General features: G+C 40.0%; 2 protein-coding genes across 2 annotated transcripts; one reads left to right on the forward strand and one right to left on the reverse strand.

Moving 5' to 3' along the window:
• Positions 1-45,525: 45,525 nt before the first annotated feature.
• Ndufb4 (NADH:ubiquinone oxidoreductase subunit B4) lies at positions 45,526-52,165 on the forward strand. The gene is made up of 3 exons (XM_026394863.2): positions 45,526-45,759; positions 50,578-50,724; positions 52,046-52,165. Exons 1-3 carry the CDS (start codon positions 45,580-45,582, stop codon positions 52,106-52,108), a joined length of 390 nt encoding a protein of 129 aa, XP_026250648.1. The 5' UTR covers positions 45,526-45,579; the 3' UTR covers positions 52,109-52,165.
• A 15,696-nt stretch (positions 52,166-67,861) lies between these two features.
• Positions 67,862-119,509, reverse strand: Hgd (homogentisate 1,2-dioxygenase). The gene is made up of 14 exons (XM_026394766.2): positions 119,356-119,509; positions 112,271-112,342; positions 111,319-111,407; positions 107,280-107,385; positions 86,065-86,124; positions 84,077-84,168; positions 82,927-82,961; positions 81,928-82,007; positions 81,251-81,350; positions 79,350-79,474; positions 77,431-77,535; positions 75,051-75,177; positions 71,286-71,467; positions 67,862-68,671 (listed from the first exon to the last, which is right to left on the reverse strand). The coding sequence occupies exons 1-14, from the start codon at positions 119,368-119,370 to the stop codon at positions 68,522-68,524; spliced, it is 1,338 nt and encodes a 445-aa protein (XP_026250551.2). The 5' UTR covers positions 119,371-119,509; the 3' UTR covers positions 67,862-68,521.
• Between the last annotated feature and the right edge of the window lie 2,387 nt (positions 119,510-121,896).

Raw genomic sequence — 121,896 nt, forward strand, 5'->3', positions numbered from 1 at the left:
GTTGCTGGTAAAAAATGACTGATCACATTTAGAGGTAAACCAATCTGTATCTCAGCTGATTATTCCACCCTGACCCTAAAAGCTATGATGCCTTAGAATAATATATAACAAGAAAATGGAGCCAACTAAGAATACTATAACCAGCAAAACTAAGCTTCAGACTTGAAGGTGAGGTAAAAACTTTCCACTCTAAACAAAAGTTAAAAGAATTCACAACTAGAAAGCTGGCACTACAAAACACACTCAATAAACTATTTCATAAAGAAGAGAATACAAAGGAAAACCAGTAGAGGGTGAAATTACACTAAAAGAATAGTATATCAACAAATAATCTAATTCAACATGAAAACTAGAAATAAATCAAAATGACAGGAAATAAAAATCATCTCTCAATGACTCTGAATGTTAATGAACTCAGCTCATCAATCAAAAGACCTAGGTTGGTAGATTCAACAATATGCTGTCTCCAAGAGATTCACTTCATAGGCAAAGACATCCACCGATTGAGGGTGAAGGAGGCGGGCAGGGAGAGGGCCTTATTATTTACATGGATCTTGTAAACAAGCAGGCGTTTCTATTCTCATATCTGATAAAGTGGACTTCAAGCCAAAGTTAATCAGAAGAGATAAAGAAGGCCATTGCATGCTACTTAAGGGAGTCATACAACAACAAGAATAACAGTTGTAAATATTTATGCCCCAAACAATGGAACATCCATGTACACCAAACAAACCTCCTCAATATAAAAAAAATAAGATAGACCTCATCACAATAATGCTGGCTAACTTTAACATGCCTCTCTCATCCCTAGAGAGATCATCCAAACAAAAACTAAATAAAAAGCTATAGAACTAAAAACATACAATTAATAATTTAGACTTAAGAGACATATATACAATATTTCACTGTCAATGACTGAATACACTTTATTCTCAGCAGGCACATGGAACATTTTCTAAAATAGACCATATTTTAGGCCACAAAGCTAATCTTAGTAAATATATATTTAAAAAAAATAGAGATAACACCCTGTATTCTATCAGATCAAATTGGAATGAGATTAGAAATCAACAATATGATAAAAAATAGAAATTACTCTAATACTCGGAGACTAAATAATTCACTATTGAATGATAAATGGATAGTAGAAGAAATCAGGGGTGAAAGAAAAAGTACTTAGAGGATAAATGAGACTAGCAATGCATCAAAATCTCTGGGACACTATGAAGGCAGTTCTAAGAGGAAAGTTCATAGCATTGAGCTCATTCATTAAAAAAGTATAAAGATATCAAATAAATTATCTAACATTACATCTCAAGGCCCTAGGAAAAAGAGCAAATCAACACCAAAATCAGCAAAAGACAGGAAATAATCCAAATCAGAACTGAAATCGATGAAATTTTGAGATTAAAAATAATTCAAAAAATTAATGAATCAGAAAATTGGTTCTTAGAAAGAATAAACAAAATTGATAAACCCTTAGCCAAGCTACCTAAAAGAAAGGAAAACTCAAATTGTTAAAATATGTTGATAAAAATGGAAATATCACCACAGATATTACTGAAATATAGAGGATAATTGGAAACTGCTTTGAAAATTTATTGTTTAGTAAGCTAGAAAATATTGAAGACATTGACAAATTCCTAAAGACATATGACCTAGCCAAATTGAACCAGGAGGATGTAGAAAATTTAAACAGATTAATTTCAAATAATGAAATTTAAGAAGCCAATAAAAGCCTACCAACAAAGAAAATCCCAGAATCACATGGATTCTCAGGAGAGTTTTATCAGACCTTTAAAGAAGAACTAACACCAATCCTCTTCAAATTATTCCATGGAATAGAAAAGGAGTAAACTCTTCCAAACACATTCTATGAAGCTAGTATCACCCTGATTGCAAAACCAAAGACACATCAAGGAAAGAAAACTTCAGACTAATATCCTTGATGAACATAGGATTCTCAGTGAAGTACTGGCAAATTGCATACAAAAACACATTAAAAAAAGATAGTGCAAGCCAGGTGCCTTGCCTCATGCCTATAAATCCTAGTGGCTTGGGAGGCTGAGGCAGGAGGATCATGAGTTCAAAGCCAGCCTCAGCAAAAGCAAGGTGCTAAGCAACTCAGTGAGACTCTGTTTCTAAATAAAATACAAAATAGGATTGGGGATGTGGCTCAGTGGCCAAATGCCCCTGAGTTCAACCCCTGGTACCCACCCCCCAAAATAGTGCATCATGAGCTGGGGTATAGCTCAGTTGGTAGAGTGCTTGCCTCATAAGCAAAAGGCCCTGAGTTCAATCCCTAGCACTATATATATATATATATATATATATATATATATATATATATATATATATATATGATCATCAGGTGCAAGTTTGGTTCAATATATGGAAATCAATAAATGTAATTTATCACATAAATAGACATAAAGACAAGAATCACATGATTATTATCTCAATAGATGCAGAAAAAAGCATTTGACAAAATAGCATCCATTCATGATGAAAACACTAGAAAAAGTAGGGATAGAAGGAACAGACCTCAATATATTAAAAGCTATATACGACAGACCCCAGGCCAACATCATTCTAAATGGAGAAAAACTTAAAGCATTCCCTCTAAAAACAGGAATAAAACAAGGTTGCTCACTTTCATCATTTCTATTCAACATAGTCCTTGAATCTCTAGCCAGAGTAGTTAGGAAAAAGAAAGAAATTAATGAGATATGAGTAGGAAAATAAGAGCTAAAACTATATGTTTGCCTACAACATAATTCTATATTAGAACACCCCCCCAAAAAAAAAACTAGAAAACTTCTAGAACTCATAAATGAATTCAGAAAATTAGCAGGATACAAAATTAACCATCATAAATCAGTTGCATTCCAATATTCCAATGATGAAGCAGCTGAAAGAGAAATTAGGAAAACCATCTCATTCACAATAGCCTAAAAAAAAAAAAAAAGCAAAAAACAAACAAAAAACCTTGGAAGTCAATCTAACAGAAGAGGTGGAAGACTTTACAATTAAAACTACAGAAAGAAATTGGGGAATACTTTAGAAGATGGAAAGACCACCCATGTTCTTAGACAGGCAGAATAAAAAATGTCAAAAAAGTCATACTACCAAAAAAAAAAATGCGATTTCCATCAAAATTCCAATGATGTTCTTCATGGAAATAGAGAAGGCAGTCATGAAATTCATTTGGAAAAATAAGAAATCCAGAACACCCAAACAATCCTTAGAGGGAAAAGAAAAGCAGGAGGTTTCACAATATCATACCTTAAATTATACTACAGACTATAGTAATACAAAACCAGCATGGTATTGGCACCAAAATAGGCAAGAACATGAACGGAACAGAGTAGAAGACACAGAGAGAAACCCACAAAACCATGGTTACCTCATATTAGACAAAAGTTCCAAAAACCTATTAGGGAAAAGATAGCTTCTTCAACAAATGCTGCTGGGAAGACTGGAAATCCTTATGTAGTAGAATGAAATTTGACCCCTGTCTCACTTTGCACAAGACTCATTCAAAGTGGATCAAGGACCTAGTATTAGATCAGAAACCTTGCACCAACTAGAAGAAAATATAGGCCCAACACTCCAATATGCCAGGTCAGGAAATGACTTCCTTAACAAGACTCAAAAAGTACAAGAAGTAAAATCAATAATCAATAAATGGAATGGCATCAAACTAAATAGCTTCTTCACAGCAAATGAAACTATCAAGAACATGAAGAGAGAGCCTACAGAATGGGAGAAATCTTTGCCACCTGCACTTCAGATAGGGCATTAATTTCCAGGATATATAAAGAACTCAAAAACCTTAACAACAAAAAAACCAAATAACCCAATCAATAAATAGGCAAAGAAACCAAACAGAGGCTTCACAGAAAAAGAAATAGAATAGTTAACAAATATATGAAAAAGTTTCTCTAGCAATTAGGGAAATGAAAATCAAAACTACACTGAGAATTCATCTTACTCCAAGCAGAAGGACAATTATCAAGACTACAAGTAACAATATTAGTGAGATTGTGGGGCAAAAGGTACACTCATATATTGCTGGTGGGACTGCAAAGTAGTACAACCACTCTGGAAAGCAATATGGAGATTCCTTGAAAAACTAGGAATGGAACCACCCATATGACCCATTTACCCCACTCCTCATATATCCAAAAGATTTAAAATCAGCATACTACAATGATGCAGCCACATCAATATTTATAGCAGCACAATTCACAATAGCTAAGCTATGGAACCAACACAATAGCTAAGCTAAGGACACCAACATAGGTGCCTTTCAACAGGTGAATAGATAAAGAATATGTCACACACACACACACACACACACACACACTGGAGTATTACTAAACCATAAAGAATGACTTTATGTCATTTGCCAGCAAATGAATGGATCTGCTAATTGAATTATCTGCTAATTAATTCAATTGGCATCACACTAATTGAAATAAGCCAATTCAAAAAATCAAAGGTCAAATGTTTTCTTTAATATGCCAAAGCTAACCCACAATAAGGAGGGGGGCAATAATAGATGTTCAGTAGATTAAACAAAGGAGAATGGAGGGAAGGGAGGAGGGTAGGAAAAGAAAAGACAGTGGAATGAATTTGACATGATTTTCCTAAGAACATACATGAAATGAATCCCACCATTATGTACATGGACAGTCATTTTGTATTCTTACATAGTATCAGCAAAGTCAAACGTACACTTAGTATATCACCCAGCAATCTCACTTTTAGGTATTTGTTGAGGTTTGTAGAAAAGGTGTTCCGCAAGATTGGGGTCCTAACTAGAATACGACATATTCCATGTTTGTGTAATTATATCAAAATGAATTCTACTGTCATGTATAACTAAAAAGAACCAATAAATAAATTTTAAAAATTGATAAATGAGACAATCAAAATGTAAAATTTTGCTTTGCATAAACATTAGAGAATGAAGGATAAGTTACAGATTGAGATAAAGTATTTATTTGCACATTGCAAAAATGGACAAAGGACTTTTATCCAAAACATATAAATAACTCTCAAAACTCAACAGTAAGGAAAAACTCAATAAAAAAGTGTAAGATTTGAATAGGTACTTCATCAAAAAATATAATGCATGAATGGCAAAGAAACACATGAAAATGCTCAACACCATTATTTATTAGAGAAACACTAATTGAAATCACAGTGCACAGTGAGATAGCACTACATTTACTGGAGTGTCTAAAACCTCTCTCTCTCTCTCTCTCTAACAATTCCAAGAGCTGCTCTAGATGTTGTGGAGAGATTGGAACTCATAATTGCTGATGATAACACCATGTCATAGTCGTATTGTATTCTTACATAGAATCATAAAGTAAAGTTAAACATACACTTAGCATATCACCCAGCAATCTCACTTTTAAGTATTTGTTGTGGTTTGTAGAAAAGGTATTCTGCAAAAGCTCCTGTCTTTGTTCAGAAGGTGAAATAATTAGATTATGAGAGCTGTAGCCTAATTGATGGATTAATGATTTGAATTGACTGTAGGCAGGTGTGGAGTGGCTGGAGAGAGTAGGTCACTGTGGATATGACTTTTGGGTTTATATTTTGTCCCTAGCACTTAGCTCTTCTATGCTTCTTGACTACCATGACATGAACAGCTTTGCTACACCATGCCCTTTCTCCACCCTTCCACCATGACGCTCTGCCTCACTTTAGGCCCAGAGAAAAGGAGGTGGCCAACTATAGACTGAACCTCTGAAACTGTGAGCTCAGAATAAGCTTCTCCTTTTGTCTTGGTCAGTGATTTTGGTGATAACAATGAAAAACTAAATAAGTGTTTATACAAGAGAAATGAAAACATATGCTCATAGGAAAACCCAGCATTATTCATAATTATCCCAAATTAGGAACTGAAATATCCTTCAACTGGTGAATAGGTAGACTATGGTATGTCTATACAATGGAGTAGTACTCATAACGAAGAAAGAACCAACGTACACCCAAATGAATGACTCTGAAATGCATTTTTTTAAGTGAAACAAGCCAAAGGTACCTACCCTATGATATATCTATTATATGACTTTTAGGAAAAGGCTAAACTGGACAGATAACTGATCAGTAGTCTCCAGGGACTCAGGGAAAGGGAAGTTTTGACCATGAAGGGGAAGAATATATGAGGGAGCTTTTTAGAGCTCCTTTAGGTAATGGAACTGTTCCAAATTTTGATTGTGGTGGTGGTTATGCATTTGCCATTACACAGGACTATATGCCAAACAGTACAAGTTTTACTACATGAATTTTTTGAAAACTTTAATAGCTGAGACATATCTGATTTGAAACCACCCACAGAGGCAAATTAATATTTATTGAGCACCTAGTATCAACAGGGCCTGGACTGGTGGTGTGAGGGAAAACAAAGCCTCACGGTAAGCTCCTGTGCACTGATGCCAGGGTACTGGGATACAGGACGCTACATGAGCAACTACTATGGGGAAATGGAGGATTTCATCCTAAAAAGGAATAAATAATGTATAAAAAAGGAACACTGGATTCTTACCATGAAAATAGTAAGCTTGGGGAACTGTAAGGATGAGCCACAGAAAATATAAATAAGATTGCAAACTAACCAAATTAAGATGGGAGAAAGTAACGAACAAGGAAAAATGTGGTCATCGATCAGGAAGGGTAAGGCAGTATAAGCAAACTCTAAATGTTTTGAGGTTGAACCCAAGGATCGATGCTGTTTTTAAAAAGGCAAGTCAAGTAATTCAGTACAGATTCCTCCCAAGAAAGGGAAATGAAGAGATAAAAGGGCATGTAGTGTGTTGGTTTTGGATTCAATGAGAAATTTCTTTATTCTGTTTCTACCTCCTGTAAAATAGCTTCCTGCACTGAGAACTACTACTGAAAAGAAGTATCTCCCGTAAGTGGAATGTTAAGGTTATTATCCAGCAACCTTTGTCTTTCCTGGGTGTGAGGGAATCAAAGTAGTTAAGACTTTGTGATCAAAGAGGACTAAAATTAAAGTATATGTCTAAATAGTGCTTCTCAAAGCATGGATCCTGGACCAGTTTGCAAGACATCATTTGGCACTTGTTAGAAATGCAAATTATGAGGCTTTGTGCCAGAACCACTGAAGAAAAAACCCTGGAGTTGGCCCAGCAACCTGTGCTTTAGCAAGCGCTGCAGGTGATTCTGGTGATTAAAACTTTGGAGAATTGAGATGTTAAAACTCAATCACAAAGATAATGAAAATCAGTGGAGTTAGAAGTAAGACAATGAGAGGGAGGGAGGAAGGAAAGGATTAGGAAAGAAAATATGGGAAGAATCTAATAGAACCATGTGTGTGTGTGTGTGTGTGTGTGTATCTCCCGAAGGGAATGTCTCCTTTCTATTTGTATAAAGAACAAATCTAAATAAATAAATAAATATGTGAAAGGAAGATCAGTAGAACAGAGGAGAGAGAAAAGGGGGAGGGAGGAGGGAGGAAAGGGCAGGGAAATGGGAACTGAAATCAAATTCCTTGTACTTATAATTATGTCAAAAGGAACCCAGATCCTATGTATAGATATAATGCTCTAATAAAAAAATTAAAGGATTATCTCTCATACAGGAACAAAACAAAAACGCTGAATGCTGTGCTTGACGTAACTTGCTGAAGCTGATTAAGGAATGTGACCTTTTAGTGATGCTCCTTAGCAGACCCTCATTGGGCCTACCTGAAGGTTCTCCTGAAAAATAAGCACTGGGAATTGCTTATTACCAATCATGTAAGACTTAGAGGTTGGATCTGTCTTATGCAGAGTATTAGTTTTCAAAACTTAATTAGCATGGCCACCTTGAGTCTCCTCCACCTTTCTAAAGCATCTGTAAAGTTCTGACATTTCCTCCTCAGCCCGATAGTAGGTGAATTTATTCCCCCTGACAGATGTTTTCTTTTCAGGCAAAGAAATAAACTCTTTACTCTGCTTCCTTTCTTAGTGTTAAAGGTCTGGTGGGCTTTGTTTTATTCATTTACAGACAGCAGGCAGTCAGCAAATGATTCTAGGAGGTCAAGTTTATAAGTTTACATTTTCATCCCTGGACAAGCACTTTAGAATAATTGGAAGACCTCTGTTCTAATCCTTGTGCCAACCCAAATTGTGGGAAGGCCTTGGGCAAGCTACTTAATGTCTCTTAGAGTCAGTTTACTCAATAGTAAACAGCCAGGGGCTAATTATCCCCATCCACCTCACCTGACATAATGGCTGTGGCATTGTTTGGCAAAGTAGAAAGTGGATACACATGTAAGCATTATTATCATTTTGTGAGACTTTTTCAATACTTTGCTTGATACCCTCAACCCCCCACCCCTTGTCATCAGAGCAATCCACCAGGAAAGTCTGCAGCCTGGCCATGGTCCAGAGTCTTCTGGAGACCGAGGCAGCTGTACAACTAACATAATTTTGACATTACTCTGTTTAAAATGGAATAACATAAATTCCAGCCTAGGGGATGATGGATAAAAACACTAGATGACTATTGGAATACATAAAAGACTTTCCATCAGAACTTGGAAATGACATTAAAAATTGGTCTGTGATTTCACAATAAAATGTGCTCCGATCCTTGGAATGAGTAATGAGCTCAGAGCAAATCCTCTGAGCTTCCCCAAAATGATGATCCAGTGAAATCATTTTGCATGCTGAGTATATCATTACATGCAGGAAACAGGGTCCAGCTGATGTCCATGTCTATCCATCTTGGAGATGAACTGCTGCTTCTGGAAAAGAAGTGGCAATTTATGTGGAATTATTTGCTAAGGGTCAAATTGGTTCTTGCAGTGTAAACAGCATTTCTGAAGTTTTTCTGATAAATAATGTCTTGGTGCATTTTTAAATAATGTCTTGGTGCATACAATTATAAGTATATCTGGTATAGAAATGATCCAGAAAGGTTTACAGGGCCTGTAGGAATTAGGGGTTTTCCAAATGTATTGAATTCCCATAGCTCTGGAGAATGGCAAGTCCAAGTTCAAAGCACTTTGTTGGTGTATCTTCACAGGATGGGAGGTGCAGAAGGGTTAAATTTGTTCTCTCAAGCCCTGCTTTTGGTTTGTTTCTTTGTGTGTGTGTGTGTGTGTGTGTGTGTGTGTGAGAGAGAGAGAGAGAGAGAGAGAGAGAGAGAGAGAGAGAGAGGGAGAGAGAGACATACTAGCCATTGAACCCAGAGCCTTGGGCATGTCAGGGAAAGCAAGTGCTCTACCACTGAGATACTTCCAAAGCCTCTTTTTATTTTTGTTTTTTGAGACATGGTCTCACTAAGTTGTTCAGGTAGGCCTTGAATATGTGATTCTCCTGCCCTCGGTATATCCCACGTAGAGAGGATTAGAACCTATTTGGTTTAGATGTGAGGTGTCCCCTGCACAGGGTCCTGTACTAGTGCAGGGATATTCAGAGGTGAAAAGACTGAATTGGGAGAGCTGTAACCTTCAGTCCACTCCAGGGTGAATGGACTGACTTGCTGGTTACTATAGGCAGGTGGAACATGGCTGGTTACTATAGGCATGGGTCACTGTTGAGAGCCACAGCCAAAGGGGCCCCAGCAAACTTCCAGCTGCCAGCAAACTTCCAGCTGCCAGCTGATGATTGGCTCACAGCAGCCCCAGCAACATCTAGCTGATTGGCTCCTCCACGGAGCTGCTCATTGGAGGACTTCTTTGGCTCCGCCTACGAAACCCAGCCAATCAGCCTCAAGAGCAGGAGGATTGTGGGAGGTGGTGAGGTTTGTGTGGGGGAGAGGCTTGTGGAAGCCGGTGGTGGCAGTTGGGTTCTGAGGGTTTTTTCCTGAGGAGCTGTTTTGTTTGGCGTTTGTAGTTCTAAAAATAAAGTTAGCTTCTTTTGACAAGTGGCTCCTGAATTGTGCCCAGACAGACTGCAGCAGGTCACTGGGGTCATATCCTGAAAGGGTTCTTCATCCTGTAACCACTGCCCCACACTCTTTCTCTCTCTGTCTCTGTCTCTGCCTATTGGCTGCCCTGAAGCAAGCATCTTTCCTCTGTTGGGCCCTTCCCCCATGATGGGCTGCCTCACCTTGAACCCAGAACAACAGAGTCAAAAATCTATGAACTGAGACCACTGAAACCTTGACCCTGTGTAAACGTTTTGTCCTCTAAGTTTTTCTTGTTGGTGTCTTGGCCACAGCAATGATAAAGTTAAGTAAAACACAGCCGTAGGCCATGGTTCCTAGCTTGACATATGCTTGTGTATATATGTAGTTTCTCATATCAGAGCCTATTAAATCATATTCAAATCTGTCTTGCATACATATGTAACACCCAGTGGCTAGTCTGGGACCTTGACCATGAACTGTTCTGTAGTTCAGTCTTAAAGTCGATGCCATGCTGTTTATGGTTAGATCTATGCATGTGCCATACAGGACTAGGACATTAAAAAAAACTGAAAATCCCAGCTCTATTTCTCAGAGAGCTAGGTTCTCCTCCCTTCATTTACACTTTGGACTCCTGCAGTCCCTGTTTTGGCTACTATTGCTCACTCTGCCATGCCACCATGGGATTTCTTTGGAGCTGGGTGTGAGAGATGGGGAAAGAGAAAAAAAGTTATTTTCTCCTCATTCTCTCTGATCATTGGATGACCTTTTCCTAGTCTTTGAACCAGAAAAATAGAGGAGGCTTTCTCTAGAACTCTTCCCAGGCAAATGCCCACTTTCAGCTTTCGGGTAGTTTAGAGTTCAGCCTGAGTTATTGATGGAGAAAACTCATCACATGTTTTATGGTACTTAAAATTCTGGTCTTCCCCACTCACCAGGTGCCATTTAATTCGTTTGCTCCATTTTACTCAGAATTGAATACTCTTTTTGAAACACTGAATTATTGTTGGGTTGTTGTTTTGTTGTTGTTGTTGTTAAAGCAGCTAGGCCTTTCCTAACTTATGGAATCCATTCCACCACCCCTTTGTTTTTGCATTGCACATTGTGATCCCTTAATCTTAGATTAATCCTAAAACCCACCTCTCTGCCCACTATACCTTAGTGATGTGGTGGGCTGAAGAAAATTTATTTAGCTGTGTGGCCTGGTGAGTTCCATTTGTGAAATATCTCTTCTCCCATTTTTCAAAAAATTACTCTTAGTATTTGCCTTTTTTTGCAAGACCCTGACTTCCAACCTCTTACTTTCTCAGAAAATGCCTCTACTACCTTCTTCTCAGAGAAAGTGTAGCTAGTAGGCAACTTCTTACTGATCACTTATAGATGTCTCTAGCAATGTATCATTCCTCCTGTTTAATATAAAGATGTAATTTCTCCTTCCCTTCTCCAGTTGAAGAGCTGTTGCTTCCTATGCTCTGGATCCCTATCCTTCTGCCTTCTCATACTAGTCACACATTACTGTCTCGCTTTATTCCATTTCCCACTGATCTTTAACCATCCACTTGACTAGATTAAGGGATGCCTAGATAGCTGACAGAGTATGATTTTGGATGTTGTCTGAGAGAATATTTCTATAGGAGATTGGCATATAAGTGTGGGTTCAGTAGAGAAGAGTCCCCCTTAATGTAGGCAGGTATTCTTCAGTTGGCTGAGGACCTGGATAGAGGAAAACGCAGATGAAAGGTAAATGCACTCTCTATTGGAGCTGGGACGACCTTCTTCTCCTACCCTTGTACATCAAAACTCCAGAATCTCTGGCCTATGGACTCTGAGACTTGTACTGGTGTCCTTTACTCCATCCTCCCCATCCCCACCTGCATTCTCAGGTCTTCCATCTGAAATTGAGGACCACACAATTAGTTTCCCTGTTTCTAGGGCTTTCAGGCTTGTGTTACGAGACCTGCCACCATCTCCCTGGGTCTCCAGCTTGCAGGTAACCTATTGCGGGGACTGCATATTCTCTATAATCACACAAGCATATTCTTCTAATAAATCCCCGCTCCCACTCCTGCTCCCGCTCCCCTCCCACCTCCTCACCCCCGCTGCTCTTTCCTATTAGTTCTCTCTTGCTCTGGAGCTGACTAATTAGCTTGATTAATGAGACCAACTAATACAGGCTCCTGTACTTCAATGTATAACATAAAATGTCTGCATCTCATTTCAAATTTTGCAAAATTTCCTAATGTTCCTCTGGCAATAGGGCAACCTAGCAGCTTTAATAATATTTAGATCTATGAGACTTAATATAATAACATTTCATTTTTTCCTCATGAAAAGTTCAGTGTAGGTATTCTTGATTGGGTTGCTCTTTTGGACACTTCTTCTCTGACTCAGGGATGCAGATTTCTTTCAACCTGACCCACAGACATTTTCTACATGAGGACTTCTGGGTTGCTGTAGAAGGAAAGACATCTTGAAATAGTTTCCTACACACTTGGCCTGAGTGACCTACACCTTTTTACCTAGAGTTATTTAGCCTGAACTGGTCCCATGGCTCCACTTGAAGAGAGCTGAGCAATGTTATCACTCTCTGGGCCAATGCTTCCCAGCCTCATGTCTACCCTATGGAAGAGGAACTCAAGATTTCAGTGTTCAGCAGTCCCTCAGCTGCACCCCTTGCCCCTGGTCCTGCCATACATCCAACCACATGGACTGCACCATGATCTTTCCAAACTTGGGTCTGATGGTGTCTCTTCCCCATTTAGTACCTATCAGTTACTTCACTGCCCACTGAAAGAAGTCCAGCCCATTCATCAAGGCATTTGAGACCATTTAGGATTGAGCCCTTCCAGCCCCACTTCCTACAGGATCTTAGACACTAGTCCCACCAAACTGCTTCTAATTCCCAGAAACTACTATAATGTAACCTGCCACTGTACACTATCACATGGTCTTCCATTTTTCTGAAATGTTGCTCTTTGCTATGTTTTATGGACAAATTTCTACTGTCCTTTATCTGGAACCCCCCCTCCTTAAGTTTTGTTGGTCATTTAGTTCCTTTGTGTCACCACTGAGCTTATGGAAAACCTCCATAGTGGGACCCTTATGCCTTTTCCTGTTTAAACTGAGTTCCTTGAGAACTGGGATCATGATTCACTGTCTTACTATTTCCAATGACTAACACAGTGTTGGCCAAATGATGGATGCTTAATAAATATTTGTTTAATGAATAATTAAATGATTGAACCAGTGAGGTAGAATTTCAAATATTCCTTCTACCTGAATTTTAGTTTAATATTTATTCAATATTTTAAAAATTGGGGGCAAAATTATGAATTGGTGCTATAGTTATTGTATTTTCATTGTTTAAGCAAGAATGACATTAAATTAAGATCTTATAGAAGTGCACTCACATAAATTTTTGATTTGATGAGGGAAGCTTCTTCACACTGCATCATTGAAATTCTTGAAGGTGATACAAGGTGGGCTGATGTGACAGGAAGTTAAAGTGACATGGATTTTTGCAGAAAGAATAGCAAATGTTTCAACTCAAAGTGCACAGAGAACAACCATAGAACTGAGACGACTTGAGTAACTGAGACAAAGAGCTTGAGGAAATACTACTGCAGTCTGTAATATAAAAATGAAGCATGCAGAAGACGACACTTCCCCAAATTCATCTTTTCTAAACCATCAAAAAATAGCTAAACTAGTTTAATATAGTTTTGAAATAATTTTATTTCATTAGTGATTCTTTGAAAATCATTCTCCCTCTCTGTTGCATGTGATAATTCTTAGACTGGTTGATCAGCTCACCACCACTCCACTTCTAGCCAGTCCATGTAAGTGGAAGTCACTGTATATTGAAAAACAACAAACAAACATAAAACCAAATAAGCTGATGCCTAAATCATGTCCTCTGAACCATCGTGAGTTACTGTGACAATGTGGATGGTCTTCAATTTGGTCTGTTCTTGGACTTTGCCTCCCAGGGAGAGTTAGAGTGAGGCAGGAGTCTGATTTACCAAACTCAGATAAGGATCAGGAAAACTGTCCTTGCTGTGGAGGCTGGTGCAGAACAGGAGAGGAGTGGAGATGATCTCAGCCTTCATTTCTGATATCAATTATGGCAAGGGATGGAAGCAACGGTGGGAAGCTTCCCTCTCTATTTGGAGATCAGGAATTTGGAGATCACATTTCGAGTTGCGTAGTAAATTCACACACAATGGATGAGATTAGCCATCTGTTGAAGAAATGCCAGAGACTGTGTGAAATAGGTGGGCCTCACAAAAATGCAATCAAGGTAGGTGATTTGGGTGTAAGCAAACAAAGACAAGTCCAGAATGTGCATGTCACTTAGTAGTAGACATTTAATCAACTGTATTGTATATTGTGGGACAGAAGACTGTGTGAAGGTAGGTGTGGTGATGGTGGTAGTGGTAGACGGACGGAAGTGAAAGGGTCAACTTGAGTTGAAATAAACAAAAGCCCAAGTTCCCATAACTTGGCAGTGCTCACTTAAGCTCTGTGCAGAGGGGAGACCCTTCCTTTTGCGCCCTTGTCATGACTGGGGCGTAATAGACCGTAGTGAAGAGGAAGTTCCTTTCCCAGGCTCTCCTGCCTCCCTGAGTCTCCTTTGCCTGGCAATCTCGTTCACCCATTGTTGCCCACCCAGGGTTCCACTCCACAGTGGACAGAAGCCTTTCAGTTTGGGGGAAGAAATGTGTCCCAGGGTAAATTGGGAAGCAGGGTATGAGTTGAGGCTTATAGATTTGATTGATTTGAGTGACTCTGTATTCTGAAAATTTCTGATCCTGATGAGACTAAATGGTGGCATTTGGAAAGAGGTCAGTTCCTTAAGCAGACACCACCCAAGAGACCTCTTGATAGGCAGCACAGTCTTCTCACAGAACATACCAACATTGTCATGGCCCCTCGCTGCCTGCAACAGACAGTGCCACAGTTTCCACTTGGGTTAATGACTGTCAACCCTATCAGACCCAGTGTCCTATTTTTAAATGAATGTTTTGTTGTAGCATCTTTACTATTCTGAAAATAAATTTACAAATAATATAGCCTTCTACTCAGGGCTTTTTAAAAACTCAATGTAATGTCTTAACTATAAAATAAAGAAAAATACTGGTAAAGAAGAATAAAGAATTTCTAATAAAATATCATGTACTGGAATGTGCTGATGCTTGGGGTTGACTCACCAGAAGGCATAATGAAGTAGTGACAGACAAATGTAGGTGGTGCTAGGTGTTCAGGCAGCTCAAATACAAGATGTTGCTGCCAGTGGCATGGTTTTCTGACACCGTGACTACTGTTGGTAAAGTTCTCAACCAATCAAAGTCATTCTTCTCTTGCTTTAAAAATATTTATGGGGCATTTACTGAAAAAATCTAGTTTATATTAGAACTTCATAAAAGTAATCTGTGTGTCCACATAAAATGGGATTGAGTTTCACATCCAGATAAATAGAAATATGATTTTCTTTTTTTTTCTTGGTACCAGGGATTGAACATTCAACCACTGAGCCACATCCCCAGCCCTTTTTTTGAATTAGGGCCTCACCAAGTTGCTGAGGCTGCCTTTGAACTCACAATCCTCCTGTCTCAGCCTCCCAAGCTGCTGTAATTACAGGTATGTGGAACTACACCTAGCTATAAATAAGGTTTTCATACTCATGTCCGATGTGACTTTTGAAAGTTACACAGGACACACATTTGGGTTTTTTGTTTGTTTGTTTTTGGTACCAGGGATTTAACCTGGGGTGCTTCACCACTGAGCAACATCCCCAGCCCTTCTTATTTTTATTTTTTAGACAGGGTCTCACTAAATTGCTTAGGGCCTTGCTAACTTGTTGAGGTTGGCCTCAGACTTGCGCTTCTCCTGCCTCAGCCTCCTGAGTTGCAGGGATTATAGGCATGGGCTGCCATACCCAACTGGATGCACATTTCTTGATTGTGGTGCCTTGTGCTGTGCATGACTATGAAAGAAGTAGGCTCATTCCCTCACTACCTGATTGCCATCTTCTTACAATGACGAATCTGTACCTCCTGCATCCCCTACCATCTTCACTTCTTCTATGAGTGTGTGTGCATGCCAAAGGCACTCAACCGAGGGAAACTTTCCCACCACAAGGGGACACAGGGAGATGAGGATCACTAAAGGTATATATATATATATATATATATATATATATATATATACATACATACATATATATATATATATATATATTTTTTTTTTAATGACCAGTAGGAGATAGGCCAATCAGTCCTGACTAACAAGTGGTGGCTGTGTCCCTTTCCTCAGCAGCTATTCAGGACAAAGATTTTGCAATCAATCCCCACCAATGGGCAATGGCCAAGTACTCTTGCGTCAAGGACAAAAGTTGAGGAGACTGCCTGCTGGGTGTGCCTGCTTTGGTTTTGATTTCTATGTACCCTTCAGCATGTAGAAGTAAAATTCTTGCCCTACCAACAGAGCTGATTAGTCTCCAAGTGTTTATTCTTGACTCCTAAGGTATCCAGGACCCCAGGATCCCTGTTATTTCCAACAACTGGAACCCTAATATCTTTAGTTGCCCCTCAGTAAATGCCATCAGTGCCACCTAGGGAGCAGTATTACTGCTGTTGAAAAGCACTGAATTAAGTAAACAGAAACCCACACAAGGGTCCAAAAAGACTAAAGTACCAATCCTGTGGCACAACCATCCCATGGCCTGGCATAACAGATGAGTCCAGCTAGCAAGGGAAAAGGGATAAGGCTGGATGGGTTGGGTTGAGTATTTAGTTTAGAATGAGAAAACAATTCCAGGTGGGACAATTAAGCCAGAACTTAGAGTGGAAACCAGGGTAAGAGTTTCAGGGACTCAGGCCAACACACGGAGAGGGTCAACCTAGAAAGAACTGTGGCTGCAGGTTATGTGAATACTCAAGTGGTATATTTTGGATCTTGAATGCCTCCAAAGGCCAGGTGTTAAAGGCCACCAGCCTGTGGTATTATTGGGAGGTGGTGGTACATTTAAGTGGGGGTGAGGCCTAGCAGAAAGAAGTTAGGTCACTGCAGGCAAAATGTTGAAGGGCCTATTGGGACCTCATTCCACGCTTCTCTCTTTGCTTCCCAGCTACAATGAGGTAGCTCCTCTGCAACATGCTCTTGCAATGATGTACTGTGCTGCCACAGGTCCAAAGCAACAGGGTCAAACAACCCTGGATTGAAACCATAAGCCAAAATACACTTTTCCTTCTTATACATTGATTATCTCAAGCATTTGGTCCCAGTGATGGAAAGCTGACTAATAGCAGATTTATTCTCCATGCCAGAGATCCCAGATCTGCCTGAAGGGAAGAATTCTGGGTGATTCCAGGAGCCTAGAAGCATTGGCTTTGTTTCTGAGATTTAAGTCTGGGAAGGTGATTTATTTCCAAACTCCTCCTGTAGGCACAGCCCCCATCATAAGTGCCTCTTCATCAGGCATGAACTCAAGTAGCAGCAGCTGAAAAGAAAGCAGAGGCTGTAGAGGTCAATAACCTCAGTTCACCATTCCCAAGCACGTGCTCTTGAAGAGGGTATGTCTTCCACAGCCACACTGAAGTTCTCGAATTATTTTTTGCCCTAATTTTAACACAAGCTTATCTGCTCATTACTAAAATGAATATATATATATATATATATATATATATATATATATATATATATATATATGTATATATATATTTAAAAGAACAGAACTTAAATGGCATTCACAACTATTCCTTACCCTTCCCATTTACCAGTTATCTGTTGGTTTTCTCAGGGTAGACACAAAACAGCTGCTTGGAACTCATTTGCAGTCCATTTCCAAAAGTGAGGTCATGAAGGTGTGGCCATGAATTCAGGCAATGTTTATACTGAATATCACAATTTACAAGGATAAGTACATAATTCTGCTTGGAGCCCAGCCTGAGATCAGCCCCACAATCCATGCTTTGTGACTCAGAAGCAGAACACTCACACACTTGATATTCCCTGAAGTCCCTCTGAACGGATGATGCTTCGTTTCCTGTGATTTTGTTCCCAAAGACCCATCCAAGGCAACTATCTATCTAATCTCTGCTCAGTGTTCAAATTATTTGATTTTTTTTTAACTCCAGTGGGTTGAGCGGGTTCTTTTGTGTACACAGTTCCTGGAAAAGTTTAAAAAAAGAAAGAAAAAAGCTCTTGTTTCAATTACAACCCTTTCAGAGGTCCTATTACTTCATCTGTCCCACATTAACCATAGTGGAGGGTCATGTTAGTGGAGGGTCATGAGAAGAACAGGTCCAGCTTTATAGTCCTTTATGGAATGTATTTACCAAAATTGAGTCTTTTTTAATTTAATTTTTTTATTAGCCATACATAACATTACAATGATCTTGGCAATTCATACATTTGTATCATTGGGGTATAATTTCTCATTTAAAGAGAAAGGAAAGTTTTCTGTGCCTGAAAAAAGATTTTCCATTTTACTGTGTAAAAAGAGGGAAGGAACTGCAGAAAAAAATATCTGCAATTACAGAACAATTAAGGAGATAGCTGACTTTTTTTTCCTTCCAGAAGCTCCTCAGTCATGCTTGATATAACTGCTAAAGCACACACCTGAGGTCCCAGGTCCGTCAGCTGACTTCTCACCTGCTCTGGACACCTCTGTCCCTCCACTCTCCCATCTCTTTATCCATAGCAGTTTACAATCCTGGCTCAGCCCCTACATTTTGAAAACATGTCTGGGCAGACTTGAGGGCCCCTTACCTTTTGGTTTTACCCTCAGTGCCACAGACCAACAATTTGGTTCCTTGGCACTTGATGACCTGAGAGGCCACCATAAGCAGATCTAGAATGATACTTGGTGAAAAGGAATCTTCATACCTGTGCTAATAAATTCCTCAGTGCATTTTTCTATGTGTCCTTTAGATTTTCTTCTTTTTTGTGTCTCAATTTAATCCAGATCCATTCCCCTCTCAGAAAATCCTTGATGGTTTTCTTGATGGTTCCCTATGGCCCCGGAATCCAGCCTACACTTGTTAACACAGTAGTATCCAAGATCCTCTAAGATTTGCCCCAAGGAGCCTTTCTAACAACTTCTTCCATTGAAAAAGCAAAGCGGCTGAACATGTAGCCCCAGGACTCAAAATCTGATTTAGTGCCTGTGAGCTGTGCGCTCAGCTAAATAACTTAATCCTCTCTATGACTCAGTTTCCTCAACTGAGGAAATGGCATAATAATAATAACTATTATTTGGGTTGTGTGAGAATCAAGAGAATTAATAAATGTTAGGTGTTAAGAATAGCATGCTGGGGCTGAGGCTGTAGCTCAGTGGTAAAGTGCTTGCCTTGCATGTGTGAGGCACTGGGTTCAATCCTCAGCACATAAAAATAAAAAAAGATACTGTGTGTTCATCTACAACTAAAAAAAAATAGCATGCTGACACACTATAAGCACTGTCTATTGCTATAGTTGTTATTACTCACTACCCTCAATTAACTTGAATTTTTCTATCTTTATGCCTTTTATCATAATTACCAATTTCTGAAATGCTCTCTCCTTCTTTTCACCCTCTAAGTTCTTCCTATCTTTTAAAATATTCATCAAATTCTTCCTCTTCTGCAAACTTCCATGGACCATTCAATTTTCAATGTTCTCCTATTTATCTGTAGCTTTTATGACCTATTCTACTAATTTTACAAGTAGTCATTTGTTACATCACGAAACTTCTTTTACTGCTGCTTTTACTCTTTACTGCTTTGTGGCAGTAATTTTGAATGTAATTTTCTCTGGAGCCCCCTGTTCTTTACCCTGTGAGTTCTTCGTACAGAACCAAATACCTGGTATATTGCCTTTCCAATATTAGCTCAATAAATATCTATTTATTTGAATTGACTTGATCTAACAGGTTGAATGCAGGTTTGTTGGGTGCCTTTGGGAGCAGTGAACTGAAGTGAGAGTGGAAGAGTTGAAATTTTATTCTTTGCTTATGGAATATTTATGAAGTGTCTGTGCAAAATGCTTCACTTTCACCTTGAATGTGGCATGGTACTCCCCACCCTGCCTCTCTCCAAGAGTAAATGCCGGGATATTCTGATTGTTGAAACTAGTATGAAACCAGGCACTGTTTGGGGCCAAAGGGGTAGGTTGGCAGCCAGAGGGCTCTTAGAACAGCAAGTTAGCCAAATGCAGAGAGGCAGGAGCAGATTCCCCCAGGCATGGCTGCAATAGTTGCTTCTACAAAGAAGTGTTATAAATTCAAACTTCTCTTCCTTGGCTGCTCAGATTTCCCGGTGAAAATCTTTGGCATCTAAGGGGTAGAGCCAAGCAAGATAGGAAAAGAGCCAGTGTGTTGTTGAGTCAATTCTTTGTGTTCTACAGGACTGGCCAAATTATACTGTTATTTTGAGTGTATATATGGATATGCACAAATTCCACTCTCACGTATAATTGTAATACACCAATAAAACCAAACTAACCAAAGACTTTTGTATTCTAGTCCAGATTATTTCATTAACTTCCTGGGTGGTCTTGGACACACGTCATAGACATGCAGCTCCCCTCCCTACCAGCGAGGGTGTTAGATCAATGTGTAATCTTGTGGGTTTCTGCCGACTCCAATATTCTATCACACTTGGATTCTTCTCACAGTGGAGTCATTGGTATATACTAGTGGGGAGAGAGATATCTTTCAGCTGGAATTCGCAGTCTTCTGACTGCTGAGATCCAATAGGATTTCTGTAAAGTGGAGCTCAACTGAGTCAGTCCCTAGGGTGTGGGATGGTCTCATTTCCTTGGGAGTAACCCTCTTACCACAGTCTTGAAATCCTTTTCCCTCTCTACCCGATCTGGGAAAGTAAGGACTCAGAGACTAGGATAATGAAGAAAGAGCAGGGTAATAATGAGCAAAGGACTTAAATTAGGGAGGTCTCTATTACTGGGTCAATTGTCCTTCTCTCTCCAGATTACCAGTGAATGTTGCTTCCTTACAGTCCCTCCTGAAAGGACCAATGTCACAGCTGTTGGTGACATTAGGAGATAAAACAAGAGTCCTGTGAGGCTTGGTGCCAAGTGTGTGTGCCAGTGGTCTGAAAACCCATCCAGACTTGGGCTCAGTTCTTACTAGGACGTTACATTTGCCCACCTCCCCTCCCACTGCCAGAAGGTCATCCAGGATGTCCTTGGCAGCCTCATTCAGATGCTCTGGACAATCTCTCCTTTAGCACCACCTCTCCCACCCAACTTCAACCCATAGCAGCTCCTCCTACTAATCCTCCTCTATTCCCCCAGCCAGGGCAGTGAACCTGCCTTCTTGTGTCTAGTTCCTGGGACATGCAAGGCCAGAGCCTCATGTCTCTGGCCTGCAAGTCCATCTTGTGCCTGGAAAATCATGCTGAGGAGAGTACTGCTGCTGTTACCTCCACCACGGGAAATTGTGCTATGTTCTAGGAGCCAGGAAGTATGTGTGGCAGGCAGGGCATGTACAAAGATACCAGTTGTGGTAGAATGAGTAGCCAAGTGTGGAAACAGACATCTGTCCCAGTGATCTGCCTCACTTCCTGCTTTGTTTTCCGTCTTCCTGGCAGAGTAGCAGCCTGGCTAGGTGCTTGGCTCTGTTAAGACTTGCTGGGTGGGGGAGGAAGAGAAGAGAAAACACAAGGCCTGGACCTCCAGGGAGCTTTCTATCTGGTTAGAGAAGAAAGGCATGCACATACATGCGTATGCACACACAGGTTCATGAGGGAGGCAGAGGGAATTTTACCCTGGGGCCCAGGTTCAGGTTAAAGCAACTTAAAGCCCCAAGTTAATCTTTTGGGTGAGAAGATCCATAGTTATTTGATATGGAAGGCACAGTAGATCCCCACCCCCAAGAGGATGAAGAATCAAGCTTAAGTTGGAAGATCTGGGCTCTAGTCTTAGGTTTCTACGTCTTATTTATGTGATGACAAATCCTCCCAATCCTCGGTTTCTTAATCTGGAAAATGGGGGGGAATAATTTCTCTTGCTCATCTCTCAGGGTTGTTGAGAGTACCAAATGAGATAAGTAGGTGAAAATGTTTTATGAGACACCATAGAGGTAAAAGATATTATTAATATTTTAAACTAAAATATATGATCATACAGAATGACAAAGTCTAAGGTTATTGGAACCTTAGAGATGTCTACTCCAATATTTTTCACTTGAAGGCAATGAAATTGAGACTGGTAGGCGACCCAGGGATAAACAGCTAAGCTGGGCAGAGCCAAGACCAGAAAACAGCCTCTTCAAGGCTGTGCCCTGGAGCTGCAGGGGTCATGGACAGCTCTCTGCCTCTATGAATGAATCTTTTGCTGCAGGCAGAGCCCCTTAGTCCTTTAGCCTCATGGAAAACACTGTCTGGCTAACCCTGGAGTCATTTACCCCCTTACCTTACCCCATACCAGCTCCATTTCTGTTCCTTCCCACCAGCCAACTCCTGTGAAAATGGCTTCCGAAGGAACCATGGATTTCAAGTTACATCACCCCCACATAATTGATGACCTTGCAGAAGAGACCCAAAGACAAGTTTGGGACAGCTTGTATGAAAAAGTGAGAGTCTTAGTAGCCAATCTAAATATTGCAGACAGAATTCTTGCAAGCCAGAGCTTTCTAAAACATCATTTGCCAAGATGGCTCACACCGTTGCAAGGCAAGAAACTAGGTACAAGCTTATGAAACAACTGGTACAGAGGCAGCCTTGGAGGGCATCCCTGGCAGGTGGGTTTTCAACCATGAGCTTTTCATGACCATGAGCTTTTCATGACCATGAGCTTTTCATGACCATGAGCTTTTCAACTATTTCTCTCCAGCTGCTCTATGGGCCTCTTAAGTTGTGAGTTCTTTTGTTTTTCAATGGAGAAGAGAACCCTGGAAGTTAGCTCATTCGGGTTATGCTTCCATTTCTACACTGAATGTTACCTGCAGCTTTTCCGAACACTAAGGTTCTGTTCTTTCAATGAATGTTTCCAGAGAAAAGTGCATTGGCCTTGGCAGTTGACCTTCATTTCCTCTGACTCCTACTGATTAGAAGCAGGGAAATAGCCACTCCCCAAGTTTTCCACTTGAAAGTATGCTAAGTACTTGATCATAATAAGCCCCTTTAACCTGCATTTATCCAGACCTAATAATTTTAGAAACATTTTATCCATTTATTTACTTAATCATGTCCCTTCCCAACTATTACCTCACTATCCCTTCCCTTTCCCCACAGTGCCCCTCACTCTTTTCTAGGGACCCACCTCTCTTCGCTACCTAAAAAAGAAACCTTCCCATTTTCAGTTCATCAACATTTGAATAAGCACAAGATGTTTAATTTGGGAACAGTGTCTGTGGGAAGGAGTGCTTTGTTAGTTCCTAAGTAATGCAAAGCTTAATTTAGAAAGTAATATAACCTTGTTGTTGTTTGGAAGTCACAAATTATGAATTGCACTGCAGAGGCAGCCTGCCTGATGATTTTGCAGCACTGGGTTTTTCTGTAACAATTTCATTTCACTCTTGTTCAGTGACACAGGGGTCAGTCCAATGGAAGCATTTACTCCATGGGGACCAGACCTTGGTCTCATTCATCCTCTCTGTAAGGCCAGGATCTGGCAAGGGCAAGCAAGTGTGGAGTTTTTTTTTTTTTTTTTTTTATAAGTTGAACTGCATCCTGTTGCCTGTCTGCCCCCTCCTCCCTCCAACCAGATTCTAGAACTAGGAAATAACAGCAGCTACCTGGATTTGAGCAAGGCAGGGCCAGATGTGATCAGATCAAATCACCACTACCTTCCTTGGATCTTGGAGAAAGTTAAAGTGCCCCAAATGAAAAGTATCCTTTCCTATCAGATCAAAATTAGTCTCTTCCTCTCAGGGACACACAGGACTAGAGCCTGAAAACTGATGAGAACATAAATAGAATGGGACAGATTTGGAGGCAGGGTCCATGAAAGAAGAAATTAGGAAGCTACCTCGTCCCCACCACCTTAATACAAGCATTCAGGGCTGGAACTGAGATACACCACTGTTAAGCCTCACTGCCCCAGAGCCCTCAGTGAGTTCCAGGCAAAGTAGTCTTCTGTCACTTGATGAGGGTGTCTCTTGACTGTCATGGAATGTTCTAGCACCTTCAAATAATGATCATTCACATTTTTAAAAAAATTCCCCAAGGCCCAAAATTTCCGAAAGAGAATATAAAATTCTGTTCCCTTCAAAGGTTGAGACAGATCTAGACTATGTGAGGGTGATTTGGAGAGAAAGACAGAGGACACATGGCTGTCTCTCCACTTCTCACCTGGAGTCCCTGGTCCTTGATCCTAAGAGTTCCAAGTATTTTCTGGAAATGAGGGGGGCTGTCTTTTTTAGGAAAAAACAATAACACTGTCGGGAGTTATACTCCTTCTGGTGTAGGCAGCTTCTTTAAAAGAAACAAGAAAACCTTGGTCTGGATGATATGGGAAGGAGATGGGCATTGGGCATCAGTGGTTGGGGGAGGGGGGCAGGGCGTAGTAACCAGTGGGCAGCAAAAATAGGACAGGGCAAGGGCAGCCCACTTGGAGGACAAAGACATGAAAGATGTGACTTCACCGCCGCATGCTGGCAGAGTTAGCCATTTTTGCTTCACAGCATATTTTAGGTTTTGTTCTGCATTAGCTTGTGCCAAATCTTAAAATCTTTCAGAGCTCTGAAATCTTTTCAGCCTGTGGGTAGGTTCATCTCCATGCATTTTTTTTTTTTCGTTAGGATTGACAAGTGGGTCAAGAGTGACACAGAGAAACAAGAAAACAGCTTTGACAGAAACACAAAAGCAGGAAAACCGAGGACAACAAAAATATACACACAAAGAAAAACTGGGAAACCCTGAGAAAAGGCGTGAGAGCAACGCAGAATGCGTTTGGTTCTAGAGAGAGATTCCAGAAAGCCTGTTTAAATGCCATTTTCTGAGAGATGGTAGCTGGGTCCCCCAGGATGGGCATCAGGCCCTTCTGGCTGAAGCCTTCCGGGATTAAGAACCAACCCGAAGAGAAGACAAAGCTCCATTGTTCTGTTAGTTCTTTGGCTTGGCTCCTGCCAACCTGTGCTGGGTTCTGACACACACCCTGAGCTCCCCCTGCTGGACACTCTTCAGAATTTCTTCATCGGGATCCAAAGTGGAATCGGATTACGTAACCTCTTCTCGAGATGCTCCTCCCACCCACACTCCCCCGCCAAATTCCTGGCTTCCGCAACGCCTGATTTCTATAGCCTGGGCCTGAATGCCCTGACTGATTGCCCCGGCCCTAAGGCCCAGAGAGGTCAGTCCTGAGAGACCCATGCTATAGAGAGGGCACCGAGGAGGCTGGATGAACAAACCTCTACCGAACACGCACCACATAAAAAGCGCTGCGGAAAGGTCTGAATTAATCTGGATTTCTGAGTTTGGGGAGGGGCATGGTCCCATTCAGGCCTGACCCACTGGAGCAGTCTTCCAAAGAAAGTCTGAGCAAAGCCTGGCGCTGGTAGCAGCGATGGCTGAGGGTCTTCCTTGTCTTCTCTCTCCAGCTTCTTCTTCTCTTCCTGCTCTGCATGAAAAGGAAGAGCTGCAATGAAGAGGAGAAATTGCAAAGCCCTTGGGCCAGGAGAGAGAGAAACACAAGTCTCCCCAAATGTCATGCCTATTCTATTACCAAGAATACTCTTTTATTTCTGGGATGAAGGGCAGAGAGCTGGTCCCCACACCCACCCCTGCTCCACATTTCCCTCTCCTTAAGGTTGACATAAAGGCATATAGTGAGCCCTGTCCTGTCTTTCCTAGAGCCACAAAGGCTGGACAGAGGCCTATGGGAGGAGAGAATCCGAGTTCAGAGAAGGGCACAGAGGTGAGGGAGAAGGAAAGAGAGGGAATAATAGAGGAGGAACAGGAATTCTGCATCTGGGGAGTCTGCAACACCAGACCATAGACAGGGCTTAATCAGACTCTCCCAGAGAGAGACTTTGAGTCAGTAATGGGATCAATTGAGGCTCTAGGCAGTAGACTCCCACTCTGGCTATACATGGGACCCAAGGGAACTGAACACCTTAGGACAGGGGGACAGATGTCCAGACTCCTGGGTAGGATGTATGCTCACAAAAGGAATTCTTTTCCCTTCTCTCAGCTCCTCAGAGATTAGAAATCCAAACCATCTCTCTAAAAATCAGTAAGTTTCTCTTTCAGAAATGTGCTGTACTTCTCTCAGGGCAGAAAATAAAAAGACTCCTAAAATATTAGCTTAGTGGCATAGGGTTATTTTCAAGGTCTGATTCCCTTTCCTTTGTTAATCATGAACAGAACAAACTTTACAGTAAAACACATTGCAAAAAGCAGTAATTGCCCTCAGGGAAATAGGGCCACTTGTGTTTTAGTTCCATTTTTACATGCTTGGCCTTGGCCTGCTGTGTCTTTCTCTTGTCCATCTTTCCTCCCTAGCTCCCCCTTTTCCTATTATTCTGTCAGCCTTTTGCTCACTTTGTCCTGATCTCCCTGAGTTTCTGGCTTCCTGCCTTACTTACTTTTCTGTTGCTCCTATATCTGCTTCCCTGGTCAGGGTGCTGATATGGAAGGACAGGGAAGAAAGCACTGGCTTATCTGTTTAGAGTCCCCAAAATGTCCGATGCTCAGCAGGGTTCTAATGGATCTACCAGATAGCCCACAAAACTTGAGGAGAATCAAGCTCTTTTAGTTAATATTCAGTCGGCAAACCACCTCTGAAAAACTACTGGCCAGCTGACAGCCCATAAAGTTATATTATTTTCTATCTTGAATAGCCCCTATTCATTTTTTTAAAAAATGTTCTTATTAGTTGTACATGACAGTAGAATGTATTCTGACATATTATACATATACAGAGTATAATTTCTCATTCTTCTGGTTGTACATGATGCTCCTGTCCATTTCTACCATAGAAAAACATTGATTCGTGAGTCAATAGGAGCAGAAGGGCCTTGGCAGGCACCGCATATATACCAGTAATGGTTATTTTTCACCAATGCAAGTTGCTCAAAAATAACTGAAACTGACCCAGTTTTGTTTCTGATATATAAAAGAAAAAAATCAAAAACATAAAAAATGAAAAAAAATCAGGAATGCTCTGTAGGAGACGTCATTTCTCTGTGCTGTTATAGCTGGAAAAAAAATTGTAGTAGTTTCTAAAATGCTGCTGGAAGAAAATGGTTATTCAAAGAAGCCTGTTCTGCTGCCTGGTGGGTCTCAGCTGGTCATAGCCAGCAGGGGGCAGCCTTCGGTCACAAACGAAGACTGCAGGGTGCGTAACAGGGACGGGGCAAATGAAAATTCCAAGGTCATAAACTGTTTATTTTGAGCTGTAAACACCCACTTGAACCTGTGCAGACCCCCAGAGATCCTTGTCCAAGACTCTTGATAGATTATGAGAAGCTAGATTTCAAGTAACCAGTTTCTTTGAAACGTGTTTTCTTTTGTTTATGTGATTAAAAATCGGTCAGAAAAGCTGGATCTGAATATCGACCTCTGGGTGCGGCAAGCTATTTAACGTGCAGTCTCTGCAGTGACTTGTGCCTTAAAGCTACAAAATGTTTGGAGTGAGGATGTTTGGGCTTACATCTGACTTGGAAAAGCCCGTGCTGGGCTGGGGTTGTGGCTCAGCAGTAGAGTGCTCTCCTAGCCCAGCCCTGGGTTCGATCCTCAGCACCACATAAAAACAAATAAAATAAAGGTATTGTGTCCAACTACAACTAAAAAATATTAAAAACAAACAAACAAATGCTGTGTCATGGACTGGGTGAAGGCATCCCTACTGTTGGCCATTCCCTTTTGTTTAATGAATGAGAAGAAACCCTAGGAAAGGTAGAGATAGGAGTGAAGACTGCTAGAAACGTTTCCTTGTGATCTGGGCGATGGTAGAACTCCACTCCTAAGTGTATACACCCAAGGGAACTGAACACATGTCAGCCCAAAAACCTGTACATGAATACTCAAGGCACCATTATTCATCACAGGTAGAAAGTAGAAAGAAGCCACTGTCCCTGGACTGATGAATGGCTAAACAAAAGGTGGTACATTCACATAACAGAATATTAGTCATAAGATCTATGAAATATTGATACAACGTGGATTAACCTTGAAAACTTTGTATTAATTGAAGGAAGCCAGTCATAAAGGATTATGTATGATACCATATGAGATGTCCAGAACATGCAAATCTATAAAAACAAAAAAATAGATTATTGGTTGCTGGGGGCTGGGGGAACAGAGGGATGAGAATTGACTCCTAGTAAGAGTGATATTTCTTTTTTAGAGCGATGAGAATGTCCTAAAATTAGATAATGGTGATGGTTGCACAAGTCTGTGAATACACTAGCATCCACTGAATTGCACACTTTAAAAGAGTCAGTTTAAGTATGCAAATTATAACTCCATAAAACTATATACATATAAATATTGTGTGTGTAAATATGTGTGTGTATATGTATATATATGTATAAAATTTTTGGATATATATCATGAAGCAGGACAGACATTATAGAGGGAAACTTAGAGCAGGAAATCAGGAGAATATAAAAGAGTATTTGCCTTCTGGGAGAACCAGTCCCTCTTTCAATTAAAAAAAAAAATGGGTTTTAGATGAGAACAGCGTAGATTTAATGCAGGATAGAGATAGAGGTAGCCAAACTCAGCTTAGGAGGCAAAGAGAATTGTCCGCTGTGATGAGCCATCTCTGTGTCCTCTCCAGCTGACCCACTTGTGAAGAGTTTACACATTCAGTGTGGTCATGCTGGCTGTGGTAGGGTGGGTGCTGTTCTATTCAGGATAGAGGGCTATGGGAGAGTCGATGTCATGATGACCCCCTGTGCCGAGGGAAATAAGGGAAGATCACACTCTTCAGGCCACAGTAATAAGAAAGGCTTCCCAGGCTCTCCGGAAGTGGCAAAGAAGTAAGGTGATAATAATTAAGTCATCAGCTCAGCTGCTGGAGCCTCACAGTCACACTGGAGTCCCAGGTATATTATCAATAATGTCCACAGGGGCCGAAAAGTTGTGTTCTTTCCTTCTGGAGTCCCTACACATCACTTTCTAGACACCAAGCCCATGAGACCCCCCCCCCCCTTAATAAAAACTTGGGAAAAGGGAAGCAATAGTGAAATAGATAAGGACCCAACTGAAAAGTCCAGTTAGTGTGACTGAAGCCACAGGTGCAGCCTTGGTGGACACATCAGAGAGGACGTGTCCTATGAAGAAGACAAGGAGACTCAGGTCATACTATATAATTGTGAAGAAAAAGTAACTGGAAGAATATAGGTTAAGTGCCAAAATAAATATTTCTTAAAAAAAGAAAAAAGAAGATGACAGTGGAAAATATTTTCACTTGCCTGTTTATCAGAACCCCCAAGTGGATCTGTCTTCTTGAGGCCAGAGACATTAAGCAGGGCCATTGATGTCCCACACCTGCCTGAGCATAGCCTTCCACTACAGTTCACTTGATATGTCTTTGATCTCTTACCTTCATTCAGTTCCTGGACAGAAATTGCAATACATTAATATCATTAGGTGCTATCAAATCAGAGTTTGTTTCTAAGATACACTGCAAGAAACTATACAAGAGTATACCTTTGAAAAGTTTTGTTTACTGATTTTAAAAACTCAACAAAATCTTTCTGTCCTGTAATTGTTTATGGTGATCAGAGATGGCAATGATTCTAGAGTGTGATAAAATATCACACTCTTGTGTTTGTCTCCGTGCCTGGTCCTCTGGGTGAATGTTACACATTTTAGGAAACCAGGGAATATGTGTGACTACATCTTACAAAACTTGTTTAATTATAGGTTCAGCCAAGAATTGGGAACTCAGGACTTCCTATGTAGCTAAAGTTTCAAATGGGCATTGGAACTGGAGCTCAGAATACTTTCAGCTACATAGTAAGTAAGAAGTTAAAACAACTGGTGACATAACAATTGTCTTCAATAAATTGCATGAGTTTAAAAGCTGAAAGGATTGATTTGGGAGTTGGGCAGATCTGGATTTAAACCTGGCTTCTTCCATCAGTTTCTCCTTGAGTAAATGTGTTTTGATCTTCTACCACGTGCCAGGCACTGTGTTAGGCAATGACACTAAAAAGTACATGAGAAAGACAGTCTCTGTCCTCCTGGAGCTTGGAGTCCTACAGCCCCAGTAAATACTAGATATCTCTAAAAAATTATTAAACTTTCTGCATCTAGATCTGTAAAATGGAAAAGAACACACCTAATGTTGAACGTTGGTATAAGGGTTCAATTGAATCCCTTAAACAAAATGCCTAGGATGTTGCATTTTGAAAGCATTCTTTCCCTTCCAATGTACACACCTTCTTGGTACCATTTTGTCATTTGATACCACATACTATTCCCTCTAACTGAACCTTCCTAGCTTAAAAGGAGACCAAATGGGCAAAGGTGCTTTGGCAAATCCCAAAACACTTCCATTAGGAGACACCAAGTATTATAGTTGAGAACTTGGGGGTTGGCATCAGAAAGACCCAGGTTAGAAACCGACTCTGCCACTTGCCGATATGGGGCAAGTTATTTAACCTTTTGAGCTTCAGTTTCCTCCTCTGTAAAATGGGGCTAATCCCCCTGTAGTTGTTGAGGGATTGAGGAGATACTATATACAAAATACTTGGCTCAGTGTTTGGCACATAGCAGGGACTGAGTAAAGCCTGCTATAATTATTTGTCTTACTTGTAGAACATCAGTTTTCAGCACTGGCACTGGTCTTGACTGGCATCATGGCCAACTCCACACTTTATAGATGAGGAAACAGGTTCAGAGTGGTTTGGCCAAGTCATACTGTTAGTTGGAGGCAGAACAGGAAACTCTGATTCTTACCTCAGAATTCTTCATCTTTACTTCATGTTTCACGGATGGATTTGACTAAGATGTTGGTTCGAGGAACATTGAGTTTGCACATACAGAGTGTGATAAGAAGCCATGCTCCCCTCCTGAGACTCATTTCTTTATGTACAGTGTTGGAGTTGGCTAATTGATTCTATTCAAGGTTCTAAGTCACCAAGCCTTTCTGAGGAGAAGACATGGAAAATAAGTGACCATGAACTACTTCACCTGACCCTTACTAAGTTCAGACTTGTGATCTATTTCAATATTAGGTATAAACAAATATAGGATTCTCTCTCCATGCTCCTCTTTACAAGGCTTCTTTCTCTGCCTGACCTTGTAGGTGGCTGCTCATTCCATGACACTGATTTCCAAACTGCAGAGCATAACCTATTAGTGAGTCTTGAAATGAAGTGAATGGGTCAATAAATTAGATAGAAGAGAATTTAAAGTATCAAAACGTATCCCGGGGCTGGGGTTCTGGCTCCGTGGTAGAGCGCTTGCCTAGCATGTGGGAAGCCCTGGGTTCGATCCTCAGCACTATATAAAAATAAATAAATAAAATAAAGGTATTGTGTCAACTACAGCTAAAATCTGGTTTTAAAAAATGTATCCCAAGTAGTAATAAGTATTATTTTGTAAAATCCTGTGCAAGTTGATTTACGTACTATGACATCACAATTTAAAAATATTTTTTTAGGATGGGCAACAACCAAAAAAAAAAAAAAACCTGAAAGGTACTGTTTCAAGACATGATCTTATTTTTTTCACTTTTAAGTTACCCATTCATTCATTCACTCAACAAACATTTGTTGAACACCTACTAAATGTCAGACACTGTTCTAGGCCCTGAAAATACAGCAGTGAATAAAATAGAGAAAGATTCCTGTACTCACGAGGTTTGCCCTTTGGTGAGGGAAACACAAGAAATACATAGGTAAGGTACAAAATTTAGGAATAGAAAAATTATAGATAAAGAGAGGAACAAGAAGGAGGGAAGGAAGGAATCCCGGACATTCATAATCAACAACCCAGAAAAAGCACTGTTGTCACTTTCGTTTGTGTCCTTACAGACCTTTCTCCATGTGCAGGTGTCATTCATCTTGACATTCTGTGGACATCAGGATTGCAGGTCATGTGATGTACATGGTGGACACTGACCAAAATCTGGTCCTTGGAATTATGGGTTTCTCTAATTCTACTTCTCTCCCTCTCCCATCTGTCCCATAGTTGGCTCCATGTAGCCACTGTTTTCTTTCTGTACTAACTATACTGGCAGGTCCTCAGCCCCAGGCATCTTGATCTCTGTTGCTTATGAAATGGGCACAGTGCCGGGGTCCACTCATGGGAAAGTTCTGGGTCAGGGTTCTGTTGCACAATGACTTCTAATGTCAATGATTTCATCACTTTATAGATAACAATACCAAAGTCCAGAGAGACTATGACTTGTCCAGCTTCTCCCCAGTGGGAAGTAGAGGCAAAAGGCTGAAATGTCTTGTGTGTCACCATTTGAGAGCTTTGGTTTGGCTTCTCCATCCACCATGCATTTTAAATTCCCTCCTTATTGTAGCAACATGTTTAAAAAAATTAAAGATACTAAGGTTTCATATTTGCTGTTGTAAGTTGCTGTTTTCTAAGAGGTATAAAGTGATTAGACTTATCCTGGTATAAAAGAATTAAAGTAGTAAAATTCCTTGTATTTTGTGACTGCCACACTAAAAGCCTTAAAAAGGAATGGAATAAGAAGCTGCACCTGGGCTTAGCAAACCAGAAGATAGAATTGCATCCTTTCCAAAAAACAGGGTTTAGGCTTCAATGGCACTGACTTTCCCTCTCACTTTAACAAGCTAGTCCACGAGGTAACTTTACCCTTAAAAACACTGAAATTTTTTTTTTTTTTTTTTTTTTTTTGAAGAGATGGCTTATGGTAGAGAGCGAGGAACTTAAAATGGAAGAGGTTTGGACTCTAGCTCCAGTTCTGCTGGGTGACCTTCAACTAATCACTTCCCCCCTCTGAGCCTGTTTCTTTCTTTCTTTCTTTTTTCTTTTTTTTAAATTATAATGTGCAGTGTGGACTAGATAGAGATTTGCAAAGGGTGGTCAGTGGGGCTTTCCAACACATATTAAGTGGAGGCTCAGAACCTGGGGTTCCAGAATACTGCCTCCTCACCCTCTCCTTTCCCCTCCCTCAAAACAGCTACCTTTTGATTTAACAGGAAGAGAATTGTAAATATTTTCTTTAAAAGAAAGGTTTTGTTTGTTTGTTTGTTTGTGGTGCTGGGGATTGAACCCAAGGTCTCTGACATGCTAGGCAAGCTCTCTACACTGAGTTACGCTCCTAGCCCAGATCTACTGTTTAATAGCATTTAAAAATCACCAGAACAGCCAGGCGCGGTGGCACATGCCTGTAATACCAACTGCCTGGGGAGGCTGCAGCAGGAGATTTGCAAATTCAAAGCCAGCCTCAGTGATTTAGCTAGATACCAGCCCCCACTCCCCCACCTACCCCCAGGTCTCAAAAAGGTGTAGGGATATAGCTCAGTGGTAGAGCACTTCTGAGTTCAATCTCCAGTGTCCGCCCTTCTCCCTGCCCCCACAAACACAAAATCACTAGAAATGCTTTGAAAGATCCTTACCGCTTCTAACATTCTATAGTTTCTTTGCTCTGTGGACATACCCACCAATCACCCCTAAATTATAATATTCTCTCTGCTGACCCATACTGTGCAGCATGTATTATGCTGGCCATAAAGCTTCTGGAAGAGAGCTTATCTGATAATCCTGTCCTAATAATGTTGCAGCCAGCAGGGAAGAACATTCGAGCAGCGCTTTTTGCTGATCAGGGATTTTATTTTATTTTTTTAATTTGCAGGCATTTGTTCCAAGTGCTTTGGAAGAACAATCCCAAAATTGTTCCCAGTCCTGGCCAGCAAGGCAGCATCTCATTCATGAGCTGCTCCTTTGTGTAGCAAAAGGCATTGTGCAAAGCCATTCCTAACTGCTGCCTGCGGCGGGTGAACGAGATTCAGGTTGCATCCCACACTCTCTCCTGCACACTGTTTTTCTGGTTGTCTGTCTCATTGTGTGCTCCCAAAGTTGCCCCTGAAATCCAGCCATCTTTGGCTGCACCACAGTCTGGGCTGAACCGGGCCGCGCCTTCCTAGTCCTGCCTAGAGCACAGCCCTTGCTGGTATTGATGAATTTCACATGCAAGGTGGCTGCTTTTCTTGCTCCAGAGTGGAGTGAGAGCATTTTTCCTTTACAAAGAACAATTTAAATTTCCATTAAAGCTCACAGATGCTAAAATCAGACAGAGATAAATCAGCAGTTTCTACTCACTGCCGGTCAGTAAGGTTCAAGAACTTGCTGGAAGACATGTACATCAGGATGTAGAAGGGGAAAGCGAACACTGAGTATAGCACTCTCAGTGTTCTTTTCCTCATTTAATCTTTATGACAACCCTCCTAAGTAGGTATTGTACTCTCGGCCCCATTTGAAAGACAAATAAACAGATTGGGAGAAGTAGAATAACTTGTCTAGACACACGCTTAGGAAGTGGCAGATGCAGGAATTGAACTTGTTCTATCTGGCACCAAATGCTCTGTTCTTCCCACTACACCATGCTGCCTTCTTGAGCATGCTGACTCATTTGGGAAATTATATAAGCTTGTAAATCACTCTGAGATTCCCAGATAATGTGACTGCATAAAGAAGAACAAAGTGTTGCCATGAGGAGCTCTGGTGCAGTGGCGGAAGCTTGTGCTAGGCACTGCGCAGTTGAGAAGGACTGGGCAGAACTCTTGAGAGCCCTCTGCACCAGTGGGCTCTGAACCAGAGGTGATCCTTTCTTCCTTCCCCTCCTAACCTGTTCTGCAAATAAACAGACTTTTCATGATAAACATAAAAATAAATCCATCCCTCTATTTAATGCATATGTAGTGAATGAAAGACTGATCCAAACTTTGGTCACCTGCAGAAGGTATGCCAAGGTGCCCAAGGTCAGGCATTTTGGTATCACTCAAGACAGTGCTTCCATCAGGGGAAGTAAACAAAGCTGGCCTTTAGTATTACCTACATACCCTTTTTATTGATTAGAGAAGTGTCATAGTCAGATTTGGACTTCAGGAAGTTATCCTTGGCCTCTCTGTGGGGAGAAAGGGTGTTGTCAAGGCCTCACCCCGTTCCACATGTTCAGCACTCCACACTCAAGGCCTGTGGCCCCTGCAGCTTGGCAGCATGCTCAGTCCATGTACCACACAGACCAGAAGTGCTGGGGAGCACAAGACCCTGAGACTAGCCCTCCAGCAATGATGAGTGAAGGGTTGCAGGGTAAAGACCCCAGCTTCCCTGTAAGTCCATTGGGATGACTCTGAGCCCTGTTCTATACTGTCTTCCAGATTTTTCCAGTAGGATGAAGCTCCAGAGCCTCAAAGTGCTTGGTAACACACCTTTTATTGGCTCCCTCATTTCCCTGTCTCATGTCTCAGCCCCCAGGGTTTCCTGGGATCACCTCTCAAGTAGGTTATTTGTCATCAAATCCTGTCTCAGGTTGTGTTTCTAGGAGAACCCAAATAATGACTATTAAATACTTGGTGTAAAGATAGGTGATGAAGGTTGGACCAAGGCAGCAGAAATGGGAGTGAAGGGGTGGGGGGAATAGGAGGAATCTTTGCCCTGAGATTGAGGACTTCAAATAGGCAACTCCTACAACTCAATAGGAACAAAACAAATAAACCACAACAACAAGCCAATAGCCCAATTTTAAAATAGTCTAAGGACTTGAACAGACATTTCTCCAAAGAAGACACATAAATGGTCAACAGGTATATGAAAAAATGCTCAACATCACTACTCATCAGGGAAGTGAAAATCAAAACCACAGTGAGATATCACCTCATACCTCACAAGATGATGAGGATAAAGAAACAAGACAATGTATGTTGGTGAGGATGTGGAGGAAAGTGGAACCCTCCTACACTGCTGGTGGGAATGTAAAATGGTGCAGCTGCTATGGATCCTCAAAATTATTGAAAATAGAACTATCAAGTGAACAAGCAATCCCGCTGCAGACTATTTATCCAGAAGAATTGGATAAATAGTAGAACTGGATCTTGAAACAGTATAAGCACTCTCACGTTCACAGCAGCACCCATCACAACAGCTAAACTGTAAAAACAGCTGGAATGTCCATCAAAAGACAAATGGATTTGCCCCGTGTGGTGGTGTGGTGGCGCATGCCTGTAATCCCAGAGGCTCAGGAGGCCGAGACAGGAGAATTGCCAGTTCAAACTCAGGCTCAGCAATGGCAAGGTGCTAAGCAACTCAGGGAGACCCTGTGTCTAAATAAAATACAAAATAGGGCTAGGGATTTTGGTCAGTGGTTAAGGCCCACGAATTCAATACCTGATACAAAAAAAAAAGATGAATGGATTAATGTATATTATATTTATATGTATTTTATATATGTAATATATAGTATATATAAACCTTCATACAGTAGAATACTATTCATCTTTAAAAAGGAAAGAAATTCTGTAAAAGAGCAATATGAATGAAGCTTGAGGACATGCTAAGTGAAATAAGCCAGTCAGAGAAGACTAATATTGTAGGATTTCATTTATATGAGTATCTAAATAGTCATATTCATAGAATCATAAATCATAGAATGGTGGTTGCTGGGGGGTTTGAGGGAGGGAGAAGGTCAAGTTATCAACAGGAGCATTGTGTTTCAGTCAGGGAAGGCAAATGAATGCTCCAGAGCCACTGGACAGCATTGTAACTGTAGTAAAATTAATGCATACTTCAAATGTTGTTAAGGGGTTAGATCTCGTGTTAAATGCTCTTTCCACAATAAACAACAAAACAAGTTAAACAGTGGTAAGAGAATAGGGAAGGAAAGAGGAGACCCTGTGAGGCTTCTGGGACTCTGGTGTAAGCTGCTAGACGGATGCTGATGCCATAGCTGAACCGGGGACTACATCCAGGAGGTAAGAATCTGTGGGAGAAAGGGGCATTGGGCTCTGGTTTGCAAGAGTGAAAGTGCCTCCTTTGCCCAGAGCATCTTCCCAAACCTCTTACCAGAGTGCCTGAAGCTCTATATTAATCACTTCTTTCACTTGCTTTTTTCCAGACTCCAACTTTTTAAATGTTCCTGAGATTATTGGTACTTTTGTTATGTATGGTAACAGCACTAGGATTATAGGGGGAAAAAATCCTTAACTGTGAGAAATACATGCCACAATATTTAATGACAGTGTAAAATGAAACACTGTCAGGGATTGCTTTCAGCTAATCCAGCAAAAAGAAAACCGAAATGTATACATACAGAGATGGATAAAACAGTATTGGAAAATACGTAAAATCATAAAAGCTGGGGACTAAAAGCATGTGTTCATTACACCATTTCGTCTACTTCTGAGTGTTTGAAAATTTCCACGATAAAAAGAAGTACTCTGGGCTGGGGCTGGGGCTGAGTGGCAGAGGGCTTGCCTTGCACATGTGAGGCGCTGGGTTTGATCCTTAGCACCATATAAAAAAAAATAAGTCAACAAAAAATAAAGATATTTTTTAAATGCCAGATATTTATTTAAGCATAAAAATCAATTTAAAAAAAAAGTACTCTGGTACTTTCAAAAGCTCCCAGGAGGATATTCTATCCAATTGTCTTTAACACCTGAGAAAAAACAACTACAAAAAATGTACTTTACAAGAATAGGAAGCTATATTCCATGTATGTATGATATGTCAAAATGAATTCTACTGTCATGTATAACTAAAAATAACAAAAAATAAATAAAATTTTTAAAAAAGTGTTTAAAATTTTTGCATTTTATATATTTAGAAGCAAAGAAGCTTGGTTCTTTCAAGAAATAGATTTGTTAGGAGCTGGATTTTAAAAGAGGAAAAAAATCAGGATTCAGATGTAGAATATTATAAAATCAACTAGATTCAACAGCTAGTTGATTTTACCTAAGGGAGCTTAAGAAAGCATCTAATGACTCTACCACATCCTCCCACGGTGGTTCTACATCAGGCGATTTGTATGCACGATCTCATTTTATTTCCCAAACTTTGTCTAGGGATCCAGAAAGGTTCAAAAGGTCAGGTCTTTAACTTAACCATGGGGTGATATATTGCAAGGGTACTGGGAGAAATATCCTGAGTTTGGAGCTCCATGTTTCTAGTTTCAAAGTCTGGTATATTCCACAGTCTTCAGCTCAGCTCACTGAGGTCACCTAGGTCAGACTGCCAATCCAAGAGGTGATCACTCACAATCTGGCTCCTCAAATTGATTTCCTGAAAATTGGCTTTGATTAGGATAAGCCTAAATAAAGAGAAATGAAGAGCATGCTCCATGGGCAGTGATGACCAAGTGAAGATTGTCAGGGAAGCATCAAAGCTGTTCACCCCAGACCCCTGAGAGCCAGATGGGTTGCCAGGAAGGCTGAGGTGGACACAGCACTTAGAACAGCTGACTAGGAGAGAAGGAAAGATAAAATGAACTGTGAATAAGCAAACAACTCCGTGAGCAAATATAAAATGTTAAGAAAAGTGCTGTTTCCTTATTCTAAGTACTTATTTACTTTTTTAGAAAAAAATCAACTTAAGGCCCATTAAAGGACATAGTTAAGTAATTATAATTTTTTCCTTCTGTTGGAATATTATATGTCCATAATACTATGAATATTATTATCTATAGTAAAAATGTTAGAAAGCTGCTTATTTTTAAAACTTTAGGAAAAAGCAGAATAAAGTACTATCTATCTATCTATCTATATATATATATATATATATATATATATATATATAATGTTTTTTTCAGTACTGAGGATTGAACCCAGTCAAGTGCTCTACCAAAATTACAATTTTCTAAAACCATTTTCTATGTGGAAAAGATTGAAAGAAAAAAAAATATTTAAAAAGTTATGTGATTGTATGTAGTTTATAGAAATATGGATTTTTAATATTTTTTCATTTTATTTTTAAATTTTCCAAATGAAATGTGTTAATTTCATAATAGGAGGTAAAAACAGAAAAGAAAAAAAAAGAAATCCAAAAAATTTTTATTTTATTGTTTATCCTGACTTAATCTGGGTAATGAAAATGATTATAGGAATAAAAGAATTTAAGACATTTGTAGTTGCATGTTGACAATTTAAATATAATTTAATTTAAGTATAATTTGGAAGGAAATCTGAGCAAACTTCATGACTGGATCTCCATCCCTTTTGCTTGATCTTAAACTTGAGAAAGTCTGTTCATCTCAAAATCATACCAATGATACCAGACTTCTAGCAACAGATTTCTCCCTAGACCTCAGGAGGTTAAATATATACAGCAATATTTTAAATAAGCCAACTTTTTGGTATATTCAACAAGACTCAAGAGTTAGACTTGGTAAATCATAGTCTTTGAGGGGGCAGACTTTGTGCTGAACTTTAGAAAGCCAGAGTCAACCCAAGAGAAAAATTCTACTGTATCTCCTACCTGGATTGAAAACTTCTCCCCAAGACCCTTTCACCAAGAGCTACACCCATCTACAGAACCTATAGTGCTTTGTCAGGGGGTAGTGTTTTCTTTTCACTGACTCTGAAATGGAAACATTGGATATTTGTCATTTAGAAATATGAAACTCGATAGTTTTCTTTTTTCATTTTCTCTTTTAAATTTGGTATTGGGGATTGAGCCCAGGGGCACTCAACCACTGAGTCACATCCCCAGCCCTATTTTGTATTTTATTTAGAGACAGGGTCTCACTGAGTGCTTAGTGCCTCACAGTTGCTGAGGCTGGCTCTGAACTTGAGATCCTTCTGCCTCAGCCTCCTGAGCCACTGGGATTACAGGCATGTGCCACCGTGCTCGGCTCAGTAGCTTTCTTTAAGAAATTTTAACCAACTCTGAAGAAAATAAATACATGTTTCACATTAGGACTAGCCATGTATCCTGCATCCAGGATAGACTCTGCAGCACAAATATCCAGTAAGAAACAGACTTGCTCTTTAGAAGAGAGGAAGAGAAAACCAAGTATAAAACTGTATCTGTATCTGGGGGTTTTAAGGGAAAGGTTTTCCAGGGATGTGACCTTTCCAGCAGACCTTCATGGACATAATTTAGTCAGCTACAGACAGCAGTAAGGGTATAGGATGGCATTAATGGGGAGAAGAATATTACCAAGCAAAACACAAGATAAAAAGAACCAACACTTTCTGTTCCAAATTTTATAATAGTCAAGTGGTCCTATGAACTGAGACCCCAGGAGTCATGGCCTGGCCTATGGCAGGGCTTTGTTTTGGTGGGTGAGGACTGGAGCCCTGGGAGGCAGGTGAAGGAGGAGGCAGCTTGGCTGGAGGGGCTCCAAAAGAAGGGATGAGACAGCCCTATTGCTGGAGAGATAAGAACTTACCAGCAAAGAAGAGATGTTAGAAGGGCACTGTGAAGGGCATTTGTTTTGTGATATGCTCCTCCTCTTCTGCATATTCTGAAATCTTTGGTCTTTGGTAAAAATTTATGCTTCTGGACAATGTGCTGGACTTGAACGTTGAATTAGTTGTGTGGGGGGACAGTGTTGAGGGCTAATGTGTGTGGTATATGGTATGTGGCCTGGAAGTGCAGGTGGGATGGAAGCAGAGGCAGAAAGAGGGGTGCAGATGCACTTGGTTAATATACTCATTCTGAGGTGAGGAAAGGCAACTAGTTATTCATTCATCACTGTATGATGTGCCAATACTGTGCTAGGTTAAGCCAAGTGTGATGTGGTCCTGGTCTTCAAAGAGCCTACATTCTAGTTAGTGGAGGCTGGGGGTGGGGGTGGCCAGGAATTGACTAAATAATAAAAATGATCAAATTAGGATGGCAATTAGTATTATGAAGGAGAGGTCTATTGTGCTATAAAAGTTCATGGAGGGATTTGACATTGTTGATTAGTTAAGGAGCTATAGAATTGAGTTTTGAAGGATAAACAGGAAACAGTGTAATGATAAGAGAAAGTGCACAGGCCCTGTGGAAGGCAGGACTAAGAGAAGATGGTGTATTCTGGGCACAGAATGATACAGAACTTGGAGTCTAGGGTAGTTGAGAAGGCAGGAAGCAGACCGCATGGGGTGCCATAAACCAGGTACCAGTTTAATAAGAAGTGATAGGATCGTGTATATTTTAGAAGAGCACGCTGGCTGCTGTACAGAAAAGAAATGGTAATATGGAAAGAGTAGATGCATGTGAGAAAACCAACCTGGAGGCTGAGCTCTCCCCAAGCAGAAGATGATGAGAGGGCAATATCTGATCACCAAGAAGAAGGCATAACTACAGCCTCAACTACAGCCTCAACTATGAGGATCGACCCTATCATATATTAAATTAAAAACTTCCAAGAAAATGTCCCCTTACACTAGGTACAAAACTTATTGCTCCATTCAAGTACAAATATACACTTATGTAAGTGACTTTAGTAATAAGAACAGATATATGCTAACATAGGAAGCAAAGACTGTCTCTGAAAAGAGGAATGCAAAATGTAATATTCATAAGCTTTTGGATATGTCTACATGACAGATGTGTTTCTAAGTGTACTGTATATTTTTAGGCAGAGATCTTTTTCTTTTTTTTCCCCTCCTGGTTGGTTTGTATACAGCACACTAAATGGATGGAACAATGAAACCATTATGTAGGAATTACTTTGTCTTTGTGATTACAACAATTAAGTGAAGCATGCATTTAAAAAATTTCCATATCACCTTCAATTCACACTGAGGTCTCTAATCTTGCTCAAGGAAAAATTAACAAACTATAATGGCATTAAGAGATTATAGTAAAATTCTATATTGGAATTAGACCAAATAGACAAAATGAATAAGGATATGAAGAGATCCAAACCACACAATTACCAATCTTGTCTAACTTTGCACTCACAAAATATTTTAAAAGTTTACGTGGAAGTATTATGAAAGCTGAGTATTCATAATTACAAGGGTGTGTGTACTTTGTAATAACTCATTGAACAGAATATGTATGATTTGTGCATTTTCTTTCTGAAAATTATATTTCGGTAAAATATTGTATTTTGAAAAAGTCAACCCAACTACAAGACCAAAAAAAAAAAAAAAAAAAAAAAAACCTGACTACATATAAAGTTCCAAAGAGAATCTAAGCAGATTTCAAAGGACCAAAGTTTTCTTTTCAAAGTTCTTTCACAATAAAGCAATTAAATTATAAATTAACAATAAAAATATGGTTAAAACATCTTTTTGGGGAAAAAAAACATCTTTTGGAAAGCAAGAAATGAATTTCTCAGTAATATATGAATTAAAAAATAATGAAAATTATGAAATATTCAACACTATATGATAATGAAAATACTAATAAAATTTATGAAGATGTAACTAAATATACATAATTATATTCACATTACAAACTATAAAAACAAAAAATGAATAAGAAAAGCATTCAGTTTAAGAAGCTAGAAAAAGATAATAAAACGTAAGAAATGCAAAAGTAGAAGAAATAATTATAAAATTAAAAATTATTGATTATAGGTAATTAAAACAATAACAATGGAATCCAAATAAAAAACATCTCAGCAATTTATTATGTGGATGTTGACAGTCTGATTCTAAAGTTCATTTGGAGAGGCAAAATTAAAAAAAAATTCAGAATAGCAATATTTTAAGAATCTCCCAGAAACTTGAAAAAAAATACAGACTCCTAGGTTCCCTATGAATTTCCAAGAGGAGAATGAAATTAGTTTAAAAAACTCCATGGTTTTAAAAATTTTTATTAGAGTTTTATAGTTATACATAGTACTTGGGTTCATTCTGACAAACTTATACATGAATGGAAATGTATTTCAGTTCATGATCCTCCCTTTTCTCTCTCCTTTCTCCCCTTTCTCCCCTCTCCTATTCTCCTTCCTCTACTAGACTTCCTTATACTCATCTATTAATTTATATGTTATTGAAACCAGATTTAAAGTTAGGTAGTCAGTGTAGTTAGGTAAATCGGGTCTAATATCCAGTGAAATCTAAAATGGAGGCCATGCTGAGAATGACTCAGGGAAACGCAGGACAACTCATGGAATGTTAATGAAGTCCGAAAAGGCCCTAGGCCAAAGTCCATCCCAAAGAAGTGATAATGAAGTCCTTCCTGACCAGATTACTTCTTTGGCCCACCTGTGTCCCACCCCTTGGGCCTTCCAACCTACATTCCAACACCAAAACTATAAAAAGGGGAAACAACCGCACTTCCACAGGTTCCACCTCTTGAGTCTTGGGTCCCCTTCTTCCTCCGGGAGAAGTCTTTTCTGCTGTCCTTTAATAAACTTCTAATTTCTACTCTGACCTTGCCTCCGCGTGCTTCTTTGGTGTTATTCTTCAACATCAGGGAAGCAAGTGTAAAGGTAAAATTTCTAAGCTGATTCTAAGCTGCAAGAGTCTGAGTTAAAGTGTAAAAGATTGGGCATTGTAAAGTTTCTAAATTGAAAGGCTTGGGCTAAAAATAATAATAATAGGCCAGGTATTGTTAAAATTCCTCTGCTACCCCCGGAACCTGTAACCTCTGTAGCTGTTAGAACAATACCTGAACTGCCCAGTAAATATTTCCATTGATTCCCTGGTTGTTTATTAGCTAAGGGCTCCAAATAGCTCAGACGTAGGCATTGCAGGACCTAAACCAATCAGTTTGAATGTGTACCCCACTTAGGAGCACCAATCACCCCTGTCCAATCTGTTCCCGCCAATGTATTCACTAATCATGGCTCAGGGTTGTTGTTCAATTTTCCCGCGCCTAAAGATGATTTGTTCTGATGTATGCAAAGCCCCCCACCCTCTCCAAAAAGTGTACTTAAGCTCTGCTTGACCTCTGCTCTGGGCTCTGGGCTGCTCTCCCTTCCTGAGTGAGCCTTGAGCCCCAGCATGCTGGTTCAATAAAACTTCCCCCCCTGCAATTGCATGAGGCTGGTCTCTTGTGTGGTCTCTCGCTCCGATGCTCCGCCGGACCCTTACACAAGGACTGGTCACCGGTCAACAGCAGTAACATTATCCTATCCTTCCCTCCCCCTTTCCTTTATTTTTACTCTAACTTCCACATGAGAGAAAACATTGGATCTTTGAGTTTCTTAAAAAACTCCATATTTTTAACAATAATCTTAAATGATCCTTATGATAATCAGCAAAGTGTACAAATAACCAACTACCTTAATTCATCCAAAGATCTTGTTTTAACAAAGTTTCTCTTTCCCTCTTAAGAAATATTTTTTAACCTTGTCAGCAAGCTTGTACACACTGTACTTCTTCCTTTATCTTTTTATTCTTTTTAATACCCCTCTTCCTAGAGCAGGGTCTAAAACAAAAGATTTTCCCCATTGTATCTAGGGAGTCTTTAGAATTTTACCACCTGCTCCTGCCTGTTCTTTTTGCACTGATTGTCAGCTCCTGGGAGACAAATACCACAGTCTCCATTTCTTCTGTCTTTCCCCCACTGGGCCTAGAAGATTGACTGACTCCTGTGCAGTATGTTTCACGTGGTGGGTGCTTAATAAATATTTTAAAACAGTATTAAAATGCTGAATAAATTTGACAGCAGTGTTGCTCTTCGTTACTTAAAGTGCCAACACTTTCTAGCTCCCTTCTCTGCCTAGCAACCATTTTCCACATACCTTTATGTCCCCAGACTGTACAGCCAAACTGAGGCTTTCTTTTAATCTAGTTTTCCTTGCCTGAATTATGGAAAAACTGTTTACATTGTTTCCCCTGAGGAGTATCTTTATTGGTGTCCAAAGATACTGCTGTAAAACTTGTTTCTTTTTCCCTTTGGTGATGGGTGCGGGGTAGAGGAATGAAGGTTACATTTAGTATGCTAACCACACCCCCCTCCTTTTTTTTTTTTTTTTTTTTTTTTTGGTATTGTTGATTGAACCCAGGGGCACTTTTCCACTGACCTGCATCCTCCGCCCTTTTAAAATTTTGAGACAGAGTCTCCCTAAATTGCTGAAGCTGGCCTTGAACTTGCAAGTATCCTGCCTCAGCCTCCTGAGTCCCTGGGATTACAGGCGAGGTCATCTTGCTGGCTACTCCATCTTTTACAGTGAGAGACTATGCCCCTTTTTGTATCTTCATGTCTATAAAGATGTTTTTCATTTTTAGTACCCGAACTGTACTACGGAGTTTAAGTAAGAAGTTTTAGCCTCTTAAGGTATTGTTTCTTCATGAGCTTTATTCAATACCTCATTCCCCGCCCACAACACTTAGGCAATCCGTCTATATACCGTTCTTATCATCCTATTATTTCATTCCTACGAAAAGTGTGGTACTATGTTGTGTAACCTAACGCGGTAAGGTACAGACAAGCTTTTTATTTTGGATTGGGAATTACTTTTCACAAAGCACTTCGACATTTACTCATTAGTTTATTTAGTGCCCGCAATTTTGCTAGATGCATAAAATAGGGATCATTATCTCCAAGATAAGGGAAAGGAACTCAGAGACATTGACTTTTCCAAGGTCACACACTATGGTTATACCCACAACGAAAACTAGACTTTGCATGCTAGAGCTAGACCGGTTTCCTTGTCCCGGCCAGTCTCACAGGTCACCTTCACCAAGGTCTCCTAAAACGCAACGGAAAGACTGACGGTGGATGGCTACCGGGAGCTGCACACTGCGCATGCGCACACCGCGCACACACCGCAGATACAGAGCTCGCTAGTGGAGGAAGGTCCGGAACAAAGCCCGGCTTTCGGTTAAACTCCACCCCTGCGTTCTCAGTAACGCGCAGGCGCACTTCCTGAGGCTGCGTTTCCGATTGCCGGGGGCGGGCCTCAGCCACGCAGGCGCAGTTGCGCCAGGGCGCCAAGATGTCGTTTCCAAAGTATAAGCCCTCGCGTCTGGCCACTTTACCCCCTACCCTCGACCCCGCCGAATACGACATATCTCCGGAAACCCGGAAGGCGCAAGCCGAGAGGTTGGCCATAAGAGCCCGGCTTAAACGGGAGTATCTGCTTCAGTACAACGACCCCAACCGCCGAGGGCTCATCGTGAGTGGGGGGCCGGCCGGGCGGGACTCTCGGGCCGGAGTCTGGACGGTCCCCGAAGACTGGGCAGCCCAGATAGGCCAAGGGGGACCAAATGGTGGGCGGCCGCCGTACCCAGTCTGTGTTTTACACGCGGGCCCTCTTCCAGGCCCCGAAGACAGGCCGACTCCTTAGCCCTTTGACCTTGGCCAGAGAGCTTAGTCAGGTTGATCACTTCCCTTCTGGATGATCTTGAGAAAGTGGCTGAGCTCTGCATAGCTCCGTCTTTCCTACCTGAAAAACAGGCATAACTGTTACTTCCTCTCTTACCAGGCGGTTTTGAAGATTAAATGAAATAAGACACGTGACTGGCCTGGCATGTAGCAAGTGTGTTCAGGACCCCTCCACATACAGCCATATATGTATAATTAAAGAAGGTATTTTTATACCTTTCTGATCACAATTAGTAGGAATACTGCTCCCTCCTGATGGGAATATAGTGATTCTTCATCTTATGTTTTTTTAAAGACCCCACAGCTTCCTGAAGCTTTGGACTTTAGAAGTAAGACCCCAGGGCACTACACATTGGCAAACCTGACTTCGGGCAACTTATTTAACCCCTTTAATTCATAGTGTTTCGTTTTTTAAATGTTCATACAGAAATGATGTACATTCTTCAAAGAATTGAGATTAAATGAGATAGTTCGTGTAACAGTTCCAGAGGATAATATATGCCCAGTAAGTAGATAGTTACTATTTAGCAAGTGTGCTTTTACACAGTTTTCTATGCAAGAGCTGTCAAAATATTTCAAACAAGATGTTTAAAAAGATGACTTTTTAAAATATATCTTTATTTTATTTTTATGTGGTGCTGAGGATTGAACCCAGTGCCTCATGTATGCCAGGCGAGTGCGCTACCACTTGAGCCACATCCCCAGCCCTAAAAAGATGACTTTTAGTGGGCATAGTGGCACACTCTTGTAGTCCCAGCGGCTAGGGAGGCTGAGGCAGGAGGATCTCTAGTTCGAAACCAGCCTCAGCAACTGCGAGGCACTAAGCAACTCAGTGAGACCCTGTCTCTAAATAAAATACAAAATAGAGTGGGGGATGTGACTCAGTGGTCCTATGCCCCTGACTTTTGCACTGGTGTTCTATAGAAATTTTTGGAAGTTGTGAGTATTGAAGGAAAATTACAATGTGCCGGACACTATACCAAACCCTTTCTGAATATTTATTTATTCAAATGGTGGTCACAACTATTCGGTGCATTAAGGTCTATTACTCTTCCACTTTTCCAAATGAGATGATAGCAGGGGAAAAACACATATCTCATTCAGATATACCCATTAGCAAGTCATAGAGCTGAATTTGAACTCTGGTCTCTGCAACCCACAGTATTTGTTTTACCTAGTTAGCGGTACTCTTTCCTGCCAGAATTTGTCTACTTGGGAAGAAGGTTCAGAAAAGCACATCTGTTATGTACATGTGCACATAATTGAGTTTGATGTTAGTACATACTAAAACAAGAAATTAAAAAAAAAAAAGATGAACCCTAGATTTTCTCCTTTCCAGCTCTATGATCCAGGGATGTTTTAGTTTTCTCATCTGTAAAATAGAAATAGTAATACCTGTCTCTTTAGTTGTTTTGTTAATTGAATATGTGGCATACTCATTAATCAATACCTGTAAATTCTCTTTCCTAATCTTTAGGCATTTAGGAATAATTGATTTAGTCAGTGAATAATTGCCAGGGTCTGTTATGGGCCTGTTTTAGATGCTGGGGTAACAGGAGGACAAAGCCAGCAAAAAATCCTGTCCTTGTAGATCTTTCTTTCCAGTGGTAGAGCAAGCAAGTGGTAATAAGCAAGTTAAAAAATGAAATAATTTAACATATTAAATAGTCATAAGTGGTATGAAAAGAAAGATGGTGAGGTGATTAGACTCCACTCAGATATAGCAGGAAGGATAAGCAGCTACTTGGAATGTAACATTTTGAATGAAGATCTGATAAAATTAAGGCCAGGGAGCTAACCTCATGTAGGAAGTAGCATGCTAGTTAGTGAGGATGATAAATACAAGGCTCTTAGGCAGGAGTGTCCTGGCTAATTGAAAAAATGTTGTCCCAGTGAATCTGGAGGCTAAGGCAGGAGAATCACAAATTCAGTGATTTAGCAAGATTCTGTATCAAAACTATAAAAATAAGAAAGACTGGAGATGTAGCTCAGTGGCAAAGTGCCTTTGGGTTCAATTCGCAGTACCCCACCTCACCCCACCCCACCCCAAATTGCTTAAGTAGAGAAGGATGATGGCTGAGTGGAAAAGATGAGGTCAAAGAGGTACCTGGGACTAGGTCACATCAGGCTTGTAAAGATTTCTACTGAGAAGGGAGTAACATAATCTGGGATTTAGATTTTAACAAGCTCTCTCTAGTTGCTTAGTTGAGAATTGAATATGGGGAAGCAAGGGTAGGAACAGAAAAATGAGTTAGGAGTAACTGAATGTCTTCATTTATAGTTGCTAGCAGGATAGTGGCAGTGGAGATGGTAAGTAGTGGCTGATTCTGGATAGGTTTTAAAAATAGAGCCAAACAGTTTTGCTGGCAGATTGTATGTGGTATATGAGAGAAAGGGAGAAGTCCAGGAAGACCTAATGTTTTTGACCTAAGCAATTAGAAGAATGAAGTTGCCTTTTAAAGGATAGAGAAGGAACTGGTATAGAGATGGAATTGAATATTATAGAGTCAGTTTGGGATGAGTGACATTCGAGATGTCTGTTTGACAGTATGTCAGTGTATAGGTAATTGGATATTAAGACTGGAGTTCAGGGTAGCAGTCTAGGGCTAGGGGTATAATTTTGGGAGTTATTAGCCTATGGATAGCTATGAAAGTCATGTGGCTGGATAATATCATTAATGGAGTGAATGTAGTTAGGAAAGACCAGCAAGGTCCAAGGTACTATTGTATTGGGGACATGCAAGGAAAAGAGCAAAAGAGATGAAGAGAGCATGGCCAGTTAGGAGGAAAATTAAGAAGGTGTGGACCCTGAAAGTCAAGGGAAGAAATAGTTTCAAGGACTATTCACTATGTCAAATGCTGCTGAAACTCCATTGGATGATGAGCAGTGTCACAGAAGGAAAGTTGTTTCCCATGATGTGTCTTTTAGAACATCTTTTAATCTCTCTTAATAATAGTACTGCACCTAATGAACCATGGTCATAAGGCAGTTGATGTCTTTATAAAAAAAAAAATGTCTGTTTATGGAAGACATATCTGGCAGGTAGATATTAAAGCATAAAAAGGTGGCTGGCAGGTTGAGATGTCTGTTGCTAGATCATCATTCAAATGCCTTTATAGCAGAAGTGATAGAAGAACAGATGTATTTATCTTTCATGTGTCAAGCTCCAATATCCCTTTGAACCTGTATTTTGTGTCCTTACCCTCTTTACTGTTTCTGTTCACACTATAGGCATAGTAATGAACACTGCAGCAAAATGCTGTTGTGTTTGCTTTCATTTTAATATGGTGTGATAATATTAATAGTTTCTAGAGCAGCAGAAGGTATTTTTGGATATGAGTCTAGTAGTGAGTGTTCGCACCCTGAAGGAATTTCAGCCTGATTGAAAGCAAGGGGAGCATTTTTACCAAAGTTTTTTTTTATTTCCAACTCTTGCTGATTATCTCAGGGTAAAATTGCTGTAATTCAGTTTGGTTTAAAATTTGACTGTAGAAGACCCAGTTAAATTATTTTAGTCCTACCACTTGTGACTTAATGTTAGTTAGGACCCTGAATGTTCAGTTAATTGGAGAGAATAATTTTGTAAAATAATTTGAGGATTGAGCTAATTAAATTTAATTATGTGTTTGGGTAGGTTTGCTATTCTTAGGTAGTTATTCTAATATAAAATATGTTACAATCGGCAATTACCTGTCTTTCTTTTAACCAAGACAAGCTGATTATTTTTCTTTAACAACTTTGACCTTTCTATAAAACTTTTAATAGTGTGAAATACACTAATTTTGCTTTTAAAATATCAGTTTAAGAAACTTACATTTCAGTTAACCCATTTTTGCCTTCGTCTTCCTGCAGCTTATTTGTAGCCTGGGAAGATCAGTATTGGAATGGCACTAAGAAAGTTCCTAGACAAAATTCAAAGCTTGGTACTTCCCTTATCACCTTTCAGCTCCTCTTCCTTTCAGTCAGATTGAAATCTTCAGGGTGTGAACACTCACTTGACTCAGAAGTTCAAAAATGCCTTCTGCTGCTCTAGAAACTATTAATATTATCACACCATATAAGATGAAAGCAAATATAATAGCGTTCTACAGCAGTGTTCATTACTTTGCCTGTAGTGCAAAAATAGTGAAGAGGGTGAGGACATAATATACAGGTTCAAAGGGATGTTTGAGCATCCTAAGTAATACATTCTAAGGTATGAAATCTGCCTGTCTTCACGCACCATGGGAATTCTGTGTGGTTTTGATAGTCATACTTCTAGAAAGATAATGAAGCTGAAAATAGTCTAGAGAACAATAGATAAAACTAATAAGGGAGAAAAAGTGGCTTCATGATAGTTTGAAAGATAAGGATTTTTAAATCTTAAATAAATAGAAAGCTAAGGATGTTAAGAATCTTTTTAAATTCTGAAGGATTTGAATAGGATTATCAGTATTATTTTAAAAATGGCTAGAAAGGAAAGATCTTTAGGTCTTTAGATCTTTAGGGGTGTATCCTTAACTGTTGTGGAGAACGAAAGACATCTTCTATGCTCCTTCACAGAAATCCTGATGAATTTGTTTCGTAGCATCACCCAAGTTTTATAATTTTTGTTTTCATTTATTTCAGGAAGATCCTGCCTTAATTCGTTGGACCTACGCAAGATCAGCAAATATCTATCCAAATTTCAGACCCACTGCCAAGAACTCACTCTTAGGAGCTCTGTTTGGAATTGGACCCCTCTTCTTCTGGTATTATGTTTTTAAAACTGATAGAGTAAGTATGAGAACCAGATGTTTGTTATTAGTGTGATAGGTTCCTTTGGTAGATACCAGCTACAGCTCCTAATATTGCCACCAGTGCCCCTTCCACTTTAGCCCTGAACTCTTCTTTCCCTTTCTTCTTTTATCTTTATTCCTTTCCAGTAAGAGTTAAAATAGGAAGTTTTCAATTATATGTTTGGTTTTATTGCTTTGTTGTTTGTATATCAATATAAGTGTACTTTGTTAAAAATCATGGTAGCCTCTAGGCATTTCAGATTTGATTTAATGACTACTCTATAATTTAAAGAAATAAAATGGCCAATTTAAATTTCTAAAACTTGACCTTAGTTCATGAAGTGGTTTTTAGATAACATAAGGACCTTACTGTGATTGTTAAGCAAAAGAATACTGAAATAACTTTTTAAAAAAAATTTTTTTTAGTTGTAGATGGACACAATACCTTTATTTTATTTGTCAATTTTTACGTGGTACGGGGGATTGAACCCAGTGCCTCACACATGCTAGACAAGCACTCTACCACCGAGCCACAACCCCGGCCCCCTGAAATAACTTTTTTAAAGTTAAATTTTTTTTCATTACAAGATATGTAGAAACTAAACTTTTGTGATTAACTTTAAGATACCTTTGCAAAATCTTCATTTAGTTTCTTTGTTCATTTGTCTTAAAAGAGAGATTTATTGGGTCAAGTATTAGCAGAATACATAAATCATGTAGCATGTTCCCCTTTGGCATGAATTCTCTTTATATTGGTCATATTTTGTGAATTAATGTTAAAACATGTTGATAACCCTAACAACAGAAGCATAGGCAGCCTGCTGGGAATCACTGCGCTGAGAGGCCTATGTGTATGATTGCAGAGAAAGCTAAGCTTACCTCTGGCACTAGACCACTTATTCCTGGCTCTGACCCTGAGCCACAGCCCCCAGGCCTTGTGATGCCATCTGGACTGGAGCCCATTCAATCTACCATTGTTTTAAGTTGGCCAGCCCATTCTCTAGCAGAGTTCATGTCTTTTGATTGTGTGATAAATTGGTCATTCTTTCCCACGAGGTGTTTGGTTTTGTTTTCAATATATGCTTTTTAGTGGGGTAATTTATTTCTCATTCCTGAAATGTGGGTAAGGAAATTTTTGAGTAGGAGCAATTTCTTGTTGTCTCTTTAATTCTTCAGCTTACTACTTCCTCCCACTCCTTGAACTTTAGATGATGGGACTGCAATTAAGTTTGGAGTATTTTATTCTGATTTTCAGAATTGTACCATGAGTCATTCCAGAATGCATTGTTTTTAATGTACTTTTTTTTCTGTCTATACAGGATAGGAAGGAAAAACTTATCCAGGAAGGAAAATTGGACCGAAAATTTAATATCTCCTATTAAGTCTGGGAATGATGACTAATATATTCTTGCTTAATAAATCTTCTAATAATCATTAAATAGTTTCTCTTTCTTGCCATTATTTTGATTCAGTGTTAAAACTTGCTTATACCCTAACAACAAAGAAGCAAAAGTATCCTGTTCTGGGAATCACTGCCATATCACTGTTACATGCTGAGAGTACAACATGGTAGGACAGACTTAGTATCTGTGCTTAAGGAGTACATACTCACAACTGTTCATTGAGCAGTTATTACTTGAATTAGCTTATGTGTTTGGTACGACTTAATACCTAACTCCTTGTCTGGTCCCAGTTATACTGCAAGGGAAAAGTAACAACAGTTTAAAAGATATTCAGGGAAAATGATATAGGTAAACTGATAAGGAAATAGCTCTGTTTGAATTTAGGAAAACGACATTTGACCTGGGTTTAAGTTCATAAAACAAAACAAGAGCACAAAAGGGCAAAATATGTAGGAATATGGCTGGACTGGAGGCCTCAGTGGGGTGAGAAGATGGAGGGTGGAGGTCTTGGTGAGGAACAAAAAGTACATTGGTCAAGAGTGTCGGCTTTGGAGGTCAGATCTGGGTTAGAAGACACAATTTAAATTTAGCAGTTGGAATTCTGGGCTTCTGTTTCCTCATCTACATCATGGTGATAGTAATAATCACTACCTCAAAAGATCAGGAACATGAAAATAAAATAACAGTGCTAATAAAATAACAGCTACTCCCTGCTTCATAGTTCAGTCCTGAAACAGTATGATGACAATTTCATCTGTAAAGACAGTAAAATCAAGTACTGTAGATGAACGGTATACTTTGTAGGGATGATTTACATGAGTATATTGATTTTTAACTTTCAAAGCATATATACTCTATTCTCATTTGATTCTGGTATTAGCCTTTATTATACTAAAAAACAAAGCCAGAGAGGCTTGTATTCACGTAGCTTTGGATCTGAAAGAACAGGGGTGTGAGACTGGGAAGAGTGAAACATGGAAGGAGGGAAAGCCCATCAAATGTGTGCTGTTGACCTCTTGCCTCTGAGAAGAACAGGCTCCCACAAGGGACCTCTGAGGAGACCTGTAGAATGTAGAGTCCTTTCCTTCCAACATTTTGCCACTGAACCACATCCCAGTCTCTAAAATGGTTCTTCCAGGCAAATGTGGAAGAGGAAGGAAGCTTAGGGCAGAAAGCAAGGTGATGGGCTGTGCATCTGAGATAAAGTATTGTCAGGTCACACCTGCAGGCAACTAATAGTGGCAGCCATAACAGGAGTCAAAAGACACATCAAGTGGTTGTGAGGCAGGCACACAGGTATGTGATTCTTTACTCCATTGACTATTTAGATCTGTTTGTGCATAAAATCCAATCTATAATATGTCCTCGAAGGTGATGGCTAGATAGAATCTACAGAACAATGTAGGAGAAACAAGCTACAGTCCACACTATTGCTACTGGCCCCTCTCCCCCAACCATGTCCCTTTCTTGGTCATCACTTTAGCAGATCTAGATTGCTTGCCTGAAGAAGTCACCAAGACCTTCATTTCCAAAGACCAGAACCTTAGTTACTCTACTCATCATCAGGCCTTTGTTGTAGCAATCTCCTGTTTATAGTTTGCCTGGATGCAAATTTTGATTGTCTGATAAATTGGTCATGCATCAAGATACTCCAGTGAATCCCTTGGTCTCCAGACAGGAAGGGATCTTCCTGTCCCCATTGTGTAGCAGTTACTCTGGCTCCTTGTAATTAGTGTCACTGATACCAATATGGAAACGTATGGTCTTCTTTCCCAGACATAAGAAGAAGCCCCCAGATAACCAGTAGGTAGTCATAGCTTCAGATTTTTTGCTTCCCTGGCACAACTGTGTTCTCCCCATGTTCTACCATGCTGGGACTTCTTAAGTAGCAAAACAAAATTCATGGAGAAGTGAAGCACACATTCCACAAGTTAGTCATTGGGATGGCAAAAGGAGCCAATCCTACTTTTCTTGGTTCTCAGACTCAGGTGTCCTAGCTGTTAGGGCATAGCACTGTATCTATGACCATTGCATCCACATGGCCAACTCTGCAGGATGTCCCCAAGCAGACACCTTAGCTTAGTCTTCAGTAGGTTTACCTGTACTCACTTGTGCTATGTCCACCTGCCATCATGACTCAGTGCTTCTGAAATGCAGATCATGGTGGAGAGCTTTTGTTGAATGGTTACTTGGTATGGTGGATGCCCAGCTGCTTTTAGAATGGTGAATTGTTCTCTTCTGCAGAAGGCATGATCTTTCTTCAGAATCTTAGAAGCCTGCAAAGCAACTGTACTATTTGCAAGAGACTCTAAGCAACATCCAGCTATACCACAAATTCCTGGAGTGTTTGGCTCCATTTAAAACTGGTAGCTTGGCTGGGGGTATAGCTCCATGGTAGAGTGCTTGTCTGACATGTGTGAGCCCCTGGTTTTGATCGCCAGCACCACACACACAAAAAAAAACAAGCAAACAAACAAAAAAACCTGGTACCTTTATGAATCACCCCATAAGTAGGTCAGAGCAGTGTTTCCAAACGGGGTATGCATTGCCTCTGGGATCCAGAGACTGACAAAGAGGTACTTTTTTCTTAGTAAGAGTGTATGTTTTGTGGAAAAACTTGTCCTTGACTTTGGCGGTGGCTGTCCTGGCATGCTGAAAACCACTGGATCCTCAAACATCCTGATTTGGAAAGCTTCTAAACCTGTATAGACATTATCTCCCACTTTCTGCTATCTCATCCTATGATACTGAAAAAAATGAGAAGCCTAATCTGAGTGAACTGAAGCTTTGAGGCAGAAATAATAGACAGTGTGAGAAACAGCAATTCAGGGGGACCAGAGTGATAGACACATGGAGAAGCTGTGTGTAATGGGGGAATGTTGGAGTAAAAATCCAGGAATTTCTGCAAAATGGACCTTCAAACCATCTTGGATCTTTAGCCAAATCATGTGATTCTCATTTCAATATCCATGGGATTCCTGTTTTTAATTTGCTCCTGACTATATCATTACATGTCTGCCCCTGCCTCCCCCAGCCCTCTTAATGGCCATTATTCTTAAATTGTTCTCCAGACTTCAAAGAATTATAATACTTTATTCTCATTTTACTAGAAGGCAAAAGTGGTAGGAATCCTACTTTGACTTTCAGTTTTCTCTTTTAGGTATCTGTAATGAATTTTTCTCTCTTAATGCAAATGTGTAAGTCTATTGTAAGAAAACTAGAAAGTAGTTAAGTAAGAGAAAAAAGTAAAAATCACTCCCAATTCCATCACACAGAGATAATATTTTGGTATGTATCTTTCTAAAGTGTTCTTTTTGCCCTCTCTGCTTATATATCCCCACCCCCAACCAAAAGAGATCCACTGTGCATAATGATTTGTAAGCTTCTGGTTCAGTGATTTGTCTTGAATGTTTTTCCATGGAATGACATGATTTTCCTGTAATTAATCTCTTTTTCCCTTTCTTTTCTTTTTTCTTTTTCTTTTTTCTTTTGTTTTTGGCTCCAGGGATTGAACCTGGGGCACTTACCCATGGAGACACATCCCCAGCCCTTTTTATATTTATATCAGGGTCTAACTAAGTTGCTTAGGGATTTGCTAAATTGCTGAGCCTCGCTTTGAACTTGAGATCCTTCTGCCTCAACCTCCTGAGCCACTGGGATTATAGGCATGCACTACAATGCCTGGCTCTTTTCTTTCTTTCTTTCTTTCTTTCTTTCTTTCTTTCTTTCTTTCTTTCTTTCTTTCTTTCTTTCTTTAATTTTTTTAAAAAAGAGAGAATTTTTTAATATATTAAAATATATATATATTTTTAGTTTTTCGGCAGACACAACATCTTTGTTTGTATGTGGTGCTGAAGATCAAACCTGGGCTGCACGCATGCCAGGCAAGTGCGCTACCACTTGAGCTACATCCCCAGCCCCATCTTTTCTTTATTTTTAATGCTGGGTATTGAACCCAGGGCCTGGTACCTGTGCTACCACTGAAATTATAATGTACCACTTAGCCCTACAGCATTTATTTAGTGGTTGCTATTATTTAAGAATTTAAAGTCTTTGAGCCTCAGTTTCCTTATCTTTATAATAGATATACTAATTACATAGTATTATTTCAAGAGCTATTACTTATAAAAGACTTTAAAAGTGAAATATAGTCTCAATGAATATTATTTACTATTATTATTTTTAAACCTGAATGATGAAATATATTTAAAATTGACCTTTTATTTATTATCAAGGCTTAACATTTTTCACATATTTTTGTCCATTTATATTTATTTTGATGATTGCTTGTTCAAATCTATTACCTATCTTTTCTGATGTGATATGTCTTTTTTCTTAATTATTTTAAGACTTAAATAAGATAAATTAAAGATATTAATCCTTGATCATACCAATATTCTTTCATTAGGAATTATCTAGTGTCCCTTAGTAATGAGAAAAAATATTTACACACAAAGCATCTTTGATGCCAAAATGTTGAGAGAAAGCAATACTCAGCAATTTTTGCATAGCAGGAATTTAAAATTTTTTTTATATAGTTGTAGATGGACAACATGGCTTGTTTTATTTGTTTCATTTTAATCTGGTGCTAAGGATCGAACCCAGTACCTCACACATCCTTGGCAAGTGCTCTGCCACTGAGGTACAGCCCCAGCCCCGCATAGCAGGAATTTTTAACACTAACAATTATTGAGCAGTGTGTTCTTATGAGTCTAATCAACTTAAAAATATTTTTTATCAGTAAGAAAAAATGTCTCAAATGAGTAGTCTGATGAGAACACCAATTGCCACCTTGTCTGAGTTCCAAATGCTGCCATCTGTCTCACTGTTGCTGCTAGCACAGGGCACTGGAGCCTACACTGGTACTGCCGAGCATCCAGAAAATGACAAGTATGTAATGAGGAAGGTAATCAGGAACCAGATCATAAGGCCCTTGTCACACAAAGAGCTCAGACTTCTGCATGATGGAAGTGAGAGCCATTGAAGGTATTAAAGCAGGACTAACCTAATTGGATTTGCATTCCTGGAAGAGCACTCTGGTTCCTGGGTGGAGGATGATCATAAAGCAAGGGAGGCTGCAGGAATACCAGTAATGAGGCTGTGAATTTTCAGTCAGACATGATTTTCAATTTTTGAGGCAGCCCTCATTGCAGAATAAAGCAGCCCCTGCCAATCCCAAGATGACTCATCTGGATGTGAACTTGTCAAAAGCTTTATGAACGTCTAAGTATATTATCTCTATTAGTTTCCCTTTATGCACATGCATGAGGAGTCAGTCTTCTTAATAATTCCTTATCCTTGTATGACACCCTTCCCTTTTTCTGAAATAGTCTTGCTTCCCTGAAAGACTAGTTTGTTTGAATACTATGTCTTTTTATCTTTTAGCATGGATCCTGCCTGTAGGAAAAAAAAAAGATCATATCTGTCCTCTTAAATCACTTGGATCCTGTCCCTGATTTGTTTTCCTTATTGCATTTTTTCATTTCTAGAGGCACTGATACAGTCTTCACATAACTTTGGGGGAGGTACAGTGTACTTGTTATCTCTGTCTATGTTGTTCAGGATATCAACGAGGCATCTGAAGATATTAGAAATCTGTAAAAAGAAGCTGTTTCCATCAAATTTTCATGATTATAAAACATGGACAGGACTTTAAATTGCTAAAAATATAATTCTATGATGTATTAAACTATTCTGGGCCTGGGGATGTGGCTCAGTGGTATAGAACTTGCCTAGCATGGGTGAGGTCCCAGGTTCAATTCCAAGCACCACAGAAAAACAAAAGAAAAAAATATTCTGAATTTTCGAATTTTCCACTGCCACTTGCTATCTTTGAGGTGAACAAAAACAATTTTATCGTGTTTCTATTTCTCTTTTGGCAGACCTATTGGTGCCTGTATCTATTCTTCCCCTCTTACTGCCTTGATTACTGCCATTTTTTTTGGCTGAGATAGAGACTTCTCAATCTGCTGAGACTCACCATGGCCCGGGGAAACACCAAGACATATCATCTACCTGGAGACTTTTCATTTGAATTACTAAGAAAGTGCAAGGTGAATCAATACCTCATGGCCAAACTTCAGACTCAGAGGATTAAAGAAAGCTCAACATCTGACCTCTGAATTTCCCTAGAGATGGATGGCTGGTAGAATTCTGAGAATTCTGGAGCAAACTGGCACTAGAGTTCAAGTTAATTTCTTTCCCCTGATCACAAGGAACACCTTAGTTTTGAGTCAATTCTTTGCTTCTGTCACCAGTTGCTTTAAAATCATACATCTCTTATAATTAAGCTTTGGAAGAATTTGGGGGCTGGGCGATGGAGGAAATTGGCTGAGGCTACTACAACAGATGAGGGACTTGAGGGCTGTAATCTGGTATGAAATTGTTAAGGGGAAGACACTGGGCAAAGGAGCCTGTGTCTTACTGAATTCTTATAGGACAAAAATTGGCCTGCAAGCCTTTTGTGCATTGATCAACCACTTACTGAGCCCCTGTCATTTTCTAGAATACACCATTATGAAGAATATATAAATCATTCTTAGAGGAACTCACAGTTGAAAAAGACAATTATAGCAGCCAACATTTAATTGTCTTTTTAATGTGTCTATTTTTTAAATGTCTTTGTTAGTGTGTTGAGCTTTACATTATAGTGGGGTTCATTTTGACATATTCATTAATATATATAGCATAATTTGCTCCCTTTCAATTCCCAGTACTGTCCTTTTCTCTCCCTCTCATCTCCTTTCTCTATTCTACTGGTTTACCTCATATTTATTTAATGTTTTTTAATTGGTATAATATGATTATACATAAAAAGGTAACTCATTGTGATATATTCTATGCACCTAGCATAATTTTGTCAATTTTATTCTGCACTTCCTCCCCTCTCTTATTGTTCCTCTCTCCTCCTGGATCGTCTTCCTCTACTCCACTGTTCTCCTTTCTAAGTTCATGAGATCACCCTCTTTTAAATTGCTTATTTCTCTTTATCCTCTGTATATGAGAGAAAACATTTAAGCTTTGACTTTCTGAATCTGGCTTATTTCACTTAGTATGATGTTCTCTAGTTCCATTTGCCAGCAAATGACATAATTTTGTTCTTCTCTATGGCTGAGTAGAACTCCATTGTGCATACATACCATATTTTTTATCCATTCATTTGTTGATGGATACCTAAACTAGTTCCATTACTTGGTGATTATGAACTGAACTACTATAAGCATTAGAATGCATTTATCACTATCATTTGCTCATTTCTGCTCTTTTGGATAAATACCAAGGAGTGGAATAGCAGGGTCATATGGTGGTTCCACTCGTAATCTCTTGAGGCATTCCATGCTGCTTTCCAAAGTGGCTGTACTAATTTGCAGTAGGTAGGAAACATCTCTGGAAGTTCTTTGAACATTTAAGTACTTAAAAAACCTAACCTTGCGTGTTTTATACAATCAAAACCACAAAGTTTTATAAAGAGGTTTTATTCATATTTTATATAGGATATAAAAAGCATCAGGGTCTTATTATTATTCTGTGTGAGGTGGCTGGGGTGATGATGAGGTTTGTCAATTACGCTGAAGCCATCTCTTATAAACTAAATAGGCAACTCTCCCTCCAAAATCATGCTTTGCAGAAGGGGTAACCCATAAATGATTTGGTTCTTTCAGGTATTTGAGAGAAGACCCCAATACAGGCCAAAAGAAGGATAAGCTGCCATTGGTCTGCAGATCCTAGGGATTGGTGATTTTCTGGAGACACTAGGCAAAGAAGCCTGTGTCTTGTTGAATTGTTATAGGACAAAAATTGACCTGCAAGCCTCCTTTGCATTGATCAAACACTTACTGAGCCCCGGTCTTTTCTAGCATTGAGGACACCAACATGAAGAAGGTATATATCCCTCTTAGAGGAACTCACACAAAAGACAATTGCAGCATCCAGCACATAAGAAGCTCTGACATTTGGGCTGGAGTTTGTGGCTCAGCAGTAAAGCACTCACCTAGCATGTTCGAGGACCTGGGTTAGATGCTCAGCACCATATAAAAATAAATAAATAAAATAAAGGTATTGTGTCCACCTACAACTAAAAAATAAATATTAAAAAAAGAAGCTCTGACATGTATACTAAGTTAAACTAAGGGTTTTAAATATCTCCTAAAATACTTCAAAACAACCTTTGCATGTAGGTCCTACTATCTTCATTACATAGGCAAGATTTAGAGGGGTTAATAATGCCCATGTCCCCAGAGCTGGTAAGGACATACATCTGGTCATCCTCCCTCCAAAGTGTGTCTTTCACTGTTGAGGGCCACAGCCGAGTCGGGATGATGCATGGCATTTTTGCCAGAAGTAGTGGTTGAGAGGTGACGCTAGGGAGCCATTAAGATGATGACTTTTGAGTTCTGGCGGAGTTCCCGTTGAGTTCTGCTTGAGCTCTTGAGGGGATTCCCGGAGAGTTCCCATTGGTTGGGGAAGTGCCAGAGAAGGGATATTTCCGGTTGCTGGTTCCTGGAGGAGCTGCGTGGCATTCGGGAGAATTCCCGGGGAGCGTGTGTGGAGTGTGCTGGTGGAGTTCAGAAATAAAGTTTGTTCCTGCTTCAGTGGCTCCTGATTTGTGCCCAGCCAGACTGCAGCATTTCACCACTCTTTGAAAGGGATAAAGATAGACAAGGTGGGGAGTTCGGTTCAGAGAAAGGACACCAAATCCATCCCGGAGAGTATAAAACATGTCACCATTCAGAGCAGGGACTTTCACTTGCACTTTTAGGCTTTCTAGGACATGCCAAATGTTAAAGCTGAAGAATCTTTAAAGATATGCTAGGCTCGCAGCTTTCTACAGGAAAGGTTTGGATAGGAGAAATGACTTTTCCAATTATTGAAGAAATCCTGCTAATTTGAAGATTAGGATTTTTTTTTTTTTTTTTTATGGTGGACAGGGGCTACCAGGATTAAACCTAGGAGTGCTTAAACACCGAGCCACATCCCCAGCCCCTTTTCTTATATTTTATTTAGAGACAAGGTCTTGCTAAGTTGCTTAGGGCCTCACTAAGTTGCTGAGGCTGGCTTTGAACTCCGAGATTCTTTTGTCTCAGCCTCCTGAGTTGCTGGGATTATAGGTGTATGCCACCACACCTAGCAAGAGTAGGATTTTTGGTTTTGGTTAGGAACCACTTCTCTGATTGCCTTTGTCACCTACTCGTGATTAGTACTTGACAATTGCCAAGTTTCTGACCTCATATAAACAGAAGACTGACAGGCCATTTTAATTGGCAAGATTTGGGAATAAATCAGGCAGATGTTTAAAGCATTTTATGTGTAAAGCAAGTATTGGCAGACTTACCTTTTCTTGAGATTGTGAAGGCATTCAAACCCAATGGCTCCTGTACTAGTGACTGAAGTGCCATTAGATGGTATTTATGGCAGGCACTAAATGTTGCCCACAGCCCAGTTGCACTAGGGGGCAGTGGGATATCCTCACCCATGTCCCCCACAGGCGTGGAATTTGGGTTTCCTTTGCGTGGAGTGAGCTGGCTGTGACATAAAGCTAAGAAAAGAAGGAGGTGAAAAAAACCACACTACACAGAACGCAATTTCAGAAAGCTGGGGTGGGATGGCTCTTTGACTTTAGGGGTCGAGCTTTTACACTGGGAAGAAAGAGAGAGAGAGAGAGAGAGAGAGAGAGAGAGAGAGAGAGAGAGAGAGAGAGAGAGAGAGAGAACTTTTGCTTTATTATATATGAGGAAACCTCAAAGGTTTTCCATAGAATGTTCTTCTGCCAAATAAGGTAGGAGGTGGGCTGTCCCTGCCCAGTGGGTTACTCCCAGTTCTGGAGCTGTCCCATTAGTAGAGTGAGAGCAGACATCTCAGGCCTTGGGCAGTCTACATACGGGAATGCTGGGATCATTCTCAAGGGGAGACCTAAGTCCTCCATGGCTCAGTACCAAGTAAAGACCACTCAAGTAGCTTAATGAGTGGCACACCACAGGATGTGTGACTGAGAGATCAAAGAAAATATCCAGAAATGGCATATGAGACATAAGGTTTATCAAAAAATGCTTTTATTGGGCTGGGGCTGGAGCTCAGCAGTAGAGCACTCACCTAGCATGTGCGAGGCACTGGGTTCAATCCTCGGCACCACATAAAAATAAATAAATAAATAAAGACATTGTGTCCAACTACAAATATATATATAAATTCTTTTATAAGGAAGGTCCTGTGGTGATGAGCTGGATAAATAGTGCCTCCACTTTCCATGGTCTATCTGGTACTTTGCCAGTGAACATTTCTCCATCCCTCATGATGCTTTGACCAATGGTGGTCGGCTAGACAAGCATTTATCCTCTCCACTGTACTCTGCTCTGCCCCAGTTACCACAAATGGCGGTTTTAGGGCTTAGGTGACAGAAGCAGTGACATCATCAGCTTATCTCACTTTGTCCCATTGTATGACTAGCATTTTAAGAAATTCGGTTGCATGCAAGAAAGCAACTTTTTACCAGTGACACTGACTTGTCCCAAATCCCAGTATGCATGAGAGAAAGCCAGTGTTCTTCAAGATAATTATCTGGAATGTGTTCTTAGTGGATCTATATCCTCTCATTAAGAGAAATGACATCATAAAATATACCTGCCCTTCAGATTTTAATTTTATGCATGTAATCCAAAACGAAGGCAGTAAATGTTCATGAATTTGTGATACAGCTCCGTTTGTACAGTTTTTCTCCCAGGGACTGCGTAGCTTTGCATATGCTTAACTTTTACAAGGCATCACCATTAATAGTGCCATAGAGGTTTGAGTTGAAGCTTCCAATATAAATTTAGATTTTAAAAACCTATATTAGGCTATTAAGAGTTCCAAAGATCCCCATCATTAACCAGGATTGTTCAGGAAAAGCTCTGTACATAGTCAGACAAAAATGCTTTTTTTTTTTCAAAGCCAGTTTAGAGTCTGTCTGTAGCTTCTACTTCAATTGATCCATTAATACACATTGTTGAGATTTTAAATTAAACTTCAATTAAACTTGCTTAAATTAAATTTTCTTTCTCTTAGGCCTAAAATGACTAGAAGGATAAAACATTTCCTTTTTTTCCCATACTTTAGACATCTATTATTACTATATTAGAAGGGTACACACCTTTCTCTTCTGCTAGATGCTAATTTATTTAGGGACAAGGACTCTGGCTCACTTACTCTGGTATCTCCTACAGTAGATGGCACCATAGCCTCCCTGAGCCAGGAGCTGAGGACTTACTGAGCCACAAAGGTAACAATAAACAATAACAATAATAATAGCCAGCATTTTCCTGTGCTCCCCCTGTACTGAAAACAAGTGGGTGCCTTCAGCACATTAGATCATTTAGTCCTCACAAAATCCCTGTGAAATAAATAATTTTCTTTTTCCAAATCAGGAATGTAAGGCTTAGAGAGGTTGTAAATTGCTCAAGCTCACTTGATTATAAAAAAGTACAGTCGGAATTTCAGATTTATGTTCTTTCTTTCTTTCTTTCTTTCTCTTTTTGTACTACTGGGGATTGAACCCAGGGGCACTCAACCACTGAGCTGCATCCCCAGCTTTTTACAATATTTTTGAGACAGATTCTCACTAAGTTGCCAAAGCTGGCCTCAAACTTGTGATCCTCCTGCCTCAGCCTCCCTAGTTCCTGGGATTACAGTGATGTGCTATGGTGCTCAGCCAGAACACATATTCTTAATTACTATTCTTTCCAAAAATTGAAATTCAGGCATAAAGGTTATTATGTTATTAACTATCTAACAATTGTATTTAAAACTAGTATTATAGAGGAAAAGGTGAAATACTGGAAAATGGTAATGACCAAATTATTTTGTTATATCATGTGCATGTATGTATGAAACAATGAATCCCACTATTTCGTATAATTAAAATGCACCAATACAAATATGGGAAAAATCATGAAGAAAAATATTTAGAATTGCTTCCCAGTGTAAAGACTCTTTAAATTCCTCTACTTAATTACAATAACAATAAAAACAACAAAGAAAAAAATCTTAGTGTATCAATATCAAGATTTTTAAAACTCACTCTGAATAATAGTGACTTGCTGTACAGTGCTTATTATATGATAGGCATTATTTGAAGCAACTTACCTATCTTAACTCATTTATCTAATACTGTAAAGTAGGTACTGTCATTATCATTTTACAGCTGAGGAAAGAGAAACTCAGAGGTTAAGTGACTTGCTCAGGGTCACATAGCTAACAAGTTGTAGAACCTGGATTTGAACCTGGGCAGTTTGGATTTAGCATTTATGCTCTTAACCACACACTATACTGGCTGACAAGAGCGTAAATTTTGAACATACCTCAGATTTTGTGATATACTTATATAAATTGATTATATCAAGAAGGCTAACTGATCACTAAGCATAACAAAGAAGTTTAAATGTCAGCTCTCAAGCTTTTATTTTTATTTAGTAGTAGACTATCTCCAGAAGTACAAAATTTCCTTAAAACTCAGTAGTGATAACTCATCACTCTGGACAGTCATAAAACAGAAAGTGCATGCTAACTTCTCACTTAATAGTTTACATCTAGGTCTTAGCTTCCATTCACACCCCTTTCCCCAACTCTCACTTTCTGATGGGGATAGTCACCTCCAAACACTGCCCAGGAGCCTGCTTTTCCAATCCCTCATCTCACTCTGCCATCCCATCCCATTTCATGTTTACTGAAAACTGGAGGAGCTTCAGGGATTTTTCTTTTTCTTTTCCCTTTTTTCCCCCCTCCTTTTTGTAGACTCTAGGAAACCCTGAGTTGGACCAAGATCTGAGGTTGGAAAAGGATGTTTTTACTACTGATTTTAAATTTCTGAAACAGTGGTCCTTGGCCTTGCCTGTGCATTGAACTCAGCTGAGGAGTTTCAAAAAAGTTCTCACAGCTGGGCTTCCTCTCTAATGCTTCTGATTTAGTCAGTCTGTGGTGTACCCTGGGCACTGAGAGTTCAAGAAGCTGCTGGAAGCTCCATAGCAGAGCTGAAGTTGAGACCCACTTTGTCTCCTGACATTTGGCACAGGACAACTCTTTGTTGTAGGAGACTGTCGTGTGCATTGCAGGGTGTTTCTCAGCATCCCCAACCTTTACTGGCCAGGAGTCCTTTCTCTAGTTGTGACAACCATACCTGTCTGGAGATTTTGCTAAATGTCTTGCTAGGTGGAGGATGGGGGAACAAAACCACCTGCTTTGAAAACCACTGGTGCAGAGTCATTGCTAGTAGCCTGGGCTGTGAGACAAATCTCTCAGACAGGAAGAGAGAAGGGTGGCTGCTATCACACCCTTCTCTAATAGCAAAATATGCCAAGATGCTGCCGGGTACTGTCAGAAAACCCTCCTGTCATGGCAAGAAGCCTAATCAGGCTTTTTGTTCTTTAGGTTTTTGTATTTCGAATCAAAGAGATGGTATATTTCTTGAGGAACACCATAAAGGAAGGCATCATGGAGAACAGGGAATTAAGGAAATGATACAAATCTTCATAGATGATCTGAGGCACAACAGAAGGAGACTAAATCTTTTTAAAATTAGAGTGAACAGTCTGGCCTGGGTAAAATACTGTCTGTAGCTGGAGTGTTGCCACCAGGAGCAAGGAAATAATGCACAAGGGCTTGGGTGCAAAGTGTGTGGACACCTGCAATTCTGGGCCCAGCCCAGGAAGGCCCTGCCACCAAACCCATAAAAGAGTGAGGTGAGAGTCAGAGTGGAGGTAATCTGCGTAGAGGAGTTGGGGTAGAATGAGCTCATGCTGGGGTTGGTGGAATCACAGGTTAGTGGGTTTCAGGGAAGAGCCCAGAAAGCACCATGAGAGAAAGAAAGGAAGCAAATAGTGATGCATTAACAATAATTTGCCCCTGTGGGTGCCTGGAACTTACTCCCTTGGAGAATCTCAGGGAGCCCAGGGCAGAACATAAGCCTCAGAAGTGTCAGGTGAGAGAGCTGCTGTATTTATCCACCAATTTCCATTTATCATTTGTCAGGGCCATTTATTCCTCAGCAGTTAGGCTGAGCTCTGGTTTTGTCCTCAGGTGGAGTTGCAGGTGTGGACCATTGAGAGCAGCCAGTTGGCAGTGGATGGTGATTGCTGATGGAATATGGCAGGGGCTGGGGGACACTGGCAGCTTCTGTGACAGTGGTCAAATTTAATTTTTAATAAAGATTTAATTTTTAATAAAGATTTTATTATATTAAAGAATATTGGGAAAGCATACTAATATTTGTCACTCTCAAAGATTCCTCTACCTTATTTTTGAGATCACGAAGTACCACTACCAGAAACTCAGCAGTCATCTCAGCCCTGACTGAAATGATTCAACTCCTTTTCCTCACTCTTTACACCCTATGCAACAAGCCCTTTCAAGTCCACTCCAGAACATTCTGGAAGTTTTCAGACCCTGTCTCTGTTGCTACTCCATTAGTTCAGGATGATATTATTTTTCCTTGAACTATTAATAGCCTCCTCCTATGCTTCTCAAGTCTCCTCTTCTTTCAGCTCCTTGAACCCACAAGGCGCTTTGTTGGAATATTACTCCTCTTCCTCTTTCCACCCCACTCCACCCCCACTCTTCCAATGACTTGCTTCTTCCTATCCTTCAGATCTGGATAAATGTCACTTCTTCATTGAGGACCTAAGATCTCCTATCTGTTGTTCTATCTCAATCCCTGTTTATTTTCTTCTCAGCATGCTTTAACTGTAATTATTTTGTTTGTTGATTTTGTCTGTCTCCCTTTCTAAAATGTAATCTGTGTGAGAGCAAGCATCACATCTATCTCCTTCAGCCCTACATCCCTCATAGGATTGCCAAATTCAGGAAATAGATGATTCCAAGTGAAATTTGAAGTTCAGATAAACCATGAGTAATTTTTTTAATAGAAAAATGTCCAGGAATTGCATGACATTCTTACACTAAAAGTGATTGGTGGTTTGTCTGAAATTCAAATTTATCTGGGCATCTAGCAGAAAGGGCAAGTCTAGTCTTTAGGTCCTGACCCATAGCTAATTCTCATTACACATCTTTGAATGAGAACTTGGTAGCAGCATATAAAAACTGCTACTATGGCAACAAAGTGGGAGAAATGTAATAAAACTACAGAACTGAAGCAGTGACGAACATCTGTTCCTATGTTTCTGATTTGTGTGTCTGCTTAACCCCGGAGCATCTAATCAACTCAGACCCAAAGTCTTGGGCAGCTCAATAGTCTGGATGAGATGGTGGGATGCTGACCACAGTTAGGGAGCTATCAGATACAGCATTGCTATTTATTTACTTTTTTTTTTTTTTGGTACTAGGGATTGAACTCAGGGACACTCAACCACTGAGCCACATCCCCAGTCCTATTTTGTATTTTATTTAGAGACAGGGTCTGACTGAGTTGCTTTGCTTCTCACTTTTGCTGAGGCTGGCTTTGAACTCATGATCCTCCTACCTTGGCTTCCCAAGTGGCTGGGATTACAAGTGTAGGCCACTGTGCCAGGCCCTGCCTCATTTTTATCCTGGCTCTATGCCTCAATCTTGATTTCCTCTGACCCTGATCTCCCAGACTGTCGGCAACCCAAGGAGAGATACTGCTTCTTCCTTTTCAACCACTCATCTCTAGCACCTTGCCTTGGAGCTGGGAGTAAGGACTCAACACACAGGTACCAAATGGTTTAATAAATGAGTGAATAGTAGGTTGAACAACTATTCCAGCTTGACTAGGTCTGAAGGGTGTCCTGGGATACAGGGCTTTAGTTGCAAAATTTGGAGTAGTCATGGGCAAATCAGAACAGCAGATCACCCAAGAGAATGAAATCTCTCTTCTTGGGGACAGGGATTTTTGCTCAATATCATCATATTGGCTGTTACATGAACACAAGATTAGATAGACTACAGTCCTGACTGTCCATCTATTTTAGGCTCACAGATGTAAGTTTGAAACTCTGCTGACCCCTTGGAATTCCCCATGCATGGAATAAATCCTAAGAATTTGACCTTGTGCTTCATCCTTCCTGGTCTTGTGGACCCTGATGGAGGCTTACAATTGTTCTCATAAAATGAAGGCCCTCTGGACAACTACATGGGCAGGAGTGTTAGCCTTGGTCCAGCCTCTTGGATTTACTTGGCTCACCAGTCCTGGCCAGTACAGATAAGCCTCATCAAGATTTAATTATAAGCATTCATCATTTCAACAGAATGGCAGCAAATTTATTGAGTAAGTAAGCTGATAGCCATAGAACTTTACAAATAGATTTCCACAAATGTTCTGACTTATTTGACTGTGAAAAAATGAGTTCTCATTCTAACCAACCCTCTTCCCTATTACTTCTAGAAGGCACAAGGTTTTCAGGGAAATGGCACAAATCCATTCTCATGTATAGTAACGATGCTCCAGGCTCAGTTGAATTCTGCTGGTTTCCTGGAATTGGGGGTGAAGTGGCTCTTGAGAGGCTCCCAGCATTTGTAGTAGTTCTCATCTAAACAATTGGAGGTCTTCAGTCCCCACTTGGTGACTGCCAAATTTAGGGAAGATTCAAACATAAATGCCTGTAGGAAATGAGGATGGAGATAAGAAGGGACAAGGTAGACAATAAAGAACATTTCATTAATTGTCAAGAGAAGATGTAGGTTAGCAAAATCTTCAACTCTTCAATTGGTGAGGAGAGGAAATCCACACCCTGGGTTCTGGCTCTGGTCCTACCACTCAGAAGCTGATGAGACCTTGTGCAAGACCTTTAGCTACTCAGGGCCTCGAGTTTCATTCTATGAAGTGGAATTGGGCACTTAGGCCACACATTATTCTCATAGCATTATGGAGCTCATTTTACTAGATCCAAGAGCAGAGGTGGGAGAGTCCTGAGATATTCTTCTTCTCCGGGGTCATCACTTACCTTGGCCATGTCCTTGTGAGAGAGGACAATGTCTCTGTTTTGCAAAGGAGGAAGCTAAGGCTCAGAGCTAGGAAGTGAGTTAATAAGTTGTGGCAAGGCTGAGATTTGAGCTTGCTCTTTCAAGTCTCTGACCAAGAAATCGGATGGGAAAAAGAAAAGGAGGAAGAAGAGGAGTGGAAAGGAAAAGGCAGGAATGACTATAGCACTTTTAAAATCATATCCCAGTAGGGTCTGAATGGTGTATCTCACACTGTTCTGGATATTTTTGTCAACAACAGAAAGAATATTTAAATATTCTGTGCAACTTAGATATTTCAACTTCATCAGTAGCTGATTTTCCTACCACAGTGGCCTTAAAAAATAAGAGCAAAACCAAAAACAAATGAACCAACCTATGATTCTTATATACTCACATTAAAAAATTTAAAGAATATAGCTTTTGTGTGGGGGGGAAAGGGGCTTCACACATGCTAGGCAAGAGGTCTATCGACTGAATGACATTCCCAGTCAAAATATTTAAAGAATATAGCAGACAAAAGAGAAATGATACAGTTTTCTTGTGATACTATTTGGAGCACCCATATTAATGTTTGTTGTCTCATTACATTACCTTCTGTTTGCCTACATCAATGGAGATAAGTGTTCTTGCCTGACTTCCTATGGCAGACTCCATGTGAGCTCTGGATGAGATTTATGGAGTGTTATGTAAGGCATAAAGCTCTATTCAGGTATAGCCGTTATGGCAATTAATATTGCTGTCTTTTGCTGACTGCTTCCTAGGTGCTTCCTAGAATACTAAAAGCCCTGTCCCAGCTAAGCTACAAAGACCATATTATATCAAGTTAATCATTCCAAACTAGAATAAGAATAAGGCGTCTACAATGCCCTTAGGTCTAAAATTATATGATGGGAATGAGTGAGGGAAACTCAAAGTTGGGTAAAGTGTTGGGTACTTCTCATCAGGTATTGTGGGCTCCCAGATACTCTGGGTCTCTCAACCTAATACCTCTACATGAACAGCTCTTTCCTACTACTAGTCTAGATCCAGACATTACTTGAAGTCTCCCTCGTTGTAAAAACTGCTTCCTGGTAACAATGACTATCCAAAGCCAATTTACGGGACCAACCAATGGTTACTGTGTGACAACTCAGGAGTAGCCTGTGCACTTTCAGGAGCCTTCAGAAACAATAGCTTAAATAAGATTGTCAAACCATGTGACAGAGATATAGGGGTCTTTTAAGAACCCTGCAGATACCCTTGCAAGGGACCTCAGCATAAACCAAATCCAAGCAGATGGGAGGTACTCTATTCCTTCCTCCTCCAAGCAGCTCCACCAACTCTGGCTTTGCAGTTAAGACCCAAAGCAAATTGCACTGGACAGATGGACAGCTAGGGCTCACTGCTTAGGTAATTTATGAGCTGGGCATGGAGTCAAGCAGGTCTGTGTTATAGATTTTAAACCAGGTAGCATTGGAGACATTTGTTTAAAAATGTAAAACAAATTTGCATATGATTTAGCATAAAATTACTTCTTGTGGTAGATTAACTCTACCTCCAAGAATGCAAGAATAAAATAAAATCAAGTACCGAAGCCAACTGCAATTGTGTTCAGCCTCAGTGTTTACAGCCGGACACCGGAAGAATACAAAACAGTTTCTAAATCCCATCAGTTTCATTCTACGCCAAAGCAGAGCCAAGGAAAAATGAGAAAACAGCTGAGATCTTGCTCACAAGCTTTGACCAGAGTAAGGCAAAGGCTTGCTGACCCTCCTTGGCTTGAGAAACAGGCTGAAGGTGACATCCTGCCTCCCCTGCTGTTGTGGCCCTGGAGGGTTATTGCCCAAAGCAGAAGATTCAGAAACAGAGTGCAGGCACAGGGCTGCATATGGATATTAATAATATTTCCTTGCATTTGAGCAGTTCATAAGATTAACTCACAACCATCTGCTGGGCTGGATAGCATGGCTTTTCTACAGATGGGAAAAATGGAGCACAGAGAAGTAAACCGACTTGTTCAAGGTCACACAAGAATTAAGGAAAAGATTTGAATGCAGGTCTGACTCCAAGTCCAAAGGTTCTTCCTACACCCCATACCATAAGTCTAGTATGTATATGAATGTGTATATTTATATACACTTAAACTTGCACAATCAGACACACAACTCTTCCTAGTCCACCTCTGTGACTTTGGGGAAAAAAAAAGGCACTTTCCTCTCAACACAGTTGGGGAGCTCAGAGGCCACCAGAGCCTGGCATTTAATTTGCTTACCATGGTGCCATCAGCAATCCTCTCAGGAGCCAGTTTGGCCTTGCTGGCCTTCTCAAAGCAATCTGCATCAGGGCCATGGGGGGTCATGGCACTGTGCAGGCTGCCTCCCCCTGGCAGGAATCCACCTTGCTTTGCCTCGTAGTGGCCTCGGATGAGTCCCATGAATTCACTCATGCAGTTCCCTGAGAAGGTTGAAGCAGTATTATTTTTATTATTTAAGGCAAGAATATAATAAAACATCAAGACCTCTAGAATATTATTCCTGCAGAATGCCAAGAAGATAGAGGATCTGATAAATTTTATAGGGTTAAAAAAATATGGTTTGACAGAAACACAACATTCTTGGTAGGCAAAGCTCAACTCCATGGTATGTAGATGAAAGTCTTGAGTTCTGGTATCTGAAAGAAACTAGACTAGATCTAAAGAAATCAAGGCCCAGACAAGATAATGATAAAAATGGAAATCATAATAACAAGTGGATAGGTTCCCGTATTAAAGTCATCTTCTCTTCTAGATCAGAGCTCCTTCCCCAATAGCTGCAGCACAGCAGTACATAGTGTCACCACATTTCTGATTCCCAGTCTAGAAAGATGAAATGGTATGTGTTGTGTGTGTGTGTGTGTGTGTGTGTGTGTGTGTGTGTGTGTTTGTGTACTGGTGGACGGTGATGTAATGGAAAGAAGCTTAGATTTACAGTTCATTATTAAATGATAATCTGTGTGACAGAATCTTGATATCTACAAAACACAGACTATAAATGATATTCATCTTAACAAAGATTATCTTTCTGTATCTTAATTGAATATAATCTTATTCTTCTGTTCTTCTATAATACTAAATCTTAAAATTGGAAAGGATTCTTACTGCTACTCAACACAGAAGAATTTTCTATTTGTTTTTTTAGTTGTTGATGGACCTGTATTTCTATTTATTTATATGCGGTGCTGAAAATCAAACCCAGTGCCTCACAAATGGTAGGCAAGCACTCTGCCACTGAGCTACATCCCCAGCCCCAAATTTTCTATATCTTTATTGACAGATTCCTGGATTCTACCTGAATGCCTTCTAAGAATGGAAGTTCTCCATTCTACCAAGAAATCTGTCATGTAACTTAACAACTCTGGGTGTAAGAAAGTTCTTTTCTATATTAAATGGAAATGTACTTTCATATAATTTAAATTCATTGGTCTTAGTTGTGCTTTCTGGAGTCACACACAATTTGACAGACATTACCATGCTTCCACTCTTTCAATCTTATGTTTTTATTGTAATAAAGGTTTTTATTAAAATAATAACACATTTAGAGCAAGAATTAAAGAAATATAACACCTGAGTGAACTTAAGTGTCTTTCCATCTCCATCCATCTACCCATCCCTCCATTCATCGCCCATTTCCTACTTTACCCATCTGCCCATCTTTTCAATGTATATAATTAGACACTATGCTAAGTTCTGTGATACAGACAGGAATAAGAAATAACCTGTTTAATGCTATTCATAGTCTGTCCTATGAAGAGTGCTGAGAATGCAAACCATGCCAGAGTAGAGATATGGAAGTCACAACACTTGCAAAGTCAAATATTTGTCTCATCCATGCCCTGCCCTTCTTTCTCATATGCAAAGTACAAATGAGAGCCCAAATACTTTTGTAATCCACTGAGCAGCTGCGCCCACCCTGCCCCCAAAGTAAAAGCTGCTGTGGGATCCTACAGAGTAAGTCAGAAAGTAACAACCCTTACTGAGGGGATGAGACCCAGGTCATACATAGTTCTACTTGGTTCTCCACAAAGCAGAAATAGAGGAAAAGAAGCGAATGGAAGCAGGAAGTATCCACATTTTTAAAACAGTTCTGCTCTTAAATTTGCTGTCACGCTCTCCACTCTAGTATGTATCCTCAGGGTCACCTTCCCAGCTTAATTTTAAGAAGAGAGCAAGATGGAATTCAGCTTTGATCTGAATATGAAATTTAGGTGGCAATGAGTTTGGTTATAACATTTCTACATCACTTTCGATATTTCAAAGGACAGTGGGAGGGTAGACCTTGCCTTTCTGATTAAAGCTAAATCTCGTTGACTAAAATGCATTGAAATGACTGGAGGCAATATTTCTAGAGAAATAATTCTCTGCTTCTCCTTTAAAGTCACATCAAAGTAGCACAGATTCTGAGTATTGCTAAAGCAATAGTTTTTAATGTCTCTGGCAAAACTAATTTCTAACTTAGGGTTCCCAACCAACTCAGGATCACCATACATTTATGAGATCTATCCTGGGGCCAAATTTACTTAGGGAGTCACTAAAAATTTATAGGAGGCATTTCACAAGGCCATTTGTTTCACATGGTCTGAAGGAGAGATCAAGATGAAGGAGGGTTGATATTCTATAGCACAGTAGTGAACTTGACCATGTCATAACACTCTATTATCCCTCTGCATAGGTGGGGTGACAAACCTATGTTACTATTTCTCAACAAAAGGTCTGTAGACCTTCTTCTACATTAGAGTACCTTGGCTTGCTGGCCTAAAATGCAGATTTGGAGGTTCTACCTTAAAGCCAATGAATTAAACTCCATGGGGTGGGCCTTGAGAATAAACTTAAAAAGAAAAAAAGAAAGTCATTTTTGATGATAACACCTGAATAGGGAGATGCCAACATCTGACTATGAAGTGATTTCTTTCATCATGAGGATCTTACTTCCCCAACCTCACAGATGCCTAAGTTACCCATTTTGTTTTCTAGAATGTTCTAACTGAGATCTATCCTAGAGTCTTTCTAGAGTTCTACATCCAAAAATGACAATCTCTGGGAAGCAGAATTATACATCAAATTTTAGATTTGATTTTTCAGCTAGTTATTGTATAGTTAAAAATGTCAACTTCACTAAATATAGCCATGACCTAATGTATTCTTGATGATGTATTCACTTGTTGAATAAATATTTATTAGATGTGTATTATGTGCCAGGCATTAGGCCAGCAGCATCAGTGAGTGGTCATAAATGTCTTCTGGCATCAGAGATGGTCTGCAATTAAATCCTGACTCTTTCAGTAACTAGCTTGTGAGGGCTTGAGACTTACTTAATCCCTCTGTGTCTATTTCATATTCTGAAAAATAAAAGGAGGACAATGATAATACCTATCTCTTGCAGCTATTATTTAAAATAAATGAGTTAATATTTTTAAAGAATTTATGATAGGGGCTTAGGAACTGACCAATAATCATTAACCATTAGTCCCAATAATATTAACAAAACAAAAATAGTAGATTTGTTAGCTCCAGTTCTAAGCAACAAATGTTCTGTAGAAACTCCTTCCAGAATAGAGTCTCTCCCCTAGTGTAGACAATCTGCTTTGTCCTGCTTAAGTAACTAGAAAAGGCACATTTTACTGGCTCTTGAACCACGCTTAAGTAATAAACTTCCTCAAATCAACAAACAACTAATTACATCACTGCTATTCCCCATCCTATAAAAGAAAAATCTGAAAATTATGGAAACTTCTTGTTTCCTGCTTTACCAACCTTTCTGCCTCTCTTCAGGTCCAGAAAAACGGGGATCAAGGCCCTAAATTGATGTATCCCTGCCATTCTGCAGGGATTATGCTTGAGCAGTTTGAAGCCTGGGTGCAGCATGGGACCCGGGAGGCAGGATCCTGAGCTCTGGGCAAGATGGGATGTTCAGAAACAACCTGGGCACTATTCCCAGTGCTTGGTGCTCACTGCTTTGCTGTCTCTAGTCCCCAAATGTGGCTTGGTAAAAGAAAGACTTACTGTGGTAATAGGGAGGCCTGAAAGTCTTATCAGCAACCCCCCATCGAGGTGGGAAGATAACAAAATCAGCAATGGCCACTCCAGGGCGAACAGACTTGGCAGTCAACACTGTGAAAATGGATGGGTCCTGTAACACAAAAGGAAAGGCAGAATGCATGATGCCAGGAAGGGACTGGACAATGACAAATGCATGCGTCACCAGCACATGAAGCTGCTTTCAAGTTGACAGTCTAATTTCTGATCCAATGACAGAAGTCTGGACTTCTGCTCGAGGTGCACTAATCACTCATCTGACTGTCCCCTCGCTGTGCTTGAAGCAAAACGAATTCACACCAGCTAAGAGCATTCTGAGCTGCCTTTTCACCCTGCTGAGCCCACATTATCCACACCCTGCTTCCCTACTAATCTGAGAGCCATTGTGTCTGCCTTCCAATCTTGGACCAGAGTGTCAAGGAGCTCCAAACAGAAGATATGCTCAGAGAAAGGTGGACACAGAAATAAAACAGCATTTAAGTTTTGGTGTCGATGGGCTTCTCTTTGGGGGGATCAGAGATTCTAGATGGTAACCATGGAAAGTCACTGGTTCATTGCTTTCTGATCAATTAACTCTCAGATCTAAAATACAACATTTATATCAACTATCTATCTATCTATCTATAACTATATAGTGATAACTATATATATAACTATATAGTGATAACTATATATCACCAACTTGTTGGTAATAGTGTAGAGGGGTTAGGTTGAGAGTCAAGATTATGCTTTTAAAGATCTTTAGACTCCTTCAGTGGAAAAGCTGAGATTCAATTTAATTGAAATTAACAATTGTGTTCAATTTCAGATGCCATGCCAACATCTAGGGAGTCCAAGATGATTGGGATCGATTCTCTGCCCCATTAGCTCTAACTGAGGAGAGAGGAAAGAGACTATCTCTACCCCAAAAAAGATCAGGAAAGGCCTGAAAAAGCAGGTGTCCTTTAAGCCTGGTGTTAAAAATGATCAGAAGAAAGGAAAGAAGGGAGGGAGGGAGGGAAGGAAGGAAAAAAGGAAAGGAGGAGGGAAGAAAAGAAGGGGGCCTTTAATCACAGAAAAGAGAAACAACATCCAAGTGCACAGAGGTTTTGTTAAGAGGAGAGATAGTTAAAACCCAGGGTGCATTGACAGAAGGAAGAGGGGCAAGAGGTGGTATTAAAAAATGAGTCCAGGACCAGATGGTGAAGAGCATCAAATACCACGCTTCAGAGCTCAGACTTAATCCTAAGCCATGGGGAGCTTGTGAAGGTTTTCTAATGCAGTGGTGGAATGATCAGATCTGAATTTTGGAAAAATAACTACAGCAGCAGCCCAGAGAAGATTGAACCTGTGTAAATTCAAATGAAAAAAAAAAAAAAACCCACAATCTTCATTGCTTGGAGAGTTAACATTGCTTCATCCATCATGGGAAATGGCTAAAACTATTAAAGGAAAGAAAACATAGTAAGGCTAAAATAAAGCTTTATCAGTGCCTCAATATGCTTCTTCATGTTGGTATGGGTTTGGTGCCCCAATTTTCTTTTTCCCTTTGGCTTTATTAAGAGTTACTCTTGTTCAGAAAGGTAGTTTTGTTCCTCCAGAGATAAGCTGAACTGGTTCAGAATAATCCTTCTTTCTCTGATTTTCTGGCTAATTATCCCTCCTGCTTGTGGGCTGTTAATCTATTATGAACTAGGCTGCAAAATGAATTTCCCCCAGGATCTCAGAACTAACACTTATCACACCAGCTAAGATCCCCCAGGATCTCAGAACTAACACTTATCACACCTCCTGGAGCCTCAGGAGGGTCTACATTGTAGACTGGGGACCTGTTTGTGGCCCCCTAATTGACTGAAAAATATGACCAACTTCATATACTAGGATTTCTTTGGTGGAAGTTCAAGTACTGAATATTATGAGTGACTTTAAAAGAGGGCTGTCTGCTCTATCGCTGTCAATAACAGCTGGGAGTAGAGGTACCTGGGTGGCAGCCAGAGCAGTAGGGTAGACTCCTAAGATGTGAGGAGGACAGAGACTTCTTGAAATCCATAAATGTTCTTTTCTCCTGACTCTAACACTAATATTAGCAGTTGTGTGGGGTTTTTTTAAAGTTTTTACCCACTTATGAGAATTATTGTGATTACACTGTAGAGAACTAGGCTGTGTTGAAGGATGATGTTGAGTTCTTGGTATCCTCATTAGCTACATTATTGACACCTTCACCAAAGGACAAATGACTCTCTCTAGGCCTTCCAAGGGTGACCTTGGAAATACTAAATCTGTGACTGCTACCAATCTGCTGTGGATCCCCTTCCACCCAAAGGTTGCCCCATCCCCAGGACCCCTCCAGACTTCCCTCCAGACTTACTGCATGGTCAAAGGCCACTGAGTTGATGACCATGAAGTTCTCCAGGTTGTACTTGTAGGGTGTATAGTTCCCGTGCCACGCCACGACATTGAACGGGGAGACAAGCTAATCACAAGAAGGATAAAAAGATGATCTTAGTATCTAATGTTTTTGTAACTGTGATCTTACAGTATATATTGAGCACAACTCTCTTTTTATTTGATATTGTTTAAATCTAACTATACCATCCTTCGAGAGAAGTATATTCTTAATTACTCTGTGGTTGCTTCAAACACCCTTGACCAAGTCCTCAATTGGCTACTGACCCTATCTTTCTAGTTCATAAGCCGCAGCTGCCTTTTGATTACATGTGCAGCAGAAGCACAGTTACCAAGTGGTGTCTCTTCAATGATTTTTACCATAAATATAGCAATCTGTGGATGCTAGCAATTCTCAATCTTGGCTACCCTCTATTTCCTGGTACAGTGGGCACTTCCTATGCAAATCTCAGGCTTTTGCAACCTAGAAGAGCTACCCATAAACATAATGCTTGAGTTGGTGAGTATAGGGGTGGGGAGCAGACCTCTAATATTTCTAGCCCCAAGGATTAGCAACTTCAGAGTGACCCCAAGGTCCTTCTTGATCCTGCATGGGGTAGGAGGGGATCAGTGTTCTGTTATAGAATGGTGGTCTCCAGTGCTGCTTAGGGTCTATTCAGGAAAAAGGATCCAACTCAGAATGTTCTAAGGACTTCAGTGAACAGACTACCCACAGAGGTGTGGTTAGAGATAAGTAGAGGTGTGGAGGTATCTGAGCCTCACAGCAGTGGGAAGGCATTGTCATTCCTAGATGTGAGAAATAAGGGAGGGCAATACTGTGACAGAACTCCAGCAAGGGCTAGAATCATGAAAAAGAGGTTTCCCAGAGGTATGCTAGTATATATTTAACAACTGGCTTTTTTGGGGAAAAATCATTGATTTACAGCATTTGCTGATTTCTGGAGCACAAATACCCTCACCACGATCATTTTTGTGCAACTAATGTGACATTGCTGAAAACAGGGCTGTGAAGAGGTGTGCATATCAGCTCCTGTGAGTTAACATGAACAAGCTTCTCAGAGGTTTCAACACAAATAGTTCCTGAACCACTTCTGAGAACCCCCAATCCTAAGATGAGGGTGACAATGTATGTGCCTCAAGGGTTGATTTCCAGAGCCAAACTGGTTGGCCTCTGCTAGTTGGCATGACCTCTAGATGCTGTTCAAGGAAAATAACACACCTTGTCAAATACAAGCAATAAGTCAGATGGACAAAAAATAACGTTAGTAGAAGAGATCTTTGGGTTCTTTTTATGATATGATTAATTTACTTTAATATATACAATATATTAAGAACAACACATAGTAACATTACCAGTTCTATACAGTAATCATTTATAAAGTTATTTTTATTATTTTCTGGGCCTTTGCTTATGCCCTGGGTTTACCAAGCTGGTGGTATAAACCAAACCAAGTTAATTAACTGAGTTCTACTTGTTTTGTATTAAATATTATTGGTATTTGAAATAAGGTAGTCACTGCAGAACATAAATCTCAGCTGATCTTCTTGTTAACTCATTTTCCTTTTCAGAACACATTCTCTGCTTGCATATTTTGTTTTCCACAGCATTTATAGAGACCTACATATTTCCAGGATTTTCATTGATTGGTGAGCAGAAAGAGCATAACCTTAGGAGTCAGAAGGATGTGAATTTGAATGCTGGTTCTGCTATTTACAGGGACATTTGTAAATTATTTCTCATTACCTGGTCTGTTTTCAGGTGTAGCACTTTTAGTGGTGTTTTAAAGATGAAAGGATGTATGGAAGGTACCTAATACTGGTCTTGGCCATCAGTAGTTACCTTTTCATTCCCTCTCCTGTCTGCCAACCCTCTTATTTTACCTGTTTGGCAGCAAACAGCTTGCCCTGGTATTTATTAATCACAGTGTAACCACCTGGTACTTGACGATCTTCATACCAGGCAACAGGTATCAAGAAATCACGAGGATTGGCCAAGCCATTGGCTCCTAAAACACAGTAACCCAAAGTCCTTTTAGACACTTGAAATCACATATGAAAGATGCTCACAAAAAGAAAGGCCTTCTTTCTGGTTAAGAGCCACTCAACAAATTGCTTTCATTGCTTAAAGACCCCGTCGATTCCTAATCTGCTACCTTTTCTGGAGGACCCAAGGAATTTGATCAATTGGAATTTTACAGTTATCACCTTTATCATCACCAACATCATATCCTAAAGTTTTGGAGTGACTATGTTTTACAAAATCATTTTACATGCATTATTGATCACTACAGGTGAGAGGAAAGGAGAAGAAAGGACTAGAAAAGAAGAAAAGGGAAAATCTGACCGAAAATCAGGTATCTGTCTTTCTGAGGAAACTCTGATGACTCTAGAACACATCTACAGTCCTTGATCTCAGACAGGAAGGACCACCACCATCCTCCCAGGCAGGCCTCTGCTCCTTAGTCAGAACTGAAAATCCAGGACTGTAAAGTTGCTCTCCAGCCTGAAAATCCTATCTTCCATTCAGGGAAAAAGGCTTCAGAATGTGCCTGCTTAGCTCTGCCTCAGAGCCAGTGTTCCCTCAGAGAAGGAAAATAAATCAAAAGACCAAATATGAAAAGCATAAGTGCAAAAACATAATTTAACTCTGAGAGGAAAGACCTGGGGAGTGTTTTATCATTTCCAGCTCCTGGGGTTAAATAAAATAAGCCCCCAGCTGGTTAGTAAATTATATATATTTTCCGGAGGGTACATGTTCCGGGGAACCTGGAGGCTATGCTGCCTGCGGAACAGCAGGAAGCCAGACCAAAGTGGGAAGAGTGGGTGGTGAGCAGGATGACAGACGGCTCACCAGGGCTCCAGCTGCTTCTCTGCTGCCTCCCACCTTCCTCTGAATATTTGGATCCCCCAGGGGAGTGACCAGAAGGCACATGCTGGCCTGTCCTTGTTTTGCTCTGAAAAGCTGTTGACAAGGAAAGCAACTGGGAGGTGTGGCCACAGATGGAACCGAGGGCCAGTTTCCCAGCTCTCCTTGCACTCCAAAGGGAGGCTTCCAGAACAACCCCTCCTAACACCTTCTCTTCTCTCCTGAATCTCCAGCCTCCAGCTTGCCAGAAGAATGAGGACTGGGGGACCTCGGTTCACTTTAGGAAGTTTTAATCTGCCTCATGGCAGCTGTTGTTTCTAGCTTTTTCATAGTCCTGAGCGATGTACCTTTTTTTACTGTTAAGCATGTGGATTTTGTGCAGTGTGAGGAGAAAAGTGAGGTTCCTAGACTATGTGTCACTCAGTCCCCTCCCCCTTTCCATAGGAAAGGCCACCTGGCCATTTTTATGGCTTTCCCTACTTTGTGTCTACACCTAACCTACTAATGTAAGAAAGTAATTATTCACAAAACTCATTCCCATTTGTATGCTTTTGCTTAAATTATTCCCTTTCCTCTTCTCCCTCAACTTTCCATCAAGAATTAGTCAAATCTCATCTCTTTTGTGAAGCTGTTTCTGGTGACCCCACCCACAGTAACCCAAACTTCTACATGCTGTGCAGAAATGTATTACACACTGTCTTTATCTCCAATGGTTTATAATATTATTCTAGAAGGAAATTTGTAGTGTGTTGGCTTAGGTCATTTTCTGTTATGCATATATTTTATGGGGAGACACTTGGTCTAGCTGAAGAGGAAAGCTGAGATTTGAATGAGGTGAGGAGGGGGAAGGATATTTAGCTTTCATGCAATTATCTTCGTCCTCAAGCAAGGCTGAGAGGCTAGAGTGAAGATTTACCAATGGGTCCCAGGTCAGGTAACTCAAAGTGGACACCATAGATTTCCAGGATGTAGCCCCTGGTCTCCTCAAAGACATCTATGCTGAACCGCATTCCTCTCTGGAATTGAAAACAGACACAGGGGTGGCCTCTTAAATCATACTTGTAGTTATAGAGAAGCTGCCACAGAGCCACAGGCAGTCCCACATGCAAAAGCAAAGCTCTAGTTTGGTGAGTTATGTTTGAGAGGTGACCAGATCCAAGATGAATTAGAAAGAAAAGCTTCATTTCTAATCATGCCTGTGACTCAAGTCAATTCTAGTCTAATTTCTGCCGGGGTCCAGAAGTAAAAGTAGCCCAGATTTAGTCACATTAAAAAATAAATAAAAACAAACAACAACAAAAATAACTTTCACTGCCTCCTACCTTCAATAGAACCTTATCCAGAGAGGGCATAAACACTTAGAAACATGAATGACGAATGCTCTTTGCTCCGTGGTTGTGTGCTATATTAAAGCAAAGCAGCACCCAAGCCTGCTTACCCTTCGGCACATGAAGCCTTCTGAGCAACTCAAACTCCCTCCCCCTTGCCCAGACATGACAGAGAAATTTTAGAGTTGGAAATAGAAGCAGCTGAAACATCTGATTGCTCCCAAATTAGGGAGAGGCAGGGAGGAGAAGGGGGCACATTACCAACCTGAATGACGCAGATCTCATTGGGCTGCACAAGCATCTTGCCAAACTCAGTGTAAATGAGAAGCTTCCCTTTCTGGGGAACTGATAAAAAAAGACAGGACATTGGTGAGCAACCCTCTTTGTGCAAGAACCATTTCATAAAGGCTTAAGGGCTGCATTTGCTTTTTATTTCACATAAAAAGAGCTTTACTCTATGTCTGGTGGGGGGTGGGAATGCATATTCCAATAACTTCAGTTAGTTATTTTACTATCTGGAAGAATGTGAATAATAATAATAACAATGATGATGATTTTTTCTCCCAGCTTCTAGGTGAGGAACTTGTAAATGTACAATTTTGTGAATTGACAAAAAAAGTGCATTGCATTTCTAATGTCTATGCCAAAATGTTGGTTTCAAGATATTAACACTAAAACCACCAAATGGAATGGGAAGATCGGAAAAAAAATGATTAGAAATTACATTTTAGATGGTCTCATGAATGTTTGTATTTCTATTGCAGTTATCAATGACAGATGGGCTTTTCTTGGGTAAGTTTGAAGGTAAACAGAGTTATATTTAAAAAAAGTTTTTTTAGTTGTATGTGGACACAATGCATTTATTTTGTTTATTTATTTATATGTGGGTGCTGAGAATTGAATCCAGTGTCTCACACGTGTTAGGCAAGTGATCTACCACTGAGCCACAACCCCAGCCCCCAGAGTTATCTTAATAAGTTAATCACATGCTGGTACCACTTATTTCTTCTCAGCTGCCTAGATCTCTCACATTAGAAAGGCCCAGAGAAGATGAGCAAAGGCAGAAACCAGGAAACAGGAGTTTTGAGGTATGCAAAGAATCTTTTCCAGACCACCAATGACCTCTAGACTTCAGTCTATAAATTGTATTAAATTAAATAAAACAGATTTGAGAATGAAGGAAAATAATAGGTCGGAAATTAGAAAGCAGCTTGTGGCTAGAGATCAATGAACAGTGAAGGGGTCTGAAATTTTCAGAACTTACCAATCAAGAAGTCCCCATCTGAATTATAAAAGCATCTGAAACATACAGAGTATCTTCAGTTTTAACACTGTCTAGACAAGTGAATTCATTCTACAAATTATTGCTTTGTGCCTACTATGTACCAGGCTTAGCACTAGGTATATCATGGTGAGCAGAATGACCCAGTCTTTGCCCTCATGGAGCTTAGAACCTGGTAGGGAGTCAGACTGCAAACAAACAATTACAGAACTAAATCACTGCAAACTACAATAGCCCATGAAAGTCAAGTTCAGATAAATGAAAGAAAAGGGATCTGCACTAGTTTGGGGAGATAGCAAAAATTTCCCTGAAGGCGGGACTCTGGGCCTGGGAGCTGAGGGTATTATCCAGGCCAGGGGAGAGGACAATCCAGACAAAAGGACCAGCATGCACAGGTGCTCTGTGGCAAAAGGGCCCATGCAGGTTGAAAGAAGTGAAAGAAGGCCAGTGTGGCTTGAGTGGAGGGGAATGTGGCTCAATATGAGGCTGGACTAAAAGGGAGGTTGTCAATGACTTGCCATAGGGCTGTGATCTTGGTTTTCATTTGGGGCTCAGAGAAGTTAAATGACTCATGCAAGACTGAAGTTGGGTTTTGGATGCAACATCTGGTTCTACTGGCAGGACAAAACAGCTACACTAGTCTGCTTCCCAAAGAAAATGCAGGAATGCCATTTACCTTTTTTTTTTTAATAATTATTTTAAAAACGCCAGTATATATACTGCTTTTCACAGAAAGCTTGAAGCCAAGTCTATTAGCATGGCCTGCCACTGACAGGTGGCCTAATGACTGCCGCTGCTGTGACTTTGATCTCAAGAGCAGAACTTAGAAATTGAGAATTCTGGCCCAAACTCACCTAAAGATAAAATGCTTTTTGTACCACACCTTCATTCCAGGGTCTCACCTTCCTTTTTTTTCTGTTGACCCTCTTGTTTGTCACAAGAGTCAGTAAAAACAGAAAATGCTTATTTATTATTATTTTCAACAAATATATATTAATATTTCTCTGAGGGAAAAAATAACAAAAATAACAATGTGCAGGTGTGACTTTGTAAAAGTGGATACTTGTCCTTCACCTTCTGGCAACAGCCCTTGGGGAATGGGCATGCCCAGCCCTAGCACTGAGTCCCTTACCTGTTCTCCATGGAAGTGTTGCACAGGAAAATATGGACAGCAAGCCCATTGTTAGACCTGATGTCTCCAGCTCCACACAAGGTGTGCAGACCCTGGGAGAGACCCATGGGAGACAGAGGTTGAATACTAGTTGTGCCCAAGAGACCAGCCTTCGCCCTGCCCCCTGCATCCCCCAACCCCTGCCAAGGTCATGAGGCAAGGTTTCAGAAGGCTCTCCCCTTGGGGACCAGAGAGACATTTGGGATCTGGGCTAACTCTGGGGAGCCTGGAATTTACACTTATGTATGGTTGTTTGTGGCTCACCCTGCCTTTCAGCTGTGACCTGAATATGGCTATCTTAATGGCTATATCATATAGATTTATGAGGCAAGAGTTCACTAATTTTAATTAATTCAAAAGTGTGCTTAAGTTCAACCTGGAGGAGCAATTCCGTTCGAGGTGATATTAAATATCAAGGAGGCTTAGGGAAGGTGGTGGCAGCTTCAGGTGTCGGTTAATGCCCCTCCAGTCCACTCCTATATGAGCAATCCTCTGCTTGTGAAGAGGTCAATCTAATCTCTCCAGAATAGGAAAAAGAAAAACATATTCTAACTGTGTGACCAGATGATTGATACCCAGTGTAAGGAACACACAATCCTTCTCAGAAAGCTCCCAGCCCCAAAGCTATAGATGGTAGAGCCCAAAAGGAGAAGGTTCTGCTCCTCAGAGATCCATAATTCACACAGGAAGTGGGAATTTTTTTAATATATTTTAATTTGGATTGCAAGTTTGTGGTCTATTGAAGTGAGTCTATACAGGATTTTGAAGCATTTAATAAGGGTAAAGAATTTTTCAAGACAATTTAAACAATTTGGCCTTCTGGCTGAATACCTAGACAGTCCCTAGGTAAGCTATGTGCCAAGTTGATCGCAGAAAACTCCACTGGCCTTTTGGAGTCCACCTCCCTATGGCTCCCTCTGGGCACAGGTATTATTACAGTACTCCACCCCTGTAACTGCCAACAGAGCTGCCAATCAGCTATGTACTAACTAGAGCTGCCGTCCTGAGTTGATGCCCACTCATCCACTTCAGGGGTTCATGAACTTGGATGAGAAAAGTTTTCTATTTATTTTCTCTAATCTTTGAGTGAAAGTCATCGTTCCCTTTAATTAATATGAATATAGGCAACAAACCGCAGCAGTATTAGAGGTGCCTGTGTTCAATAATAGAAATCATGAATATTTTCATGTCATATACCACAGGCGTATCAAAGCATCATTTTTGCTCATATCACAATTATTTCCCATACAGCTCATTCCTTAGTACACTAACAAGAAATCATATGTATGACTATAAATCAAACACAATTTGTTTTTTGAAATATTTTTTATCATTGTGTTTCAATATAATTGTCTTCTTTGTGATTTTATGTAATTTCTTTCGCACATTAAAATTATAGGTATCCCTGGGTGCAGTGGCATATTCTTGCTACCTAGGAGGCTGAAGAAGAAGGATTGTGAGTTTGAGGCCAGCCTGGGCAACTTAGAGAGAACCTGTCTCAAACTGAAAAACAAAAAGGGCTGGAGATGTAGTTCAGTGGTAAGGTTCTTGCCCAGCATGTACAAAGCTCTAGATTCAATCTCCAGCACTGCAAACAAAACAAACAAAACCCCCAAGGGTGTAAGCAGACTATCAAATGGACCCATGGAGCAAAAAGGATAAGATCCTCTGTTCTAACTTCAAGAGAAGAAGCTCGAGGTAGGAACACATCCACTGCCCATTGGCCTTTCTGAGATGTAAAAGCTCACTAGTGCCCTTTGGTGAACCATGGACTCATGTTGTGCCTATAAGGAAGACATCCCTTTGCTAGCCCCCTATGGCAGACACAGGTGGGTTTGTCTCTGCTGCCTCCAAATAAGGCTGCTTCTGTTTGGCATTCAGCCTGTGAATGGTGAGGTCATTCACTGCAGAAGAGAGGAGGGCTGTGGGAAGGTGTAGCATTGACTTACGCTCACAAAGTCCACTTTCTTCTGAGAGGGTTTTGGAATCTCAAATGGTTTCCATCTAAGCTGGAAAAGAAATATGCACACAGGAAAAGGATTTCACAAAGGGAAAACCATAGGCTTTCTAAATACAATACATAGCATCAGTTACAAGGAAAAAAGAGGTCAGCTGCTCCCTCTCTGAGGTTTGGACTACTTTTGATTTTGTTATTTTAAAATTAATGATAATCCATCATTTCTTTAGAGGGGGTCTCCTGGTGTATGTGTGCATATCATGTGCACATGTGTGTATGTGTGTGAGTTGAAACCTATAAGAATAAAAACTGTCTTTGTTCCTTAGAACTTTCAATTATAAAAATAAAGAGAAATCATTGCTTTCTCATATAGAAGCTGTTTGTTTCTTTTAGCATTTTGCTCAGACACATCAGCAAGTTTTGACTGATGCCGCTTTTCCTGCTATTTATAATCAGCTCCTTTTCCTGGCATGCCAGCTTCTCTGTGTGGGCTCCTGACACTGCAGGGGAAGGTTCTACTTCTACTTCCAGCCCTTCGAGTTTTGAATTATTTCCTTAAGAGAAAGAAAAAGCACCCAGCTGAGATTGGATTTGGTAAATGCAATACTGGGTTCAGTTTCTTCACCAAACCCTGCGTTTGTCCCTAGGCTGCCTGATGGTTCAGTTTAAATCATAACAATCTTTAATTTAATAATAAACTGATCTAAGGAAGTGGGGAGAAGAATCAGCAGGTTCAGACCCTGCTTGGATTGTCAGCCCAGCGCTTATTAATCAAATAAATGGCAGCCTGACCCAGCCAGGCTGGGAGCTGATATACCCAGCTACCCCAGGGCATAACTCAGGAGTGACCTACACCCCAGGGCTGGCTCCACTGGCTACCGTTCCTGATGAAGGCAGGCTGGAAAGGGCCTCCCTCAGGTCCCTTTGTATGGGCTCAGGGCTCAGCTCATTTGTATGTCTGATCGGCAGCCAGATGGGAAAGAAAGTAGCAAATACAAGAGATGGCACTGGGGTTATTCTGCCTCTCTGACACACACAGTCAGGCAACAACCTTCATTTCTTAAAAGCAAAGCAGATTGATCACATTCTAAGACAACTTAAAAAGACCTGAGCTGGGCATGGTGGCACATGCCTGTAATCCCAGCAGCTCAGGAGGCTGAGGCAGGAGGATTGCAAGTTCAAAGCCAGTCTCAGCAACTTAGTGGGGCCCTAAGCAACTCAATGAGATCTATCTCTAAAGAAAATACAAAAAAGGGCTGGAGATGTGGCTCAGTGGTTAAGAGCCCCTGCGTTCAATCCTCGGTACCAAAAAGTAAAATAAAATAAAATGACATGATAGGTGGATTTGAAAAAGATCATTCAAATCGTGCTTCCAAGAAGGAAGAAAATACTTTAGGACTGATTCCATTAAGGATGATTTCTCTTGGGGGAAGAGAGGGGTACTTGAAAGCAAGGATGTAGGAAAGGCACTGTTGACGTTTTTGTGCTGCATTTATTGCAGGGGCTGTGCTTCATAGGATGTTTAGTATCAACTCTGACCTCGACCCACTAGATGCCAGTAGCTTCCCTCCAAGTTGTAAAAATCAAAAATATCCCCAGACATTGTCAAATATCCCTTGGGGGACAAACATCCCTTGGTTAAGAACTATGGAAACAGAAGGACATTCCCCTGACCTTAGGAAGAGCCACAACTGAGCACTGTTGGATGCTATGTGTGTGTGTGCTGGGATTGAACCCACATGTGCATGCTCAGCATGTGCTCTGCCACTGACACAGCCCCAACCCTGAGCACTGCTGGAGTTTTGAGAGGAGGTTCTGGTCTGCTACTAACTATACCTGCTGCTTCCGTCTAAGTAGCAGAGCAGTGTTTGCATACCAGGGAAAATTGTCAGAAAAAGACTCATCATCTTAGATTTCCCAATGGAAGAGATTTAAGTATCAGATCAATGGTTGCCTGGGCAACCCTTTAGCTCTAACCAGAGATTCCCAACCTGATTTTTCAACCCGACCCATGGAAATTACCTGGAGAGGTTTTGAAACCAAGACCAAATTAAATCAGGATCTGTGAAGGTGGGCCCTGGCATCAGTATTTTCTAAAAGCTCTCCTAATGTGCAACTACGCTTTAGAATCACCACACCCAACTTGGAGATTCTGATATTATTGCATTGCTGAACCAAATATCATGCTTGGAAAAAACCACCCAGTCAACCAATCAAGCCACAAAACAACCTGACAACCAACCAATCAATCAACTAACCTGTGGCATCCTGGGCCAAATGGCAGGGATAATGCCACTACCAACTAGCAGAGAAATTTAAATAACGCAAGCGTAAGGATCTATAATCTAAGAATAGAGAGAAGAAAGCAAAAGGGAAAGAAAGGGAGAGCGAGAGATCCAGCTCTCAATAGCAAGGAAAGTGAGAGACCTGAAGGGCAGATGAAAAGACAAGCATGTGATGATGTAGGAAGCATGCCTTCCACAGGGCCCACAGCCCCATGAAGCAGTGGCCTTGATGAACCTTCTCTAATGCAAAAAATGATTCCCTTCAAATGACAGATGGTGTGGGGAAAGGAATCATTTATCTCTTGGGTCCGATGGCAGCAGATTGTTCATAGTCTATATTCCAAATGTGTTGGGCCTATTATGAAGGATGATAAAGACCCCAAGGTGATTCTGATAAACTCAGTACCCAGAGAAGGAAGCCAGCTTTGGGTACTCCAGCAAGATTTTGGTCAAGAGCCTTGATGTGATATTTTGGTGAATGTGAGCAAGGGGATTCGGGGAGAGGATGAACAGAAAGAGTCCATGGAGTGCAGGGTATAAACACCTCCTGCCAAAAACAGATGCTCAGCTTAATTGTACATATGCTGTGAAGCAGTACCTCTCTGATCCAAGGCCAGACCAAGGGGATGGTGCATGCGGCTGAACCAGGAGACTTGGTTTGGGGTACTGCCTCCAATCCCACTTACTCTGTGACCTCAGGCAGGTCATTTTCTCTCTTTGGATTGTGTTTTCTTACATGTAATAATGAGGTACTGGTAAGAACTATAGTTCCATAAGTCTCTTCAGAGAAGAGCTTTTATAAAAAGTGAATGCTTATTAGCTTATTCACTCCTTGCTGTGGACTAAATTGTGTCCTCTCCAAATTCCTATGTTGAACTTCTAATGTCTAATGTGATTGTTTTGAAGACAGGAACTTTAGGAGGTATATAAGGTTCAATGAAATCATAGTTTGGGAGATTCTAATCCAATAAGATGTGTGGCCTTCTAAGAAGAAGAGATCTCACTCTCTTTCCATATGTACTCAGAGGAAAAGCCATGTGAAGATGTAGTGAGAAGGTAGTACAAGCTAAAGGGAAGAGGCCTTACCAGACACCAACCCTCCTAGCACCTTGATCTGGGACTTCCAGTCTCCAGAACTGTGAGAAAATAAATTTCTATTGCTTAAACCATCAGTTTAAGGCATTTTGTTACAGCAGTCCAATAAGATTAATATAACCCAACAACTTTCTAGTTGTAGGTTTTAATGGTGTATTTTATTCATACTCTATGTTATTGCTAAATGGCTCTCCCATGCAGAATTTCATAATTAAACATTTCAAAAACAATGACATCAATTGTAATGCATGATGCAGTGTCTTGATTATGATAGGCATCAATAAATATTTATTGAATGATTGAATGAGTAAATAAGTAAATGGCACTGAGAATGACTTATATTTCAAGGAATGAGAATAAAGCAAATTTGTGAGATCTTTCAGAGTAAAATGACATTCAGGCAATAATTAGCAAATTGATAAATATTGTTAAAAACCCAAAGATGATTTCCAAAACATAAGTCAGTTCTTCATGCATGTGAAAAATTATCACTTCTACATCCATTCTGATTTTCTGTCCAGTTCTATCAACTATTGAGCGAAGAGTGCTAAAGTTTCCAGCTATAATTGTGGATTTGTCTATTTCTCCTTTGAGTTCTGTCATGTATTTACATACTTTGCAATTGTACCCTACAAATCCTATTGGAAAATAAACTGTTACTTACTAAAAGTGGGGTGATAAAAATAATTTTAAAAGAATCTTCAAGAGTATCCAAAGTTATAATTAAAAATTCTTTAACATTATCCAAGGAGGAAGACAGATAATTGGTGGCAATATTTAATATATTTAAATTCATACTCAGAGATGAAAAGGAAATATGAAAGAATCAGTCTCAGTATTTCCAAAGTTAGAAGTCTGGGAGTTGGGCTAGATGATCTGAATATCCCTTTCAACATTGAGATTCTTTGATTTACTGAGATTCTATCCAAAATTGCCATGAACTCAATTAAATTGGATGAATTGAAGGCTCTTAATGACATTAACTGGCTAGAAGTAGACATGTCATTAGAAGTCAGTACCAACTATCCAAGAATTTTGAATTAACTTGTGAGTTAGATAGTAATCCTCATGTTCAAGCAATTATTAGCAGCAGCTATGACTGAGAGAAGTCCAGGGTAATTGGTAGTGGTGAGTTTCAGTCCAGACAGGGAATATAAGGGTGAGTAAAATAAAACAGTGGCTCATTGAATTCCTCAATAAATCTAGCAATTTGAGGGAAAAAGTAGAGAGAATCAGGCTTCAATTCTCTCTTTCTTTGATTCATTGGACTTCTTTGATGGGCAAGAATACAGATAGGGAAGATCCAAGTCTCACTAATTTATTTAGATTTTCTAAAGTCTTTCAAGAGGCTACCAAAAAAGATAAGCCATATTTTTTGACCTTATCTTTGAAAGTAAAACTAAGGGCTTTATATTCATTATTCATTGCCATGGTTTAAATGCCATATTATTCAGCTTCCCATTTCTATTATGAAATACCTGAGAGGAATAGCCTATAAAGAGAAAAGAAAGGTTTATTTTGGCTCATGGTCCGAGATTTAGTAGCCCCACTTCTTTGGGTCCCTAGGGAAAGAGGCACATGGAGCATGTGGCACAGAAAACTGCTCACTTCATGAGCAAGGAAGCAAAGGAGAGAAAGAAGAAGAGGCTAGGGTCCCACTATCAAGGGCACACACTCACTGACCTGAGGACCCACAAAGGCCTTACCTCTTGGAGGTTCCATCAGCTCCCAATAGTGCCACCCTGGGAACCAAGTCTTTGATACATTGGGAGACAATCATTCAAACCATAGCAAATGCACTGAAAAGTTTATATGTTGAAAACATAATCCTCAAATTCATATGCCAGTGGTATTTGGAGGTGGAGCCTTGGAAAAATAGTTAGGATTAGATGAGGTCATGAAGGTGGGGACCCCAGGATGGTATTAATAACTTTATAAGAGGAAGAGAAACCTAGGCTAGCATGTCTGCTATGTCTCACCATGTCATGTCTTTCATCATGTTATGATGCAACAAGAAGGCCCTCACCAGATGCAGCACCATACTCTTGGACTTCCCAGCCTCTAGAACCCTGAATTAAATAAACCTTTATTCTTTTTTTAATTTTTATTTTTTTTAGTTGTTGATAAATCTTTATTTTATTTATTCACATGTGGTGCTGAGAATTGAACTCAGTGCCTCACACATACCAGGCAAGTATGCTACCGCTGAGCCACAGCCTCAGCCCCCATACTTCTATTCTTTATAACTTACTCCTTCTCATGTATTTTGTTACGTCAACAGAAAATGGACTAATAGGGCTGGGGATGTATAGCTCAGTGGTATAGCACTTACTTAGCCTGCATTAGCCCTGGGTTTCATCACCAGCTCCACAAAAGTGCGGAAATAAAGAAAAGAAAACAGACTAAGATACTCATCACCTTGCATAGATCATGGAAGACAGTAGTCAATATATGTTGGATGACTTCATCCTCACAACTCTCTGAAGCACTTATAATTATTATTCTCTCTTATTTTAGAAGTAAGAAAACTGATAACTTAGAGAAGATAAATTTTCTCTCCTAAGAACTGATGCTAAAACTCTTTTGGTCAGTTTTTAATGTATACTCTAAGCACTTTGAGCTCAACCCGTCTTGATCTGTTTCACAAACTACTGATTTTCTTTCCTCCTAAACCCAGCTTGACCTCTGTGTTCTTGACCTCTAATGTTGGTCTTGGTCTTTCATTCTGACCCTTATTTGCTCCAGTGCTGAGTTGCCCTGGCCCAGTCTGATTCCTGAGACCCTACTCCTGATATGGCCCTTCAGGATTGGAATTCTTGTCCAAACCCTTCACATTAATTTGTTCAAACAATATTCATTGATTCTCTCCATGTGTCAGATCATATGCTAGTTGCTGAAGGTTTCTGCCCTTAGGGAAACAGTTCCAGAAAATCCTGGAAGTATGGAGAATTTCTGATAAGAAAATAAGGATACAGATAATGTAAGTGACTTTGGAAGAAACACGTAAACAGGAATGTTCCCTCAGGAATAAATGCTGGAACGAGGCCTATTTAACACTCTTATATATGAAAAACAAGAGACACAAGCAATAAAATCATTGGTTTGTGGACAGCTTCAATTTCTTTCCAAGGAGTAAAATGTAAGTTGATAAAGATGTATTGTAAAAAAGATCTAGCAAGCTGTCCAAAAAGGGCTGAACAGGGCAATGTACACGGTAATGTTGGCAAACTCCAGTGGATGCATTTATGGAAATGCAATCTAGTCTATTTATAAGATGATGAGATATGAGCTACAGGAAGTATCAACAATTGCAATATTAAATGTTTGGAATACGGTACATGCTGGGTACTGCAGATAAAACAAAGATGATGGAGATATAAATTCTATTCTAAGATACCCTGAAAAATATTGAAATTTTATTTTTTTAAAGTGATATTTAAAATGAGTCTTAAATTATGGGTGGGATTTTGGTGGGTGGATATTTGTAAACAAAAGGAAATCCAAGTAAATGTAATAGCATAAAGCACCAAGGAAAGAGAATTCAGGATATTTTCCTGGAAAAAAGTGTGGTTTTAGTATGACTGAAAAGTAGGGCACATGGCAGAAAGTAGAGGGTTTGAAAGCTCATGACAGGGAACTGGTCTTGATCTTCTATCTTGGGAGCTTGTACTTGACTGTCTGGGCAGTGGAGGGGTGGACTGATGGTGGGGTTTAAAGATTTCAGAGATAGTAATTCAGTAAGCTGAATCTGGCAGCACAATGTGGGATGGGGTAAGGAAGCCCCATGGATCGATTAGGAGGCCATTATAAAGTTAGGCAAGAGCAAATGAAGCCTGTACTAGGCAGAGTCAGGAGAAGGAAGAAGAGAACCAAAGACAGGCTCTACAGCAATATTTCTTAAAGTGTGGTCCAAGGCCAATATGAGTGGAATCATCTGGAGGCACTCCTGTACACCATCTTAGATCTATTAGACTGGAATATCTGGAGATCAAGGCTTTAGATTCCACATTTTCAACAAGACTCTCTGGTTAACTCTTATGTATACTTTGGGAATCACCATGTTGTGTACTTGCCACTTAATTCCACATAGAAGGAAAAAATCAAAAGTTCTTAAAAATGACTCTAAGGTGGGCTGGGGTGGTGGCTCAATGGCAGAGTGCTTGCCTTGCACTTGTGAGGCACTGGGTTCAATTCCAGCACCACATAAAAATAAATAAACAAAATAAAGATATGTGTCCATTAAAAAAAAGACTCTAAAGATTCAAACCTGGGTATGTGAAAGAATGGTTGTCAGTAACAGGCTTAGAAAAGCCAGGGGGAGACAATAGTTTGGATGGGACTGTCACATCCTCCGTATAGGATCTTTTAAGTTAGAACATACACATGGCATCATCCAATGCAGTTTCTGAAATTGCAGGGAAGATTTGTAAAACATACTTCAGAGAGATGACATTTAATGTCATGGCTATGAATGACATTTATTCAATTTTTTATAAGAAGAAAACCTGGGAGATTAGAAAGATGGCAAGAGGGAGATAAAGTGGATGATAGGATGTAAATATTGACACTAGCTCTAGAATGGCTTCTGAATTCCAAAGTTGTGTGAATGACTCCTTGCAATGTGCCCTACAAGGTTATAGCAAGCTCTGGGCTGGAGTTATGTTGGGTAAAGTTATGCCTTAATAATACTACCTGCTGAGGTGTGTACCTATACATGTGTTGAGGGGGCCCCAGGGAGAGGTGAGAAGCAAAGTGAGCTAGAAATATCATCTGTTGTCAAGGAGTTCCTCCCGCAGTTCATTCCAGTGGGGCGTTTCTCATCAACTATCCCTTCAGCTCTAAGGCAAAGAGAATCCAATAAAAGTGGTAATCCATGGCCAACATTTGGAAGGAAATGGGGAGAAAGTAGAGGAAGAGTATTATAGGCTTTATTGTATTTTTCTTAAATTCCATATGTTGAAATTCCAACCCAGTACCTCAGATGTGACTGCATTTATAGATATAATCTTTTTTTGTTCTTTTTAGATATATGTGACAGTACATTTTGACACAGATACATACATGGAGTATAACTTATATAGATAGAATCTTTATAGAAATAAGTTAAAAATGAAATTATGTTCCTAGGATTGGCTTAACTGAATATGCTTATACATTCTTATACAAAGAAGAAATGTGGATACACACACAGGGAGAAGACAACTGTCTACAAGCCAAGGAAAGAGGCCTCGGATACTTCAATCTTGGGATGAAAGTGAGAATGTAAATCTTTGTTGGTTACACCACCCAGCCTGTTTTTTGTTATGGAATCCCTAGAAAACTATTACAGAAGGGGAAGGGGAAATGTGTGTAATAAGAAGGGAAAGATAAGGGTGAAAAAGACAATTAGGAAGAGGAGCAGGGAAAAGAGATTAAGTACTTCCCCATTTTCCAGGCAGAAGATGGAGACAAGAGGGAGGTAGAATCTTAGTTCAGGACCCTGGAGAGCACTCATTTTGCAGGCTTAGGAGTCAATGCAATGCCATAAAGGTCAGAGATTCAGGAAAGAGGGAGGTCAGCTGTTCATGCTTTGGGATGCTGCAGAGACAAGAGCTGGTATTAGCCATGGATGATTTATAATGGTTGACGATCAACTATTATAAATTATGGATGATTAGAAATCATGGATCATGGATGATTCATAATAATGGAAATAATCTAAATATATGGCAATAGAAGAATTGTTTTATAAACATATTGAATTATAATACAGCATTAAAAATTTATCTGCCCTCACCAGGCATGGTGGTACATGCCTGTAATCCCAGCAGCTCAAGAAGCTAAGGCAGGAGGATGGCGAGTTCAAAGCCAGCCTCAGCAATGGCAAGGTGCTAGGCAACTCAGTGAGACCCTGTCTCTAAATAAAATTGGGAACGTGACTCAGTGGTTGAGTGCCCCTGGGTTCAATTTCCGGTACCCATCCCCTCAAAATTATGTGCCCTCAAGGAGTTTACAAAGGCACAAAATATAATATTTAAGTTTAAATAAATAGAATGCAAATCTGTATTACATCATGACCACAATAAAAGTAAATGTATGCGTAAATGTATGTATATTTATCTGATTTTTTAAAAATTAATAGCATTCACAGCCTCCTCCTCTTCCCATCCAGATTCTCTATGAAAAATTCTGATTTCGGAACCTGCAACCCACGGGCGGGCGGGTCAGGCCCAGCAACCTGCCAAGTGACAGAGCAGCTACACGCGCCTGCAGGGAACGCGGACCGGACCCACTAGGACAGGTCTGGCGGCCTGCTGAGGGGCAGGCCTGTCCCCTCCCCCAGTGTCTGCAAGGTAGGCGGGACTGTGAACACCGGCAGATCGGGCCCAGCGGCCTGCTGAGGGGCGGAGCCGGCCCCTCCCCCAGTGCCTGCAAGCTAGGCGAACCTGCAACCCACGGGCGGGCGGGTCAGGCCCAGCAACCTGCCAAGTAACAGAGCAGCTACACGCGCCTGCAGGGAACGCGGACCGGACCCACTAGGACAGGTCCGGTGGCCTGCTGAGGGGCAGGCCCGTCCCCTCCCCCAGTGTCTGCAAGGTAGGCGGGACTGTGAACACCGGCAGATCAGGCCCAGCGGCCTGCTGAGGGGCGGAGCCGGCCCCTCCCCCAGTGCCTGCAAGCTAGGGGAACCTGCGACCCATCGGGAGGTTAGGCCCAGCAACCTACAGAGTGACACAGGTGCCCCTGGCGCCTGCTGGGTAGGTGGACCTTTGATGGACCAGCAGAGCAGACCTAGGGCCTGCCAGCATGGTAGACGGATCACACTAATTGGAGGAGGATCACAGCCACTACCTGCCCTGCAAGGGTGATTTTTCAACTATACAAGAGCAATATAAATAAATAGAGGGAAAATTTCAAAGACACACAATTTCACCAAGCAGAAAGAAACGCCAGCAGTATGAAAAGACAAGGAAAGAAAGGACCACAGGCAATGCAGGTCAACTCAACTTTAGAAGAGGTAATAGCTGCAACAGATGGAATGTCAGATAGAGAGGTCAGGACATACATGCTTCAGATGATCTGGAGTCTCAAGGAAGACATGAGACAGCAAAATCAGACAATGAAAGATCACATTGACAAACAAATCCAGGAAGTAAAAGATCAATTTCACAGGGAGACAGAGGTAATAAAAAACAAACAAATAGAAATCCTAGAAATGCAGGAAACAATAAACCAACTTAAAAACTCAATTGAGAATACTACCAGCAGAGTGGATCACTTAGAAGATAGAACATCAGACAATGAAGACAGAGTATTTCAACTTGAAAAGAATATAGACAGCTCAGCAAGTCTACTAAGAAACCATGAGCAGAACATCCAAGAACTATGGGATAACATCAAAAGACCAAACTTAAGAGTCATTGGGATACAGGAAGGCACAGAGCTCCAAACCAAAGGAATAAACAATCTATTCAGTGAAATAATACGAGAAAACTTCCCAGACTTGAAGAATGAGACAGAATCCCAAATCCTAGAAGCCTACAGGACGCCGAATGTGCAAAATCATAAGAGATCCACACCTAGACACATTATAATGAAGATGTCCAACATACAGAATAAGGAGAGAATTTTAAAAGCTACAAGAGAAAGGAAGCAGATTACATTTAGGGGTAAACCAATGAGGATAACAGCTGATCTCTCAACACAGACTCTAAAAGCTAGAAGATCCTGGAATAACATATTTCAAACGCTAAAAGAAAATGGGTTCCAACCAAGAATCATGTATCCGGCGAAATTAAGCTTCAGGATGGAAGATGAAATTAAAACATTCCACGACAAACAAAAGTTAAAAGAATTTGCAGCTAGAAAACCATCTCTTCAAAAAATCCTTGGCAAAACACTACAGGAAGAGGAAATGGAAAACAACAATGAAAACCAACAGTGGGAGGTAGGACAGTAAAGGGGGGAAAATAATCAAAGAGGAAAACAAATCAGGTTTAATAGCATTAATAAACAAATTATGGCTGGAAGAACAAACCATATCTCAATAATAACCCTAAATGTTAATGGCTTAAACTCACCAATTAAGAGACACAGGCTAGTTGAATGGATCACAAAACAAGACCCAACAATATGCTGCCTGCAGGAGACGCATTTGATAGGAAAAGATATACATAGACTGAAGGTGAAAGGTTGGGAAAAATCATATCACTCATATGGACTGCGGAAACAAGCAGGAGTGTCCATACTCATATCAAATAAAATAGATTTCAAGCCAAAGTTAATCAAAAGGGATGAAGAGGGACACTACATACTGCTCAAGGGAACCATACACCAACAAGACATAACAATCATAAATATATATGCCCCAAACAACGGGGCTGCTATGTTCATCAAGCAAACTCTTCTCAAGTTCAAGAGTCTAATAGACCACCATACAATAATCATGGGAGACTTCAACACACCTCTCTCACCACTGGACAGATATTCCAAACAAAAGTTGAATAAGGAATCTATAGAACTCAATAATACAATTAACAACCTAGACTTAATTGACATATATAGAATATACCACCCAACATCAAGCAGTTACACTTTTTTCTCAGCAGCACATGGATCCTTCTCAAAAATAGATCATATATTATGTCACAGGGCAACTCTTAGACAATATAAAGGAGTAGAGATAATACCATGCATCTTATCTGATCATAATGGAATGAAACTGAAAATCAACGATAAAAGAAGGAAGGAAAAATCATGCATCACTTGGAGAATGAACAATAGGTTACTGAATGATCAATGGGTTTTAGAAGACATCAAGGAGGAAATTAAAAAATTCTTAGAGTTAAATGAAAACACAGACACAACATATCGGAATCTATGGGACACATTGAAAGCAGTTCTAAGAGGAAAATTCATTGCTTGGAGTGCATTCCTTAAAAAAAGAAAAAACCAACAAATAAATGATCTCATACTTCATCTCAAAATCCTAGAAAAAGAAGAGCAAAACAACAGCAAAAGAAGTAGAAGGCAAGAAATAATTAAAATCAGAGCTGAAATTAATGAAATTGAAACAAAAGAAACAATTGAAAAAATTGACAAAACTAAAAGTTGGTTCTTTGAAAAAATAAATGAAATTGACAGACCCTTAGCCATGCTAACGAAGAGAAGAAGAGAGAGAACTCAAATTACTAGCATACGGGATGAAAGAGGCAATATCACAACAGACACTTCAGAAATACAGAAGATAATCAGAAATTATTTTGAATCCTTATACTCCAATAAAATAGAAGATAGTGAAGGCATTGATAAATTTCTTAAGTCATATAATCTGCCCAGATTGAGTCAGGAGGATATAGACAACCTAAACAGACCAATATCGATTGAGGAAATAGAAGAAACCATCAAAAGATTACCATCTAAGAAAAGCCCAGGACCGGACGGGTATACAGCAGAGTTTTACAAAACCTTTAAAGAGGAACTAATACCAATACTTTTCAAGCTATTTCAGGAAATAGAAAAAGAGGGAGAACTACCAAATTCATTCTACAAGGCTAACATCACCCTGATTCCGAAACCAGACAAAGACACTTCAAAGAAAGAAAACTACAGATCAATATCTCTAATGAACCTAGATGCAAAAATCCTCAATAAAATTCTGGCGAATCGGATACAAAAACATATCAAAAAAATTGTGCACCATGATCAAGTAGGATTCATCCCTGGTATGCAAGGCTGGTTCAATATACGGAAATCAATAAATGTCATTCACCACATCAATAGACTTAAAAATAAGAACCATATGATCATCTCGATAGATGCAGAAAAAGCATTCGACAAAGTACAGCATCCCTTTATGTTCAAAACTCTAGAAAAACTAGGGATAACAGGAACATACCTCAACATTGTAAAAGCAATTTATGCTAAGCCTCAGGCTAGCATCATTCTGAATGGAGAAAAATTGAAGGCATTCCCTCTAAGATCTGGAACAAGACAGGGATGCCCTCTTTCACCACTTCTGTTCAACATAGTTCTCTAAACACTGGCCAGAGCAATTAGACAGACAAAAGAAATTAAAGGCATAAAAATAGGAAAAGAAGAACTTAAATTATCACTATTTGCAGATGACATGATTCTATACCTAGCAGACCCAAAAGGGTCTACAAAGAAACTATTAGAGATAATAAATGAATTCAGCAAAGTGGCAGGTTATAAAATCAACACACATAAATCAAAGGCATTCCTGTATATCAGCGACAAATCCTCTGAAATGGAAATGAGGACAACCACTCCATTCACAATATCCTCAAAAAGAATAAAATACTTGGGAATCAACCTAACAAAAGAGGTGAAAGACTTATACAATGAAAACTACAGAACCCTAAAAAGAGAAATTGAAGAAGACCTTAGAAGATGGAAAAATATACCCTGTTCATGGATAGGCAGAACTAACATCATCAAAATTACCAAAAGTTCTCTATAGGTTTAATGCAATGCCAATCAAAATCCCAACGGCATTTCTTGTAGAAATAGATAAAGCAATCATGAAATTCATATGGAAGAATAAAAGACCCAGAATAGCAAAAACAATACTAAGCAGGAAGTGTGAATCAGGTGGTATAGCGATTCCAGATTTCAAACTATACTACAGAGCAATAGTAACAAAAACAGCATGGTACTGGTACCAAAACAGGCAGGTTGGACCAATGGTACAGAATAGAGGACACAGAAACCAACCCACAAAACTACAACTTTCTTATATTTGATAAAGGGGCTAAAAGCATGCAATGGAGGAAGGATAGCATCTTCAACAAATGGTGCTGGGAAAACTGGAAATCCATATGCAACAAAATGAAACTGAATCCCTTTCTCTTACCAAGCACAATAGTTAACTCAAAATGGATCAAGGAGCTTGATATCAAATCAGAGACACGGCATCTGATAGAAGAAAAAGTTGGCTACGACCTACATGCTGTGGGGTCGGGCTCCAAATTCCTCAATAGGACACCCATAGCACAAGAGTTAACATCTAGAATCAACAAATTGGACTTATTCAAACTAAAAAGTTTTTTCTCAGCAAAAGAAACAATAAGAGAGGTAAATAGGGAGCCTACATCATGGGAACAAATCTTTACTCCTCACACTTCAGATAGAGCCCTAATATCCAGAATATATTAAGAACTCAGAAAATTAGACAATAAGATAACAAATAACCCAATCAACAAATGGACCAAGGACTTGAATAGACACTTCTCAGAGGAGGACATACAATCAATCAACAAGTACATGAAAAAATGCTCACCATCTCTAGCAGTCAGAGAAATGCAAATCAAAACCACCCTAAGATACCATCTCACTCCAGTAAGATTGGCAGCCATTATGAAGTCAAACAACAACAAGTGCTGGCGAGGTTGTGGGGAAAAGGGTACACTTGTACAATGTTGGTGGGACTGCAAATTGGTGCAGCCAATTTGGAAAGCAGTATGGAAATTTCTTGGAAAGCTGGGAATGGAACCACCATTTGACCCAGCTATTCCCCTTCTTGGTCTATTCCCTAAAGACCTAAAAAGAGCATGCTACAGGGACACTGCTACATCGATGTTCATAGCAGCACAATTCACAATAGCAAGACTGTGGAACCAACCTAGATGCCCTTCAATAGACGAATGGATAAAAAAAATGTGGCATTTATACACAATGGAGTATTACTCTGCATTAAAAAATGACAAAATCATAGAATTTGGTGGGAAATGGATGGCATTAGAGCAGATTATGCTGAGCGAAGCTAGCTAATCCCTAAAAAACAAATGCCAAATGTCTTCTTTGATATAAGGAGAGTAACTAAGAACAGACTAGGGAAGAAGAGCACGAGAAGAAGACCAACATTAAACAAGGATGAGAGGTGGGAGGGAAAGGGAGAGAGAAGGGAAATTACATGGAAATGGAAGGAGACCCTCAGGGTTACACAAAATTACATACAAGAGGAAGTGAGGGGAAAGGGAAAAACAGTACAAGGGGGAGGAATGAATTACAGTAGTGGGGGTAGAGAGAGAAGAGGGGAGGGGAGGGGAGGGGAGGGGGGATAGTAGAGGATAGGAAAGGCAGCAGAATACAACAGACATGAGTATATCAATATGTAAAGCAATGAAGTGTAACTGATGTGATTCTGCAAGCTGTATACGGGGTAAAATGGGAGTTCATAACCCGCTTGAATAAAAATGTGAAATATGATATATCAAGAACTATGTAATGTTTTGAACAACCAACAATAAAAAAAAATTCAGCAATGCTACAGATCAAAAAAAAAAAAAGAAAAATTCTGATTTCCCCATTCTCACTGCAACCCCTTGAACTCCAGCGTCACCGCAGAGATCCGTGTTTTGTGTGTGTCTCTCCTAGGAAGAGAATGGGAGAATCTACACAGCAAGTGCCATTTTATAGAGGAGGAAGGTAGGAGGAAGAGGAAAGCTGAGAAGCAGTGGTAATATGGCACCAGAAGCTTGGGGAAGGGAAGAGGTGAAGAGAACTCTGGGCAAGAGAGGGTAGGTGTCTGGGGAAAATTGGGGAAAGGAGATTTTTTATAAAAAGTTTTGCCTCTGCTGAGGGTGTTGCTCAGTGGTAGGGCACTTGCTTAAATATATGAGGCTCTGAGTTTGATACCCAGCACCAGTAAAAAAAAGTAGGGGCTGGGCTAGCTGCTAATAGAGTCTTGGGCAAGAGCTTCAAGATGTAGGAAAACCCAAGACATTTGGGTGGGGAGGGGCTTTCAGAATGGCAAAACCTGAATAGTTTGACAAATTAGACAGCAAATAACTCTGTAAGGATATATTGTTTTGAAACATTTTTTGATAATTTGCATGAACTGTGGACAGAAGAAATTCTATGATATGGCCTTTACTTAGCTTTGAGGTAATTCTAATATGGTAATTGGAACCAAAAGGTAATTTCCTCAGTTGATGTTTTAACTGGGCCAAGAGTCTGACTTCCCCCAAATCAAAAGTTCAGGATGTAGTAACAAGAAGTTTTAAAAAACTCTGAGTTCTACACTAGAATGCTGATTCAAGAATGCTAATTGAAATCTGTAAAACTGTGGTTGAATTGGATGCAGGCTTATTCATTAAATTCTGAGATTTCGCAAACTAGAGGAAGACATGTGATAAAATTAGACATACTTCTTATGTGAGATATTAATGTACTGAGTTTGTGTCCATGGGCTGAATTTAAATGTACTTAGGAGTTTGCATGAATTCTTGCATGACTGATTAAATATATACTAAAGGAAATGAAAATTTTGGGGGGAATAGTCTCCATCTTCCTAGGAGTGACGGTGATGATCACTATCAAGGGTGACGGTGATGATCATCTATCCCATGATGCTCTCTGTGGCACTGAATGTTAGACTAGAGGAAACATTAGACAGTTTTCAGGTCTTCACATTTCCAGAGATGGCCAATGTGGGTAGTTAGTGAAGCTGTTGAAGTAAAGGCTTTGATTAATAGTTGAAGGCATACTTATATAGGCTGCAGCTGGGAAGTACTGTCAGGCACCTAAAAATAATTTTCTCAGACTTTCTGGGTGAGAGTCTGGAGCACATATTTGGAAGAGGTTATGAGAGGGAAAAGTGATGAATGCAGAATGTTGTGGTTAATTAATGAGGCATAAAATTGGAAAGAGATATTAACTTGTCAAGGAGAAGATGAAAAGACAAAAGGATAGATTTTGCCAAGAACAGCCAGGGTGTGTGTATCAGAGAAGGGGAAGCAGATGGCAGGTGACACAGGTCACAGGTAGGGAGGATGGTAAAGAGCTACCTTGTTGGAGCTGATGTTCATGGAGGCACTGTGAGGTTCTGAAGCATGTCTCTCCCAGTGTGTGAACACAGGGCTGTGAACGAGTAGGGGATATACTGGAGAATAATCACCATCTAAAAAGTGTTCAGAGAATTCAAAACAGGAAAAAAGGAACAAATTGAAGGGCAAATGCAAAGCAATGTTAGAATGGAAAACCACAGAAGCCCGTGGGAAACAAATACAGACTGAGCAGATAGGAATTTTTGATACAGCTCTTTTGATGACTCTGTGAACTCAGAGTACAGTGCCATGAACTTCTCTGTCAAAATGTATGTTAACTGTGAAAGAATGAATTAACATCTGCAACTGATATACCCATCACTCTCACCTCTGATGTGAGCACTTTTTTACTTTATTAATTCCTATATCATTTGAGGTTTTTATAAACATATGTTACTTGTGTAATAAGATGAAACTAGAAAAATTCTATTGGAACAGGGTTAGTTTTGAGAAAAGAAAAAAGTTTGAAATGTCCTAAATTTAATGATAAAAGCCAGAGGGTGGAGGGCAAAAGAAGTCAGGAAAGTTAACCAGCTAACAACTTGGGGCAAAACCAGGAGAAAGAAAGAAAGAAAGAAAGAAAGAAAGAAAGAAAGAAAGAAAGAAAGAAAGAGAGAGAGAGAGAGAGAGAGAGAGAGAGAGAGAGAGAGAGAGAGAGAGAGAGAGAGAAAGAAAGAAAGAAAGAAAGAAAGAAAGAAAGAAAGAAAATGTTGAAATCTTGAGTGAAATCCAAACATAGTGAGCAACAGGGTCACCACACCTTGCAATCTAGACACAACAGTTATTCTCTTCATGACTTCTTTCCTACCCAAAAAGCTTTCCTGCTCAAGGTTATCCCACTCCTCCGATCTACAGCCAATGTAATTCACAGTGCTTGCCTACCCCAAAGTTTTTTTTTTTTTAACCAAGAAAAAACTACCCCCCAAATTTAAAAATATTCTTAGCTCTGATCTGCTACACAACCTTGCTACTGATAGTTGTGGCAGCCTGTTCCAAGATCCAGTCCTTTCCTTTTCTGGGTAGCATCTGTGAATGGCTCAATAAATGCTTGGTCCCTTGGTCCCTAGAGTTTGGGTTTCACGGCTTCCATCGATATGTTATCTATACCTCAAAATAACTATTAAGAAGATATAAAATAGACTTACAAATTGAATTATACAAAAGAATTATATTAACAGGGACTTTTAAAATAAAATTATATTTTAAAAGTATGGCTCCACTGTTGCCCACAAAACCACAAACAAATACATCTATGAGGATGTATTATGGTTTGGAAGCCTCGACAACTGCTGTGATCAAGGTGAACAGGTAGGGGGCGCTGGAACTCCAAGGCCCAATCTTGTTTACCACTAGTGATTTGTTATCTTTAAGAATACAAATGGAAGACATGATTTACAGTAGAAGGGGTAGAGAGAGAAAAGGGGAGGGGAGGGGAGGGGAGGGGAGGGGGGATAGTAGACAATAGGACAGACAGCAGAATACATCAGACACTAGAAAGGCAATATGTCAATCAATGGAAGGGTAACTGATGTGATACAGCAATTTGTATACGGGGTAAAAGCGGGAGTTCATAATCCACTTGAATCAAACCGTGTAATATGATGTATTAAGAACTATGTAATGTTATGAACGACCAATAAAAAAAAAAAAAAAAAAAAAAGACCACATGATTTAAATTCCTGAAATCTGCCCATGGAATTTTCTGGAAATCCTTCATTTAGTCTAGCACAATGGTCCTTAAATTTAGTATATGTAAAAATTACCTTATCAGGCAGCACACACAGAACCATGCATCCTATACTTTATGGGTGATTAAAAAGATTTTCAGTTATAATTTTGTGCCTAACTTTTGTCTTACTTGCTGATTTTACAACCATATGTAATATGAACTTTGGCTCTGAAAGAGTGAGCAGTCAGAAACATAAAAGAATCATCTGTGCCACCCAAAGAAAGAACTAGAAAACTTACTGGGATCCAAATAGCTTCTCAATCTTCCCAAAGTGGTATATAATAAATGTTTAGGGGGCGTTAAGCCTGATCAGAAATCCCACAAAAGCACAGAGAAGAGATTAATAGTTGTTACCACACCCTGACAGGATTTTCATCTATTTTCTGAAGGCAGCTCTAAGAGGTTACCTGAGAGACTTCATCTGCACAATAAGACAAACTTTATTCATAGTGAAGCGCCCCTCACTTTTCTTGAGCCTCAGACTTGAGGAAGAGGGGAAGTCAGGGTTTCCCGGGGTTAGTTGTGCAAATTGTGGTCCTGTCCACACACACACACACACACACACTCACACACACACACACACACACACACACAAGGGATGTGTCCAGCTGACGGAGAAGGGGCAGGAGCTTTCTGAGACCTTGTGTGGGCAGAGTCTGTGTGTGGGGTGGGGGTTGGAGCAGGGGCTGCCTGTTCCCCAACACGCTCAAAGGCAATATACAGGCCAGTGGGGGGCTGGGAGGATGTTTTCTGTACACATTAAACTTCAAAAAGGTTAAAGGTCAGGTATTTAGACAAAATATACCTGTTTCATGATGGCTAACATTTTAATATTGATAATATTTTAAGATGGATAATTTTAAGGTGGATAATATTTAAGATGATAACTCATATTTTCTGGACCCCAAATGCTAGTTTCCTTTTCTGTCCCTCCTGGAGAGGGGTAGGCCACATGTCAGCTGTACTTAACTCTTCGAGATTTCTATAATTAAGGTGAGAAATGGAGCAGGGCAGGAAACCAAAGGTGACCATGAATTATTCCAGCTTTTGTTCTACAAAAAGTCTAAGTGCTTAGGGGAAGTAGATTTGCAGAGATTTGCAGGTTTAGATGAAATGTCTTGGTGAACAAAGGAGAAGCAAGTGATTTCCTTGGCTGAGGAGAGGAGAGACAGGGAAGATGGGGACCTCAGAATAAAAAAAATAGCATAAATAGCATCAAATTAAAAACAAGTTTATCTGAATTTTATAAATTCTGAGATTTATATTCTGTCACTGCCTTTAAGCGAATGTATCAAAAGGGCTGTCTCAGGGTCATGGTTCTTGACAACTACACGCCAGGCACTTTGTTCACACCTATTCTCTCTAGTAATCCTCACAACAACACTGCAAAGCAGATGCTGCTATCACATTTTATAAGTGAAACAACAGGGATCAAGGACACAATTGGTCAGTAGAAGGACGAGGGGTGCAAAGCCACATTTGCTTTTTTTCCTGCACTGTAGACCAGTTATCAGTGACATGTACCTAAACTCAGAGACAAAGGAATACACTGAGGTTTTCAGAAGGTTCAAAACAAAAGAGCTCAGTCCTGTATAGTATTGAGTCTATCTCATTCCATGAGTAGATATCTCACTGATATGCTCAGCAGAGTATGTAGATAATACTGACCCCCAGAGGAAAAGCCCACTCATCACTGAACCAAAAGGAGGGATTCATGGGCAAAGACTAGAAGTTCCTAAGTCTGAGGAGAATGTGAAAGCAATCTGTCACAAGACTTAAAGAATCCTGCTCAGACAATAAGACCCTTATGCCTGTGCCAGAGTTCAGAGGCCTTTCTTCAAGAATGTCAGTATTTAAGATATTTTGTGTATTCAATGGTAAATTTAGGCTAAAACAAAACTAAACAAAAAGCCTGTGGACATGAAGGCATTTTGACCAGCCTATATAATTTCCATCCATCCAATTCACCCAGGCACTCCCCCCAGGTCTATACCACTCCTGTGCCTAGCTACATGCCATTAGGCTAGAAACCAACTCTCTCTCTCTCTCTCTCTCTCTCTCTCTCTCTCACACACACACACACACACACACACACACACACAAACTAATCAATTCCCAAATCCTCTCCCAAGTTTTGGCCCCAAACAGACAAGCTAGCATTTATTTTAAAAAGCTGCCTTACTTTTCCAAAGACTCTGTTCCTGACTTAAAGATTTCTATTCAAGGTATTGGCTATATGAGTAAGCTCCGATTCACAGGACCAGGTTACCTGGTTAGGATCAGGACCAACTTCATCCCAGTTGTGAGTGACATGGCCTTGGTCAATGGATTCAAAGGGCTTGTGAGAAACTGAAGGTAGAATCCTGTACAGCCAGCTAGGGAGAAATAAGAACACAAAGCCTCAGGGTAATGTTCTGAGTGACACAGAGACTGGCTCAGGAAGTGCCATCAAGAAGACCGTCAAATCAACAACCTTTTATGGCTTTAATGTGAGAAGTAATGACAGCATTACTTCTTTTTTATATGCATATTTTTAATTGTGGATTGGTATAATACCTTTATTAAGTAATTAATTTATATTTATGTGGTGCTGAGGATCAAACCCAGTGCCTCCCATGTGCTAGGCAAGCGCTCTACCACTGAGCTCCAGCTCCAGCCCAGCATTACTTCTTACTAACCATTTGCTGCCTGGAGCTTTGGCCCCTTCTCTATTTTACACTATATCATTCTTGGGATTGAGCTCCAGCTCCTAGATATTCCCACGCTGCCAAAAAATGAAGGACTCTCTTTCCCTCCCACCAGTTGTAAGAAGTACCTTGAGGGATATCAGTGCAGGGAAATCCATAGAAAAACCTTAGCTTTTTATACCACAAGGTGCTAATCCTTGCTCTCAAAGGCCAGGGCAGTGAATTCTATGTAGACTGAGAGAATATGGGTGTTATCTTTGTTATATAAATCTGTCTTTTTCTTTTAAAAATTATAGAAGTGATACATGGTGATGGTAAAAATAATTCAAGTAATTTAAAAAGTTGTGAAAGGCTAATGGTACCTTCTCTTCTACTTTCTTCATAGCTATTTCTTAGAGGCATCAGAGCTTAATGGATTTCTTACATATTCTCTTAGATAATTCAAATGCATATATAAGGAAAATTGTCAAATCATTTTACCACTTTACTCTCATAACAGGAATATGTTGGAGAGGCTGATCATCCCCATCTTCCCTAAGATTATTTTTCATCCTGAATGAGTAAACATTAGGGTTAGAATTAGGCTGAATATAAAGGTTTTTACATATTAGGTGTAGGAATTATTTTTATAAAAATTAGCAGAAGTTATTATAGAAAATAAAATAATAAGAAATGATATTATAATAAAAGAGGATAGTAATTAATTATTTTTATGTGGAGCTGTACCAATTTTGTGGTTCCTAAGGCCAACAGATCCTTCAAAGATCAAGAAAGATATATTATTAGATATGGAGGCATGAATTGGCAGTTCTTATATACTTCCTCAGTAAATGAGCTTTAATCTTCTATTAAATCTTTCTATTATAAAGTATCATTAATATTAGTCTTGTGGTGAAAAAATAGTCTCTTATATTTCCTTTATTATGAGTAAGGTTGAGAATCTGTTCATTTATTAGCACTTTGTAATTTTTCTATGAATTATCTGTTCAAGTCCTGTACTGTTTTCAGTAGGGTTATTTGTCTTTTTGACATTAATCTGAAGAGGTTTTTAAATCAATACTTCTGTACTCCACAAATGTTAGAAACATGTCAATGTTTTATTTCAGTATACTTATAGTTTGTTGGTTTTTTTGTTTTCTTTCTTTTTTCCCCTTCATTTCTACTCTCTGTATGTGTCAAGGCCTGGGCTAATGTTCTATCCACCAGGAGCAGATCTCAGGCTTCAGGAAGGAAAGAAGAGTCTGATGAAAGAAATCTGAACAACACCAGGAGGAGAACCTTCCAGAAGTTGAGTGGGACACTGAAACTCACTTCAAGGGACCCAAGTCTTTCCAAAGACCATTACCCTAATGGGGTACAGGAGGAGGCAGGACCCTACTTCCTACAATGGAAGAAGAGATCTGCTTAATGGCCTTTGATCCTTTAAGCCCAAGGAAAGTCTGCTTCAGGGCATGGAGGTAATTAATCTGGCCTGGCCCAATACTGAACCATCCAGGAGATAATTGGCTAACTTTGTTCTTCCATCTGATTCCTCCAACTCTTGAGGATGTGACCTCAGACCTTGGACCCACTAAACCTCTCCAACACCCAGTGGTATATGGGGTTGAAGGGATGTGTGTGTATCTTGGAACCAGCTGTGTGATTCAGGGCAAGTTACTAAACTTCCCAGACCCTATGTTCCTCATCCTTATCTCCTAGGATTGTTGTGAGGACTAAAAGAATTCATGTGTCTGAAATGCCTGGCACGTATTAGGTGATCCTTTATTAGATGCTTTTGAACATTTTCACAAAATTCTTGAGGATACCCTTAGAGAGTTCTAAATAGATAGGTGAGCCATGCTTAGTACCCCTTATCTATCTATCTATCTATTTATTTATTTATAGCAGAGTCTATAAAACTCCCCAGGCACCTCTACATTGCCCTGGACAGAGATTTAATTCTGACACAGGGAATTTTGCCAGCTTCTAAATGAAATGCCAACAACTCCTTTTCAGCCTCCTGGAACACAACTCAGCTCCTGCTGGCTGAAGATATTGCTGAATAATGGGGGCAGGCAGCAGAATCTGGAGACCAGGTGGCCTGTTAGTGGATGGGCCATAAAGTCAAGAACATAGTCAGGAGGCCAGGTTGTCATAAATTAGAATGGATAGAAATTGTCTGTGTGCTTACCTTTATCCTATCCATTTGGGTTTGCAGAAGGAGAAATAATTAAATGCAATAGAATTTACCTCTGATTTTTAATATATATGAGAAACTATCTTCCCCTGTTCTTCTATGCACACATCTATCAAGAGAAACCAATATTGATACATACTTACTGCCTCCTGATACTGACCTTATACTATAGCAACTGCCATATCTTGTGCTTCAGCTCTCTAAAATACTCTGGAAATACTTCTAGAAATATTTCTAGAAATACTCTGGGATGGAAACAGAAGCTCTTCTATGGTGTCAATAATGATGATGATTTTAATAATAACTCATGTTAATTCAGCACTAACCATGTGCCAGGAAATATGCTAAGCACTTTACACATATTCTTTCCACAACATCCTCACTAAAACTCTAAAATAGGTACTGTAATTATCTCTGTTTTACAAATGAAGATCTAGAGGTTCTGAGAAGGCAGAAGATTTGCCCATGGTAACCCGACTGAAGAAGAAGGAGTGTGGATTTAAAGTTAGAGGGCCTGATTCCAGAGTGGGTAAGACTAACCACCAATGGAAACAATAGTTATCACTGGTGTGGTCCTTTGTGTTTTTGTATTCACCATTTCACGGACTTCTCAGGAGGACCCTGCAGAGATAAACCCACCTCCTCCTTCTAAGCAGTATGATATCACCTGTCCTCTTCCCCAGATCTCCAAGGTCAGCAGCAGCCCTCTTCACAGATGCTTTAACCAGAAAGTCCAGTGATTAGATACTACTTATTTAAATCATGACACTTACAGCCTCCTCAATCTACCTCATCTATGGCAACCAGCCTGCCCCAGAGGAGTTAATCAAGAGAGGAAGATCATTGGCTTGGCTTATAGGAATAGAGCAAGCAAGAATGTGACCTTCTGTGCTAATGAATGTGCTGCTTTCTAGAAAAGTCAAATTCCAAAGAGCAAAAACCTTACTAATTCAAAACAGAAGGAGCCACAACACATGAACTTTTCAACTACTCAGGTTTTGCTTATCCAACATTTTCATGCAAAGAATGTAATGTTTTTGGTCAGTTGAGAAAGACACTGCTCTGAATCTTCTATAATTGTGATTTAATCATTTGCAAAATAAAAAAATAAGTAAATAAAAAAATAAAACTCAATTGAACAATCCTTCGAAGAAGACCAGAGTATTAGACATATTTTATTTTAAAAGAAGAAAAACACACTTCCTTCTGAGTACTGGTGAGAATTTGTAAGTGGAACTGGATTTGGGTTTTCTGTGTAGTTTGTTCCCTCACCATCTCCCATCAGTCACTTGATTCCAACTGGGAACAAGGCCCATTCCCCTCTACCTGTAACCCAGCATAGCCTAAAAGAAGAAGGATCCATGACCCTGGTAGGGGAGGTGGCGCACAAGGTCCTGGTCATAGTTCCCACTGTCTGCAGATCAGAATTCATCTCATTCTCATACCTTCTCTTATTGGTGCTCCGGGGACAAGTGAAAGCTGATCCTGAGAGCTGCTCAGCGTACAGATTGTAGGGGCAGACTTGAGGATTATTCTAAAACCAAAAGAGGCAATAAACAATGTCATTCAAATCCAAAAAGCATCCTCCTAAACCTTTCCACCAACCAATTCAGTGGGGGAATCCTTCCTGAATGGGGAGACTCTGGGCCACTGCACATGACCACCCCAAGTCATTAATACTTCTTTTAATACCTTTTTATGTAAATGTCCCCCTGATTATAAAAGTAATATATGCTTATTGTAGAAAATTTATTAAATATGAAATCTGAAATCACCCATTATCTCACCAATCAGAAATAACCAATGTTAATCTGTAAGTGTATTTCTTTTCATTCTTATCCTCCAAAAATGAGGATCTTCTGATACCTGAAATGTAATAATCAGAACTTGCTTTTATTTTTTTTAAGGAAATAATATATCAAAAGCATTTGTGTGTGTGTGTTTGTGTGTGTGTGTGCCATGAAATATTCTCCAAAAAGTTTTGAGAGAATTTTGTTTACTGTAGTTTTGCAATTATAACCAACACTGGTACAAATGTCTTTGTACATATATTTCTAAAATAACTTATTTTCTCATCATTGTCATATCTTCTGCTGTTCAAAGGAACTAGAATAAAAGACCCCTACCCCTGGATGTTGGGGTTTCTCCTGGAAATCCTACAGCTAATTTTACTAATTTGAGTTGGGTACTTTGCCATAGGTAATAACCACCTGTCCCCAAGTTGAATTTTTGTATTGCCATTGTTCTATATTCCATTTTTCCTAATAACTTGTGAAGCTCCCAAACAGTTTAATCTGCTAGATTAGAAGAACTTTGTTGGGTGGAGGCCTTTTGGCCTAAGGGCTTGTCATCCAAGCCCATGAGTTAGTATTCTCTAAGAATTTTATTCACTCATACCTGTCCTTCAGGCAGGGAACCTGGACAGCGAGGGTCCTCTGAAGCACATTCATTCCCAAATCCAGAAATGTACTGCATGTAACAAAGACATAAATGCCACCATTATTGGGATATAAAGAACATTTTTCCCAACACTGTCTGACTACAAAGGTAGAATTTCCGCATGGTCACATGTTTGAGTATGATGTTCCAGACACAATATCTTTGCTATGTCTTGACATGAAAATCATTTAGGAAAGACTATGTATTTTGTATAAATTTTAAAGACTTCTATTTAATCAATACCCTTAGTGGCACTTGGTTGATTATGGGCTTATTTTTGCTTATCTCATCTCAAGAATAAGCTCTTTAATTCTAGTTCCATCTGGAAGTTCTTGAGAGGAAGATGGTTCAAGTCCAGATTAGAAGGATCTTGCTGGGCCTAGATTGCAATCTCCCTAAGCTTGGGAATCCATTCTCCCTCCATATCCTAGAAAAAAAAAAAGAAACTGGGAAAATGTATGTGCATCTAAAATCACAGCAAAATCTTTGCCAGAAAGCTCTCTCCAAACTAGCCTTGCTGCAGGCAGAAACCTACGTTATCTGGCTCATCTATGCAGTACATGTATATTTATACTTATATCTGTGAGGATATGTGAAAATGAAGTTGAAAGGTAGGGGTGGCTTTCAGGAGATGTCTTAGCCCATAATCTTTTCACAATGGCACAATGGAGCCTATTGTGATTGACATCTCTTAACTTTATACCCAGAAGGGAAAAGTTTAAGAGATTTCTCAATAAGGCAGATCATGGGGGATCCCTTGAAATTTACCTTCCCCCACCCCATGGTAAATACTGCCTTATTGGTCATAGTTAGTAAATGTCAATAAATATTGATTCCCAAAGCCATAGAGAGTGAAACTAAACCAAGTGTACTAGAATGACTGAAGTCATAAGCCTCTTGTAAAATGAGTCCACAGCTGACGTGGCACATGATATTCTACCAGCTGTAAGAACCATGGTGGCTCTATACAGGAAAGTATCAGCTCTACCTCGCCCTTTGGATGTACTACAATTCCATTATCCTCCTAAAACAGCTTTTGTTTCTATGGAACTTTATTTTCAAAATGCCTGCAGCATTTATCGTCCTCTGGGCAATCTGATGAAGAAACAACAGATTTGTAGCATCTTGACTCATTACTGCCACCATCTAAGACCTGAGATTGACTCTTGCAGTATTTAACACACCTGTGAGTTTTTTCACAGGTCTGTCACTGGTTTCCTTGTTCTGTTATAAATTTCACGAAAGCTGGGATGATGGCAGTCTTGTTCTCTATGTACCCTGTGCCCTGAACCATGGAAGGTATTCAGTAGCTGTCTGTGGATTGATTTAGTTTTTCACTTATAGCCAGCTTCTACTATGAGTGCATGTAGGGTCTGCTAAGTGGGGTTAGAGCCTCCTTTGCTCCAACTTAAACACCAATTGATTTTAGTTCAGGATAAGCAGAGTGCAGCCTCGCTGGGTGAGTGAAATGCCACCATCTGAGCACATTTCTTTAGAAGATATAAGAAGGATGGATGTGGGTGGAGGGTAGGCCCTCCAGAGTTCTTGGCAGCTCGGGGAAGGATGAGCTAGATGTATCACGCCTGGATGTGTGAGCGATGATCAGGCCAACAGTGTCTATATTTAGAAGGAATATTGAATGTGAAATGTTATGACCTAGAAAGCAATGAAAGTGAAATTATTCTTTTGCTTTCAGATACAGTTTTTGGGGTGCGGGTGCTGAAGATTGAACCCGGCATCACATATGTCAAGCATGTGCTCTACCACTGAATTATGTCTTCAGCCTCCGCAAATTTTTTGTATATTTGAAAATTCATCATCACACAAAAACCCCACCAAGTTATAATCAGATTTGTTCCCAGCAGCACTGTGCTGTTTGGAATGGTATTTTGGAGGAAAGTGGCAGAGATCATCCAACATTTTCATTCTCTACAGTGAGGCTGGCCAGAGACTCCCACCCAGAAGACCCTTACCCTAATTAAGCAGAAACCCCTACTATATTTGTAATATGTAAGTTCCTCTTCAGAACGCTTTCTATCAGCAAAAACTTCTGCATGCAGAAGGGTATAAGGGTCAGTAGTTTTCTCATTTTTGGCAAATGCACGGTTTGCAGGAAAAAAAAAAAAGCTCGTGAAACCTGTCTGCAGGATAGAACAAAACACGCTCATTATATGAACCTCCCAGCACCCCCCACCATTGGGTATAAAGTTCTAAGAATTTCTGTACACATTGTTCAGAAGAAGAATTCTTAGGTGAGAGCCACCTCTGATGAACCCTGCAGTCAATAAACCTGCTTCCTGAAAATTCCTCAGGTGTCCAGCCTCTTTGTCTACTTCAATAGAATACAGTTTTCTTTTCTCAAAATGAACCTCATGCTCACCATCAACAAGGATTGAATTTGAGTTGCTGAGAATCGGTAATGACCCCAAATTATCTTCAATTCTGTGAAATGGAATTTTTGCCCAGCTTGTAACTGAAGCCACTGAGTATGACAGTGCCTTCTCTTTGTTCAGCTGCTGCATTGTTTCCCTCTGCAAGGAGAAAGGAAGGTTCCAGAGCTGCCCAGTACAGCTGAGCTTTCTGGCAGGCATGAGTGGATTTACTTATTAACCTTTCCCATTCTTTGCAACTGTTGGCCTCAGAACAGAGGTTATATGTGTGTTCGGAACAAGGAAAAAGAGAGTTAGTGTATGTGATTCTGAAGCATTTGATTCAGGCTGTGCTTTAGAAAATAGAAAAGAAAGCAGAAAGAACAGCTGGTGGTTTGGAAGGGAGCCACTCCAGTGCTGAGAGAGGTGTGAGTTCTGAATCCCTTTCTCCAGCTTAGCTGCAGTGCATTGGCTCAAGAGGAGGTGGAAATTGCTGAATCACTATTGACTCCTTTGGTTTTCTTAATCCTCTGAGAGCAAAGTTACCGATGAGTTTATTAGAGCTTTAAAATGCCATCTCCCTCACTGCTGAAAGCTTCTGAATTGGGGAAACTGCACTTTGCAGCTGCTTTCTCAAGGCTCTGAGCTCAAGGACAGAATCTGAACTCTGCTTTTATCAGCCCTGAAAATCCAAGCATTCAACTCCAGCTGGTTCAGTGATTATGTAAAAATTACCTTATAGAAAAATGTAGCAAAATAAAAATCTGACATTAAGCAAATGTGTTTGTATGTTTGCTTCATTTCAGATTTCAGAATAATTTGATTCAACATAAAAATATGATTTTCTTTCCAAGAGAATTTTATGCACATTTTCTAACTAAAGAATAAATTACTAAGCTCCATGTGACTTCAGTACCTTCAGTTCTTTGGCAGCTCACTAGTATACAGCTTTTTAATTCTCACCTGGTCCCCAGGATATGATTTACTTGTCAGAATAATTTTATGAGGTGCTTTCTTCTGAGTCAGATTCTAAGTACTACCTAATGGGACTAGCAAATGGTATACCTCACTTCCTTTTACTGGTCATGAAGTAAAGTGAGAGAAATCAGGGTAAAGATGGAGCTACCATTACCTTTTTTACCTATGCAAAGAAGGAATCTGGTATTTCTGGCTAACATTAATTGTTAGGTCAACTTGCAGATATTGCTGTAGGTTGAGTAATGGACCTGAAATGTCTTAATCCCTGGAATTTAAGAGTATTACATTATGTAGTGAAAGAGAATTTTGCAGATATAACTAAGTAAAGGATCTTGGAATGGGGCAATTCCTGTTTATTTGGGTGCACCCTAAATGTAATTATAAATATCATTTTGAAACAGAGAAAGGGGGAGATTTGATTGCAAAAGAGGAAAAGATGATCTAAGTAGAGATCTGAGCAATGAACTTTGAAGAGAGAGGAAGTGGCCACAGACCAAGGTATGGAAGCTGGAAGCTGATGGGACCAGGGAAACAGATTCTTGTGTAGAGTTTCCAAAAGAAAACTTCCAAGTTGACACCTTGACTTTAGTCCAGTGCAACTAATTTCAGACTTTTTAAGGCAGAAGTATAGGGTTAAAGTTTAAGCTGGTTGTGCATGCCTGTAATCCCAGTGGCTCAAGAGGCTGAAGCAGGAGGATTGCAAATTCTAAGCCAGCCTCAGCAATGTAGTGAGGCCCTAAGTAACTTAGAGAGACCCATCTCAAAATTAAAAAATAAAACTAAAAAGGGCTGGAGATATGACTCAGTAAGTAGTTAAGTGCCTCCAGAGGTAGGCAATCAATCTCTGGTTTTAAAAAAAATTAAACTGGTGTTAGGAAGGGACTATATGCTTTATGCTTAAGATGAATAGGAAAAAGCCTCCCAACTACATTGGTTGTTTAAAATAAATAACAAGAAAATATCAAACTCATGCAAGCAGATCTGACCACAAGCCCTTGACTGAAAGTAACCAGGAACCTCATTTAAATGCATTTCCATATTAAAGACATGCTCAGGAGGGAGACCTAACACAATTTTAGACACAATTTTGACCATGTGCCAAATGGTGCAGGCACAGTAAGAGATTGCAATATAATCATGAATATTGTTATGTAACCTACAAATATGCAAATTCCTGATCCACAACTATATAAATGTTGTTTGCCTTTTGACTTTCTTGCCATTCTATCTATGGAATGGTCACTGCTGCCTGGCTACTCTGCTTATGGGGCTGCCACATTTCTATATTAATCAATGCAATAAATGATCCTTTCTAACCCCCTCTTTATTAGCCATGTTTGATTTCTGTCTTGAATGAGCTGATTGACCTGCTGAGCTGGTGACATTCTGACCTCCAGAACTGTAAGAGAATAAATTTGAGCTGTTTTTAAGCCATAATACTGTGGTAACTTATGACTGCAGCAAAAGGAAGCCAATGTGTCCCCTCTCTAGCTAATCATTAAAGTCTTTTCAGAAATGTGATCAATATAGATTCAAAGCTAGGGAATCAAGTATCTGGTGGTGGCCTCCAAAGTCTGCATGTAAAATCAGTTCTTCATTTTAGAAATGAAGACTCCAAGGCCTGGAGAATGAAGCAACTTAAGAGTGTGGGACAGTTCACTTTTAGATTTAATTTTATTATTTTATCTTTTTACTTTTCTTCCCCTAGCTGTGCTTTAATGGAGATGTGATTTCATTTGAGGTTTTATGTTGATATATCCATTAAAATGAAGGGAAAAAAAAGACGAGAAACCTTTCTAAAGTTACGTAATGCTTATTGATTAGAATGTGCATGATGCAATCTGACTTTCTGCATTTAGATTTCTGACCTCTGCAGCTAACCTTTTCTTCTGGAGATTAGACAGCAGGCTGAGAATGCCTTTGAACTTGAGAACAAAGACCAGCATGCAATTTGCATTGGTGTGCTGGTGCTGTGCATAATAAATTGCTTAAAAACTACAGCAGGATAAGATTTTAGGTATAATTTATTTATAAATGGTAAGGATGTTTCCAGCCCTGCTGAAGTTCCTTGTAGGATTTTCATCAGAAAACAGTTTCTATGTTTTCTCCCTTCTCCATGACTCCAGTAGCCACCATTGACATGATGATCACATATCTATTCCCCCTACCCCTGCCCACTGCCCCCATACATCCACCCACCTCCCAGGTATTTCCATTTGGCTGGATCTCCAGCAACTCCAATTAAGCTGCATCACTGGGACTCCAGAACTTGCAGAACTCTGCATATTTTGTGTCTTTGCAGATGCTGTTTCCTCTGGCCCCATAATTTTTTACTTCACCAATGCCTACTTTTTTCCCCAAAACTCAACCTAAGAATAGTCTCCTTTAGAAAGTTCCTCTTGACTCTACCTAAGTTGGACTTACTTCCTACCCTAGATTAATCTGCAGCATCACACACTAGCACATACTATTTGCTGAATGAAAGAATGAGAGTAAACTCTCAGTCGGGCATAAAATAAACTCTTATTCTGGTGTTGAGTGTGTTTAGGATTCCTATTAATTAGAGAAATGTTAGGTTCTTCAAACTCAGCATAGGTTAAAGGGCATTAGGGCAATGCTTAAACTCTGCTTTCTGGGAAGCAGTGGGGAGGGGGGTCTGTCCCACTCAGTTTGAGCCAAGGTTCAGGGCAGTTCTGTTTAGCTCTACTTGCATCAGGCCCTGATGTCAGCCTGGGCTAGGCATTAGACATGATTGTAGATACTGGGGATATTTTCCTTTCCCTGGCCTGAAGGCCCCAGTTTAGGAGAAGCCACCAAGACTCTTTTTCTGAGTCTGGGATTTGGATTCAGACAAAACCTAAGTACTAATCCAGTCTCTATCACCTCCTGACAACAATCTTGAGCAAGTTATTTAGCTCTGAGCTTCACTTTTGTTATTGGTCAAATGGAAACAAGAGCATCTAGACACCAGGATTCTTTTGAGGATTACAATATAAGTTAATTCATAGTTAAATACATAGCACCTAAGAATACATAACCCACTCATGCTTTTCTAATGCACATTACCTGAAAAGAATTATTTCCTAGGGGAAGTCCTAGATACTGGTCAAAGCTGATTCTGAGTATCAAGATAACTTATCATATTAAGCATATCTGATTGGTTGCTGGAAGCAGTGCAGGAAGCTGTAGCTACAGGAACAGGTCAGAGACCCTGGGGTGAGAAACAGACTCAGTGAAAAGTGTGTCCATGGTGAAGGAGAGCCTTAGGACATGCCTACATGTCCAAGACCATATTTGAAATGAAAAAAGACAAGAGGTGGTCAGTATTGCTTTCCTTTATCAATTCTCCCTAGACATTTCTGTGAAGCCTCTGAACACAGGTTTTTTTTTAATATTTATTTTTTAGTTGTAGTTGGATGCAAAACCTTTATTTTATTTATTTTTATGTGGTGCTGAGGATTGAACCCAGGGCTTTGCCTCTGCAGTAAGCAAGTGCTCTACTGCTAAGCCACAACCCCAGTCCCTAACACAAGGATTTTGATCACTGGAGTTTTCAGAAACTTCTATCAATTCTGGCTAAAGAAGCCACTGCAAACTTGCCAGGTGGTTTCTTTTGGTGCTGGGGATGGAACCCAGGGCATTGAGCATACCTCTGAGCTATACCTCAGCCCCAGCCCCAGCCAGATGATTTCTTACCTTCAGCTCAGCCATTTCCCTTCTGCTTTAAGTGTGATGATTTGGAGAAATCCAGATCCAGGGAGAGTGTGCAGTCAAATGCTTCTTACTACCTTCCAGATGTTCTTGTTCCCACTAATACACTGTGCCTCGAGCGCTGGTCAGCAGGTCTCTCAAGGGAGCCAGAAGAATCGCTTAACCATTGAATATATTAGGGAGAAAGTCCAGCAGTCTTTTACCTAAATGTCTTGCACAACTGTTTTGTTTTTCTTTGCAGTGCTGGCGGTCAAACCCAGGGTGTCACACATGCTAGGCAAGCATTCTGCCACTGAACTACATCTCCAACTATGCTTTTGGTTTTTTATTAAACACAGACTATTTCTGAAAGAGTTTGCAAAAGCATGGTTCCTCTTTACCTGACATAAATATTGACTAATTAATTATTTGTTTCACTTGAAAGAAGAAGACTTATTACAAAAGGCAGAGAATTTAAATCTATCTGGAAAAGGAAATGTGGGAGTTAGTGCCTGCTGATGATGGTAGTGGATTCTCTATTCAGTCCTGCCTCAGGCCAGGAAGGGATAGGGCAGATGCTCATTTCCCCAGAGAAGAGTGAGAAAATGAACTGTGCTCCCTTCCAGGTATTTCCACAGAACTTATTGAAGATAGGGCCTGAGCCCAAGAGTCTAGGCCTCTGCAGTTGCCTCTCAGGAATGAGCTCAGGTTTCTGGGTAAACTACTCAGAGCCTGAGCACTTCATTCAAAGCAAACTGAAATGTTTTCTACTATTTTTCTTAATTTCTTCAAATATATTTAGTTAATATATTTCTTATAAATTCTTTAGAAATTGTGTTCCCTAATGCCTTTCCCCCTCTAAAACCAGACAGGGGGATTACTCTCTAGCCATTTCTCCAAGGACTCCCTTGTCCTTCATCTTGGCACCTCTCCTCAGTCACCAGAAGGTCGTGACTTCATGGCTAGTGATATTCAGTAAGGAAGCAAATGTACCTCAAGTGCTTGCTTGTGCCAGGTTTTTCTATAGATACTACCTCACTTAATTTCACAAAAACAATTTTGTAAGGTAGGCTTTTATTATCACATACTCAAATGCAACAGGCCAGGTAGAAAATGTAAATGTAAAATATTTTTTGAGATAAGATGTAGCTACAATTTTTAAACATTGGGAAAAGGAAGGAAGCATTAAGTTAAAACTTTTGAGTCTAAGAGGTATTTGAAAATTTAGGTTTATTAGCTGTGCAGATGCTCCTCCCATTAAGAGATGAAGTCTTTTTCTTAGCAAACATGACACAAAGAAATGAAAAATGCTTATGTCTTAGGACTTGTTCATTTTTTGCAGCCTGAGACCAATATGCAAATAAACAGGACTATTAGCTTCCAGGGGTCCAGGCATCAGCCACTGTAACTGCCAAATGTGTAAAGGAGGCAATTTGGCTGTCAGGTGACTGCAGATGCCTGAGTGATCCCAGATGAACTCAATAGAGACAAACCATCAGTTAAACCCAGCCCAAACTGCTGCCCTACAGAACTGTGAACAAATAGAATGGTGTTATTGAATGCTATTAAGTTTTGGGGTTGGTTGTTAAGTGGTGATAAAGGATTCATTTATGCAGTCAAACACATATAAAAGCAGCCAGGCACAGTGATGCAAACCAATAATCCCAGGAGCTCAGGAAGCTGAGGCAGGAAGATTGCAAGTTCAAAGCCAGCCTCAGCAACTTAGTGAGACCCTAAGCAACTCAGTGAGACCCTGTCTCTAAATAAAATACAAATAAGGGCTGGGGATGTGACTCAGTGGTTAAGTGCCACTGAGTTCAATCCCTTGTACAAAAACAAAACAAAACAAAACAAAAAAAAACACAACCAAACAATAAACATATAAAGGCCTGAAATGTCTAGAGGTTGCCCGTTTGATACCTTCTCCCTAGACATCTAGGTCTAAGCACCCTCCAGAGGTCCCTGGGCTACAGCATATGCAGCAGCAGCAAAATAATTTGTGTGAGGTGTTCACACAGAAAGAGCCAGACAAAAGGGAAACAAGAGATGTGTTAGTGACAAACTGAATTGATGCCTGCAGAGCGGGCAGCTTACAGGACATCTCAGCATGTCAGCATAGACAGATGATATTGTGGTATTCTTTATATAAGCTTCTGTGGAATTTATGTGCAAACCAGGAAGAAGGGGGTAGAGACCCCTACTTTACTAAGGGTAAGTTTTCACTATTTGTGAAAGATTTAAACTCAAAATAGAACGTAAATTCGAGGAAGATATCTCTTGCATATATGAGTTATGAGTACCTTGGACCTTGAATCTCTATTATCTTGGAAATTACCTTTGGGGGTTAAAAAAAAAAGCTTTAGTGCTTTAATTTTCCATAAACTTTCTGTGCTCTTTCTACTGAACCAGTTTTGATGGCAGATTTTAAAGGTGTTTCAGATCTTCCTTAGGAGTGGGAGATTTTTGAAGGAGTCAGAAAGCAGATCATTGTATGAAAAAAAAACTTGGAGGGACCTGAAAATATTTAAAATTTAATTAACTTATCCC

This window comes from Urocitellus parryii, chromosome 2 (genome assembly GCF_045843805.1).
Source record: "Urocitellus parryii isolate mUroPar1 chromosome 2, mUroPar1.hap1, whole genome shotgun sequence".
In the NCBI taxonomy this organism is placed as follows: Eukaryota; Metazoa; Chordata; class Mammalia; order Rodentia; family Sciuridae; genus Urocitellus; species Urocitellus parryii.

Coding starts and splice junctions, on each gene's coding strand:
- Ndufb4 (XM_026394863.2), top strand. CDS start 45,580: ATGTCGTTTCCAAAGTATAAGCCCTCGCGTCTGGCCACTTTACCCCCT. Junction 45,760..50,577: donor CCAACCGCCGAGGGCTCATC/GTGAGTGGGGGG, acceptor CATTTATTTCAG/GAAGATCCTGCCTTAATTCG. Junction 50,725..52,045: donor ATGTTTTTAAAACTGATAGA/GTAAGTATGAGA, acceptor CTGTCTATACAG/GATAGGAAGGAAAAACTTAT.
- Hgd (XM_026394766.2), bottom strand. Junction 82,008..82,926: donor AGATGGGGACTTCTTGATTG/GTAAGTTCTGAA, acceptor TTTTTTTATCAG/TTCCCCAGAAAGGGAAGCTT. Junction 68,672..71,285: donor GGATTGCTGATGGCACCATG/GTAAGCAAATTA, acceptor CATTTCCTACAG/GCATTTATGTTTGAATCTTC.